Raw genomic sequence first — 128,437 nt, 5'->3', positions numbered from 1 at the left:
GGGTTGGGTGGAGGTTGGGAGGGGCTTGTGGAGATGGGAGGGACCGGATGGAGGTGGGAGGGGTTGGGTGGAGGTGGGAGGAGCTGGTGGAGGTGGGAGGGACTGGTGGAGATGGGAGGGGCTGGGTGGAGGTGGGAGGGCCTGGAGGAGATGGGAGGGGTTGGGTGGAGTTGGGAGGGGCTTGTGGAGTTGGGAGGGACCGGATGGAGGTGGGAGGGGCTGGAGGAGATTAGAGGGGCTGGGTGGAGGTGGGGCCGGGGATGGAAGTTGGGGGAGGGACCGGATGGAGGTGGGAGGGGCTGGTGGAGGTGGGAGGGGCTGGAAGGCCCAGGCACCCATGGTGTTGATGGCCACGGCACCCCCATGCCCCCGGAGTTTTCAGGGGGGCTTGGGGAAGTGCGGTACCTGGTCGGAGGCCGGGGTCTGTTGAAACCACTGTGGTCCTGGTCCTGGAGCACACCAGGGAAAGGACATGGTCGCTCCCGGCAGCCGGTGGAAGGGGCACTTCTCCAGCCTGGCTGCGGGAAGACAGGGAGCAAACACAGACCAGACGCCCGTCTGATGCCAGCAGCTGGGCAGGACGCCCATGCCTGCTTCCCTCCTGTCCCCACAAAGGACCGTGTGTCCCCCTGGCTGGGCTGCTGTCACAGCTTTCTGCGCGAAGCGAGGTCTCGGCCGCCTGGGCCCGCCGAAGGCCGGCCAGGCAGGGGTGGGGTACCCTGGGATGGGGGCGGGCACCGTCCGCAGAGCTGTCATCATCACCGTCACCGTCACCGCCACCGTGGCCGCAGACAGGAAGTAGGAGGGGCGCAGAGGTGAGGGTTCTGCGGCCTCCTGTCCCTGAGTGCCCTGTACCGCCTGCCGTCTCTGGGAGGTTGGGTCTGCCTGGCTGTAAACCCGGCTCCTCGCACCCCCAGGGGCTCATCTGACGGCAGGTGAGTGAGTCGCAGGCTGGTCACTGAGGCCATCCCGGTATCAGCCTCCTCATCTGGAGAATGGGGATGACCCCCACCTCTCGAATCAGGTGACACGTGGACGGTAAACTTCTGGGGGCCTGCGCTGTGGAGGAGGGGGGGTTGGGTTTGCGCCCAGCTCCCGGCTGTGGGCCGCTGCCCACCCTCAGGGCCCACGTCCTCGCTCTGACGCTGGCTGTGTGGCGGGCCCCAGGTGGACACTGATTCCCCAGCCAGCGTCACGCACACGTCTCCCGCCGCCTCCCCGTGAACATCCGTGCGGCCCGGTGTCCACCCGCCCCATGAATTCCCTGGACACACGTGTCCCCTTATTTCTCTCCAGGCAGCAGAACCGGAAATTGAAATCCACACACCCCGCGTGCCTGCGCCCCGCTGTCACAGGGACCCTGGGCCAGCCGCCACGCCACTCGCTGCCTCAGTTTCCTTCTCGGAAATGGGTGGAGATCCAAACTTCTCACGCTTCTGGAGGCTGGGAGTCTGAGATCCAGGCTGGTTCCCCAGAGGCCTCTCTGCCTGGCGTGTTGACGGCCATCACTCTCCCCGTGTCCTCACATGGCCGGCCCTCTGCATGTCTGTGTCCTACTCTCCTTACGAGGACACTTGTTGCACTGGATCAGGACTCACCCGCGTGACCTCATTATCACCTCCGTAAAGTCCCCATCTCCAAACACGGTCACGTTCTGAGATGCTGGGGGTGAGGGCTTCGCCTATGGGTTTGCGGGGACACGGTTCGGCCATAACACCTCGGGTGGCTGTTACTCCGGGGAAGGAGGGCGTAAAAGCCGAGATCGGAAGCACCGTGGCCACAAGACCCGGGACTTCAGAGTCCTTCTTGCGGAGCTCCCCTCCTCCACTCGCCCTGCCCGGCAGCCGGCCCCCTCCTGCACGGGTCCCCACGGAGGGCCTGCACCCTGCGCGGAGTGACGGGCTGAGCATGTGCGACCGCAGCCTCCTTGGGCAGTTCTGGAGTTCGTGCTCACAAACCGTCATCCCGCGTCCTGTCATCCACGTGATATTCTCCACGGGAATAGACCCGCCTGCCTCAAAGGCTTCAGTTACTGCGACTGGCAAGCGAGCATCTCTGGAAACAACATTTGTTCGCTCCGTGGGACCGGAGGAGAGCTGCGGCTTGCGCTTTTCTCCTTGGGATGATTTTATAGAATTTCAACTGCAATGACGTTGCAAGACGAAAAACGGGTTTTTCACCGGCTCTTGAGCTCTGTCTGGTCCTAGGGCTCCAGCATCGGTTTTGAGGCTGTCCACAGGGCATGCCTGCTGGAGATGGGACTCCATCCGTCCTTGGGGTGAAGGACGCGTCCACCCCTCTGCTCACCCCTCCCTCCACCCAGCACCTCATGGGCGGGGCCCTGTGAGGGGCTCAACAAGAACCCCCTCCCTGGTCCAGAGGGAGGCAGCCCCACCCAGGGGCGGCTAACCAGGAGCTGCAGCCAGCACTGGGGCTGGAAAGGTGGCAGGGGTGGGGAGGGGTCAGCGTGGGGGCCGAAGCAACAGCACAAACCCACGCTAGTGACAGGAAAGCCCGTGTCTCCTATGGGGAGGGGTGAGTCGCCCCACTTGGTAGAGTGATGAGACCATAGCTGTATATGCCCATCGCTAAGGAACTTGGGGCCAAAATGGTCCTCCTTCCCTGTGGAATATCTAGACCCACCCAAATCATTCATTCATTCATTCATTCATTTACTCATTCATCTTTTTCATTTAACTCATTGATTCATCTGTCCACCCGCCCATCCCTCATCCACACGCCCATCCATCCATCCATCCACCCACCCACCCAGCCACCCAACATTCACCCATCCATCCACCCTTCTATCGATCCTTCTACTCACCCACTCGCCCACCCATCCATCCACCCACCCACCCACCCATCCACTCACCCATTCACCTACCCACTCACCCATCTATCCACCCATCCATCCATCCATGCCCCCCTTCAGTGCTTGCCAAACGCTTCCCATGAGTGGTCTTGTGCTGGGCGCTGAAGGCAATGGAAGATTCAGATCCGATCCAATCCCTGACTTTAATGAGCTTCCAGGCTGGTGGGAAGACTGACCACAAACCAGTCAGTGTTTTCCAGGGAATTCTGGGCTATGACACGGAGGAGGAGGAATGTCGTGTAATCCCTTTTGGGAAAAGGGGGACGGCTGGGCAGGGAAAGTAATGGTCCACAGTAGCTGTCACATGAAGTGGGAAGCAAGATCCTTCCCAGTACGACACGTGCATCCACACAGAAGCCCCGAGGAAGGACACCAAGGGCGCCAGGCTCGGGCGCGGTGCCCAGCGGCTATCCTGGGGCTGGAAAGTCACGTGGGCAGCCAAGCGGCACCCAGGGATGGAGCAAACTGCCCACCAGACCCCTGGCCCTTGATGACCGGGTGTTGGGGGTGCCCATACGGAGACAAAGACCACGTAACCAGGGCGCTCCCAAGGGGTGGCCCTCTATGCAGGTCCAGGATCCACGGGGAAAGGGCCAGCCTGGAGCCACGTGACGTTCCTGCTGCGGCCACCCTGGTTCCTGGAAAAGACCCTCTTTTGAGGTGGGAGGGCTGGAGGCCAAGAGCAGAGCTGGCCCCTGGGCGCGTGTGGGCAGCTGGTGGGACCACACAGGGTCATTTCCCATCTTGGCATCTTTGTAAAGGCCATGGGACGGCTCTTCCCGTCCCCAGGGTCACTGACTACCGCGTTCTCCCCAGAATCCAGGCCCATAACAGAGGTGGGGGTCCTCAGACTCTGCACATCACCACTGGCCACAGTGCCCGGTCACAAGGGTCCTGGTCAGTGAGCTGTAGGCCTTCCACATGCTCGGGACTATGACTTATAAAGGAGCAAACAACCTCAGGAACGGGAAGCAGTGTGCCCAAGCCTTCACACCCAGTGACCACACAGGCCTTGAACCTGGACCCACCTCCAAAGCTGGTCCTCTCCAGAAGCTGCCACCAGCCTCTCCGGGCTGCCAGAAGGAACATCGGGCTAGGGTGTTTAAGGACGATGACCTGAGAAAACAGTCCCGAAAACTGACTTTGTTTCTGCAAGCCTGCTCAGGGGGAAGATCTCGAGAGATGTCAGAACTGTTTGCGAACTGAATTCGGGCACTTGGGACACATACCCAGGGACTGTTCTCGCGTCCTGTTTTCACGCCCCAAGCCTCCGGCCTTTGTAGGTGCCCACTCAGGTTTCCTCTTGCAAAGCAAACAGTTCGGCACAACGTGGGCCCCTCCCCAAGAGACTGGCGAGCCTAGCTCTATGCACGAGCACGTAAAGGGAGTGACTGTGCTCACATACCATTTCACGGGGCCAGGACTGCCTGCCTCTGGGGCTCTCAGAGCTGGGCCACCTCTCTGGGCCGCTGGGCAGCCTGGCGCGACAGGAACCAGCTGAGGTCCGTCCTTGCGCTTGAGGGGAAACGGGGCAGGAGAGTTTTCCTGGCAGCCGGCAGGACCCCTGGGTTCTCACAGGGCCTCCCTGACCTCCTGGACTCAGGATCAGTGCCCACAGCCGAGAAGAGTCTCCGCATAGAAGTTTCGATGACGGCCGGTGGCCGTAGGGAGAATGTGAACGCGAAGCAGGGGCTGCGTGGGCTCGCTGGGCTGCACCACGTGGCCGGGAGTCCCCGATCCAGAGACTGAGGATGTCTTCCTGCCCCCCATGGAGAGTGGACCTCACACACATAGTCAGGAGCCACCCGGCAGGGCTGTTCTGCAGGTGACCGGGAGGCCGGTCTGACGCCGGGGCTCCCTGCGCGGGGTCTGTCGGCCCGGGTGGCCTGCCTTGAGCTGCTCCTGTGCCTGGAGGCCGTTGCCTGAAGCCGTGTGGCCTCCTGTGTCTTCTGACAGGGCCCACCGTCTGGCGGGACACAGTCCGCATGGAGCGTGGGCAATGTCCAAACGGCTGCGTGCGCCAAGTCTCGTGGAAGGGAGGCTTGGGGACGGGATGCACGCCCGTTGCCCTTGCGTGGTGCCAGGTGCGGCTGGGTGCTGGGTGCATGCTGACTTTGTGAAAGGGGTGGTCCCGGCGGGATAAAAAAGACCAGGATAAAGGTGACTGGACTTAGGCCGGGCTATCAGAAGCACATCAAAAGTGACAGTCACCAAACATCAATGACACGTCCCACGATAACAGAAGGCCCAACAGCCACCATGGTGGCCACAAGGAAGACCTCAATCCCAGGACGTTAATGGGCTCTCACAAACGATGATGGGGTTTGGCGGGTTTTTCTTCATGCTGGTGTGGTTTCCATTTGTATCCACCCACCGGCCCCACGTAGCCGCAGGGGGCCGGCTCCTCGTCTGAGACAGGACCTCACTCTGCAGCCGTTGTCCTCGGGGAGTCCGACATCCGGCCACGAGCACACACCTGTGTGCAAAGAGAGAAGGTCCCTCGCATGGTCTTCTGCCTTTGCCATACACCCCCCTCGCCACCCCCCAGCATCGCACCGACGCAAACCGCTGAAGGCATTTCCTGAACGTCTGAGACCAGACAAAGGGTGCCACCATCACCTGTAAGTAAACTGTTCCGGCAGGGCCGGCAGATGCTAGCCAGGAAGGTTAAATGCCCGGTGAAAGTTTTGGAAAGGTAATGGCCAAACCATTGGTATTTGCCAATGACATACAGAGAAAACCGAAGAGAATCAGTGAAAGACTATTATAATTAAGGTTTTTTGATAGGGACCAGTTACAAAGTAAACATACCAAAACAAGACAGCCTTTTATTAAAAACCTGAAAAAATGGTCTTAGGTGGGAAGACTACTTGCCATAAAGATATAAATTCTCCTGATACTGATCTATAAGTTAAACAAAACCCCCGAATTCCAAAGAATGGTTCATTAATCTGGGGAAAGGAGAGCTCACAAGGACGAAACGATACCAAAATTAAAATGTGCATACTTAAGAAATGTTTTTCAAAAGATGAGCAACACGGCTTTACCTGCTCCAAAGGATACTGAAAAGTACAAAAGCCACAGTAACGGAAGCAGGAGGAGCTGACGTCAGAAAAGGCAATAAACTAGAAAAAGGCAGAAATAGGCCCTGGAACATCCATGATTCTGGCATTTGATGCAGCTGGCCGTTCTGGTTGGTCCATGCAAGGGGCCAGCTATCCTGGATCCCTACCTCACACCGTACCTCCAAGCGACTTCCTGGTCAGTTAAATACTGTGATGCACACTGCGAAAAATAAATGGAAATAGCACCAATCTTGGTGTGGGAGAGAACTTTCCAAGCATGACCTCAAAGGCCGGGGCAGAAAAGATTCTTAGTTTTATGTATATAAGATTTCAAATTTTATTTTAAACATCATGTTAAAGCAAAAAGAAAAAAATTAATTAAAAGGCAGATGATAAATAAAGAAGAGTCATATAGACCATACATATATGTTCAGGTTTATTGTCCTTAATATGTAAAAAGTATGTTTAAAATCAACAAAATATCGTAAAATCGAAAGGCTCCATTAGGCAAAAAAACCAAGAAGGGACAGTCATCACAGAACACATAGAAATAGTCTCTAAATGGATGAAAAGACCCGTGCAGCCTCAGTGGGGGGCAGAGAAGGGTGCACCTGCCCAGGAGCTGTCAGGGCTCTTTACCTCTCAGACTGGAACCAGGAGGACACTGCAGGGAGGGGCGAGGGAGCAGTGTGGTAACACAGAGACACCCCCCACCCCAGCTGCCGTGTGTGGGCCAGGCCTGTGTCTGCTTCTGTATCAGCCCATTTCAATGCCGACAAACCGCAGAACTGGCAGGCTTTGGTGCGTGTGGTTTCACCAGGGACACACGGGGATCCGCCCAGGCGATCTGGCCCCGCCTGGCTCTCACCCTATGCTTGGCCACCCTGGTGCCACCGTCTGTGACTCCACCGTGGCATCACAAACCCCACCCTCAAGGCGCTGGTCCCAGCGAGCCGGCCTCCAGGGGCGGACCCGTGCACGGAGCTGCTCGGAGCAGAAACCCTAACGTCCGCGTCCCTCAGGAGGCTTGTGGACTTGAACCTTCGGGCTGCCGGATAGGGGAATGCCCGAGGTGTGGCTTTAAGCAGGAAAGGGAGGGCGGCAAGAGGATGACCCCGTTTCTGTTAGGGGAATCACATGCACACAGGCGAGTGCACAAACACAGAGGGGGCCTCGGGAATGGGGCGCCCCAGGGATGAACCACCCACCAGGCCCCAAGCGGTGGGCACAAGTCCGTCAACGTTCGTGCCTCGGAGTGGCGGGGGCCAATCCGGCCAATCAGGACCACGAGGGACCGAACCCTTTGCCCTTTGGCCCCAGAGTAAATGAACACATGGCCAGGGGTTATCTCTGAGAGTGGAGTTGTTTTCTTTGACGGTTCCCAGTGCCCAAGGGCCACGTGTCGGCTGCACGGCCGGATTTCCAGTCTGTATGACATGCCAGCCCCGTGCTGGGCCAACGATGTTGGGACGGCCATGCAGGGGACCTCGTGCCCGGGCCAGCCCCCCACTTCCTGGCTGTTTGGCCCATGGCAGTGATTTAGGCGTTTGGGGGTCAGCGGGCACGGTAACACGACTCCCCTCACACCGTCGTCTGAGGGTCCAAGGAGGTGGGGACAGCAAAGTCCCTGCACGCAGTAAGCGCTCATCGGAAGTCGCCCCTGTTACCCACTGATGTGCTCCTGGCAGCCCTGGGGGCTCGGGGATTGGGGGGGGGGGTCCCGCTTTTCTAGGCATGGCGGCTGAGGCTTGAGAAGTCAGGGTCACCACCCAGGGGATTTCCGAAGCTGGAAACAGAGCTCAGGGCCACTCTGGGCTGTTTGGGAAGATAAGACTCCGTCCTCGTCTGCTTGGTGCTCCGCGGGCACCTGGGTCACATGTGCCTGCTGTGCTCAGGCCAAGGGGCAGACCCCCAAAACGGAGAAGGGCCCCCAAGCCCGTCATCTGGAGCTGGGACACACAAGTGACCGGGTGGGTGTCTGGCAACCTCTGACCTGGCCCCCGCCGGAAGGAGCTCGCACTCACGCGCGGCGTGGGGAGCTCCGAGCCGCTGGCTGACTGTGCAACAGACCCACCCGAGCAGCCGACCGCTAGACAGCAACGTGCACGCGGCCGGCGGGTCAGGACTGGAAACTGACCAGACCGATGTCACGCGTCTTTTTTCTTTGGAAACACTTCCCTGATGGAAACTTCTATGTTCGCATAAGGAAGTCATGAAATAGATTTTCTTCTCCTTAAACATCTAACACTACGTCATCCGGCTATGATTAAAATACAATTTAATTACCTGATAAAGTCACATTAGTTAACAAAAAGCATCACGCTGGCATCATTAAGCGTTCAGCGAAGCAGAGCTTTGTAGAAAAATCAGAAAGCAAAAGATCATCCGACCAGAGAACCTCTAATAACGAGCGGCTGGCGGCCTCGTCCGGCCCACGCCCCGGGGCTGAGCCCTCCCGGTGAGGTCGGGAGACGGGACGGGCACGGGACCAGCAGACGAGCGTTCAGAAGGCGGCAGCCATTTCCAGTATCTTCCGGAACCAGCATTTGAGGTCAATGTCCTCATCAGCTGGATGAGCTCGCTCAGCGCCTACAGCCTCGACTTCAGACTTTCCACGTGGGTCTTACTGGCAGGAAACTCTGCCCACCACGATGCCCGCTCCAGCACTTTGCTCTCCTGAAGGACGGCGGTCCAGAGGTTTTTATAGAGCTGCGAACAAGGAGCACACGCGTGAACAATACACAAGGTTCCTGAGAACGGCCGAGGGGGCAGACGCAAACCCCCTCGTTAGCTTTTGCTGAAAACACAGGACGTTCTGTCACCTTTTAGAAAACTTTAAGGGGATCTAATGCACGGAAATCTTTTTCTCTAACCGAAAGCAAAGGGTAGAACGCGTTTACGAGGACGGCTCCTCGCGCCTCCTGCCCGGACTCTGCAAGCGTGCGCTAGCCTTCGGCCCTGACGTGCCCTGTCCCCACGCGGCTGCCGGCGGGGCGGGCGCCCGGCACGCGCTGTCCCCCTCTGTCCGGCTTGCCGCCTCCTCCGGGACCTCCACACTCAACTGCCTCCCGCTGGGCAGCCCCGCGGGACAAGGAGAGCGGCCGCCGTCCCGGACGAAAGGCTGTGAGCGTCGCGGGAGCTGGTGGCTGGTCCTCCGCCCGCCCCAAACCCGGCCCCCAGGCTGACCTCCAGCCCGCGGAGACAAGGAAGGGGCCTACGCTGTGCCTGGCTGGGATCGACAGATTTTACTTTGGAGAAGCGCCTGCAATTTGCCTCTGACACTGTGCCCTGCTCCCTCCCAGACGCACACACTCGGGCTCGCCTGGTGCACGGGCTCCGTGGCCGCTTGGAGCTTCGAGCTTCGCTTAACGATCGTCTCTAATAACCTCTGGCGGCTGTGTTCGTTCACTCAAGACGAACGTCTCACGTGGCAGCACCTGGCTACGGTGTGTGCCACAGAAAACACCCCGACAGGTGAGCCTCGGGCCGGCTCTGGTTCCCACCGTGGGGTCCCCACACCGCGGGACGTGCCCCCGGGCACCGGTCGCTCTCCTGCCCGTCAGCCAGGCTGCCTCTGCAGGGCAGCCGCACGGGCACGGGCTCGAGTGGGCCAGCCGCACTGGCGCCTTCTGTGAGCGCCAACGCCCCCCTGTGCTCAGGGCCCCGGGGGCGGCCACGTCCCCGCGCTCCGTGACGCCACCGCCCCTGCCGTGTCTCCTCCTCACGCGCCCCCCACGGGCCCGGGCCAGCCCTCTCTCGTGGCCTTGTCGGCATGTCCTCCTCCGTGCGCCTGAGGGGTCCCTGGCCACACCGGGGACCCATTTCGGCCTCCTGCCTCCTCTCCAGAGGACGGTAGATCTGTCCCCAAACCCTGGCTCCGTTGCCCCTGGCAGGGCAGCTGTGGGCAGGCCACGTGGCTTCTCCGGAGGGTGGGTTTCTCCCCGGCACGATGGGCGTGCGACATGCACCGTGTGGGAGGGGGCCAGACGCCCAACCCTGCAGCGCGAGGACGGCAGGCCTCCGCGGGGGCCACTGTCCCCCTGCCAGCCTGAGTCAACGGGGGACTTCTGTCCTGCCCACCCCGGGGCCCAGTGCACCATCCCAACCCCACGTGTGGCCTGGGCCGTGCCCCCTTCCCGGATGTGATCTTGCAAAGTACCGACTCCAGCGTTCCCCTGAACACACGTGCAGGGGTCCTGTCCCCTTTTGTCCGATTTCCATCGAAACAGAGCCTGGGTCAGTGGCACGTGTCCCCACAGAAAACACACGGTCTTGGGGGTCGGGGGTCAGGCGGGAGTCAGTCCTGTTCCACTGCTCACAGTCGCGAGACCTCAGGTAAGTGACTTTAACACACTGAAACGCCCCCGCAGTAACACAGGGGCAAACACGGGGCCGCCTGTTGGTAGCGCGGTGCTGGGCATCAGCCAGCACACAGGGTTATGAGCTGGCTCAGTAACGAGCACAAGGATCACACGGCAGGACAAGGTGGGGGCACACGCCTGGGGGGGGTCACACGCCTGTGGGGGGGCACTTTGGTTGGAGCCAGAGAAGACCTGAGAGGGGGCATTCTGCTTGGACCCAATGAATGGAAGTGCTCCAGGAACAGCAGGTACAAAGGCCCTGGGGTGGGAAAGCTCCCACACCACAACAGAGAGGGATGGTGAGGCTGGAGTCCAGAGGGCCGGAGGAGCACAGCATAAAATGACCTCGGAGAACCAGGCAGAGGTCAGGCCGCCAGGCTGGGGGTGTGGGAAGGGCCGTGTGCCTGCAGTTTCCGGTATGAGGGCTCAACAGAAGAGCAGCCCGACGGGATCACTTTAAGAAATCATCCTGCAGCATGGTGTGACAGGACAGATCGGGGAGCCGAGGGGGGGCTGCCGGGAAGTGAAGGAACGAGGGGTGAGCGCCCGGTGGCCAGAAGGGGTCAGGAGCCAGCACGGGAACAGGCCCCCGGGGGTGTGAGCGCGAGGGCTGCACGAGGGCCTGTGCTGACCTGGCGCCCCGGGCCGACGAAGGTGCTGCCGCCACCCCCATCTCAGAGGAAGGCGGGCTGGGGGGGGGGGCAGGATGGCTAAGTCACCCCAGGCATCTCCCGGCCGCTCCCTCCACCGCCGCCCGAGCGTGACAAGTCCCCAGAAGGCGCCAGGGCGCTCCGGGCCCACATCAGCATCTCGGGCTCTGCCACAGCCACCACCAGCCCCCGGAGCAGCCCCCGCTCGTGCTCGGACACACGGCCGTTCCCGCCGGGCCGCAGGGGGACAGCTGCGCTCACCTCGCCGTCGGCTCTGCCAATCGGTGAGTCCAGGATAAAGTCGGGAGGGGCGATCACGTCCACCAGGGCAACGGCGTCGTCTTTCAGCTGTTGGGAAACAAAGTCCGTATGCCTGGCAACCCCTGCAAATCTCCATGGCGACCCCTAAGAAACAGAGCCCGGGCCGCCTGTTGCCACGACCCGCTAGCAACGCTGACCGCAGCAGGCGGGCGCGCGGCTCGGCCAGTAACGCATTATCTCTTCGTTGGCCTGGACTACAGATCCCCCGGGGGCGCGTCTGAATATTTTCACCACGTTGCTAATCACTCAGGACTTCCAGCGTGTTGACTGCCTTTCAGTAAGGTAGGGGCCCCTCGTAAAAGCGTCCTGCAGGCTCGCTAACTGGCAGCCGTCCTCCGAGATTTGTGTCTGAATCCTGACCCATCTGGGCAGCTGCCGCCGCAGCAGAGGAAAGTATGTCCGGAAAAAATGTGACGGGGAAGGCGTTTACGGGGGCCCGGGAAGGCTGTCCCACGAAGGCGGCTGGTGCACAGTGCTTTTATGGCTCTCCCCTCGTGCGAGTCGCCTTTCACTGGGACACGTGGAACTTATGTGAGGAGCCTCCCAAGGACGTTCTTGAAACGCAGAAGCGTTTTTTTCCGAAAGTAACCGTGAAGTGTCCCGGCTGCACTGACCGGAGCCCTGGAGGCGGGCAGCCTCAGCGATGGAGGCAAGCAGGCGGCCAGCGCGGGACAACGGAGTCCGCGAAGCACAGGAAAGGAGAACACCCGCGGGGCTCAGGGGCTGCTCTTTAGCGCCCCCGCCCGTCCGCCCCGCGGCTGCGTGCCCTCTGCCCCTCGGGCCTCGCATGAACAAGCCTGGAGCCGTCAGCGGAGCGAGGCCCCTCGTCCAGACAAGGAAACGGTCCGGCTCGGGGGCCGTGCGTGGGGTCTCCGTCTCACCGCGCACCTCGGCCGAGGCCGCACACCCGCCCACGACGCCCACGTGACCCACCGGACCGGGCTGGCGCCCCTCCGCCTGCCCGACCCGGGCCTCCCCGAGCGAGAATGGGGACCTGGCCCTGCCAGGCGGTGGACGGAGACGAGGCGTCGGCCGCACACCGTGCACGTGACCACCTGCCTGCGGGGGTCACGGTCACCGGGCGGGGGTCTCGGGGGGCTCAGCTGTTTGAGAGCAGAGGAACACCCGCCGCACTCTTTGTGAACGGCAGCTGGCCCCCGCGGAGCCCACACAGGAAATCCCTGTGGTCGCTGGTTTTGCTCGAGGAACAGTAAACGTGGCCACACGCCGGGGCGGTGCAGCCACAGACGCTGATCCAGAAACCAGGAGGCAGAGGGAGCACACTCACGAGGGGTCCGGGGAGAGGGGTCACCTGGGACTACATCAGCTCCGAGCACGGAGAGGGGACAAATGAGGTGGCCCGTCACCGGCCATTGAGACGTCTGATAAAATGCTGGCGGGGCCTTGACTTAACTGCCCAACGTCAGGAAGACAGAGGATGCAGCTACCTGCGGGGGCCCGACAGGGCAGCACCAGCACGTGTGGCCCTTTAACTGCAAATCGGTTCAAAGTAAGGACAGACACCCTCAGCCACGCTGGGCACACTTTCACCTGCCAGCCGCCCACGGGGCTGTGGTGGTCACAAGGGACAGCACGGCCCCAGGACACATCCACCCCCGTAGGCGTTCCCACTGGATATGGTGCCACCCGAACATAAAGCGGGGGCTGGACCCACCTGACCTTTCTGGACGACAAAGGTCAAAGAGTACAATACACAAAAAAATAATGAGGCACCTGGGCGGCTCGGTTAGGCGTCCGACTCCCGATTACGGTTCAGGTCATGATCTCATGGTTCGCGGGATCGAGCCCCAGGTCGGGCTCCGCGGTGCGCTGACAGCACGGAACCTGCTTGGGATCCTCTCTCTCCCTCTCCCTGCCCCTTCCCCACTCGCTCCTGTGCACTAAGTACCTAAATAAATAACTAAATAAGCCACGAAATGAATTTAAGCTGGCCACCGAGTACCTTGGAAGGCTCGAAAAAAGAATTACCCAGGTAGCTGTAAAACAGTGTATTACAGAGTCCGGATTCTAAGACGCTCCCTAAAAATCACGCTTTGCCTAACATTTCTGACACGAGCCTATTTTCCCGTTCTGGCCCAAAGTCGCACGCACGCTCCTGTGTGTGTGTCACCAGGCAGCGGTTACCTGGAACGCGGGTGAATCACAGGAGGGTGATCGCGACTCACCTGTGCGCACAGGTCCAGGATGGTGTTCTCGATCATTTTACCCGCCTGCTCACCAGAAAAGTAGCCACCTGCAAGCAGAGGGCGGGTCACACTGGGCACTGGTGCCCTGCGGCCACGCGGGCCCCTCCGGGCGCCCCGCCCCGCCCCCGGTGCAGAAGGGCTCCCTGCCCCCCAGGCCCGGCTGCAGCCCTTTTCCAGGAACACGCTGGCCGGGGCCAGGGCTCCCACGTCCCTGTCCCATCACTGCGCATGCGCCTGGAGGCCGCGGCCACCACCGTGGCCGGCTTGCGGCGGCGTCTAGTGGGCCCAAGCATGCAGCCTGTGCATTTGAGAGCACATTTGCCGCAGAATCTTTTCTTTGCCTTTTGTGATGGAAACTGCCCGTCACTGGGAGTTGTGTCGTAAAGCACGCGGTCTCCTGCCCTGCACCTGCCGCACCCTCTGTTTGAACCGCCCTCCCCTCTGCTAGCCTCGCATGAGCTCTCGTGGCCTCCGGGGGCAACACCAGCCCCGAGGGGGAACCTGGCTCTTGGCAAGGGGAGTAGGGCACACAGGCTGACTCCTCACCAGGCCGGATGCACGCACAGGACACTTACAGACACACAGGCAGGCTGTCTGCAGCATTAACGTGTCCGGAGGGAGATTGGGGAAAAAGGTCTAAAGTCTCTCCTTGGAAGGACAATAATGAAAACAGGTTGGGAAGCTCAGGCTTGCCCCATGTTCACCAATCTCCCGGGAATCAGCCCACACACCACCTCCTCCAGGCTGCCCTCCTGGGTCCACAGGCTGGGCGTTCCTGAGGGTGCCTCCCAGCAGCCTGGGCTTGTGTCTGTGTAGGACCTATGGGACTCGAGGGGTGGGTAACCAACTCCCTGTCTGGCTAATGTGGGCCTTCTGGAATATTCTCTGAACTGGAAGTGGACTTCAAAGGGACCCTGAGTGAAAGCGAAACTACGTCGGCAACATCGTCCTGATGCCGCTTTTCTTACCACGGGGCTGGAGCTCCTCATCTGCCCACAGGCTCACGCAGCCTGTGAGGACCGCTCAGGACGAGGAGGCCAAGCCTCCCGGACAGAACAGGCTGCACTCCGGGGCGGGCCGGGGCGGGCCGGGGCGGGGAGGCGGGCTCAGGGGCGGCCGCAGGGCCTCACCTCGGTAGAGCAGGGCCGTGTGCTGGTTCAGGGACCACAGGGCGTAGAGGGCACTGAGCCGCTGGAGCGCGGCCCGCAGCGGGGGCGGCACGCTGGGCTGGTGCACGTACTCGTGGAACCTCCGCACCACCGTGAGCTCCAGGAACGCCAGGGCCAGGGAACGGCAGCGGTACACCTGAAGACAGAGCACGGCCCGGGGCCACCGACCCCCGTGAGCGGGCGGCCGGGGCTCCCGGCACGGCGGTTTCTGGTGGAAGAAACCCTCGGGAACGCAGACGGAGGTCTGAGCTCCGGCGCACGTCCGGACGCGGGGACGACGACAGCAGGTGAGGCGGTGCACGGAGGGGTTACGGCGTGAGAAGCGCCCCCGCGGGAGCGCTGCGGACGGGCCCGCCCGCCAGAATGCCCAGCTCGAAGCTGGCGTTTACGCTCTCCGAGGCCTCGGGAAAGCCGGCGTCAGCGGCCCCGTCTGGAGCACACGGCCACGACTGCGCCCCCAGGAGGCACGGGGGCACGCCGCGGGTCCCCTTCCGCGCCCGGAGCCACGGAGAAGTCGCCGGGTGACCCGGGCCAGCCCCTCGGGGTGACGTTGTGCCCCCTCTCCTGGGCTGCTGAGGAAGCCGCTTCTCCATCCCACTCGCACATCTGTCTGGAAGTTCGGGGACGGCTGACGGGCGGCCAAGGCGTGGGGCCGCCCCCGGCCGGGTCTCATCTGCGGGCGCGGTGCTGACGCTGGCTGGGTCTGTGAAAGCAGGAGGTCAGGCTGGGTCTGTGAAAGCAGGAGGTCACTGCAGACCTCTGGGCCCGGTGTCTCCTTTTTCACCCGGCATCCGAAGTACCTGCTGGTCATTGTTAGCTTTGCTCGTCGGCTTTTCTTTCTCCACTCGATCATCCGACCGGATTTTTTTAAGTCAGAAAAACTGCACTGGCATCACCTGACCTGTTATAACGAGCAGGTGGCGCCTCCGCACGGCAGCCTCAGGGGCCGCGTCTACGCGGGGACGGCTCCGCTGGCTGGGCGTCGGCCACCCCGCACGTCACCTGAGAATCTGCGCAATGACGGCCGTGGAGCCCACGATGTGAGGGCCGCACGTGCTAGGTCCAGACGGCCGGGGAGGCAGGACGCCTGTGTGAGGGAGGCGCGGCCCAGCGGGAGAGGCCTGTGGCCTCTGAGACTCGGTGGGCCAGAGGGCAGGTCTGCTTCCGTGGGCTGCGGCCCCAGACCCCCCGAGGACCGCTGCACTCAACGTCAGGGGCTCTCTGCTCGCTTAAGTCTGCCCCCAGGGACGTCTGCCACCTCAGACACATCTCCGGTTCTCAAAACTCAGGGGTGGTGTTAACATCTTCGTGGGTAGAGGTGGGGGCGCCGTTGAGCACCACACAGAGCACAGGACAGGCCCCCGTCCCACCGAGAACTGTCTGCCCATGTGTCCACACTGTGGGGGGCCCCTTGCCCCTGGACGGGTCCGGATGGAGCCCCTGCTCCCCCAACCTCCACTAGCCGGGGACACGCGGTGGGGCCACAGCTCTGCTGTTCAGCTCCCAAGCGGTCTTCTGACCCTCCAGCGCCGTGCTGTTTAACCGTCCCCTTTGGGAGTCTGACGAGGCACACCTCGGACCCGATGTGGCCGAGGGTCACCCGTCACTACGCAGCAATGGACCTGGGACCCCGTTTGCAGAGAGCGAGCACTCAGAGGCAGGGCCGGTCACACGTGCAGAGTCAGGAGGGGTGGCCCCTGCCCCCAGCCCTGTCCCCTCCCCACAGTGTCCCCCGTGCCGGGCTCCCCTCTCCCACGAGCCCCCACCCCCACGACGTTTAAACCAATCGGGGTCCAGGTATTCATTTCTGCTGTGCTCTGATCACTGAGGACATCTGCACATTAACAAGCGACGGATACTTCCGGCAAAAAACTAACTCCTAACTGTCCCGGTGTGGACGTCGGCACAGCTGAGCCGGGGCATTTCTCTTGGCCTCGATTTCCTTACGCATCAGAGAGGCCGGCCCGAGACGAGAATATGCGAGGAGCCCGTGTGTGGCCGGGGGAGGAAAGCTCATCTGCGTTTGCGAGGCAGACGGCTCTGGACGGGGGGCTCCGGGAGGGGGTCTCTGCCGCCCACCTGTTCACATTTTCTCACTTTGAGCCCGGGAGGGGATTACTCGGCCCAAAGAGGCAATAAACGCAACTATTCGAGAGCCTACTGTGTGCGGGCAGGTGGCGGGTTAGCAGAACGGCAGCGGTCTCTGGCGGCCTCCCCTGCCAAGTCCCGGCCAGCTCATGCTGGGACGACACGAGAGCAGCCAGTGTCTGCCCCCAAGGACACAGCAGGTTCACTCCCTCCGTGACCCGCCGGTCACTGTCCTTCGACCCGTGTGGCCCTGGTTCACGTTAAGCAACTGTCGTGCCTGCCGCCTTGGGCCAGCGGCTGGTTTCCCGCCCGGGAGCCCTTTCCCTAACGGGGACGCTGTCTGTGGGTCATGCTGTACGTGCTTCCCCAGTCTGTGGTCTGTCTCCTGATTTCTGTTTATAGAAATGGTGAAAGTTTACATAGTCTGATCTGACAGTTTTTTTTCTACAGCTTCCGGGTTTCCTGTCTTAAGAAGGCTGGTCCCACGCCGAGGCTGCATCAGCGTTCTCTGACACGTTCTTCTCACGCCGTCCTGCTGGTCCAGTCATGATACGGGAAGAGACGGCATCTTCTCTGGGACACATGAACGTCCAGCCCCGGCCGTGAGAGCTCTCGGCTGTCGGAAACGACCCAGTGCTCGCTCTTAAAATGCTCCGTGATCCAGACCAGGTGCGGAAAATGCAGACTGCTCTTGGGTCATTACCTCCCTTCCAGGCCTCACAGCTGCTCCCCGTGCTACACCCCAGCTTCTGAGTGCCGGTCAGCTCAGCAGCTCTCCCCAGGCACCCCACCTCTGCTGGACCCAGAACCCAGGCTGGGCCAGCTGTGGCCTCTCCGTCCTTTTCAGCCATGCCGCTCACTGAAATGCTGCTACGAGGTCCTTCGATGAAGGTCTAAGGGTGAATTATTTCTAAAACGGCTGCGCCCCTGCTCGGGGCCCACCGTCAGGGTGTCGGGCACAGGCCAGCCGGCACAGGGGCGGAAGGACAGCACGGAGACCCACAGCCACCCCCGGGCAGCTCTCTGGCATCCGGACGGAGGTGCCTTTTGTCCCCTCCTCCCCTCCAGAAATGGAGGACCTGTTCCATGTCAACAGTGACGGCCTCACACGCAGAGAACGGAGGGACATGGGACAAGCTACCGTGCTGCCGTCGCTGTCCAAAAGGCTAAGCCTGCCGTGGCCCCAGCCATTCCATAAGGATCATTTCCCTGCCCCCCCAGTTTTGGTCATTGTGACACGAGCTACAGTTTGCTAACTGCAGCCACCTGCTGAATTCGCTTCCTTGAGGCCCTGGGGCCGACCTGGGTCTACTCTTCCAGGACTTTCCAGTCAAGATGCCATCCTGTTCCCTGAGCTCCACACCTGGGCAGGTGTGCGCGGCAGGTCCCGGGAGACACCACCCGCTTTGCTTCCGGCCGCGTCCACCCGAGCGCGGAAGCCGCCGTCCCAGTGTAACGGGAGGGGGCGGGGGCATCTGCAGATGCGCGGATGAGGACGCCGAGTTCTCGACGCAGAGCCTCACGGAGTGAGACCAAGGAGAGGGGACGCCATCAGTTCTAGAGACTTCTTGTTTCCTTCATCCATGGCCTCCCTAACAATACCCTGGGTCATGACGGGCCAGCTCCTGACGCCAGGGGGCGTTTCAGAGCAGGCTGCCTCCATACCGTGGATTCCGGAACCCAGGAGCTGGCCCTGACCGAACATGAGAACCAAAGCCACCCTGGGACCCGAGGCTCCTTGAGAAGGGCAGTAATGACCTGAGAGCAACCAAGTGCAGGGCCGGGGGGACCTCACGTGAGTCACCAAGCTGTCGCTGGTCGGCTGGGAGGGACCAGGGCCGGTGCCTGGCCCCAGAGCCCAGCGTCCCAGCTCCAATAGTGACAGCTCTGGACACTGAGCACTTTGTTTTTTTTAAAATTTTTTTTGAATGTTTATTTTTAAGAGAGAGAGAGACAGAGCATGAGTGGGGAAGGAGCAGAGAGAGAGGGGGACACAGAATCTGAAGCAGGCTTCAGGCTCTGAGCTGCAGCACAGAGCCCGACGCGGGGCTCGAACCCACAAACCACAACATCATGACCTGAGCTGAAGTGGGACGCTCAACCGACTGAGCCACCCAGGTGCCCCGAGGACACTGAGCACTTTAAACATGACACCCACAATCCAGCAAGGTCCCTGCAGCAAACTAGGGTGCAGACAGGTCGTGCACCTGAGGGCACAGGGGCAGGAGGGCCTGGCCGGCCACCAGCAGGACATTCAGCTTACGGGGACAGGGCAGCACAGAAATTCAAAGCAAATTCAAAAAGCAGTTTCAAGAACAAGCATACCTGACTGTTGTTTCTTGCTTCAAAATCACTGCTTCCTGATCTCTTCTCTTGGTTTACCTTTTGCACACTCTCTCGGAGCAGGTAACAGACCAGCCACTCGTATGCCGCCAGCGGGACTTCAAGACAAGGACACAGAAGGGAAAGTAACGATAGAGCACCCACGTGTGCAGAGCACTTACACGGGCAGGAGGGGCGGAGGCTGCACGGTGCACAGTGATCTTCGTGGCGAGAGTGCGAGGCGGGCCCGGTTCACGGACACGGAGGCACCGGGAGGGCACGGCCCCAGGCCGGGACAGGCACCGGGAGGGCACGTTCTGGCTCCGGCTGAGGCCATGGGGCCACGAAGCCACTTTGGGATGGCGGCAAGTTCTGGGTGACGAGACGGGGCGCGTCGCCTCAGTGTCACTACGGCCCTGCACGGACGAGAGGACGGCTTCGCGGCAGATGGCGGGCAAGTGGCGGGAGGAAGGGGTGTCTGTTCAGTGGCCAGCACGGCCCTTGGTCTCCCTGGGACTAGCGGGCAGCTGAGCGGGGGCTTCTCGCTGGCCCTCCCGGGGCCTCAGCCTACGCGCCTTCCTCCCAAGGAGCTCTAGGCAAGAAAGGAGGTGGCACCACAGAGTGTAGACAGACAGGCACGTGCTGGGAGGGGCCGGAAGAGGGAAGGCCGCAGGGCGCCCCCTGGCCTGGGAGCCCTTGTGCTCAGCGGTCGCCCTCGGCGCGGGGCCCCCAGAAGGGACCACGGGGACCTGGCCACACTGGGTCCGGCCCCAAAGCCTGGGCGGAGGGTCCCGGGGATTCCTCCTGCGTCACACAGCCCACTCCCGGGGAAGACAGGCGGCACTCGCCGGGGCCCTGCCGCGGACACTCGACTGTCTCAGCACAACTGAGAGGTCCGTGAAAGAACAAATAAACTCACTCACGGGGCCGAGACAAAGCTCACACGCCGAGCGCACACGGCGGCCCCGGTTCCTCTGGGGCCTCCTCGAGCCCGTGCCAGAGTCCGGCCACATGTGGTGGCTCTGCGGGGGCCCCCAAAAGACATGCTCACGTCCTGACGCGAAGCCTGCAAGTGTCTTTCTTGGGAAAAGGCAGCCGTAAGCAGCTAAGGATTCTAGAGATTCCCCTGGAGAGTATGGGCCCTAAATCCAACAAGCGTCCTATGGGGTCAGAGGAGAGATACACATATGGGGGGGCCATGGGCATGGAGGAGACGCGGAGTGATGCGACCATGAGCCCAGGAGTGCCGGGGGCCCTGGAGGCTGGGAGAGGCAGGAAGGACCTCCCACCCCCAGCCTCTGCAGCGAGCACAGCCCTGCCCCACCTCCTGGTCCCGGGGCATCTGGACATACCCGCCGGGCACTTGGCTCCACGAGTGACACCAGAACCCCCCGTGTCATCACCCCTCCCCTCCCCTCCCCCCGGGGGCTTTGTTCTCACCCAGCCCTCCGTCCAGCAAGCCCCTCTAGGCCGGCCAGCCACCTTCCAACCACCTCTCTGCCTCCCCCGACACTGCCTCTGCTAGACCCCTGTTTCCTGGCCGATCCCCCCTTCCAGGGTGGGGCCCCAACCTCGGTGGGCCCAGAAAGCAAGGCTCGGCTGACTGGCACCAGCCCCCAGGGCTGGCGTGGCAGGGTCTGGGTGTGGCCTGCTCTCCGTCCGTGCCCCCACACCCGGTGCTCCCACACGAACTCCTCTAAACCCGCAAGACCCCCCGCGGAGCCGGCCGCCGGGGAGACAGCTGAGTTCTCCCTGCTCCGTCCCTCCCGAGGGAGGGCTTGGAGCGGTGGCCCCCAGTGAGAGCGCACCGTGGGCCAGGCCCCACCCAGAGCAGCGTGGGGACGACTGTGTACTGCAGGGGAAACTGAGGCTCGGAGAGGCCAAGTGCCCAGCCGTAGGTCTCGTGGACTCCAGAGCCTGAGCCCCGTGACTGCGGCCCGGAACCCGCTGAACGGGTGGTAGGAGGCGAGCCTCTGCCTGGTGCGCACACGGCTGTGAGAAGCGCAGGTCGGACTGCAGATCAGCCAAGGAAAGGAAAGAACCGGGCCTCGTGTCAGGTGGCAGCACAGGTCCTCAAAGGCGCCGGGACATTTGCGAAACCCGTCCTCGGCACACACGCTGGCCTGCGGGTCAGAGGAAGCGGGGAGATGCGGAAGGCAGAGCCGTGACCCCCCGCCCGCCGCTGAAGGAAACCCTCTGCACCTTCCCGGCAGGCTGCTCTCTGCACTGAAGGGTCTTGTGTCCCGGTCCTACAGAGCTCGAGGGTCAGGAAGATTTCACGTACTCTTCAGCAAGGACGCAGCCGACGCGAGCCAGGGCCCACGTGTGGGATGCGATGGCCACACGCCCCAGGGACAAGGGGCCGGCCACGCGCCGCACGCTGCCTCCTCCGTGTGCGGAGAGGAGCGTCGGCATTCGGGGTCGGGCACTGTCGCCAAAGGAACTTCAGCTGCATTGTTTCCTCGCGAAAACGCAGGCCAGGGCAGTCACAGGGAAAACACGACTCTGTCCGGGCAGTGTCCTGCCGCGGGTTCGCAGGTGCTGCCTCGGCTTTCGGTGTCCGCGAAGGGGCAGCGGGGGGAGGGGGGGGGGCCATGCGGAGTCCTGGGGATGTCACGTGGCTGGCAGACCGCTGGTGTTCCGTCTGGTTTCACGACGGGTGACGGTTTCTGGGGAAAAATTCTGGTGGCGTTGACGTCGCGAGAGGCATTAGGTTATTTTCCTGCGCGTTCTGTAGCAACGCTGGGCTGGGGAGCTCTGCCACCATCTGAAACCGATCTTCAAGCGTGTCCCACCGTGTGTACAAGGGCAGACGGAGACCTGTAGGTCAGCTACTGTCTGGAAAGCCGTGACAGAACGTGGCGACCGATGAGAAATCAAGCGGTTAGGGCAGAAGCTTCCTGGGTGACGATGGAGGAGAGCCAGCTGGGAAGCCAGCCGGCCTGGGTCCTACTCTTGCCCCGGCTGCTGACGTGGGCTGGGCCGGCCGGGACCACCCGGCCCAGCCTCCTCTAGGGAGACGTGAGCAGTGCGTGCCCCGCGGGGCCAAGCGGACAGTGTGCGGCCGGTTCCAGCACCCGCGGCTGCTGCGATGTCTCGGGCTCTCGGTCCCTGGCGGGTGGGCGGGCGGGCGGCAGGTCCTGTACCCAGAGGACCCAGCGGCCCCCGGACCCCAGGGGACGCTGACTCTGGGGTCTCCTGACGCAGCTGCCCTCCTCCCACGCCGCAAGCGCTCTGCTGACAGAGGTCGGGGGAACAAAGGGCATCTCGCGGTGAGTCTGGGGAGGCCAGAGCCACGCGTGGCTGCGTTTACCGCAGTGGCCGACGGGTCCCGAACACAAGCATGATAGGAGCACGGTGCCCAGCGTCCCCACGAGAGCCTGTCCCTGCCCACCCAGGGACGCCTGTGCTTCTGGAAGAAGTTGCCTTTCCCCCTGCGGCTGCTGGGTTAAGAGTTGGCTACGTGTCCGGCTCTTGATTCTGGCTCAGGTCATGGCCTTACGGTTCCTGGGTTTGAGCCCCGAGCCAGGCTCTGTGCGCTGACAGTGCAGAGCCCGCTTCAGATTCTCTCCCTCTCTCTCTGCCCCTCCCCGCTTGCTCTCCATCTCAAAAATAAATAAACGTTTAAAAAAAGAGAAGAGCCTGGAGAGGCGGATGCTGCTATCGCCCCGGGCGTGGCCAGCGGGCCGAGGCGGGCAGGGCCGGAGCAGACCCAGGCGGCCGGGCGCCCTCTCGCTCTCCTGGCGGGCGGGCTGCACTTCCAGGTCCCGGGAGGCTCAGCGGAAGAGCGGCTCCTTTCCAGCCGCAAGGACGCGTGCTCCGAGGTCCGCCTCGCCACCAGCCCACAGAGGCAGTCCGCGAGGGCGCGGAAACAGGCGTTTCGGGGAGGAATGAAGCAGGTGCGTTCGGTGCTCACGGGTCGGACGACGGTGAGACCAGTGACGTTTCTGCTGTGGCTTCGAGCGCCGCGTGTCTGACACGGGACTTGACAAAAAGCTGAGCGGGGCCCCGCGGGAGGCGCAGGCCCGGGCACGAGTTCCAGCCCTGTTCCTGTGGGAGTCTCCTCCGGGGGCTTCTGGGGGCTGGTGCCGGGCCTCGGAGCGCAACAGGCCGGGCCTGACCCGGGCTCGGCGCGGATACCACGGACGTGCCGCTGGACCTTCCTGGGCCTGGGCGCCGGGGGAGCGTGGGGACGTGGAGGGGACCGGACGGAGCGGGGGACGCGACCAGAGCCGCTCCACCTCACACTGCCCCCCGATCAGCACCGCCACCGCCCCGTCCGGGACACCCATCTTCTCTCGTGTTGCTCTGTTCCCAAGGCAGACAGAGCGGCCTTCGCTCCAGAGGGACGTTTCAGAGTGAATCGTCACAGCGCACACACAGACCTGTCAGTCAGCCGCTCTCTTCTCCAGAGTCCCGTGTTTCCCCCAGCCCTGGATCAACGCGCACGCTCCGCTGGGCACATCCCCGCCCCCGCCCCGTGGCCACCCCGTCCGTGTCACTGAGATCTCAGACGGGCTGTCCTGGGCAGCCAAGCCCAGTGTGTGGGCCCCTGCCATGCAGAGCCCCTGCTCCTTTGCACAGGCCTGTCCCTATTGGACCATAATGCCGCGTGAGAGCAGGAACCCGGTCGCGGCTGGCTCTGCTCCCCCGCCAGGCTGTCACGGCCACACAAGACGAGCACGGGGACCAATGGTCACGGCCGCTGAGCCTGTGCAGAGGCCGAGGGGGGTGAGCACACTGCAGAGCGGGGGCCGCGGAGGTGATGCCAGTGTGGCCGGCACGTGCAAAGGCCCTGAGCAAAAGGGCCCCAGCTTCCTGTGAAAACGGCTCAGTCACAGGGGCGGCCGGTGGGCAGGAGCCCAGCTGCCCAGCGAGGCAGGAACCCAGAGCCTCTCCGTCTTCGCCCTCAGAGGGGGAGGCAGCACCCGACTCAGGAGTCAGGCTGGGGAGGTGCTGGGTGAACGTAGGAACCGACCAGCCGCCTGCAGGCCCTACCAAAGCCCCCCACTGCGGTACAGTGTGCCCCCCAGGATCACGAGGCGAGGGACATAGGGAGAGAGAGTGCTCACCTGACGATTCCAAGCAGCCGGCGACGCTGGGGCACGAGAACCTCTGGTTGAGGATGTCGGGATAGGCTTCCAGAAAGTCCACGGTCCCCAGAGGGCTCTCAAGGCGAGCGCTACCTACAAGCACACCCAGGACCCGGAGTGACGGACGCCGCCCCGCCTCGCTGACCGCCCCCCCCCCCCCCACCGGAAGGTGGTGAGTCACTGCCTGAGGACACACGTCCTTCCTGCAGACACGGGTGGACGAGCTGGCCCGGCGGGGCCCGGACGGCCCAGCTGCACCAGCAGGGGCGGGGCCTTACCCTGGAGGCGGAGCTCCAGCAGGCCGAGCAAGTAGCCGCTGGTCTGCTGCAGCAGGACGTTGTTGTCCCCTTCGTACGTGCAGTTGGGGTCGTTCTCGTTCCTGAGGTCGCCCAGGCGGTTCACTGCAACGGAGCCACGCGCTTCATCACTCCCTGCACTCACGGGACGGTACTGCCACCATCCCCCGGCCCGACCAAGACACCGCACTCCGAGGCCGCAGAGGCCCCGCTCCTCCCCAGCCGGGTCTCCACCTCCCAGCCTGGCCGCTCTGCCTTTAAGGGGACACACGGAGCCACGCGGCCAGGCCCCCGACGCCCACGGCGCGGTGCTCGAGAAATGCCCTGCGTCGCCCGCGTCTCCCTCTCCCCTGCTGACCGCGGGCCTCGCTAGGGTCGCTGACAGACACGGGCCCCTCAGGGGAGCTGCCCACCCCGTGGCATTTTTTTACACAAGAAACGTCAGGTATCAGAAGACGACGCTCAGCTTTTTTTTGTTGTCTCTCCCGCTGATTTCCAGACCCTCCCGTCTGGGTCTCCATCCCCCGATGGAGAATGTTCTCCATAGGCCAGGCTGGGCCGGGAGGAGCAAGAGGGAAAAGCGGAAGCCTCCCAGGCTCACACGCTGCTGGGAACGGGGCCAGAGAGGGCGCACGAGGTTCTGTAGCCGCCGCCGGGCTTGTGGTCACCTGTGCCACCCTGATCGTTTTCCCCCGACTCGGTGCCCCAGGCCGTAGAGAGACCTCCCTACAGAAACAGTCGGGCGAGGCCACGGAGAAATAACTTGCAATTGCTATTAAACCTGGACAGGGCCCGTGACATCCGCCCCGCTGAGTCGGGTCTCGCCCACTGCGGCCTGGCGTTTATACACAGGACACAGACACAGGAGTTTCTTGTCGTCTGCACTGCTGCACGTTCAAGTTCATTATCCCACTTACGGCCCAAAACGGCCAACTGTTTACAGGGACTCCAGGAGTCGTAACGACAGAAACTACAGAACGCTGCACAGAGGACAGCATGGGTGAGTGACACAGCACAGCCACGGTCGCCTGTTCGTCAGCAGGGAAGGGGGAGGCGGAGGCAGCCGAGGGACGGCCGAGGACCGCCCACGTGACAAGGAACGGGACAGATCCTCACTGGGAGCACGTGATCATCCACAGCCCGTCACTGACATGCTCGAGCTCGGCAAGAGCCTGCAACGCTTCTGAAGGTATCCGCTGATACAAGGCTGTCGCGTTCTGCTGTTTGGGAGGCGCATGGCCTTCTGGGAGTAACTGGATGTTACCCATCAATTATTGCAGAACAGGGGATGCCTGAGTGGCTCAGTCGGTTAAGCGTCCGACTTCAGCTCAGGTCACGATCTCACGGTGAGTTCGAGCCCCGCGTGGGGCTCTGTGCTGACAGCTCGGAGCCTGGAGCCCGCTTCGGATTCTGTGTCTCCCTCTCTCTGCCCCTCCCCTGCACATGCTCTGTCTCTCTCTCTCTCAAAAAAATGAATGAACATTTTTTTTTTTTTAATTATTTCAGAGTGGCACACGGGAAGCTCACGAATGATTACGGCATCTGCGAGAGTACCGAAAGTTCCAACGGTGACGCGGCCCCTGGCCACGTGCCACAGGCCCGACGCGGTGCCAACCACTTTACGTGTATTAACTCACATAAGCACCGCACGTGCCCGTGTCGCGGTACGCTCCTGTCGACCCTGGTTCGTAGGTAGGGAAACTGAGGCGCAGCGAGGCTTGCTGGCGGGCCAGTGGCCGCGCGGCTCGTGACTGGCAGGGCAGGAGCTGGTCAGAGGCTGTCGCCTGCCTGCTCTCTTTACCACACACCAGCTGCCCAAACGACAGCCAATGCCAAGAAAAACTCTCTTTTCCTACGTTTGAGAATTTTTCACCAGAACAAAGTCCGCTGTTGGTTTACTGCCAGGTCAGTCGCCGAAAAGTCACGACTCAACAAACAGATCACGTGCTTTCTGCTCTGGTTGTCGGCGGGCCCTTCGCACCGTCTCTCCTCAGACGTGGGAACATGAGGCCTCGGAGAGCGCAGGGTTGTGTCTAGGCCAGGGGGTCGGCAAACTTGCTTTGGAAAAGGCCAGACGCTGAGCCTGATCTCAGGCTCGACGCAGACAACGCGACCCTGTTCGTCGTGCGAATGCGGCAACAGGAAACCCATGGACGGACGGGTGTGGCCACGTGCCGATGAAACTTGATTTGCAAAAACCGGCGGTGGCTGACTTTGGGCGCCTGGCTGCAGTCTGCGGACCCCTTGAGTCAAAAGGAGGGCTACGGACAGGAAACCGTCACGCCTCTCAAGACCTACCCGCCAGATAGCCGTGTCCTCCGCACGCCTCCCGGCATTCCTGAATTCCCCGCTGCGCGGTCCACGAAGCCAGGGGCTTGCTGCCCGACACCAAGGCGTGGATCTCACGTCCGAGCTCTGCCTTGGGAGAGGAAATCGACAAGAAGAGATGAAAAGAGGCTGACCTCTTTTCATCAAGAGATGACCGGAGGTCAGAGGTCAGTTCGCCCCTAGCGTCGAAGGCTCACGTCCCCTCTAGTCTAATCTAAGACACGCGACAGCTGCGGGACAAAGGAAAAAACAAAAAAAAACACCTTAACCTGAAAAGGGGGGTTCACCTCCGAGTGGCTACACTGTGGTACAGACAGTTCCATGGCAACGAGCAGATGGACCGGGGCTCTGTGCAGCAAATAGACGCCGGGGGCATAAGGGTGATCACAGACGCAAAGCACAGAAGCAAGGAGTCCATCACGGCTCACTTCCCGTGAAGCTCGTGAACCTGAAGCGGAGCACTTGTGGAGGAAGGAAGAACCGAAGGCGGGGTGGGGAGGGTGCGCCCCTCTGAGGAGAGGGGCGGGCGGGCCCGGGGCCCAGGAGACAGCGTGGGTGACAGGGAGCCACAGTCGTCTCCGTAAGGGTGTCCCGGCCAGCGTCTCAGGGCGGATCTCACCCTTTGCTTCTACCTGACGTTTCACAGAAACAAGAGAGATGAACACACCCCCCCGCTAAATGAGATGGTCCGTTTTGCCAATGTTTTCAACTTGAAAACGTCAGGGCCACTCCCAGGCCCTGCCGTGCGCCGGTTAAACCGCTGGGTTTCGGAAACAATAGAGCGTGATCACCCGAACGTTACGAACGGGATGAGTCCGATGTCAGCTGCGGAAGCTTCAGTGACTCATCCCCGTGCTCCCAGGGCCTGTGCTTTTGCCGCGCAGTGCACCCTGCTGGCCGCCTCCCGACTCCCGGACGTTTACGCTGAATATTCCAAAACGTGCTAATTTGGTACAGGCTTTTTAGGGTGTTGGACTTCACACCGATCGGCAGGATTTCTGACCTGTTTTCAAACCTGTTTTCTCGTGATTCACATTTCACTCGTGCCCGGGAGGCAACGTGAGGGACTATGGAAAGTCCGTCGTAAACTGTTTACGCAGGAATCAGCCAAGGATGACTTTACACAGTGCCTGAGCTCAGCGGACGCTCAAATCTGGCATAAATCCTTGACTGTCCGTTCAAATCCAGTCAGCTGGATTCAGCCTTTGCAGGATTGTTTACGAAAGGATCGGAGCCGTGAAATCTACTGAGGGACCGGTAATGTGGATTGTGCAAACTCATCATGTTTTCAAAAGCAGAAGGCCAGCTGAGCTCACGGACTGGAATTAGGAGTCACGTCAGCCCGTCCTTGAGGAGCAGGAATACGGACACACACCAGAATGGTCCACACCACAGCGAGGATTCTGGGGGTCCTGAGTCGGGGGGGAGGGGGGGGCGGGGCACGGCTAAGGACACGCCTCACGTTCGCCCCACGAGGCCGCCACGGACGGACAGATGTCGTTCGGGAAGACGGGTTGATGTGTGCCGTTCAACCTCGGCGACAGCTAACGAGGTTCAACACCGCGGAGAAGAGAATCGCCTCTCACCTGCCTGGTGCTGCGGTCCGTTCCCATGAGGCCTTGCTGAAACTCCGCCAAGTTCAGGAAGAGCCATTTGGAAAAGTGGTCTAAGGCATACACAGCCGCCAGGTAGGGAAGTAAGCGCCATCGCTAAAATCGACGAGACGCTCACATTAACACAGCACGGTCCTCCCACAGAGCCCGCCCCCGCTCGCAGAAAACACCCTCCTCCTCCTGAACCCCCCCCCTTGGCAGAGAGCCCCCCCCCCCCGCCCCCGGGCAGAGACACACCCCTCCCTTCGTAAGGAACCAACTCCTCCTCAGAAAACGCACCCCTGCCTCGTAGGGAACCCAGCACCCCCCTCAGGGACCCCCCCCCCCCCCCCCCCCCGGCCGCTCGCAGGGAACCCAACTCAGCCTCACTCAAAGGTGCTCTTTGTGTTCAGGGGTCTCACCAACGGGACCGCTGGGAGGGTGACTATCGGCCCCCCCGCCACGCCGGGCTGCACAGGTGATCGCTTGGGCTTTGAATGCCCACCAGGGACCAAGTGATGACCCCTCAGCCACCTGGGAAAGTGAGGCCCACAGGGGGCCAGGAGTCCGCCCGGGCAGGGAGGGGGTCTCTGCACGCCCAGCGCCACACGGCTGGAAGGGCGTGGAGGAAAAAGCGGGAAAGGACCCGGCAAACGGGCACCACCCCCGCCTACCGCTTACGGAACAGAGGGCCACACATCCTGCCAACCGCTCTCCGTGGACTCGGGCGTTTAATCCTCATAGCCACCCCACGAGGAGGCGTCATCATCGGTTCTGGTCCGTGAGGAACCCAGACCCCGGGGAGGCGGCACAAGGTGGCCCTGCCCAAGGGCGTGCGGCCAGCAGGGTGGAGCCCGAGCGTAGTGGCCCGAGTGGGCTCCCGGACCGTGATTCACCCTCGATGACCAGCAGTCGGGCGCGCTGACCTCGCAAAGGCCACGGGGCTCGCGGGGGAAGGAACGGCGTGCACCACAGACATTCTGCTTCTCCTCGTTTGCTTATTACTAAAACAGGCACGCGGCCACGGTGAGAAGCGGGAGAAGAAACAGAGATTCTCTTACGGTTCCCTCAGGCTCTCCCTCAAACACCCCTGCGTTTCCACAGTGCTCGGCCCGAGACGGGGCCGGGCTTCGCTGCCGGACTCGGACAGGAGCCCCCTGTCTGACCCTCGATGCCCCCACCTGTGAACTGGGACTGCGCCCCACCCGGTGAAGGCCAAGTGCGCCAGGAAGGCGTGTGAGAAGCGTGGAGGCCGGGCGGGAGAAGGGCGGATACTGCACAAGCACCGCGTGCTCCCGGGATAAAACCGCGCCCCCTTTGGCATCCAGGCCGCCTCGTCCCCAAGGACGGGCCGGACGAGCATCCCTCCCGCTACTCTAAATGCTGTCACCACAAACGGCCCGAGCGCCCGGCTGCCACGGCGGATTGTTCCCGCGGGGTCACTTCTTCGGGACGTGGTGAGGGAGCCAGAGAGTGGTGCCTGGGACGAGCCGCCACCGCCGGACCCCGCGGAGGCTTTGCGCGCAACCGCGCGGGAGCCCCACCAGCACACGCTTCTTCCAAGGGCCTCATTCGGGCTACCGCACACACGCCTTTTCCCAAAAACCCAGGTTCGAGAAGCCTCCCGCCCAGCGGCCAGGCTCCTTCCCGTCAGTTGCCCTGACCGTTGCCTGACGGGGTCTGACGGCCCCCCAGCAGCCAGAGCGCAGCGGCTCAGAGACCCGCAGGTGCCCCCGCGACAGGAGGGACAGGCCGGGACGCCCGCCACAGCCGTACCTGCGTCTGATACTCGAGCACCGGTACCTCCTCCTCGTCTGTCGGCCCGAACTGACGCCGCGTGGCTGAGAAACGAAGGGCTATGGAAACGGCCAGCTTTAAGTTCACCACGGACATGGCCACGATGATGGCCCGACCCATGGAGAGGTTGTTCAGGGACGCCCCGAAGCGCTGCTTGGCGTCCTACAGAGAAAGCACACGTGGTGAGCGCGAGTGGGACTCCCGGCGGCCTCGGGGACAGCAGCACGCAGACGGCCGCGCCCGATGGTTCCCTGGGCGCCCCCCGCCGTGCACCCCCAGGCCAGGACCGCCGGGCGGGCCGGGCTGCGGAGGCGCAGGTGTCATAAGGCCCCCAGCAGGGACCCTCCGGCTGCAGGAGGAGGGATGAGTGCCCACAGGGCACCACCCCCAGCCGCCCGGAGCCCCCCAAGGCTTAGCCACGCCCGGCACGAAGCAGGGACCCAGCGCCGAGGCGTCGCCACTTGGTGCCAGCGTCCCGTTCCCGTGACCCCCGGTGCCCCAGAATCCTCCCTCCCCATGGAAGACAACCTTCCTGATGGCGTCCTTTCACGTGTTCTTTCACGACAGGTAACGGCCTCACGGGCACCGTGTCAATCTGCCGCAGACCTCAGGGCCCCGGGCACCGTGTCCCACAGTGGCGGTGCCGTGGGCACATCCCGCTGCCAGTCTTAACTCCTCCGGGCACCCCGACCTCCCTCACCTCTTGCCGCCTCTCCCGGCTTTGCTTCTTTCATTCTTTAGACTTTTCTTCTGCAGTCACACCCACGGTGGAACCGGCGTGGCCACCTCGCGAGCCCGCGCCTGCCGGAGGGCGTTCCCCACACCCCACACGCGCACGACACTTTGGGGGTCACCCCGCTGCCTCCTCGCACGCAGAAACCCGGAGGCTCAGGGAGCTTCGCTCCGTGGGAGCCAGAGCTGCGCCCTCTCCCGAGATCCCGGGTGCGTCTCTGGGAAACGTTCTCACGTCTCTGCGGCGTGTCTGACGCGTGAGCTCCCGTGACTCGTCCCTGGTGCCGCACGGGCCCTCGGTCGGGTCTTCTCCCCGTCCTCGGACGCTCCTCGCCCCTGCTGCTCCCACACTTGCCTCCTCTCGCGCTGCTTTGGCCTCTGCTGCGCCTTCCGTGGACCCCTCCCTCGGGCCTCCCGGCCTCTGACCCGCACCTGCTCCGTTCGTCCCCTCCTCGTGTGCCTTCCGTTCCTTCGCCGTCTGGTTAGCGTCTAGTGAACGGTTGATGTTACTCTTTGCGTTTCGAAGAGACTCTGGTGTCGTGCTGACTTCTCGTCCCTAGCGCCCCTGCCACGCTTCCTTCCAATCCTGCCGTCCTGACTCCAGTCAGGCGGTGCGTGTCCTTGGACAGAGTCCTCCTCCGACGGGCCCACCGACCTCAGACACCGGGAGGCGACCAACTGCTCCAGTGTGTCCGTGACCATCGTGTGTCTATCACTCAAAGGACTCCGGGATGTGGTGAGCCCCGGACACCAGAGAACACTGTCACCCCCATTTGGGATGGCCGCCACACGCGCTTAAACCCTTTGGGGGAACAGCACCAGCAGGGGGCAGCCTTCCTGAGCAGCCCTGGAGGGCTGGGGGGGTGAGCAGCGTCTGGCATCATGCCCTGGGGGCGCAGGGGACCCAAGTGCCGCCTTCCTTGTTGGTGACACTGGAACCTGAACCGAGCGGGGTTTGCCACTGGCCAACCCAGCTGGGGCGGGTCTCCGGGCAAGCCCCGGGAGCGTCCTGTGCAGCAGAGGGCCTTCCACCCGCGAGCTTCCCCACCTGGAGACACCTGTACCTTAAAGGGGGTGACGTAGGTACCCTCGGGGGTGACGTCTCCAGTCTGGTTCAGGAGGGCTCGGCGAGGAATTCTCACCTTGTGGAACATGGCAAATCTGTGGGGAGATACGGCAGGACTTCTGGTGACACGGGGCTCTGGCCCTGGCATCAGTCTCCTCTCCTTCCAGAAACCCAGTCAAGGAAGGGCAAAGGAAAGCCAAAAGGGTGCCAATCCCCCAAAGAAAAAGAAAATGGGAGAAGATAACAGAGACAGGAAATTTCAACGAGTTTTTCTAGCTAAAAAGCTTCAATAGAGGCTACATGGGTGGCTCAGTCGCTTAAGTGTCTGACTTCGGCTCGGGTCACAATCTCACAGTTTGAGCCCCGAGTCGGGCTCTGTGCTGACGGCTCAGAGCCTGGAGCCTGCTTTGGATCCCGTCTCCGTCTCTCTCTGCCCCTCCCCTGCTCTCACTGTCTCTGTCTCAAAAGTAAATAAACATTAAAAGAAAATGGTTTTTTTTTTCTTTTTAAAATTTTTTAATGTTTATTTATTTTTGAGACAGAGAGAGACAGAGCATGAATGGGGGAGGGTCAGAGAGAGGGAGACACAGAATCTGAAACAGGCTCCAGGCTCTGAGCTATCAGCACAGAGCCTGACGTGGGGCTCGAACTCACGGACCGTGAGATCGTGACCTGAGCCGAAGTCGGCCGCTTAACCGACTGAGCCACCCAGGCGCCCCAAGAAAATGTTTTTTTAAAAAGGTTAAATGAAAAAATGTGGTGTGCGTGAGGCGGGGCTCTGGGCCAAAACAATGGCCACATACTGGGAATCACAAGCCAGGTTCCTGACACCGCTGGGACAAAGCTGGTCGGTCAAGAAAAAAGGAGACAACTGACTTTTTTCAGGTTCTCACCCTTCAATTTCATACCAGAATCCACGATACGATGTGAAAAATGAACAAACTAAGGTTTTGAACTCTCGTGTGACACAAACGAACACCGTTACCGTATCAGTGATCCAAAAGCAAACAAATCCGTTTCTTCCGAAACGCTGAGAAGAGCCAACTCACTCCCACGTCACTTAGGGAAGCTATTTTTTATGGCTGTCAGGTTGGGAAAGCCTATTCCCTTGTCTAAGGGACAAGGTCAGGCAGAGGACTGGATGTTCCATAACCCGAACAAAAACCCCAAACCACCTTGTGAATACCGAGAGCTCCCACGGCGACCGATCTCATGACCAAGAGCACTTTGAGTGCCATCCAGAACGCTCTCTGGCTCACCCACGGGAGACGGCAGTTTAAAGCATGGCGTCATCGAGCCGGAGGGGAGCAGGGCGCCAGTTCCGCCCAAGCAGGGTCCTGGCCACCTCCTCCCTCCGTCCGTCTTCGTCTAGCGCCCACCCCCTCCGGCCTGGCTCACTGACACAACCACCGCTGGGCTCTCTGCCGGGCCACGTTCTCAGTCTGTCCTGCACACGGGAGCACGGCCCTTTCCAAACTGCTGACCGGAACGGGGACGCCCCGCACAAGTCCCTTCAAGCCCCCAGCCCCTCAGAGAGATGTGGGGAGCCCTCAGACAGGGGCCCTGCCGAGAGCCGGGGGGCGCCCGCCGTGACCCTCAAACAGGCCAGGCTCTCCCGTGGTCCCCACGCAGGCGGCCCTCAGAGCCCGCCACCCCCTCCAGAGGCCCATCAGGACTCTCCTCTCACCCCCCTGCAGGGGGTACCAGCCCTCTCCCCGCACCACTGCAGGGCGGCCCCACTCTGCAGTGACTGCCTGCTGTCCACGTCCTTGCTCAGCCACCTACTTCTCGGTGCCAGTTTCTGTGGGTCCGATTCACCCTCTTATGACGGGGCCATCGGGCCTGTCACCTGGCGGATGCTGAGAGAGCCACGAGGCGGGCCGACAGCAGGTGACACGCTGTCCCCTGGGTGCCGCTGATCTCTACGCCACTCCCCGCGTCCAGGCCGACCTTCCAGGACCCCTGGGGCTGTGCGCAGGGCGGGCAGGAGGGGCCCCCTCCCAAATTCCTTAGGAGGCGCCCAGGGGATCTACAGGTGAGGGATGCTCGGCCCCTGGGGACCTCCAACCTCCGCGGGCCGCCCTCCCGAGCACGAGACGAAGGGGAGTGGCAGACGGGCCCCGCTGGGACTCTGAGGCCCTGCCGGGATCAGCCGCCTTGTCCGGGCCTCGTGGGGTGGCTCCGACCGGGCGTGGTGGAGGCCGCGGGGGGCCCAGATGAGGCCCAGACGGGCCCCCCCCGGGCAGTGAGGGCAGCCATCTACCTTTTAAGAGCAGACTGGGTGCCAGCACCCCCGGGGAGCTCCAGCTTCTTGCTTGAAAGCTGAGGAATGCTTCTTCGAGCACGACTGAAAACTCCAAGCGCCCTTTTTAAGGAGTGGAAAATCTTCCCCTGTCGTGCCACAGGAGCTGGAACAAGGCTGAGCCACATTTCTACTTGTGCAAGTATTTGCTGGAGTTCGACCGAAAGCACAATCTCACACACTCTCGTCTGGGCATGTGCGGACCACAAAATCTGTTCCAGAAACAGATGGTGGCCAGCCCGCGGGTGTGGGCGTGACAGGGGCTGTGTGACCCCAGAGTGTGTGCAGCACGATGTGTATATGACACGGGGTACGTGGGACACAGGGTGCATTGGACACGATCTGTGTGCATGTGAGAGAGGGTGTGACACAGGGTGTGTATGTGACACAGCTCTCAAGTGACAGGTGACGTGTGCGTCCCAGCACGCTTTCCTGGCCCCACAGGCGGCCGGGAGGGTGAGGACAGCACTGAGGGTCCTGGTGGCTCCCAAGCTGGAATCAGCAGGCACCAGAGAGCCGAGCAAGCACCCTCGGGTTAATGACCCTGCAGAGGAGACCGCGGCCATCGGGGCCGGGCACACGCTCACCCGTTGTCGATGCCGTTCAGCCCAAGCTTCTTCCCTATGTCGCCAACCATCACCCCCGGCATGGGAAGAAGGGTCTTGGGGTTCCGGATCTGTACGAGACACAGAAAGCCGCAAACGGCAGCTGTTAGGACCACACAAAAATCTCAAGAAGACGTTACAAAACCCCGGTGACTAAGCCGTGGGCTCTCTTCGTGTATATGCAGGGGATAAGTGGTGCCCTTCAGAAACGTGACCTCGTCTGGGATCTTTGCGACTCTAATTAAGTGAAGGATCTGGAGACGAGGGGGTTCCGGATGACCCAGCTGGGCCCCAAATCCAATGACAAGTGTCCTGTAAGAGACAGAGGAGGGGAGGACGTGGGGAGAAGAGGGTGCGGCCACCAGGGGCTGGGACGAGGCAGGAACAAGATGTCCCCTAGAACCTGGCGGGGGGTGGGGGGTTCGACACGGATCTCAGACTCCCGGCCTCCAGGACCGTAACCGCCTGCTGTTTTAAGGCCCCGGTTCGTGCCATTTGGCTACAACGGTGCCGGGCCAGCAGCTGAGGAGTCCTCGCAGCCTGGAGGCCGTCCGGAACGCCCATGTCACGTTCAAGTCGGCCACAGGGCTGGCGCCGGGCTGTGGCGAATGACAAGATGGCCGTGCACCTACGTGCGGGGGGAGAACCACCCCCAGATTGGCTTTGGGCGACCGGTAAACACGCTTCCCTAAGTACAGGTGCGGCGAGCCGACAGTTCTCACTGTGCGAGCTCCGTGCAGGGACACGGAGCGTCCCCCCCGAACACCTTCACGGGGGCGATTCCGCACCCGCTGTGAGCCGGCATCCTCCCCCCGACCGCCGGGGACGAGGGCGCCTGAGGCCGGCCGGCTGTCCCTCCCAGAGGGCGCCCCAGGCATCCAGCGCACGGGTAGGCCCCACCCCAAGAGGATCACCCAGCCGGAAGGTCAACAGCATCTGGGAGCGGGAATACTGAGCCTGCACTATTGGGAACTTTTATTTTAGAGGAACACTCTTCTGCCTACACTGATCATCACGATAACGGTATTTTGGGGACAACAAAGGCTGAACCCCCAATGCAAACGCTCTTCCCCCTTCCGACTCTTCGGTAAGACCCAGTGACAGTTCAGACGCTACCCTTTTATAACATTTTAAAATAGAAAATCGCTGGTAAGAAAGTGCACATGGAGAGAAGAGGCGCTAAAAGAAAACAAGCCGGTGCGTTTCGGGTCATCGCACAGAAAAATACCGCCAGGGTGGATTCCGGTTCACGGGGAAATCTACGATGGTGCGGTGGCCCCAAATACCGCACTGACCTCCCAGTGAAGGAAAGGAGGCGGACTTCAGTCCACGGCAGAACGCGTTAATGTCAAACTCCTCGAATAAACCTGATCGCGTGGATTTCCGTATCACATTGCCACAATCTGCGAAGGCTCCCCGCCTGGTATAGAACCAACCTGCGACAAATCGCGCCGCATCGGCCGCGACCTGTGAGGTGCGTCACAACCCTAGAAGAGTCTTGTGATCACTCCTTTCAGGCTCTCTCCCTCCACGGGGACAGGGAAGCGCCCCCCCCCCCACCCCACCCCACCCCCCGCGAGCCCCGGCCTGACGCACACTCGGCCTCAGAAATGCTCCCCTGGATGGAGGCACGACACAGCCCTGCTGAGTCCCCAGAGCACGGTGCGTAAAGAGTCTAAAACACCACGGCGCTCTCGACCACGGCACAGAAAGACTGAACGGGGCGGAAAGCTAGCCAGTTTCCCCCTAGCAGTTCACGTCGGGTACAAACGCACACACCCAGAAACAGCAGGGGGCGGCCTGAGGTGAACCTGGTCTGCAGTGGCTCCGATGTGAATTGGAAAATAAGGACACGAGCAACAAGGGAAAAAGGGGCTGGAATTAAAACCCTTTGCGCCTCCAAGGACACGAACAAGAAAATGGGACGACGACCTACGGAACGGGAGACAACCACCTACCGGATAAGGGGCCGGCCTCCGGGACGTGCGGAGAGCTCTCAGACCCCAACAACAGAGACAAACCGCCCGCTTCAGAAATGCACCGAGGGCACCTGGGGGGCTCAGCCAGTGGAGCATCCGACTCCCGATTTCGGCTCGGGTCACGATCCCCGGGCTCGGTGCTGACGGTGCAGAGCCTGCCTGGGATCCTCTCTCCCCGCTCCTCTCCTGCCTGCACGCACTCACATTCTCTCTCTCTCTCTCTCTCTCTCTCTCTCAAAATAAACAAACTCAAAAAAAGAAAAGAAAAGAGACTGAAAGAGACTGAATGTACGGCACCGACGGACGGCTTCCCGGCCAGTGACACTGGAGCTCTGACCCACAACCCACAGCAAACAGTGCAGGCGGCCAAGCAAGACGCCTGTGACGGTCGGTCAGAGATGGGGTCACTTAGCTCGGCGGGGAGCTAACAGCTTCTCCTCTTGTCCCGCTGCCAGCCCGGGACCAGCCTGAGAAAACCAAGCCCACTCCCCCGGCCAGACGCAGTCACTGCCCCAACCTCCCAAGGGACAGTGGCCAAACCTCCCCCTCCAGGCAGCACACAACCTTTGCCTTTCCCATAAGGGAGGTCTTGGCTTATTTCCACAGGGCAAGGGACTTGAACAGACATTTCTGCAAAGAAAATATACACGTGGCCAACTGGCACACGAAAAGATGTTCAGCATTACTGGTCATGAAGAAAATGGGAATCCAGAGGCGCCTGGGGTGGCTCAGTCGGTGGACCGTCTGACTCCTGACCGCAGTTCAGGTCATGACCCCAGGGTCGTGGGATCGAGCCTCCCCTTCCCCCCGCCCCCCGCCCCCGTCGGGCTCCGTGCTGAGTGTGGAGCCCGCTTGGGATTCTCTCTCTCCCTCTGCCCCTCTCCCCTGTGCGCACTCTCCAAAAAGAAAAAAAAGAAAAGGAAATGCACATCAAAAGCACAACAGGGGCCCCTGGGTGGCTCAGTCGGTTGAGCGTCCGACTTCAGCTCAGGTCATGATCTCACCGCTCGTGAGCTCAAGCCCCGCGTCGGGCTCCGTGCTGACAGCTCGGAGCCTGCTTCAGATTCTGCGTCTCCCTCTCTCTCTGCCCCTAACGCACTCGCATCCTGTCTCTGTCTCTCTCCAAAATAAATAAATGTTAAAAAACAAAAACAAAAACAAAAACAAATACTACCATGCCCACTCGTGTGCGTATTTAAGAAAAAAAGGAAGATACGTATTGGCGAGGATATGAGAAAATCCGAACCCTCACGCGCTACCAATGGGAGTATAAATTGGCAGAACCGTGGAAAGCAGTACAGCAGTTCCTCCAACAGTTAAACACGGAATCACCCCAGGACCCGGCACTTGCGCTCCTGGGTGTGGACCCCCGAGAACGGAGAACACGTGGTCAGACAGACAGGTGCTCATGAACGTTCACGACAGAAACAAGGTGGAAACAGCCAGAATGCCCATCAGCAACCAGGTGCACGAACGGCGGTCCATCCACACGAAGGCTTATCGCCCCCCTTAAAAAGCACGGAAGTTCTAACACATACTGAGCACGTTCTGACAACGTGGATGGCCTTCAGAAAACAGGCTGAGGCACAGAGGTTCACGTTGGAGGGTTCCTTGCGTGTGGAACGTCCAGTGCAGGCGAATCCGTGGAGGCAGAGAGCAGGCGAGCGGTTGCCGGGGGCGGGGGGGGGGGGGGGGGGGGGGACCGGTGCGGGGGGCCCCCCCGGAGACGGAAACGCTTTAGGACTAGACACGGGTGCGGATGCCCGACACTGGGAAGGCACCAAAGGCCCCTGAATTTCGGTTCACTTCGTATTACTTGAATTTCACCTCAATGAGGACAAAGGGACGCGGCTTACTTTCTTCTCTTCCGAGGGGCCCCTCACCCAGAAGGTCTTAACAAGAATGCCAGAGTGGGGTTGGGGTGCAGGGCAGCGGGGCTTCGGTCAGGATCCAGGTGGCCGGGACAGGAGGGCCCGGAGGAGCTTCCGGAAGCTCCGGGTTCAGGGACACCGCAGCCGCCCCGGGCGGTCGGGAGACAGGCCCCACCAGGGAGGCAGGAAGCCCAGGCCTGGCCATCAGTCCCAGGAGCCCCCGTGGCAGTAGCTGCTGCGTGTGGCCCGGGAACAGGAGACGTCAAGGCCCCGGAGTCAGACTTTAGGTCGGCACGGGAGCCCACATCGGACGTGCTGGGTCAGAACCGCAGGAAGGCGGGGCCGGGAAGCCCAGGTTTGCGAAGAGTGTCTGGAAAGATGGCGACGTGGCCACCGGAGGAACAGGACGACTCTGCCTCAGATGACCTCAGGTCTAGACCAGGGTTGACCAAGCCCGGCCCACCGCCATCGGGGGCCGGATAATTGCCTCTTGGGGGTGGGCGGGCCGTCCTGTGCGTTACAGGGCGTCCACCGCGTCCTTGCGGTGTGCTCACTGGAAGCCAGGGGCGCCCCCGCCCCAGCTGCGATGAAGGCGCCTGCCGGTGAAGCCAAGCGCCCGTGGGTGAGACCTCCCCTCCGAGAGCCCCCTCACCTGCACCAAGAAGGAGTGCAGGCCGTGGCAGCGGCCCCCGGGCGTGTACAGCTGGGCAAACACCACGGCGTGGGTGGCCGTCTTGCCCATGTTGCCGACCCAGAATTTGGCGGCCTCGAAGTCCGGGGAATGTAGGATGAACTCCTGCGCGAGGGGAAAAAGAAGGTTAGAGCCGTAGTCCAAGTTCCAACGGACACGCCAAACACGTGCAGAATCCCACGTTCTCTGCTCAAAGTCCCCGAAGAAGAGCAGAACCGAGCGAACGCCTTAGCTCCCGTGTGGCACGAGGGGGGGCCCGTACACGGAGCGGATCCCTGGGTGTTGTGACTTAACGAAGACACCGGTACGGAAAACCACTCCGGGGTCGGACGATGAAACATACGCCAACTTCTCCGGAAGCCGGCCGGTGCCCAGGGAGCGGTCACCGCGACGCTCGTCTTCCGCGGCCCCTCCTCTGTGCGCTCCTCCCTGACCCCTCCCTGGGCTCTGACCAGCGACAGACCTTCTTTTCCCACGGTCTCCCCCCGCCTACGAGCTCCATGAGGGCCACGTGCCCAGGAGCACAAGGCACCTCAAGACATCAGGGTGAGTGAAGCCGGGGGTCACGGGAGGGGCCGGGAGCCTCGCCGGGTATTCAGCAAGGCAGGAGACGAGCAGGGGAGACACGGGGCGGGGGCCCTGGCTGGGGGCCGGGAGGGTCCATGAGTCGGGTGGGGTAGGGGAGCCTGTGAGCGATTCCAGGGTTGGGCGGGGGGCTTGACGAAGCTTGACAGCTGGACGAAGCCAGAGTCTGACGGCGAGCTGCCTCCCCTGTAACCTGCAGGCCACTGCGGGCAGACCCCGCGGGTGTCCTTCTCCCCGCAGGTGGGAAGCTGTGAAGGGCACACGGGGAACCCCCTCGTGCCGCCCAGCGGTGTGCACGGGGTCACGGCCTCCAAGCGCACCGTGTGACTACCTCGCAGATGTTGACGCCCCGCTGAAGAAAAGCAGGGGGATGGGGGACTGGAGTCCCCCCTCTGCTCCCCCCTCTGCAGGCGTCCTCCCTGCATGTGGCGTACTGCCACCGTCCCCTCCAGGTCTCCATGGCCCCCTGGCACACCTAACTTCTTCCGGCTGTCCGTCCGTGTCTCTGCTCCGGCACGAGGGATCCCCCAGAGCAAAGATTCACGTGTCACGTTCACCGCTAGCTGCCCGGTCCCTGAAAGCAGTGCCCGGCACGTAGCAGGTGCCCGACCAGCGGCCCACAGAGGACTTCGGGCTCCCGATCTCCCCCGCTCCGACGTCACGCTCACTGAAGTACGGGTGCCGAGAGGAAGCAGGTCAGAAGCAGGCTGCCCCATGGACGGCCAGGCTTCGCCCAGGCCCCCAGGCCACGTGGGATCTGCCCTCTCCGCCTCCCCACTCAGCACCGAGAGCCCTCGGCACCAGAGGGCAGAGAAAAGAGACGGGGCCGGGCCAGCAAAACCTGGGTTCGGATAGAGGTACCTTGTGGCTGAAAGGCCAATAGAAAACCCAAGAGGGCTGTTGCTGACGGCTCTCTGCCCGCCGTTCTCCGGTGCACGGGACCACGGGCACTGCACCACGACCGCCTTCCCCTTGGCCCTGCCCTGCCCCGCCTCAGCCCCCCTCGGCTTCATGGCTCTGCTCTGCCGGCACACAGCCCCTCAGCACACAGTGTGCACGGAGCCCACATCACTGAACGCACGAAGGAAGGAATGAGAAGCAAATACACAAGCACAGGGCTTTACTTTCCGTTACACGGACTCTTGCAAACCACACTACCGACAAGGGGCAGGCGAAGGGCTCCTGGAACACGAGGGCAGGTGCAGCGGGGACCGCGGTCCTCGGAGGAGCGGACGAGACTGACCCGGCGGTGGGAGAGGGGCCGGGGGGTGGGAGCGGCACAGCACGGAGGCCACGGGCGGAAGCTTCCCAACCCGTGCGCCCCATCCTCTCCCTGCCCTCCCTTCCCTCCGCGCCACCAGCCACCCGATAAATCATGACCCCATTTGCGGACACGTGTCTCCCCGAGAGCGAGGACAAAGCCCGCGACCGCACCATACTGCGACCGACACCTGCACAGGGACGTGGTAGACGGAGATGCGGACACGGGAGGCAGCGGCCAACGGCGCAAACGCCACGCACGTCTGCACGCGGGCCACGGGATGCAGGAGGGCGGTGGGGCCGGAGGGGCCAGACACGGGGGCAGGAGTGGACGAGGCAGGCCCCGGCCGGCGGAGCCTGGCACACGCAGGGGGCAGGGGCAGCCAGCAAAGACCAGCGCCGGGGAGAGTCTTCTTCACGCTGTTGGTTTTGTAAACGATCCGGGTCGCGTCCAAACCCCAGCAGGCAGGTGAACAAAGAAAGGAACCTCTCCCCCCAGGAGCCGCCACCCTCCCGGGTGAGGGGTCTCCGTGTGCACAGTAGAAGCACACGTGTCTAAAGACGGGTTTCTGGGCGTAAGGACACCGCATCACACGCGACGCGCACGTAACACCTACCTCCGTGGCGGGGTCGTAGTGAGCGGTCGTTCTGATGGCCTTGGCGTTACTCCCGTGACTTACTTCAGTCACAGCAAAACATCCAAAAATCTAACGCGGGAGCACAAAACAATGTAAGGCAAGAAAGGTTCCAGGAGGGACCCGCTGCTGTCCTTCCTTGAAGGACAAAACCCCAGGTCAAAGCGCTAAATCCCCACTCCCCCGCCTGACCCACCAGGGTGTTAGGGACACCACGTCCCTCAGCCTGTGAGGACGGCGGGGTAGGTGAGGTGACAGCCGCCTTGCCAGGGCCGTGGAAGGAAAGGGAAGGCCTCGCTTCGACGGCAACAAGCTAAATGCACCGGGTGCTGGGGTTTCGGCACACACGGCCCCCCGGAACCTCCTCTGGCACGCGGCCCTTTGCAGAGACATCTGGGGACCACGGGCTCACGGTCCGCCGGGACTCTGAGCTCACCTCCATGCTGAGGATCTTGGGAAGGTATTCTAAATGTCTTTCGGAACCAGACTTGTAAATCGCGAATCCAAAAACCTGAAAATATAGAATCATCAGAGAAACCGGTGGCAGTCAAGGAGTCCTGAGGTCCCGGGGCCTCAGGAGCCACACGCGCTTTGACACTCGTGGCAGGGAAGCGGGGGGGGGGATGGAATCCGTGTCTGGTATGCTCAGCAGAAGCACTTCACACTTCAGATGCCTTCAGGAGGTCCCCAGGGGCCACGGACAGGTGGAGACGGCAGGGGACAGGGGAGAGGAGGGAAAAGGGTGCACACGGGCCACACATCCCACCCAGCCACACACACCTCCCCACCTCCACCCGTGTGCCGGCGGGGGGCGCTGGCGTCTCCCCAGACCTGCTTTCCCTTCCCTTCTTGTTTTTGGCTTTTGGGGGGGGGGGGTTCTTTTAAGTTTTTTTGGCATAAAAGCAAAAGAGTCCCCCAAAGCTCCTTCTCTTCTGGGGTTTTCACTGCATGGCACTCCCGTCGAGGACTCACGTATGCAAATTTGCACACACAGCTGGAAGAAGCTGGACTTCTCCCTCAAACATCACAAGATCTGCCCACACATTCTAATCTCTGGTTTTGTTTCCTATATTATTTTTTTATTTTTGAGAGAGAGAGAGACAGAGACAGAGACAGAGTGTCAGCAGGGGGAGGGGCAGAGAGAGAGGGAGACACAGAATCCGAAGCAGGCTCCAGGCTCCGAGCTGTCAGCACAGAGCCCGACGCGGGGCTCCAACTCACAGACTATGAGATCATGACCTGAGCCCAAGTCAGACACTCAACTGACTGAGCCCCCCAGGCGCCCCTCCTATATTATTTTCTAGAAATCTCTTAAGAGAGCAACGGCTGGCTGGCTCCGTGGGTACAAACAGCACGTGACTCTCGGTCTCAGCGTCGCGAGTTCAAGCCCCAAGAAAGTGATCTCTTAAAGAAACCTCCCCCAGACACACACACCCCACGAAACCCTACGAGCGAGCAAACACGAGCCGCCGCCACACCCCGCGGGCAGCGTCTGCCTCTCGTGCGCTGAGGACCCTCTCTTGCACCTCCTCCTCCCGCCCGGCCCCGGACAGCGCCCTCCCCCGCCTCACGTGGGGCGTGAAGGGCTCGATCCCCTTGGCCTCCTCGCCGCCCACTCACCAGCAAGTGCAGCAGGAACTTCTGAGCCAGGGACCAGTCGTACGTGCCCAGGCAGGTGATCAGCGTCAGCACGGACAGCGGGTTCCGCACCATGTCCTCCACGCGGAGGAGGGCGCGCCCCAAGACCCGCTTGCAGCGGAGGAAGGTCAGCTCTCGGTGCTTCTCCAGGGAGAGCTCGTGGCCGCGGGAGCGGGCGAACAGGGGGTCGTCCTCCAGGGCCGAGAAGATGCTCTTCTGGAAATGCGGGAGACGGGAACGGCCGGCTCGAAGGCGAAGGATGGCAACGCGCCGCGCTCTCGCTCCGGCTCTTCCCGAGGCCACTGGTGCCGCGGGACACGGGCGACCCCTGCAACCCCGGGGCGGACGAAGGCCCCTCCGGCCGCGGGCACGGGGACCTGAGGCCTCAGAAGCTTAACCAACCTGTGTTCGCCCGGGGTGGGGGGGGGGCCCTCCGAGGACACAGGCCAGGCCGGGGGCCAGCTAGGGTGTTTAGGGTCCTTAGGGGCCGCAGGGCCCCCTGTGCCCGCGAGCCAGATGCCCGGCATGCTGCCCAGAGCCTCACCTTCAGGCGCAGCATGTCCTTGCCTTCCAGGAACAGCGCCAGCTCCTTCCAGCAGAAGGAGGCGCGGGCGCGGTAGGCCTGCAGGGGTCCCCCGGGCAGGTCCGGCAGCAGGGAGGCAGCATCGCCTTCCGACGGGGCCGCCATCGCACCGCGTCAGCCTGTGGGAGACGCGGACACCGGAGTCGGCCGCGGTGCCCGCTCGGCCGCCCGCAGCCGCGCGACAGGCGGGACAGACACAGACGGACTCGGAAGGGCCGGCAAGAGACGGTCACCGCCCGAGACCTCGTGCCCCCCTTCCCCAGAGAGAAGGTCAGGAGGCAGCCCCGGGCAGCTGAGGCCAGAGGACGCCTCGCCCTCTCGGGGCCACCGGACCCACCCCCGAAGGCCATCGACCCCGCGGTCCGGGAGGCCGCCCTCTGGAGTCCGGCCAACACCGGCCAGTCCACTCTGGCCGCACAGGACGGCCCGCCAGGGCACGGGACGCCTGCCAGAGAGCCTTTGAACACAGCCTTTTGCCCTGAACTCTCCCGACAGACACACATGTGGCTTCCCACCCACGAAGCGGGCACCTTGCAGCCCAGCCCTCCTGACCAAACAATCCTCCCGGGTCTTCTCAGAGGACTGCTCCTTTCCCACCGTGGATTCCCACTGGATTCGAGGAGCGGCGGGAGAGTGGAGTCCCAGGCGTGGACACCCCCGCCCCCTCCCCCGCCCCGGTGGACGCCATCTAGGACGCTGGGTTCCGAGTTGCTCAATTTTGCCCAGAAGCAAATGGGAACTTGATGAAACAAATCTCTTGATGAAACAACCTCGTGTGTTTGTTTCCACGTGAGAGGGGCAAAGTGGGACGGGGCCTTCTGAGCGCCCGCGTGGCTGTCGGGGACCGTGCCCTCTGTGGACCGTCTCTTCTGGAACCCTCCCCCAAAGCGCGAGCCCACGTTCACGTCCCTGCTGAGGGATGGAGAACCTGAAGCTCAGCCGGCACTTTCTGGGGCTCCCGGGGCTGCAGAAGGGCAGCTCCCAAGCCCGAGTCCCCCTCCACAGGCGCCACCTTGTGATGGAGAAGCATCAGCACAAACTAAACCAAACGCAAGCAGACGTTAGACGGTGAAGACGGTGAATCACCGGAACAGAAAAGAGGAGAGCAACAGAGAAAACCGACAAAAGGCTGGTTCTCCGGAAAGACTGACAGAATTGACAAACTTTTAGCTAGGTTGAGCCAATCCAAAAGGGGACATTACTACCGAGCCTAAGGAAACAACAATGATTGTGGGGCACCCGGTGGCTCAGTCGGTTGAGCGTCCGACTTGGGCTCAGGTCATGATCTCCCGGTTCGTGGGTTCGAGCTCCACGTCGGGCTCTGTGCTGACAGCTCAGGACCTGGAGCCCGCTTCGGGTTCCGTGTCTCCCTCTCTCCCTCTCTCTCTCTGCCCTTCCCCAGCTCGTGCTGTCAAAAATAAATAAACGTTAAAAAAAAATTTTCAAAAGGGAGGGGTGCCTGGGTGACTCAGTTGGTTGAATGTTCGACTTCGGTTCGGGTCATGATCTCGTGGCTCGTAAGTTCAAGCCCCGCGTCGGGCTCTGTGCTGATGGCTCAGCTTCTGCGTCTCCCTCTCTCTCTGCCCCTCCCCCACTTGTTCTCTGTCTCTCAAAAATAAATAAATGTGAAAAAAAAAATCAATAGACTGCCCACAAAGAAAAGCCACAGGGCTTCAATTGTGAATTGTAGCAAACATTTAAAGAAAAATACCGTGTCCACAGTGTTTTCCAAAAGACAGGAACAGGGTGACCCACGAAGCCAGCAGGAGACAAGGGAGTCGTGCCCCAGGAAATTAAGGCCAGGTCAACATCTGAAAGCCAATCAGGGTAAGACACCACGCCAGCAGAATAAAGGACAGACATTCACGATTGTGCCAACGTGTGCCGGAAAAGCATCTGACAAAATCCCGCACCCTTTCGTGAGAAATTCTCAACAAAGTGGAAACAGGAGGAAACTCCCCCCACCTGGTAAAAGGTGGCTACAAATACCCACAGCTACCCTCACACTTCAGTAAGGATTCATCGCCTTTCCCTGAACATCGGGACCAAGACGAGGATGTCCGCTCCGCCTCTCCTAACCAACATAGTGCTGGGCATTCTAGCCACCGCAGTTACGCAAGAAAATGAAATCAAAAGCATGCTAATCAGAAACCTCTCTCTTATCTGCAGATGACACGATTTTGTATATAGAAAATCCTAAGGAGCCCACTAAAAAACCATTAGAACAAATTAGTTCGCTCAGTTTACAGGCTACAAAATCAACTGTATTTCCATATACCAGCGATAACTCCAAAATGCAATTAAGAAAAAAAGTCAACTTACAACAGCGTCAAAAACAATAAATTCAATAAAAAAAAAGTGTAAAGCATTTTTGAAAGAAACCTGAGACCTGAATAAACGGAAAGGCACCCCCCTCATTTATGAGTCAGAGGGCTTGATGTCGTTGCAAAGCCGACACTCCCCAAGTGATCTGCAGAGCCCCTGTGGCCCCAGTCAAAATCCCAACTGGCTTTGTTCTCCGGGAATTGAAAAGCTGATCCTAAGATCCATGTGGAAATTTAAGGAACCCGGAATAGACAAAACCGTCTGGAAAAAGAGCAAAGTTGGAGAATCCATTCTGCCTGATTCCAAGACTTGCTGAGAAGTGACAGTGATGAAAACATCACGGCGTCGGCAGAAAGTCACATGTGTGTAGACGGACAGAACAGAACTGAGAGTCTGGAAGTAAACCCTGAAATGTAGGGTCAACTGCTTTGGGACAAGGACGCCAAGACAACGTCATGGGGAAGGAACAGTCTTTTCTCAAACGGTGCCAGCACCCCAATGTCCACATGCAAAGGAATGAGGGCCAACTCTCTCTCACACACACACACACACACACACACACACACCACTGAACTCAGAAGGGACACAGACTTAGATGTACAAGTTAACACGAAAGCCTCTATGAAGAAAATGTAGGAGTAAATCTTTACAATCTGAGGTGAGCCAAAGCCTTCTTGCACAAGCTATAGAAGTAGCTAACTTAAACTTCATCAAAAAACAAAAATAAAATCTTCTGCTGCAAAGGCTGCCGACGAGTAAGTGAAAAGACAAACCAGAGAATGGAAGTTATTTGCAAATCACGTATTGGTGAGGGACTTGTACCCAGACTGTACGAAGACTCTTAGCGATGAAGGCAAATAACCCAATTGAAAGGCCTCAAATAGAGTTTCTCCAAAGACACCACAATGGCCGATGAGCACATGGAAAGGTGCTCAATATCATGAGCCATCAGGGAAGGGCAAACTGAACCATAGTAAGACAGCACATCATAGCCACCACGATGGCCACGATCAACGGGATAAATGACAAGGACGGATGAGGACGTGCAGAAATTAGAGCCCGTCCACCTTCTTCAAAAGTTTAAATATACGGTCACCACGTGACCTGGCAATTCCGCTCCCAGGTATACGCCCAAGAGAAATGAAACATCCGCACAAATCTGTGTGCCGGAAGGCTCATAGCATTTTTATAATACCCCCAAAAGAGGAAACAACTCCTACATCCATCAACTGACGGATGGATAAACACAATGTCTTCTTCCCAGAGGATGAAATGCTCTTTGCTACAATACGATGAACTAATGAACGTGGGCGATGTTATGTTAAGGGAAAGAGGGCACACACAGGAGGTCATCCATGCCGTGACTACTGATGCAAACTGTTCACGTTCAGCACAGGTGCGTACGTAGAGACAGAAAGTGGATCGGCAGCTGCCAGGAGCCTGGAAGGGACTCCTAACGGGGCCAAGGTTCTTTTGGAGTGAAGAAACATCCTGGAATTACGTAGGGGTGATGGTTGCACAACTCTGCAAATACAGCGCTGAACTGTACAGTTGAGATGGACGGATTGCATGCTGAGTTAGATCTCCACAAAGCAAGACTGTTTTGGAAAGTAAGGCACCGAGGGCGCCTGGGTGGCTCAGTCGGCTAAGCGTCCCGACTTCGGCTCAGGTCATGATCTCGCCCTTCCTGGGTTTGAGCCCCGCATCGGGGTCTGTGCTGACGGCTCGGAGCCTGGAGCCTGCTTCCGATTCTGCGTTGCCCTCTCTCTCCGCCCCTGCTCCGCTCATGCTGTTTCTCTCTCTCTCTCTCTCTCAAAAATGAATGTTTAAAAAAAAAAAAATTGAAAAACAAAAAGAAAGTAAGGCACAGCTGTGGCAGAATCCAAGTGCTCAAAAATACAAGCTATAAAGTCCAAGGGGAACTTGGGTCTTTCCCGACCCCCCTGTCCAGGCTGCATCCCTGTCTCCTCGTGCTCCCTCCCTGCGGTCCAGGACACCACACCGCTGTCCCTTCCTGCTCCCCTCTGGCTCCTTGCAGACTCCCAGCCTCGGCTATACTCTCACTCTGCAATACCTGCTGAAATTGTCCCTGATGCACGGAGGAGGCTTCACAGACCTGAAACGAGACCCCCACACTCATTTGGCAGTTTCCTGGACACCCCTCCCCTCTCACGTTCTAGAGTTCCGCAAGCTCTGAATGTTCAAACCCAGGGCTCCCTGACCCAGCCTTTCCTTCCACAGACCCAGGTCCACACTGCCAGTTCCCCCGGAGTTACCGGAGCTATCAAACCTGAGAGCCACGCTGGACTCCCCTTCTCTGCTTGTCCCCAAACCTAGTTGGTTACCAAGCCCTCCACTGCACCTCTATAATGGCTATGGAATCATTTCCCTCTGCAACTATTAAGTCGATCACAATACTGTCCAATCATTGAGCAATCACTGGGTGCAGGTGGGTATTAAGAAGTTACATGATCTCGGGGCGCCTGGGTGGCTCAGTCGGTTAAGCTGCCGACTGCGGCTCACGTCATGATCTCGCGTGATCTCGCGTGAGTTCGAGCCCCGCATCGGGCTCTGTGCCGACAGCTCGGAGCCCGGAGCCTGTTTCTGATTCTGTGTCTCCCTCTCTCTCTGACCCTCTCCCCATTCATGCTCTGTCTTTCTCTGTCTCAAAAAGAAATAAACGTTAATTAAAAAAAAAAAAAAAAGAAGTTACATGATCTCAACGGTGCTGGTGACGCCATGTATTATCAGTACTCTTAACTCTCCAACTCTTAATTTTCCAGATGAGCAGACTGGAGCTTGTTGGCGTGAAGTCGCCCAAGATCCACAGCTGGTATCGCACCCGGTCTCAAATCCCATGACCCAAAGCAGCCAGTAAGATCCCTAGGTCCCCATGCCACCAGTGGTCACCAACACCACTGCAAGATTGTGCAGCTGTCAGCAACCAAGGATTCCGGAGCCACAATGCCTGACGTGAGATGCCAAAGTCAGCGCCGGCTTCCGAGTTGGGTGAACTCAGCCTGTCGCCTCACCTCTCTGTGTGTCAGGGTGACCACACGGAAATGCTGGTCTGCTGTCTAGTATCCAGGCTGCTGCAATTCACAGGGGCACTGGAGCAGTCCCCGGCAGGGAATCACTGCAAGAGCAACAGCCGCCTTCGCTCAGTTTTCCTCTCGGGGGCACAAGAGGTGACTCGAAAATGCGGATCTGATGTGATCATCCTCCCTTTAGGGGACAGCTGTGTGGTGACCTCGGGGGGGCAACGTCCGCACGCCTCAAACTGTCTCGCACGCTTAGCGGCCGGGTCCCCAGCGCTTGCCGTCTCGCCCCCAGCAACCCACCGCGGGAATGGACTGTGTCCCAGGATCTTTGCACCTGCCGACCCCACCCAGGAACTTCAGGTGGTTTCATTTTTTTTTTTTTTTTTTTAAGAGTACGGATTCTTTTTTTTTTTTTTTTTTTAATTTTTTTTTCAACGTTTTTTATTTATTGTTAGGACAGAGAGAGACAGAGCATGAACGGGGGAGGGGCAGAGAGAGAGGGAGACACAGAATCGGAAACAGGCTCCAGGCTCCGAGCCGTCAGCCCAGAGCCTGACGCGGGGCTCGAACTCACGGACCGCGAGATCGTGACCTGGCTGAAGTCGGACGCTTAACCGACTGCGCCACCCAGGCGCCCCAAGGTGGTTTCAAAGTTAAGGCCTTTGTTAGCAGAGAAACCGCTTTAGCTTTGCCAGGCCTCCAGGATCTGTGCGTCACCTTCAACACATGAAGGTCTTTTGGGAAACTCCCTTTATCCCTGACACCCGTACCCCCCCCCACCCCCGCCTTAAAAGTATATACTCAATTGCTCTGACAATCCCAGGGCAGCAGCCCTTTCTGCTTGTGGGCCCTGTCCCCAAGCTTTAATAAACCTCCTTTCTTTTTTTTTTTTTTTTTAATGCATAACAAACATCTCAAGAATTCTCTCTTGACCCTTCATTCCTGGATCCCGTATCACATCAAATCACATCAGAGTCAACTGGATTTGGCAATTCACCGCATAGAGAACAAGGAAGAAGTCAGAAGGTTTCCGTTGAAAGGGAACTGAAAGATGGGCAGAGTGGTCGTGGGAAGAGAAGGATGACCCCCCCCCCGCCCGCCCGCCCAGCTCGGGCCAGGCACTCCGTCCCCTGCCACGCGCGCCCCGCGGCCCCACGGAGTCCGACCTTCGGTCTCGCTCGCCCTCCCGGCAGCTGGTCCAGCGCACACAGCGGGCCCCCAATAAATGCCCTCTGGAGCGCGCGCACGTCCGCGGGCGAGCGCTTGCAAGGCCTGGCCCGCGCGCGCGCACCGCCTCCGGCCCACCGTCCGGCCCTGACGTCATCACCCCGCGCCGCCCCCACGCCCTCCGGGCTCAGCGAAAAGGCGGCGCGCGGCAGAGGCTGGCGGGGCGGTCTCTGGGCGCGGGCGGGCGCTCCTCCCGGCCCCTCTCTAACTGCATCGGGGTGTTTGCCTAACGTGCAGGGGCCCCGGGCCGACTCCAGAGCGCCGGCCTGACACCCCCGGGCGGAGCCTGCGCCTTTTCCGGTGACCGAGCTGGAGCAGGTGCCCGAGACCGCTCCAGACCCGGCCTGCTGCCCAGTCCCCGCGAGCGTCCCCCGGCAGCGGCGCCCCGGCCGCGCGCGCTGGTCCGCAGCCCCGCGCTCTGCCCCCACCCCCGCCTCGCTGCCCCGGGCTTCTCTCCTGCCGGCGGGTCACCTGCACCCAAATCCTGGTCTCGGGCTGTTTGGGGGGGGGGGGGCTGGGGGGAAGGGAGGTCCAAGCTAAGACACGCAGGGCATGGGAGCCTGCCTCATAGAGCTCGAACCTGATGTGGAGATCAAAGGCCAGAGGAAACGTAGGTAGAATCAAATGTCCTTCTGGCCGGGAACCCATGGACAAATCCCTGACGCAGGCAGAGCGTGACATTCCCCCAGGAACTCCACGTGGTTTCAAAGTTAAGGCCTTTGTTAGCAGAGAAACCGCTTTAGCTTTGCCAGGCCTCCAGGATCTGTGAGTCACCTTCAACACATGAAGGTCTTTTGGGAAACTCCCTTTACCCCTGACACCCGTACCCCCCCCCCACCCCCGCCTTAAAAGTATATACTCAATTGCTCTGACAATCCCAGGGCAGCAGCCCTTTCTGCTTGTGGGCCCTGTCCCCAAGCTTTGATAAACCTCCTTTCTTTTTCTTTTTTTTTTTTTTAAATGCATAATAAACATCTCAAGAATTCTCTCTTGACCCTTCATTCCTGGATCCCGAATCACACCAAATCACATCAGAGTCAACTGGATTTGGCAATTCACCGCAGAGAGAACAGGGAAGAAGTCCGAAGGTTTCCGTTGAAAGGGAACTGAAAGATGGGCAGAGTGGTCGTGGGAAGAGAAGGATGACAAGTTCAGTGTTGAGATGTGTGACATTTAAGATGCCGGTGGGCGATTTTCGTGGAGACGCTCAGCTGACGCTTGGAAAGTCTCTGTTCCCACCGCACGTTGCAATACCTTCTCATTTGTTCCGTGACAACGTGTCTTCACAGTTGTGAAGCTGTTACTCCCATCCAAACCAGACTTCTAGTTGGGATATGTGGAAAATGCTGCGGTTCGGAGCTGACGGCCAAGAAAGAATTCTTGAGATGGCTTCAGTGCAAAAAAAGTGGTTGTATTTTTTCTTAACGTTTATTTATTATTGAGAGACAGAACATGAGCATGGGAGGGGCCGAGAGAGGGGGAGACACAGAATCGGAAGCAGGCTCCAGGCTCCGAGCTGTCAGCACAGAGCCCGACACGGGGCTCGAACTCACAAACCGTGAGATCATGACCTTAGCCAAAGTCAGACGCTTAACCTACTGAGCCCCCCGAGGCGCCCCAAGAAAGTGGTTGTATTAAAAGCACATGGACAGGAACTGTGGGCAGAAAAGAGCTGCCCTGGGATTGCGACAGACGACGGATTATATACTTTAAAGTTGGGTGGGGGTTAGGGACTTTTGGAAGGAAGGCAGAGGCAGCTGAATCCAAGGGAGATCGCATGTACGGATCTTCCTGAGTGGAAGGGGTCATCTGTAGGCTTGAAGTTATGGCAGCCAAGGGGTCTCAGCACCAGGTGGAGAGACAAGGGAGAAAACAGCAAAACAGGATTTGAATAACAAAAGGAAAAAGAAGTTCATCAGGTGCCTGGGTGGCCAGTTGAACATCTGCCTCTTGATTTCCACTCAGGTCATGATCCCAGGGTCATGGGACGGAGCCCCATGTTGGGCTCCACACTGAGCATCGAGCCTCCTTGGAATTCTCTCTCTCCATCTGCCCCTCTCCCCTCATTGTCTCTCCCTCTAAAATAAATAATAATAATAATAATAGAACTAAAAATAAGCCCAAATAAGAGTCCTTTGGTAGTTGATAAAAATCCTCTCCAGTCCAAGAGTTTAACCAATCATTGAAAGAAAGACAGGGATCGTCTAAAGAGCCAATCTGAGTGTTCATGTCAGTCAGAAACCCAAAAATATTCCTGTGGCCATCTGGAATGTACACGCAGCATTCTGTGTTTATCAGAGTACGAGTTCCACCTCGTGCAACTGTTCAAACATCTAACGCCATTCTGTTTTGCAACACTGCCTTATGCATTTGTGTTATCTGAGTATTTCTTAGGGAAATGCTACTCTGTGTCATTTAGGACTCTGGCTGCCTACTTATTAGGAGCTTCCACGTGCCAAACAACATCCTCCAGTCCCAGAGAGGGAACAAAGCTGGATGCTCCGTGGTCATGCCTTACAAACAGAGCGTGTCCACTGTCGTTTTAAATTTGGAGGGTTAGCTATGTTGGTGATGGTTTTGATAATGGGTCCGGGCAGGCAAAACCCAGAGTACAGTGGCCTGTACCATCCAGCCTGGGGGAAGCCATGGCCACAGGTTAGAGCTGCACAGCCATTGGGCCCTGTTGGGAGCCAGCCATCTGGTTCTGGGCCTCCTTGAGCTGCAGTGAGGATAGCAAGGGTCATTCGGGTCTGGAAGCCAACTTTTCAGGGGACTGTGAATGCCAGGCCAAACATAAAATAGTAATTAATTTTTAAGGCTTGAGCCATTTGCTGAGCTATTTGTGCAATAAAAGACAGTCCGTTATGGGACGCCTGGGTGGCTCAGTAAAGTGTCTGACTTCAGCTCAGGTCATGATCTCGCGCTTTGCGAGTTTGAGCCTCGCATCAGGCTCTGTGCTGACAGCTCAGAGCCTGCAGCCTGCTTCAGACTCTGTGTCTCCCTCTCTCTCTGCCCCTCCCCTGCTCCCGCCCTGTCTCTCTCTCAAAAATGAATAAACATTTTGGGGCGCCTGGGTGGCTCAGTCGGTTGAGCGTCCGACATCAGCTCGGGTCATGATCTCACAGCTTGTGAGTTCGAGCCCCGCGTCGGGCTCTGTGCTGACAGCTCGGAGCCTGGAGCCTGCTTCAGACTCTGTGCCTCCCTCTCTCTCTGCCCCAATCCACTTGCATTCTGTCTCTGTCTGTCTCAAAAATAAATAAACATTAAAAAAAAAGAAAAAGATGAATAAACATTTTTTAAAAATTTAAAAGGACAGTCCAAAGGACGGAGGGAGTCCAAATCGAGGGATGATTTCTCTTAGCAAGGTTTTTGTCACTTCAGTGGTCTTTTCTGTTCCACAAGGAAAGGCCTCTATCCATCTAGTGAAGGGGTCTTCATAAAGCAATAGGTACTTACATCGTTTACAACATGGCATGTGTGTAAAATCCAATTGCCGGCAGTCTCCAGGATATGTCTGCCGCCTGGGAACTGGCCTTCAAGGGGGCGGGGGGAGTGAATTGCACCCTCTGGGTTTGCTTGCCTGCGAGTAGCACATGATTGACAGGCCCGCTTCGTGCGAGTGGTTAATTCCCTCAAAGGTGTTGTTACCCATCTGTTCCAAGGCCTTTTCACCCAAATGAGTAGCCCGGTGTAACCCCCGTATTATCTTCCTTTGGTTATTTTTTGGGGTGTAAAGGTTTTTTTCCCTGATTATTAAGCCAGTCCTGTGCATTTTTTGAGTATCCTCGTTTCTGGGCTACGTGAATAGCTGGGCTATTCCTGGGCTGTCCGAATAGCTTGGAGTTATGGACTTCATTGGACTTAAGACCGGTGTAAGACTTAATATTTATTCTGTGCCATCTCTTGGCCACATAGCCTGACAAATAATTTCTTTCAGATCCTACGTTCTCATCCTTCTGATGTCTTTTGAGGAGAAATGCAGCTACCTCCTTAGGTAGGCATACAACCCCAAGAAGAGTAATCATTTCAGGCCTCTATTTGGGGAGTCAGGGCTTGATCATAATCCCTTTTCTTCCACGGTGCTCCGTGGGCATATAGGACTAGGAAGGCATATTTGGAGTCGGTACAGATAATAATTTTTTTAAATTTTTTTTTAACGCTTTTTATTTATTTTTGAGACAGAGAGAGACAGAGCATGAATGGGGGAGGAGCAGAGAGAGAGGGAGACACAGAATCGGAAGCAGGCTCCAGGCTCCGAGCCGTCAGCACAGAGCCCGACGCGGGGCTCGAACTCACGGATCGCGAGATCATGACCTGAGCTGAAGTCGGCCGCTTAACCGACTGAGCCACCCAGGCGCCCATGTACAGATAATAATTTTGAGGCCCTTTGCCACCTGTAAAGCACGAATGAGTGTTACCAACTCTGCGTTTTGGACAGACATGTTTGCTGGGAGGGCTTTGACCACAACAGTCTGCGTCAGACTGGCCACGGTGGGCCCAGCTTTTCTTACACCCTTTTCCGTGAAACTGCTGCCATCACGTAAGCCAACTGTTGTCTTCATTTTCAATACCGGAGTCTTTTAAGTCTGATCGGCTAGGATAAACAATAATCTGTGAGCAGTCATGTTCTGACACGGAAGTACGACCATCAGGCCCAGGCACAAGGGCAGCTGAGTTGAAAGTCTGACAGGTTTTAAGTATCATTTCAGGGGTGTTTATAACCATAGCCTGGTATTTAATAACACAGCCTCTGGTCATCCGTTGGTGGCCTTTGGTCTCCGAGACACCCTGGACCTGATGTGGGGTCCTCACTGGCAAGGACGGTCCTGTAGTGAGTTCTGAGGCTTCTGCTCCCAGGAGGGCTGTTGTATGCTCGGCTAACGCTTCTATTTTCAACTTTACATCAATAGAGGTGGCTCCTAGGACAAACATGGCTAAGGGATAAAACCATCAAGAAGCCCTCTTTGAGGGCTAGCCTTCATAATATCCTCATTATGAGGAATCACTGGCAAGTGGGAGACTTGTCTCAGGACATAAGGGCAGTCCCAAGTGCACCGTCCAAACCAATCACAGGGAAAGGGGAACCATCCATTGTCTCCACAAGTCCACAGTTATTCCCATGGAAGGGGGGGTCCGCTTTGGTTTTTAAGGAGCAATTTTGTCATCCCGGCTACACGGAGTTGGTCAAGGTGACAGGCGAGTCATACAATTGCTGGGGAACCCACCTCATTTTCCAGCTGTTCAAATCATCATATGCCCGTGGGGGCCTGTGACCCCCACAGAATACAAGCATGAAGACTGTCTACACCCGAGCTACTGTGGCAGATTCTCTTAAGTGTACCTCAAGTTGTCTAGCTGAGGCAAACAACAAACATTCAAAGACAAACCAGGACAAGAACTCAACGTCTGCATAGTTTTCCTCTCTCAAATCGCCCTTATTTCCAGAGAGAGTCAAATTAAGACTAATTTGTTTGCAAAAACAAGGCCGATTTTAACAAACGTGGCCTAGTTATTTACCTAAGCTCAGCAAAAATAGCGACTGGCCACATAGATCTCTTAAAAAAATTTTTTTTTATGTTTATTTATTTTTTTGAGACAGAGAGAGAGATACAGAGTACGAGCAGGGGAGGGACAGAGAGAGAGGGAGACACAGAATCCGAAGCAGGCTCCAGGCTCTGAGCTGTCAGCACAGAGCCCGACGCGGGGCTCGAACCCATGAGGTGCGAGATCATGACCTGAGCTGAAGTCGGACACACAACCTACTGAGCCACCCAGGCGCCCCCAGGTAGATCTCTTAAAGTTGCCTTTGCTGAAACTTTTATAAGGAATCTCAACTGAACTTTTAATAGCCTCTCTGGCCCAGAAGCCAAGCCAAGTACTTACATCAGACAGGCCTGCAATACCTGTAAATTTGGGTGAATTCCTCTTCACCAGGTCCCCAAGATATCCTGAGGTTCCTGCACCTGCCAGGAAGTGACATGCTGTACTCACCTGGTGTGGCTGCTGGGAACTCTGTAAGCAGGGTATCAGGCCAACATTTCCAAGGGACCCTACTGGTGCCACGCTTCAGAGAGTCAACCTTAGTTCCCTAACGCTGTTCGGTCATATCTGACACCATGTATGTCCCTCTGAAATATGGCACTGCAGTCAAAGCCTTGTATTTCCAACGGTGTCCTGTTAAATAAGGTTACGGATCATCAGAGACCTGGTAAAGTAAAACACAAAAATTGGGCAAAGAAATGAGGAAACAGTTCTGCGCACGTTTTCTTACCAAGAGCAGACCAACAATCTAAGAAAATTTTGTATCCGAGAGAAGGCAGAATTTCAATCTTATTCCAGTAAACTTTAAAAATCCATTCATTTCAACCTTAGTCCATCCTGAGCACACATAAAACTCCTTTCCAAAGATTTACCTTCACAAAACTTCCACGACTTGCCTTTGCGTTCAGATTTTGCCCGAAGCCCTTTCTCTCCCAACAACCAGTCTCGTTTAGGATAAGATTACTTTCTTTTACCTTCAACACAAATGTGTTTCCACACCTTACATCTTTCTTACAGTTGCTTCCCGTATTTCCATCAGTCTCAATTACACTTGGCAGAATTTTAATGCTTAGGAACCATAGTCTCCGGGGAAAACTAAGTAGTAACCAATCGTGAACTGTTACACCAGAATTCTTTAGATGGCAAATTTGTGGATACACTTCAGCACAAAGCATGTTTTCCAACAGACCCAAATATCCTTAGTTTCTCTGCAATAAGGAGTCAAAAGCAGATAAACCTTACGCTCAGTAATCAATGCTCTAGCATTTTATCCTAGTTACGAAAGACTTAGATGTCCAATGGATTCAAGCCCAGTTTATCATCCAAACGAAACTTTGAAGCTTCAGGTTACCAAAGACTTTGAAAGCTACCCTAACAATTACCCATGAAAACTTAGAGACAAAAGCCACCATTGTATCAAGTCATCCTTTTGCTAATTTCAACAGAGATCACATGAGCTTATTTGACCTTTAGCAAACCTAGGTAGAACACGAGTTTCATATTTAATGCTGATAACTCTAACGACGTGTCCATTTCAAACTTAAATTAGATGGAATTCAAATTATGTTCAACCTGGGTCCACTTAAAAGTCAATCAATCCAGGGGCGCCTGGGTGGCTCAGTTGGTTAAGGGTCTGAGCGGCTCAGGTCACGATCTCACGGTCCGTGAGTTCGAGCCCCGTGTCGGGCTCTGTGCTGACTGCTCAGAGCCTGGAGCCTGTTTCAGGTTCTGTGTCTCCCTCTCTCTCTGACCCTCCCCCATTCATGCTCTGTCTCTCTCTGTCTCAAAAATAAATAAACGTTAAAAAAAAAAAAAAGTCAATCAATCTGTTCCCCATTGTCTTTTTTTTTTTTTTTTTTTAACCTGGGAACTCCGGTGGGGAAATCCGAAGTGGGCAGTCCAAGGGGGTGCTCTTTGCTTCTGGTCCTCCAGGGTGGGAGAAGGAGCCAATGTTACCGGAGGCACGGAGTCCAAGGGTGGCATAGAACCAGTTATGCAGGCTGCACCCGAGGTGGTGCAGAAACAGGAGGAGACAGAAGAGGGGAGGTGCTGTCAGGAAGCAGAAAGAGCATTCCTGGTTTTCAATCAGCTCAGACGGATGAGCAGAAGCCGTGTTTCCCCCCCCCCCCCCCCCCCCACCAAAGTGGAACCATGCTATCCAAGTTGGGCTGGAGAAGACGGGGCATTTCCCCAAAACAAAGGGAGATTCGGCAGCTGCTTAAAGTCCCCGTCCTGAGGCAGACTCACCAAAGACCGTGGTTCCAATTACAGCCATCAACCCAGGAAATGAACGAGGGAGAAGCCCCCACATGTATTAGGAGGAGGAACAGTGAGAAAGAGTAGCGTCCCCTTTGTCAGGGATGGCCTGTGTTTCCTCCAGCACCCTGGGTTTATTCGGAGGAGGGCTGTTTAGATAATAAGAGGCCCTTGGGCCCTGATTTAGAGGCATGAAGGCCTGGACCTGGGGTACCTCGGTCCATTTGCCCTGTTCCCTGCAGAAGAGATCTAACTGCTGGGTCCCTACTAAGGCCACGCAGAGTTAGAGGACATTAGTCCTTTCCCGAAGTGTTTCCAGGGGGTTAAAAGGCATCCCAAGAGAGAGTCCTTGGGGACCGAGGAGGAAGCTCCCATGCTCCTAGAAAAGTAGTGAAGGTCTGTTACCGAGAAAATCCCCCCACCCCCAACACCTGGGTGGAGTCCCACATGCAGGACACGTCAGAGGTGCCTGGTGTCAAAGTGACCTGAAGCGTCACTGGAACAAAATCGCTACGATCACCGCCTGTAGGAGGGAGGCCAGCCCTCCTCCCCCCCCACCCCCCTGCGCTTCCCCATTGCCTTCTAGACTACAGTGGGTGCCGGTGTATGGACTGAGTGTGCCTTGCTGAGAAGGCCGTGCTGAGCCTTGCTTGAATCCTCCCCTCAAGACAGGAAGAGCCTTAGATCATAGAAAACTTCCCTCTTTCTGTAACCTCTGAACCCCGTGCCTGTGTTGAATGTTGCACTTCTCATGTTCCATAGCCGTCGTCTTGGATGTCTGCCTCTATGGTCGCCCTGAAGGTTTGTCAAATGCAGGGTCTTAATTAGCTCTGCATTCTCAATGCTTAGCGCACCCAGGTCTGCTCCCCCCTCCCCCAGACCTCCCACCACATATCAGCAACGGGTAAGATCGGTAATGATTCATCGCGGGTGCTCTAACCAGACTACACCTGTTGGGAAAGAGTTAGGGGTTGTATTATGTCCTGCCTGAAAAACCATGTCAAAGTCCTCATCCCTTGTACCTGTGGTCTTATTTGGAAATAGGGTCTTTGCAGAGGAGACACAGAGAAACTCAAAGAGCAGGCTGTGTGACCACGGAAGAAGACACCGGAGTTGCATGCCCGCAGCCCAGGAATTGCTGGTAGCTGCCAGAAACTGGGGCGAGGCAAGAAGTGCTCTCTCCTAGAGCCTCCAGAAACTGCGAGAGGATAAATTTCTGTTGTTCGAAGCCACCCAGTTTGTGGTTCTTGGTTCCAGCAGCCCCGGGAAAGGAAGAAAGCCTCATTAAAATGGAGTGAGGTGGCCCTGAAGGGGGAGCACTCACCCAGGTATCTCTGGCTGCAGCCAGGATCACCGGCAGAGAAGAATCATTTGAACGAGAGAGGACATTTTGCACATAGGAATTCCATCTCCTACTTTTAAGAGAAAGAAGGAAGATCCCCAGCCCACCCCAGCAACCACGCGGAAGCATGGCTTGCAGCCCGGGAGAAACTGTCCAACCTCAAACCTCGTGTTCTTCTCCCCTGAACTTTTGTTTAAAACTCCCTCCTGAAAACCTAACATACACTGAATTTTCCTTCGTGTCTCCAGACTTGGCCCTGGCTCCCCGTAGCTTGCACGGCCGGGCCTGCAACTTCTCTGCTCTTCCCGAACAAACTCGTTTTGCTAGTAAAATGGGGGGCTATTCGTTTTTTAAGATTGACCGGAGAGACAGCATGAAAATCAAGCACACGGTCCAAGACTAAAAGGGAAGGCGTGAAGGGCTGTGTCCACGAGGTTCCATGCCTCCTTTTAGGTCTCACTGAATTCCACAGGAACGGGTACGTGCTCGTGTCTCCGACAAATCACCCGCTTTGGGTCAGAGTTCCCTTCTTCTGGATTCCCACAGAGACTCTTCAGCGAAGGGCAAAAGTCCCAACAAGAGGGACGAAAGCACACAGAGGACGAGGGCTATCGGGGGCTTCTGGTAACGGCACAGACTCTGCAGGCTCTGCTGGAGATGTGGGCGGGCCCGGGTCCTCCCGGGGACACGCGGGCGACACTGGAGGACCGGCCGTCCCCAGCAGGCCCAGGACATGAGCCCTGCAAGAAGCGCGTGGCCGCGCGCTAGCCCCTGCGCGCTCCCGGCGCCCCGCCCCGTGACGTCACAGGCCGCGCCGCCGGGTGCGTCATCGCGGCGCGCCGCCGCCGGGAGCTCGGCGCGGTTGGACTATGGCTGAGGTGGGCCGGGCGGCGGTGCGCGACCCTGGGGAGCTGCTCCCGGGGGGCTTCTGGGAGGCGGTGGCCGTGTGGCTGGAGAAGCCGCAGGTGGCCAACAAGCGGCTGTGTGGCGTCCGCCTGGAGGCCCGGCGGAGGGCCGCCCTGCCCCGGGTGTCGCCCCGCGGCCGCAGGCCCAACGCGGGCCCCGAGCTGGAGGAGCCGGGAGCGGCCGGACGGGGTCCGCGCCCCCCCGAGGGGGGCCCGGGTCGCGGGCCCGAGGAGTCCCGACACCGGCGCCAGCAAGGCGAGGGCCCCGGGGAAGCAGCCGCGGCGCCCCTGCTCGTAGAGGGCCCCGGGCAGCCCGACAAGGCAGGAGCCGGGGAGGGCGATTTCTCCGCCTGGGATCTGGATTCTCTGTGGGACGATTTCTCCCGAAGCCTCGCCGGCGGCAGCCACGAGTTGCTGGCCTTCCTCACCGGGGCCCGTGCGGGATCGCAGCCAGAGGCGCCGAGCGAGCTCGACGTGGTTCTCAGAACCGTCATCCCGAAAACAAGCCCGCTTTGCCCGCTTGCTGCTCCGAGGAGAGAAGTTGTCGTGCAAGGTAGGAGTGTTTCCGGTAGCGAGAGGTGCCCGAGGTCAAGGCGGACGCCAGTTAAAGCGGCAAGGAGAGCTACAGATTTTAATTACACATATATTATTGCAGTAGGGAGAGGTGTCGGGCCTGAACTGAGCTCCACCTGCATTTGTGCAGAGTTGACCTGCGTTTGAAAGGGAGAGGGAGGGAGTAGGGGGTGGTGGTGGGCTCCGCAGAGTGAGAGAAGTGACAGTTAAGGAAAGACAGAGGATTGGGGTGAGTCCGTGCCCCTGAGGCCTTCAGATGTGGACTTCAGCGTTACCAGATCGGCTTCGCTGCAGAGGAGAGGCAGGGCTCCTCTACAAGGAGGGCCGGGTTTTTTGTTTTTTTAAGTTTACTTTTGAGAGAGAGAGCACAACAGGGGGATGGGGAGAGAGAGAGAGAGAGAGAGAGAGGGAGACACAGAATCCGAAGCAGGCTCCAGGCTCCGAACTGTCAGCACAGAGCCCGACGCGGGGCTCGAACTCACGGATTGTGAGATCATGACCTGAGCTGAAGTCGGACGCTCAACCGACTGAGCCCCCCCCAGGCGCCCCAGGACTGCCGGCTTTAGGACTGCTTTCTCCCTTGTGCACCCGGCACCGTGCAGGCTCGGGATGCAGCAGTGGATGGGACATATGAGCATGTCTGACCTCCTGGGCGCTATGGTAAATAGAGCGAGGAAGAGCCATGGGAGAGCAGAAGCCTGCTGATTTATTACTGTTTTTCTTGACGCTTCTGCTAAAATGCTGACAAACTGTTTCATTGATTATCCCTGTGTCCCGCTCCCCCAGATGTCCTCAACGGAACTGTAACATTTTTACCTTTGGAGGAAGATGACAAAGGGAACGTAAAGGTTGACACAAACAACGTGTATCAAATCCGGCTCAGTGGGAGCAAAGAAGAATGGTAAGAACTGAGCAGTGGCTTCCTCCTCTGGCACTTTGTTTCCAGGCGGGTGTTTGAGCAGCTGCAAGATTCAGGCCCCGCAAGAACTGAAGGGGCAGCCCCGGTGTGAGAACCTTCCTGGGAGACTTTGTTCCTCGTTGGCCCCTGTGTGGGGGTGGGGCGGTCACCGCCCGGCCTGAGTCTGTGTTCTTCGCGTTCCGTGAAGCCTTGAGAACTAGTAGCAACCGGTTTTAGCGTCCAAGTCAAAGAATTGCAAATCCTTTCGTTTTATTTCTTGCAACTTGGTAACTTGAGTGAGTGTAAGCTTCCTTTTTTCCTTCCTGCTGAGGCTCCCCCATGGTTTGGATGGAGTGGGTACCCAGTGGTGGTTCTCACACAAGTGGTACTTGAGTAGGACCCCCTAGTTCCGTGTGGCATTTGGGCCTGTCCAGCAAGTGTGAAATCTGGTTGACTTCTATTTGGTGTTTTTTTAAATGACCGAGTCAGAGGGAGGGTAAATTCACTTACCGCTCTGCCACTGATGTTTTCCTGAGAGCCACATCTGGAGGGTACAGATACTTTCCAGAACAGCCTTGAGGATTGTGTCTGTTTCATCAGACGGGGCTTTGCACATGGCTTTGTAGAAAGGAGAGGAGTACAGTGGGAAGCCTGGTTTTGCAGTCAGAAAGGTCAGAAAGGGCTGGGTTTCCCCATTAGCAGTGTGGCCTTGGGTATGTCGCCTCTGTGGCTCCCAGTTTTCCCGTCTGTGAAATGGATTTAATAATTCTTGAACCTCTGAGGAGGGGCCTAGGCTTCCTGGGGACCTGTTGCAGGCAGAGAAGCTTGCTGGGAATTCTTAGGACCTGGGTGAAGCCTCTTTGTTTTTGTTTTTTGTTTTTATATTAAATATAATTTATTAAATTGGTTTCCATACAACACCCAGTGCTCATCCCAACAGGTGGCCTCCTCAATGCCCATCACCCACTTTCCCCTCTCCCCCACCCCCCATCATCCCTCAGTTTGTTCTCAGTATTTAGGAGTCTCTTACGGTTTGCCTCCCTCCCTCTCTAACTTTTTGTTCCCCCCTTCCCCTCCTCCATGGTCTTCTCTTAAGTTTTTCAAGATCCACATATGAGTGAAAACATATGGTATCTTTCTCTGCCTGACTTATTTCACTCAGCATAATACTCTCCAGTTCCATCCACGTTGCTGCAAATGGCACGATTTCATTCTTTCTCGTTGCCAAGTAGTATTCCATTGTATACATAAACCACATCTTCTTTATCCATTCGTCAGCTGATGGACATTTAGGCTCTTTCCATAATTTGGCTATTGTTGAAAGTGCTGCTATAAACATTGGGGTACAGGTTCCCCTGTGCATCAGCACTCCTGTATCCCTTGGGTAAATTCCTAGCAGTGCTATTGCTGGGTCATAGGGTAGGTCTATTTTTAATTTTTCATTTTCATTTGTTTCCATATATTTTTTAACTTCTTCTCTAATTGCCTGGTTGACCCATTCATTCTTTTGTAGGGTGTTCTTTAACCTCCATGCTTTTGGAGTTTTCCAGACTTTTTCCTGTGGTTGATTTCAAGCTTCATAGCATTGTGGTCCGAAAGTATGCATGGTATGATCTCAATTCTTGTATACTTACGAAGGGCTGTTTTGTGACTCAGTATGTGATCTATCTTGGAGAAGGTTCCATGTGCACTCGAGAAGAAAGTATATTCTGTTGCTTTGGGATGCAGAGTTCTAAATACATCTGATCCAATATATTATTCAGGGCCCTTGTTTCTTTATCGACCGTGTGTCTAGATGATCTATCCATTGTTGTAAGTGGGGTATTAAAGTCCCCTACAATTGGGGCGCCTGGGTGGCTCAGTCGGTTAAGCGGCCGACTTCGGCTCAGGTCATGATCTCGCGGTCCGTGAGTCCGAGCTCCGTGTCGGGCTCTGTGCTGACAGCTCGGAGCCTGGAGCCTGTTTCAGATTCTGTGTCTCCTTCTCTCTCTGACCCTCCCCCATTCATGCTCTGTCTCTCTCTGTCTCAAAAATAAAAAATAAACGTTAAAAAAAAAAAATTAAAGTCCCCTACAGTTACCACATTCTTATCAATAAGGTTGCTTATGTTTGTGATTAATTGTTTTATGTATTTGGGGGCTCCAGTATCTGGCGCATAGACATTTATAATTGTTAGCTCTTCCTGATGGATAGACCCTGTAGTAATTATAGAATGCCCTTCTTCATCTCTTGTTACAGTCTTTAATTTTTTTTTTTTTAATGTCTATTTATTTTTGAGACAGAGAGAGACACAGCATGAGCAGGGAAGGGGCAGAGAGAGAGAGGGAGACACAGAATGTGAAGCAGGCTCCAGGCTCTGAGCTGTCAGCACTAGAGCCCGACGCGGGGCTCGAACTCACGAACGGTGAGACCGTGACCTGAGCCGAAGTCGGACGCTTAACCGACTGAGCCACCCAGGCGCCCCTCTTGTTACAGTCTTTAAAGTCTAGTTTGTCTGATATAAGTATGGCTTCTCCACCTTTCTTTTCACTTCTAGTAGCATGATAGATAGTTCTCCACCCCCTCACTTTCAATCTGAAGGTGTCCTCAGGTCTAAAATGAGTCTCTTGTAGACGGCAGATAGATGGGTCTTTTTTAAAAAATCCATTTTGATACCCTATGTCTTTTGATTGGAGCATTTAGTGCATTTACATTGTGTCATTGTGTTATTATAGAAAGATACGGGTTTAGAGTCATTGTGATGTCTGTAGGTTTCATGCTTGTAGTGATGTCTCTGGTCCTTTGTGGTCCTTGCAACATTTCACTCACAGAATCCCCCTTAGGATCTCTTGTAGGGCTGGTTTAGTGGCGATGAATTCCTTCAGCTTTTGTTTGTTTGGGAAGACCTTTCTCTCTCCTTCTATTCTGAATGACAGACTTGCTGGATAAAGGATTCTCGGCTGCATATTTTTTTTCTGTTCATCACATTGAAGATTTCCTGCCATTCCTTTCTGGCCTGCCAAGTTTCAGTAGACAGGTCTGCCACTAGTCTCATCGGTCTCCCTTTATATGTTACAGCGCGTTTATCCCTAGCTGCTTTCAGAATTTTCTCCTTATCCTTGTATTTTGCCAGTTTCACTATGATATGCTGTGTGGAAGATCGATTCAAGTTACCTCTGAAGGGAGTTCTCTGTGCCTCTTGGATTTCAATGCCTGTTTCCTTCCCCAGATCAGGGAAGTTCTCAGCTATGATTTGTTCAAGTGCACCTTCAGCCCCTTTTTCTCTCTCTTCTTCTGGAATTCCTATGATAATGGATGTTGTTCCATTTGATTGAATCACTTAGTTCTCTAATTCTCCCCCTCGTAATCCTGGATTTTTTAATCTTTTTCTCGGCTTCCTCTTTTTCCATAGTTTTATCTTCTAATTCCCCTATTCTACCCTCTGTCTCTTCAGTCCACGCTGTGGCTGCCTCCATTCTACTTTGCACCTCATTTATGGCATTTGTTAATCCATCGGGAGTATTTTTTAGTCCCTTGATCTCTGTAGCAATAGATTCTCTGCTGTCCTCTATGCTTTTTTCAAGCCCGGCAATTAATTTTATGATTATTATTCTAAATTCTTGTTCAGTTATATTGCTTAAGTCTGTTTTGATCAATTCGTTAGCTATCACTTCTTCCTGGAGTTTCCCTTGAGGAGAATTCTTCCGTTTCATCGTTTCGGCTACTTTTCTGTTCCTTTTGCCTTTTAAAAGCTTGTTGTGTGCTCTGCCCGTGCCGGCACTGCTGTATGAAAGGAGGGTCCCACGCCGTCCGGGGCCTGGCCCTTCAGGAGGTGTCTCTTCGGAGATTGTTACTTGCTCTCTGTTGTTGTGACCTTGGTTATTTTATTTCCTACTCGTAGTGATGGTTTGGACCCTCCACCAGGTGTGCTTTGATTCGTTCCTTGGAGTAGCCCTGGAAAGGAGAACAGACAGACAGGAGACGAAAACATGCACACACAACAAACAAGTAAACAAAAACAAAAAACAAACTAAAAACGATCCAAAAGCAGAAAACCGGAAACACCGACCACAAGTAAAGAACAGGGTGGAGGTGCTGACAGAAGAGAACAGACAGAGAGAAGTGACAGGAGTGGGGGGTGGGATAAACATTGACCAGGCAGAGAGACTAAAAGGCTTAGTCCAGAGACAGAGAGAGAGAGGAAAATAAGGAAGGAGGCGGGGAAAAAGAAAGGAAGATACGGTTACCCAGACAGAGAAACTATACGGCTTGATTATTCCAGAGAGAGAAAGGAGCGTAAAGAAGGAGGCGTGGAACATGTGTCAAGAGAATGCGTTAAATTTGTCTGTTTAGACAGACCAATAACCAGAGTAACCAGCCTGGGGGAGGGAAGAGACGAGGAGGAGAAATGGGGGGGTGGGCAAGAATATATCTCCAAATCCAGAAGTGACCTAGAGTTAATCCAGGCAACGCTGCATCGCTGGGCTGGGGGAACCGTCCGCAGGGTCTGTCCAGCTCCGGGAGATACGCGGTCACCCAGTGCGGAGGGGCGTGGTTTGGTGTAGGCTGGTCCCGCCTTCACCGTGGGCCCCAGGACTGATCCCTGAGGCCCCGCCGTGGTGGTGGTTGTGGGGTGAGGGGGGGACGGCGATCCCCCAGTCTCTTCTCCGCGGACCCGGTAGACCCCGTTTGAGTCGTCCTCACTGTGCCACGGGCGCAGATGGGGCGGTCCTTCTCGCTCCGCCAACTCCCCTGACCCTGCGCTTGGCTAGGATTCAGAGTCCCGCTCCGTGTGCTCTGGTGCTGGGGAAGCGCCTCTCCATGCCGCCTGATACGTGGTCCCGGCTGGCCGTGTCTGTGCCCCCGCGCTTCAGGGAGGACCGCCTTCTACTGCAGACCTCGCTACCAGCCTCCCCACCGAACCCCGGGGGCGGCGGACGCGGGCGGGCTTTGTCTTTTCCCACAGCGCTCCAGGGAGGGGGCCGCTTTCTCCTACTGCGGACCGCGCCCCTGACCGACCCCGAACCCGGCCGGCTCCCCTCCTCCCCAGGTGCGTGAACAGGGAGCCGGCCCCAGTCCGATGAAAGCCCCGCGGTTAGAGATGGGACCCCTCTGAGTCCCGGCCCGAGGTTTCTCTCTTGTCCAGATACAGCCCTATGCTTCCCCCGCCGTTCTGTCTCTTCCCTTTGTCCCTCGGAAGAAGGGGATCCCTCCCCTCCGTGCCTACACGGCCCGTTTTATCTCCCCAGTTCACAGTCACCCACTTAGGGTTTCTCAAGTTTCCCCATTTTCTTCCCGGTAGTTTCAGTCTCTTTTCCTGCCAGACTCTTGGGGTTCAAAGTCCTTTGGCTTCAGCACTTCTTTGAGAGACACAAGAAGTGTGGATCCCCTTACTTCTCCGCCACGTCGGCCCCCCTCCTCAAGGACCACGGGTGAAGCCTCTTTGAATTTTCTAGAGACTGCCTGAGGGACCTGGCCCCAGGCCCTTGCCTCAGCGAGCGCAGGCGCCTTGGGGAAAGTCATGTCTCCCGTGGCGGTCGCCTGGGGTGCTGATGGCAGAGCTGTTAGGTGAGCACTGAAGGCTCCTGCTCGGGTCTGTTGTGAGGGTGCCCAGCGGGGCCCGGCCCTGGCAGTGCCCCGTGCAGGTGATGCGTCGTGGTCACGTTCTGGGCTGACGTCCTGAGGACTCGGACTCGGACTCGGCTGCCCGCTCCCCATCTTTCCGGGTTGGCATTTCCTGTCCTTGCCCCACCGGGCAGCCGTCCCTCACATCCCCTTGGGCACTGGGACCAGATACCGAGCATCAGTTAAACGGGAGTTGGTGGGGCCGCCACACGTGCTCCCCACCGGCACCTTCCGTCGCGGCAGTGTTGGCGCGTGCCCGCCGCGTGCTCAGCACTGGGTAGAGCGGTGAGCGGGTCTCGCGGGGCGACACATCTACACGCTCTGCCACCAGGTAGTGCTGAGTGCCGTGAAGTACCATAAAACAGGTGAAGTGGGTCTCTGCCTTCCCTAACGAGGGGACATGGGAACGGTGTTGTATCCGGTCCAGGCAGGGTGCGTGGGGAATGCCTCCGAGGAGGGGACGTCGCACGTGAGGCCTGAGCGGATGAGGGAGTGGCCGTGGGGACTCTGGGGACACCCAGGGAAAGAGCACGAGGCCCAGGGAAGAGCAGGGAAGGGCCTGACAAGGTGTGCGGGCCCCAGCGGGAGAGCTTCCAAGGTGAAGGGAGTGGAAAAGGGGTGCAGCCCGAGTCCTGCCCAGGCTCTCGCCGCATCGTGACCTCGCGGGGGTGCATCTGTCGTGGAGAATCGGGGCCTGTTACTTAGGAATGACTTGTGTCCCTCCGACACACACGCTGGCAAAAAGCCCGCAGGTCCCTGCTCCCTCTGGGGCAGCTGGCCGCTTGCCCTTGTCCCCTCGCGCCCTCCCCAGCCCTGCCCCTCTCATCCGGCTGCCTGTGCTTCTGCTTACCCTCAGGGGCCCCTTCTCTCTCTGCCTGATCAGCTCCGTGCTGCCCTCCCCTTTATTGTGCCGCCAGCGTTGGGCCCTCAGAGGGGTATTGTGAGCTTCTGCTCGTGTGTTCCCGCAGACGGTGAGGGCCTGCTGTGCGGCCTGTGTGCCGTGGGTCCCCGCACCCGGAGCTGCGGGCTGGCCTGGGCCCCGAGACACGCGGAGACGGTGAACCTGTGAGCTGCCCGGGGCTGTGCCTGTGCTTAGCTTTGCGAATGAGCACTCAGCTCTTCGGCCAGTGAGTTTTAGCGACCGGTGTGCTCGCATTTGAGTTGCCCTTGTGAAAATGTGGAAGATGAGAATGGGAGGAGAATCCTTGGACGTTGGGAAGCTGGCTAGTCAGTGTGTGAGGCAGACGGTAAGAGGGGCTTTGTTATTGGTCGTCGATCCTTGTGATGGGATTCGTGGGATGGGCAAAGGCATCTTTAACCTCCGTGGCAGGAGAAGTCTTCCTGCTTTTAAAACGTGCGTTTTTCTCCATTGGGTGAAAGTTCTGCAACTCGTTCCAGATTTTTGGGTTTCAGGTCCAATCGTTGTGTTAACATGCCCTCTACTCTTGGGGTAAACGGTTAACGTACAAATAGGACTTGAAACCAGCCCTGCTTATTCGTGTTTCTCTTATTTTTAAAGGTTCATATCTATTTTAATTTTCTGTCCAGAAAGATGGCATTCAGACGGAACTGTTTACCCCAAACCCGCCTGGCTGGGGGAAGAGCTGCTGGCCAGGCTGGCCAGGTGGTCTGTGGGGAGCAAGAAAAGTGGGTTTAAAAGCACCCTGTCCCTCATTTCCATCATCGAATACAGCAAGACTTACCAGGCGCTTAAGGAGAAGCATAAAGACATGGTCAAGGTAACTCTGGGGAAAACGTTTGTGACTCCCTTGTTCCGATGGGTGGCAGTGACCAGACAACAGGTCAGGCGGGTCAACTCGTTTCTCCCGTAGACCTTCCAGTTTATCCCGACGCAGACATCACGGCGGAACATCCCCACTTACGGGCCCCCACTGCGGGTGGGCTGTACTTCGACATTTGCATGGATGCGAACCGCAAAAATATTGACAGATGTGTTACGGAGAGGGATCTTTTCTTTTGCGCTTTGCGAATTTTTTTCCAAGCGAATAAAAGGGAATATTTAATTGAAACTACTTCAAGATTAGTTACTAAATTGCCACATTTCCTTAGGACGTACTTAAGGATGTTTAAGGAGAATACATAAAAACTTAAAGCACGAAAGCGTATATTTTCCGAAAGGAGATACATTTCAGATCACGTCTATCACTGCATATTGAAGACATAAAAAGAAGGTAGCAGCAGACGTCCGTGTTCACACCCAGAGGAAGAAATAAAGCGTCACTAAGGGGGCTGAACTTCTCTTGTGCCCTTGCCAGGGTCCGGCCCTGTTCCTGGAAGGAACCACGACCTGTCCTTTCCACGTGTGGTTTTTTCTCAGTTACCTGTGGTCGTGTAACAGGGTGCCCCAAAGGTCACAGGCTGGAGGCAGTGACCCTTCATTAGGGCACCTGGCCGACCTAAGCTGGTGACCCTCCTCTTCCAGATGCTGGTCTGTGAGGCCTTCATTATCTTACTAACTGTTCGGTTCTTTCAAGAAAGGACCTTCTGTTATTCCAGCCTTTGAAATTGTCCTGAGTCACACAGACTGCCCTGCCTAATCCCCCATGCCTAGAAACAGAATCCAGAACAGGACAGAATGTGTAACCTTGTCGTTGGTGTTTCCTCTTCTGCCAGATGTCCTCTGCACGTTGCTAGTTTCGACGATGGGGTGTCACGCTTGTGCAGCTGGTGTTGCACAGCTGTGAGAGCACCTGACCGTTGTCGTGTGTGGCGGCTGAGGTTTTCCCCTCAGGCTTTGTCCCTGCTTTACAGATAGGGAGATGGGGACCAGCTGACAGCCAGTCACCAACAGACTAGAGGGCTAGAGCTCTGACCTCCTGACCCTTTCGCTCTCCTCGCCCGGCGCCTTGCTCATTTTCCTCATCTACATAAACGTCAGGGAAGGCATGGCCGAGAGCTTTCCCCTGATGTCCTGTGGTCTCATCTGAATGTCTTACGTGTGTTGTCCTTGTTGGAAAATCCTGCCTTGGACGGCATGGCCCTTGACGGGTCCTGTGATGCATCCAGGGTACAAGTTTTATGTGTCTTGATGCGGATCTCTTACTGCAGCAGAGTGATCCTAAGTGTCTGCTTTGCAATGAGCTTATTTTTTTAAGTTTTACAGCCTGATGAGTTTGACTTGTGCCTTATGGGGATACTTAAGTATAGCAAGATGGCTAGGTGCTGGGAGAACAATTTACGTATGCTCTTACCGATTTCTCAGGTGTGGCCTGAAGTTACTGATCCTGAAAAGTTTGTGTATGAAGATGTGGCTATTGCTGCCTACCTGCTGGTAAGGACCGCTGTCGTCATCTAAGCTCCTGTGGGGCGGGGCAAGGTTGCCACTGGCAGAAGCTGTCAGCGGGGAACAGCACGTACCGAAGGGAACAGCATGTGTCGAATTCCCTACCTTGGGGTGTGTCTGGTTCTGCTTGCCAGGTTGGTAATAGGTGCAGCGGTCGGATTTTGCGTGAGCGTGGAACGAGTCTGAGTCGTGGGAAGCCGAGCTGTGGGGACTCCAGCTTAGCAGGTGCCTGCTTGATTCACCGTCGCCGTGGACACGCTGGGTGGCCCTGCTGGCGGGGCCCATGTGATAGGCACTTGCCTTCCAGTCCTGAATCTTCCCTTAGCTAGCTCACCGGCTCCAAAATGTGCCCTCTGACTTGATGGTCTTGATTTTAGACTAGATAATTTCCAGGTTCCTTTCCTCTGTGATTCTCATCGCCCGTTTAGAAACGGCATATCTTGCTTTGATTATCAAAGTAGATAGTCTTGAAGAACATAGAGAAAGCATGAGGACACCAACAAACAATAATCTGTAAAGCTCTTGCCCAGAGATGACCACTTTCCTGTGGACTCTTGATGGAAGAAGAAAGCTTCGATGCCCCCACAGCATCAGGCAAGAGCAGGGGCCGACACCCCTTCCGCTCCCTCCGCTCACCTGTCCGACACGCGCACAGAAGCCCAGGGCCACAGACGAGGCCTCTCTCCCTGTTTTGGAAGCGTGATTTGTAATCCCATGTAGGGTTTGTGTCTGAATTATTCTTGGAAGAAGTGAATCAGGAACTGATTCTTTTTTTTTTTTTTTTTTTTAGATTCTGTGGGAAGAAGAAAGAGCTGAGCTGGGCCTGACAGCCAAGCAGTCCTTTGTTGACCTAGGCTGCGGAAATGGTCTCCTGGTTCACATCCTGAGCGCTGAGGGGGTAAAGTGGACTTCTCTGGCCATTTTGGCTCCTTTTCTAAAGTGTCTTCCGGTCCAGCACAAGGGCCCTTGAGCTCTTTCTCTGCCGGTACGAGCCGCATCCAGAGTCCGCCTGGCTGTCAGACTCGTGACTGAGGAGAGCCGGCGGCCCTCGCGCCACGTAGAACAGGGCTCGCGGGCGCGCCTGTAGAACGACAGAGCCCACAGCACGGCGGTTTCTGCTGTCAGGTGCCTCTTCGGGACACTGGAAGGGAGTGGAAGGGAGTCAAGGCAGTGGAAGGGAGTGGAAGGCAAGGTGGACTCTGCCCTCCAGAAGCTTGAGTCCAGCTCGGAGGACAGTTTTTACGCTGTGATGGAACACTGCCATACCGAGTCTTGCACCATTTTCTGGGCCCGTGAAGTAAAGGCAGGAAGTGCTTAGAGCAGCCCCCGCCTCCGGGAGCCGTTCCGCGTAAGTGCGAGCCACGACCCGCCCAGGCTGGTGCTTCCAGCTGGCGTCAGCCTTCCTGTGGAGTCGCCTTAGCTTGGCAGCTTCACACTTCGTCACGGGGACCACGGCTGATTTGTTTTTTTTTTTTAATGTTTATTTTTGAGAGAGAGACAGAAAGTGTGAGTGGGGCAGGGGCAGAGAGAGGGTGACGCAGAATCCGAAGCAGGCTCCAGGCTCTGAGCCGTCCGCACAGAGCCCGACGCGGGGCTCGAACCTAAACTGTGAGATCATGACCTGAGCCCAAGTCGGACGCTCAACCGACTGAGCCCCCCAGGCGCCCCGCCCCGTGAGCTGATTGAGCTGATTTCTTCTGAGGGTAGCACTGTTTCCTGTCTCAGAGACGTTCTGTCCACAACTGTAGGAGCTTAAAACGGGGCTGTTACAATGTACTTTTAATTGCCCTATAAAAAAAACAAGGTTGTGGCACCTGGGTGGCTATGTCGGTTAAGCGTCCGACTCTTAATTTGACTCTTTTTTTTTTTAATTTTTTTTTTCAACGTTTTTTATTTATTTTTGGGACAGAGAGAGACAGAGCATGAACGGGGGAGGGGCAGAGAGAGAGGGAGACACAGAATCGGAAACAGGCTCCAGGCTCCGAGCCATCAGCCCAGAGCCCGACGCGGGGCTCGAACTCACGGACCGCGAGATCGTGACCTGGCTGAAGTCGGACGCTTAACCGACTGCGCCACCCAGGCGCCCCTTAATTTGACTCTTAATATTGTCTCGGGTCGTGATCTCACGGTTCGTGGGTTCGAGCCCCATGTTGGGCTCTGTGCTGACATCTCGGAGCCTGCTTGGGATTCTCCCTCCCCTCCCCTCCCTCTTTCTCTCCCTCTGTCTCTGCCTCTCCCCCTTTTGTACGTGCTCTCTCTCTCAAAATAAACAAAAATTAATAACAAAAATAGAAAACTGAGTTCGTAATTCTAACAGCTGTGCCCAAGTTGTCTGTGGGATGTCGGCACATCAGGTGGTGACTGCAGGCTGGTGGGTGAGGAGGACGGGGTTCCTTGTGCATCCCCTTCTCCGCCTGACTTGGAAATAAGCACGGTGGCCCTGGAGAGCTGGCGGGCGCGGGCACGGCGTGCCTGGTAAGGAGCAGCTGAGGAGGACGAGCCTTGCCTGCCGGCAAGCTGGAGGGGCAGACGTGCTGGGGTCTGCACTTGACTCTGGGGCCCTGGCCCTGGACGTGTGCCTGCTCCTTGACTGCATTTCCCCTTCGTGAAGACTCCCGGTGACCCTTAGCGGGGCACGGGTTCTTAACCTGTGCCTTGGAGGGGCACGGGTGTCTGTTGAATTGCCGAGAAACCGCGGGCGCCTTAACCGTGGAGGTTAAGGGTCTCTTGTGCTTCACGCCGGTGGCAGGACCTGCAGAGTCTGATTTGTTCTCGCCAATTGGTAATAATGCGCTGCCGTTAACCTTGGATTTCTGAACTTATTTCAGCACCCAGGCAGAGGGATCGATGTCCGAAGAAGAAAGATCTGGGATGTGTATGGACCGCAGACTTGCTTAGAGGTACTGGCTTTGTTCACTTGTGAGCCCAGCAGGTTGTCCCCCGGTGACCCTTGTTTTGCCGAGTGTCCAGGGGCCTGGTGCGTGTTACCCAGTCCTCACACGGGACCGGGTGTCCATCCCCTGTTGTCCCCGCCGCCCGCAGGGCAGGGCACACGCATATCTGTTTGTCCCACCTCCTGTTCTCGACCGTGTTTTTGGATGACAAGTTATGTTATGTAAATCTTTGTGCAGAAATCTTAGGTAATAAACCTTAATCCACTTAAGACAAATCTGTCATAGGCTGAACTTTAAAACTTTTTTTTTTTTCTAAACACTTATTTATTTTTGAGACAGAGACAGAGCATGAACAGGGGAAGGTCAGAGAGGGAGGGAGACACAGAATCCGAAACAGGCTCCAGGCTCTGAGCTGTCGGCACAGAGCCCGATGTGGGGCTTGAACTCACAGACCGTGAGATCATGGCCTGAGCCGAAGTCGGATGCCCAACCGACTGAGCCACCCAGGCGCCCCTAAAACGTTTTTAATGATACTGTCATGATGGTTTTCAGAAAGGTTTTCTTTCAAACACTTTCATTTCAGGAAGAATTTCACATGCCGTAAGATACGCATTCAGGAAGACAGAAAAAACTAGAGATTTGCATATTTACCAAATATTTGGGTGCCGTCTTCCTGCCAGGCACTCTCAGGTGTTGATGCACATGCTGCCTTCACGGGGGTGGGAGGCGCCCCCATGTACAGCGTGGGTACGGGGCGCCAGCTGTGACGTGTGGAGCAGGGTTGAAGACCTGAGCAGGGCGGGGAGGGCGAGGGCGCCACTGCGGGGCAGGTCCTGCTGTGTGCGTGGTGGCCCCAGGAGGGCCGCCCTGCAGGAGGGCTGGTGGTGAGAAGTCCGGGGAGAGAAGGTCAAATGCAGCCGGCTGGGGGGCCGCGGACAGGGGCGGCACATCTGCTCTGAGCCCATGCCTGTGGGGCCAGGGTGAACCCAGGTCACTCCCGCCTTGCTCTGGAGTAGCTCCCTCGCCCTGCTACCAATCAGAATGTGTCCCAAGGGGGAAAGTGACCGGCCCCCTCAGCACTCCCACGTCAGGTGCGGGGTCAGGTGCAGATGGTGTCGGCGTCTGGTTGAGGCCTCCGAGCTGGCCGGCCGGCGGGGTGCTCGGCGGTGGGGTCCACGCCCTTCGCTCCTCCCCGCTGCCCAGCTCTGCTCAGCTGCCCCGGTTGCCTCAAGGCCTTCGTCCTGGACTTAAATGCAGGGCGGGACGGGACACGGGTTCTCCTCCCCAGAGGGCAGAGCACCGACAGGACTCTTCATGTGTTGATTTCCGGGAGAAGAGCCTGGCGCCCCAGAGCTCACGGCCTCGGCAGGTACTCTCTCAGCCCTCCCGCGGCCCCGCTGCCCTTGTGAGGCAGGGCTCAGCTCTGTCGTTCCATCTGCAAATAGGAAATAAAACTGACAGCATTTCTGTATTTTTCTCTCCGCCTCACTTTTAAAGTTGAGAATAATACTGAAAAAAATACTGCAAAAAATAAAAAGGATTCGCCTCTGGAGGGAGGTTCATTGCAGGCTTCGCTCATGTTTTCCTTGTATGTTTGTGTTTTGCTTTGTAATGTAAGAATTTGCACTTGCTTAGACGTTCATACATCAAAATAGGTTAAAACGTTGAGAGAAACCTCAGGTTTGAAGAAAGTTGAGGAGCCGGGCGACGGACTTGGGGGGACTCTGCAGACGTGCAGACAGGTGCACACAGACCATGTGTCACCTGGTCAGTCAGGCTCTGGGTTTAGTGCGAGGCTGATGAGCAGAGCCACACGAGTTACGTGGTTGCTTTCAGAATTCCCTGTGTCCCTGTGTTCTGTGAAAACACAGAGTAATTTCTTTGGGTAAGAAGCTCAAACAGCAGTTGAACAGGCCCTCTGTTTAGTCGTGACCCTGGGACAGAGCTGGCTGGCATGAGGTGCCCCTTGGAGAACGGGGAGAAGGTTCTAGTTCTTTATTTGAGGTTCCCCAGCACCCCGACTTTTCTGTGGAGGGGGAAACTGCCCCAGCCCACTCATTCCAGGCCTGCTCAGAAGGTTCTGGGTTCTAATCTCATGTGGATCTTATTACACCTGGACCTTCAGTCGTGGTGTTGAGTCCTGCCTGTTCTCATGTGCAGCGTGAGGGTGGATGCTGACCACGTTTCTGTTACACCTGCTGCAGGGGAACAGCCAGAAATGAGCATGCTTTTGTTGGCGAGTACGAGTGTTTGTATATACGTCCTGGTGTGTGAGTCATTGCCACGAACAGGGACAGTCCGTACAATGGCTGAGCATGAGTTTACAGCTTCTTCCAAAAACCCTATTTGATTGTAAGCAAGAGGCTGTTAAGAAAAAAACATTAGTTTAAAAAAGTTTTTTTAATGTTCATTTATTTTTGAGAGAGAGAGAGAGACAGGGCATGAGCGGAGGAGGGGCAGAAAGAGAGAGGGAGACACGGAATCGGAAGCAGGCTCCAGGCTCCGAGCTGTCAGCACAGAGCCCGACGCGGGGCTCAAACCCATGGACTGTGAGATCATGACCTGGGCCGAAGTTGGACGCTCAACCGACTGAGCCACCCAGGCGCCCCCAAAACACCTGTTTTAAATAACATGTTGCACGGATCACAAAACGTCTTAATTGTGTTACGATGCTGTGTAGGAAGGGGAACTGCTACAATTTGCTGTGTTCAAGATGTTGATGAAACAGGCCTCGTCGTCTGACGTGCCGCTGGCCGGTGGCTGTAACCGTGATGATGGCAGTCGTGAACTGTAAACCACGTGTTTGTTAACGCAGGCCGTTTAAACAGAAATACACGAATTTTAATATGTGTGTAAATAGAAGCACGGATGCTTAATTTAAGAACCAGAAAGATTGTAGAGTTCAAATTCTACTTTTGTATACGTCACGTCTGCAAAAGGCGCGTGGTTCTGTTGTCGTAAGGAACGGCCTTGGCCGGGAGTGTTGTCCTGACGTCTTCCCGCTTTGTTCTGGCCGGGGGGTAGCGGGTGTGCCTCCTTCCCTCGGGGGGTCGTTCTTCAGTTTTAAAACAACGAGGATTTTGAGTGGTCGAGTGTATCTTTTTTGTCTTCAGCTCTTACCGACAGGACAGACCTGCCGTTGGGCCCTGACTTGAATCATGGATGATGGTCTGCTGCTTAGCAGAAAGAACAGGGTGTTTATGTCAAGTTCCTAAGTCACAAAATGAAGCTGTTTTCAGCCTAATTAGAGAGGTTATCAGAACGGTTAACACGCCTCCTCAGTGGGATTTTACTTGGCCTCTGGGTGTTTATAAAAGATAATCACATGATAGCAGCCTATTTGTTGTTTCTACGTAAACTCTAGCAGTTCTTCTGGCCTCACCCTCACTTTTCACGGGTCTGGAGGTTGTGGGACGCGTTGTGGTTCTCAGCAAATCAACTTCAGGCCAGCTTGCTTCCACTCTCTTGCCCCCGTATTCTGCCCACGTGGAGACAGTTCCTGTGTCCCCTCTCCTGTAGCTCCAGTGTATGTTCGCGTAGAGAAGCAGTTTTTTTTTTAAGTTTGCTTATTTATTTTGAAAGAGAACAGAGGAGGGGCAGAAGGACAGAGAGAATCCCCAGCAGGCCCTGCGCTGTCAGCACAGAGCCCGGCTCGAGGCTGTGTATCATGAACCTTGAGATCATGACCTGGGCTGAGATCAAGAGTCGGACGCCTAACCGACTGAGCCACCCAGGTGCCCTGAGAAGCACGTTGTTAAGGATCCAAAAGATTAGCAATCAGCATTTTTAGTTTCTCTAGTGATGATACTGTAAGTTGCTGTATTGCATGCCCCCTGGGCAGACGCGGGCCCGGTGCTCAGGGGAACGCCTGTACCCACGGGGCCCCGAGGGGCTGAGGTCACCCCAAGCAAGCTGCGGTTCCTCGGGGCCTTTGCCTCAGTAGCTCCGTGCTGCTCTACTAAACGGTGGTCTTATCTTGCGTTTTTCTTTTAGGAAGGTGCAATCACACCCAGTGATGAGACCCTTTTCCCTGACGTTGACTGGGTAATTGGTAACCATTCCGATGAACTGACACCGTGGATACCTGTGATCGCGGCCAGGTGAGTAAGTGTCCCGCACAGCAGGGCGGGCGGCGGGAGGGATTTTGTTGCCTAAACCTCGCTGTCCGGAAGTAGCCACTTGGGGCTGTGGAGCACTGGAGACGGAGCTCGTTCGGACTGTGGGGATGAGAACGTGCCGAACATGCTGGTTTAGGGTTAGATTCTGACTGCTTCTTAAAAAAATTTTGTAAACCTTTATTTTTGAGAGAGAGACAGAGAGCGCGTGAGCCAGGGAGGGTCAGAGGGAGAGGGGGAGACACAGAATCCAAGGCCGGCTCCAGGCTCTGAGCTGGCAGCACAGAGCCCCACGTGGGGCTCGAACCCAGGAACTGTGAGATCATGACCCGAGCCGAAATTGGACAACCGACTGAGCCACCCGGGCGCCCCATCTAACTGCTTTATTTCACTGTTTGAGATGTGGCTAGAAAACATCAAAGTACATCTGAATAGTGCTGACGAAAGCTGACCATTTCTGCAGTATTTCTGTCCAGGGAGACAGGTCATGTTTTGGAAGTTATTTTCTGATAACGGGAGTGAGTGTCTCCAGAGGGAAAATCTGCCAACACAGAGACGCCTCACAACAGTACTGATGTTCACAGAGGGGGGCTGCGCCCGTGGCCGTGCCCCTGGGTCAGCGGGGACCTTGGGAACACGCAGCTTACGGTGGCGGCCCGGGTATTTTGTTGCCGTGGCTCCTGATCCAGGCGTCTCGTGAACTGTTTCAGCTCTCGAGGAGCCACGCAGCTCACGGAGCAAGTCTTAACATAATCTTTCTCGTGCCCACCTCTGAGATCTCGCTCCCAGCCGACATCCCAAAACCCTTTGGGGAGTTTTACTTTTCAAGTCAGTGAGAACAACCGCAGTGGAACGTGCTTTGTACAGGCAGTAAGGCTCCTGGTTCGTAGGAGGGATAGACCACGCCACGTCGTCTCTGGGAGCAGAGCGAGGGACAGCTCGGGTTCGGGCTCTGCTCCGGAACAGCCAGGGGGCAGCGGATGCTTCTGTTTCACCCTGGTGCACGACGGCCACGTGGCTCTGCGCTGAGTGTTTTTGTTTTGGGGATTGTTTTTGAAGGTCTCATTACAGCTGCCGTTTCTTTGTCCTTCCCTGCTGCTTCTTTGACTTCGTGGGGAAATACGCCCGGAGGCAGAGCAGAAAGACTCAGTACCGACAGTACCTCGATTTCGTGACCGAGGTGGGGCTGGCCTGCGGGTTCCACGTCCAGGAGGACTGCCTGCGCATTCCCTCCACCAAAAGGGTGCGTCCTGACCGCCTGGGGCGTCCTCGGTGGCCTCGGTGCGGCGTTGGCCTCTGGGGGGAGGGTCCGGGGCCGTGTCGCAGAGCCACAGGGGACCCCGTGATGTTTGAAAGCCTGTGCCGATTCCGGCATCTCGGACGCTGGTGGGGGTCAGAGGGCTCGCTCCGTCCCCGCGACCCCCGCTTTGAAGGCCTTCTGGCACTGCCTTCCCCAGGCCCGTAGCAGCGCTGCAGGGAGCCCTCACCGAACCCTCATTTCCTTCCCAGAAACCTGAGTGGCCCTAGGGGACCTTCCCAGAGTGGGCGTCAGCTGGACTCGTGTGGAACGTCCTAAGCTAGTTTGTCCGAGGCTGCTCACCACCTCCGGGGTCCTCGGGTTTCCCAGTCACGGGCCGAACCTGAAGTTTGGTTCCAGGTTCAGAGCGGTTCAGTGTCTCGTTCCGCGCTTCAGTAATTCCGACGTACCTGCGATGCGATTTGCCCAGGCAGGCGCCGCCCCTGCCACAGTCTGTGACCGAAGCACACGTGCCCCCTGTGACCCTGCCAGCGGGCCAGCCCCCTGGAGAAGTCGAGGGAGGTGCCACCGTCAGCGCGTGTTTGTGTCGGTAGCTTCCTCTTACCAGACTCTGTGGCGGTCAGGCTTCTTACCGTCAGCAAAGCACAAACCCGTCATAGCCAAATCGTGAGTTTGATCGCTCGATGTGGCACAAGGGATCCAGGACAGGTTTAGGTGAACCCTCGGCCCTGGCACCGCCTGGGCGTGAACTCCGGGGCACATTGCACACTGCATCCGTGCCCTCGTCTGTCCGGGGGGGAGGGGGGCCCCTCCTGGGCTCATCTCACAGACTAGATAGAATGGTGCCTTTGTCGAAGGGCTCCGTGGTGGCCGAGAGGGGCCCACGATGGCCACAGGTACGTCATTGCTGCCGATGCTGCCACTGCTCACGTCACCGTGAGAGCGTTCTTGGGGACCCTGCTTCAGAGCCGCGATGTCCTTCTCCTAAATGCCCTCTGCCTTGGCAAACCGCCCTGCCGAGGCTGGGATCGATTCTGCCAACTGCTCGAATTCGGGTCACGCGGGTAGGTGTTTGCACTGGTCTTTCCAGTACTCGTTGCTGGAGACCACGCACCAGTCCTTAATCTCTCTGAGCCTCAGCTTTCTCGTCACCCTGTGGCTCTGGGGGCAAACACAAGGGCAGATGTCCACAGGTGGCAGCTCTTTGGTGAGGACTGGTCCTGCCCGGCACGTCAGGGAACGAGCCCCGGATCACACCTCTGGCAGGTGGCAGAGCCGGAGAGCGGTCAGGGGCGGCTCTCGTGTAATTAGATTCGCTGTCTTTCGTTGCCCCTAAGCTGGCCGTGTAGTTCGTGGCCAGGAGGAAGTCCAGAGATGCCGTGCTCAGGGCAGCGTCCTTGCCCGGGGGCTCCAGTGCGCGGCAGCCGTCATCATCCTGTGTGGACACGCAGGAAGGACAGTGCACGGCACGGACGTCCGTGCCGTGCCAAGTGCTGCCTCCCCTCTGGCAAGGTCGATAGAGGGACGTCCCGTTTTGAGAGCTCTGGGTGCCGTCCGTGTCTGCACCCGAGGGAGGGGGCGCCGGATGAAGGCTCCCACGAGCGATGTGTTCAGAACAGGCACGGCTGTGAGCTCGGTGCGCGTGCACTCGTACGCGCCTCGTAGGTCTCTGAGTGTCCGAGCCGCGAGACTCTTTGTGGGCTTTGGCTCTTGGTTTATTTGGGACGCTGGTATTGGTTTTGGCTTTTAAAGTAGGCATTTCTTTCACGATAAGCGTCTAAAATTTGAACGTAATCTGTACCGCAGAACGAGAGACGCGAATGGAAAACGTGACTTGCCGCGGGATCCTGGTAAAACACTCTGCTTTTTTCACATGCAGGTTTGTCTCATTGGGAAACGCAGAACATACCCCCCCACCGGAGAAGCCCCCATGGAGGAGCAGAGAACCCGGTACATTAATAGCAGGCGGGGCTGCCCCGTGAGCCCGCCTGGCCGGGAGCCTCCCCGTCCTCCTCCCCGGGCCGCTGTGGCACGTGCGGGTCGCCCCCACGGGCGCCAGGCCCTGGACGCCGGGGCCGCCGAGGAGGGGGCGGAGGCCCGGGCCGCCGGACTCTGGCTGTCTGGATTTCGCCCTAGAGAAAAAGCCGAGCGCGTGAGGAACTGCGCTGCCCTCCCTCGAGACTTTGTTGACCAGGTGGTTTTGCAAGTGGGACACCTGCTGTTGGACGCAGAGCGGCCGTGCGCAGCAAGTGCTCCGGGCGGGAGCTTGAAGGCCTGGAACCGAGGAGGTAGGCCCCCGGGACCCTGCCGCGTGCCTGCCGGGTTTCGGGCAGTGGCGCGGCCCTCCTTTGGGACCAACTTGGAATCCTGTGGTTGTTTGTGATTACGTATATTTTGAAGAGATATCGATAATAGGCCACCTACACACTTGTTTAGAATTTTTTTTATAGTTCCTTTTAACATAAGGGACTCCGCTCCCTCAGAGGAAGGAGCTGAGAGCAGAGTGGTAGTGTTTGGACCCATGATTAACCTTTACGGAAGTGTCCAGGCTTCTGGGTGTAGAGCCACTCATTTTCCCTCTATGGAACTTATTTAAACCAGAAGCAGGTTTCCGAATGCCAGAAAAGCGTGCTGTCCTCTTGAATATAAGGTACCGTTTTGGAGATGTTGTGGTTTGTTACCGTAGTTCTCTTTGAAATCCCCCAAATGGAAAAAATCAGACACGATAAAAGGGAGAAAATGACATCTGATTGTTCTCGAGTGGCGTTCAAGAGAAGGAGCAAAGCGTGGGTTTTGAGGATTTTTGTGAAGTTGTGACCGGGACGCTGGCGGTCGGCACCAGAGGGCGCTGTGGAGCTGGCTGGGTCCGGCGGCGCCTGAGACTTGCCTGTGAGGTTTTGGGGTCATTGGAGGAACTGGAGGAGCCCTCCCTCAGCCCGCCAGGGGGGCTGCTGCCTGGCTGGCCCCGTGGGTGGGGGGCCAGGGAGGAGGCGGCGAGCCCGGGCTCCCTCGCCCGTGACGTCCTGCCTGGTGTCTTCACCGTCCCGGCCTCCCTGGCCGTTGTGACCTTGCCACGCGGCAGCGCCCCGGAGCGCCTCCTCTGCTCTGTGGGTCGCCCCACCCTGGTGGCGTCTGATCAGAAGAGCCTCTCGAGGGATGAGGTGGCCGTCCTGGCCAGAACCCCCCACCCCACCCCACCCCACCCCACCCCACTCCCCACTCCAGCTGCTGACCGTCCGTGAACCTGCACAAGCCCTGAGGGGCCGTGGGCCGTTGTGTGGGTTGGCACCTCACTTCCCGGTGCGCCCTGCTGAGGCGGGGGCAAGCTGGGCGGGGGGGCGGGTGCTTCTGGCCAGGCCTCGAAGGGCAGGGAGCCACAGCAGGGGGGCAGGGGCCACAGAGACCCTCGGGCAAATTTCCCCTAACCCTAACCCTAACCCTAACCCTGGCCTTCGCACCCCAGGATAGTCCTGTCCTCTGCTGGGTCCTCTGGGCTTGATTGAGCTCAGGCGGCGCTGGCCTGTGCCGGGGACGGACCCTTGCCGTGAGCACCCCGGCTCTGTCCCGGGCTCCGGGCTGGACGGCAGGCGGCTCTGGTCGTCGGGCCTCGGCTCACGGGCCTGCCCGCCTGTCGGAAACACCGGCAGGGCTGGTGTGCAACCCCCCCCCCCCCCCCCCCCCCCCCCCCCCCCCGCCGCCCCTTGGGTCTCCGTGGTCTGGGGCTGGCCTGAGGTGGTCCCTCCGCCCCTGTGCCTGTCCCGTCTGCCCTGTGGGAGAACCACGCTCCGCTGAGGTTGGACGTGTGCCCTTGGCCTCTCAGCCCGAGGTGGCCCCCTCGCCTTTCGGTGCTGGAATTTAGCGACCTCTCCAGCCTGCGCCTGTGTGATGTACGGGTGGGTCAGACCCCTGGACCTGAGTGATCTCAGTCTGGGGTCTGCCCTCTGCAGGGCATGGCTGAGGGGCCACAGGGCAGGAGGGGGCGGTCCCTGCCCTCACGGTTGGGTCAAGGCGCGTGCACGTCTGAGGATGAGCAACCGGGAGGCAGCGCGGAGCAGCGCGCGTGAGCATCAGGGTCCGGGAGCGTGTGCAGGGCCGGGGCACAGGAGGGGCAGGAGGGCTGTCCCGGCCGATCCCTGCTGGCTCTTGAGTGGGTTTGAGGCGGCTGAGAGGGGCATCTTGAAGGTCGGCTGGGCTTTGGTAGGTGGAATCACAGGGCGGCCGCCTCCCCTGGGCGCCCGGGGCTGGGCCGGGCCGAGCCGGAGCGCTGCTTTTCTGTGGGGGAGGCTCCTGCAGAGTCGTTGGTGGGAGTAGGTAAGCCCCGGGGTGTCGGGCCTGGCGGGTGGGCGGCCCCCGCATCTCCGGTGGCGATGGCTGTGCCCGGGTTAAACGAAAGCCCGCGGTCCCTCCCGCCGACGTGCGCCAGGGGCTGGAGCGGACGGAACCAGAGCCGCGCGCAGGGCCAGCGGCGAGCCGGTTTCACGGCTCCTGACGGCCTTTCTGTTGGTGTCGGGGAAACCCGCTTTTCCACAGGAAGCCTCTCCTTGGCGGACGTAGCCAGCGAGCTGGACGGGGAGACCCTGCGGAGGCTGAAGCGGGAATGTGGAGGCCTGCAGACGCTGCTCAAAAACAACCATCAGGTGTTTGAAGGTAAAGGGATTGAGCCTTGAGGTTCGGGTCTTCCTTTTTTTTTTTTTTTTGCGAGTGCGGCACACGAGCGAGAGGGGCAGAGGGAGAGGGAGAGAACCTTAAGCAGGCTCCACACTCAGCGAGGAGAGCCTGACACAGGGCCCGATCGCACGACCTGAGCCAAAATCAAGTCTGACGCTTAACCGACCGAATCACCCAGGCGCCTCCCTCCCCCCGCTGCTTTTTCTATAAGTAAAGCTCACTTTAGAGGAGTCTGAGATTCCTCGGAAGGTGGGAGAAAGAGAACAGAGTTCTCTCTGCCCATGACCTGCGCCTGCCTCAGCGTCTTCCGCCCCGTGGAACATTAGCCATGCCTCTTCTCTGATTCCCTCTGGTCCCGTCGGGCACAGCCGCCCCGCCCCCAGTCCTGGCCTTACCTGGCCTGTGTGAGTGCTCACGCCTCACACAGAAGGAAGACCAAGTCCGGAAGCCTGCTGGCTCCGTGCCGCTGGAGGACTTTCTGGGTGGGGAGTTGCTAATTGCGTTGGCCTTGGGCCGCCTGCAGACTGGAAGCGTCCCGGGGTCCCAGCTGGGCCCTGGGCAGATAGAGGAGGGAGCCCCCGATTCCTGTCCACTCCCCTACTGTCACGTGTGCACTGTGCCCTTGGAGCAAGGCTGGCACTGCCCTCCTGCCCTGGGGCTCCGGGCATCCGGGACCGGCGGGAGGACGAGGGCCCAGGGCCTGCGCTCTTTCACTCGGGCAGCTGACGTCCCTGCCTCCTGGGGTCTGCAGTCTGACAGGGGGCAGGGTGGGTGGGTGGGGACACAGAACAAGCATTCACATGGGTGCTCGGGGTTAAAAGAAGTTCCCTTATTTGGAGTTTTCTTTATGTTTTAACTTATTTTTGAGAGAGAGAGAGAGAGAGTGCGAGGGGAGGGACAGAGGGAGAGGGAGACAGAGTCCGAATCAGGCTCCAGGCTCTGAGCTGTCAGCACAGAGCCCGACATGGGGCTCGAACCCGCGAGCAGTGAGATCATGACCTGAGCTAAAGCCCAACTGACTAAGCCACCCAGGTGCCCCTATTTCGAGTTTGCAAACGTACATCCATCGTCTGGATGGTCGATACCTTGTTACATTTTGTTTTGAGATCTCCTTCCTCTCTTGATCTTTATGGAAGCGTTTTAGAGCACGTCCCGGCCTGCCTGCTGTCTTACCTGCGAGCGCCTCAGCCAGTGCCTTTGAAGGTGGCGGCGTTTCGCACCACCGTAGTGCCATGGGCACGCTTGCGCAGGAGGAGTCAGGAAGGCTGTGCTCGGGAAAGGACATCTCGGCTGGGACTCGGTCAGGAGGCCCAGGAGCAGCCTTCGCGAAGGCTCTGAGTTGGGGAGGAGGAGGCTTGCGGTGTGATGACGGAGGGGTGGGGGAGGCGGCGCCGTGGGGAGGGTCTGGCCTCCGTGGCGGCAGGGGAGCGGTGACCCCGCGTGGCCGGCCCCCCGTCCAGCTGCGGCGTCGCCGGCTGTGTGCCTCTTCTGTGGCGTGTCCGGAGCCTCAAGGCCAAGTGCGGGGCCCTGTTCAGGCCCCCCCGCGGCGCAGCGTCCGGCTCCTCAGGACTTCCTACGTGGAAGCAGCTTTTGTTCTGTTTCCACCGTGAGGTGTCCCACGAAGGGCTGGTGTGGGCTCGCGCTCCTTTCTGGGAGGGGGTGTAGGGGTGCAGGGGGCTGCAGACGGCAGGTTGATGTGCAGAGTGGTGGCTCCGGGCGGAGGTGCGGGAACACGTGCTGAGGACGTGAGGGCCAGAGAAGACCAGGCCGGCAGGGGCTGCCGACGTGCCCCCGGGCCCACCTTCCCCTGCCGGGTGGGGCTCCTGGAGGGCTGCACGCGGCGTCCGCTCCCTGCCTGCCTCCTGCCTCCTGCCCGCCCCGGCCCCACCCGCTTCTGCCAGACTAACCACCCCCCCCCTCGGGCCCCCCCCCACGTGGCTCCCCGGCTTGTGTGTCTGTCACGATGCTGTTTCTTCCCCCACAAGGCTGCCTGCTTGCTCCCCGCCCCCACGTCAGGCCCTGGCCTCTCTGGTGGCATCGCCATAGTTCCGGACCATAGCCGGGCATCTTCCCTAAACTGCTGCCCGTCCGCCCCACCCAGTCCTGCCTCTCTGGGCTCCCAGAGTCTGCGTGAGCTTCTGTCACACGGCCTCCCGTATTCGGTCACCTCACTGCCTCAACTGGATAGACCGTGAGCTCCCTGTGGATGGGCCCGGCTGCTCCGTAGCCCGAGAGGCAGCTGGGAGCCCGTGTCTCAGGATGAAGAAGGGAAAGTAGCCCCGTGAGGACGGCACGCCTACCCGATCCTTCCTCGCAGGGGGTGGTGACTGGGGGCAGACTGTTGCGTCCCGGAGTCCCAGTCCGTGCGGTGCCATTGTGAGCAGAGCTCAAGGTAGGACGAGAGGAGGCCCTAGGGCCTTGTCGAGGGGGATGCGGGCAGCTGTCTGAGCCCCGGGATCTGGGCCAGTCCCCACAGCCCCACCTTTGTGCTGCTGCTGAGGAGGGTGGTCGGGTGGCGACTCGGGGCAGGTGGCCACAGCTGACGGAGGCACTTCTGTCCACTCCCAGCCTAAGGGAGTTGAGTACAGCCACCTTCTCTTCCCTGCCTGGGTGTGTGCATGCGAGAGCTCGGGTGTGTGAGGTCCCCATAGGAGAGCTGGGGTGTTCGCGCCCCCTACGTGTGCATGGGAGAGCTCGGGTGTGCGCCCCTGCAGTGCCTTTGGGTGGCCTGGTTGCCCTTGTGGAGCTAGACTGTTTTCGTTTGGGCCTGACTTTGCTTTGCTGGGGAAATGCTCACGATGGCATCGGGCCTCGTAAGCAGTGCTGGAGGCCCCATATTTGGAGTGGTTGCGAAAGCCGAGGCCCCGGGACGGGCAGCCCCACTGGGGGGTGGAGAAGCGGGGAGCGGGGCGGCCCTTCCCGAACTGGCGGTTCCTGCTCCAGCTGGGCTCTGGCCAGCGGCCTGGAATCTGCTGTTTCACGAGGCTTTTGTCAATTAAAATACTTATCGTAACCGGGAAGGGCTGCTCTCCTGTTTTTCCCAGTGCGTTGTTTTGTTTGCCTTCGTGAAATTGTACCTTTTTTTCCCCATTATAAATATGCGTGCATACCATCGCTTTCTGTGCGGTCGACGTCGGGGGGGCACGTTTATTTTTGGAAATACTTCCAAGTAGGCGGCTTCGGGGCTGAGCTCTGAGTAAACATTCTGCTTGCAGTCATGCCGAAAATATGCACTGAGGCCGGTCTTATCTCTGAGGATGTTTTATTTTATCTTACTTTCTTGAGGGTGTTTTAAGCCAGGGTGGCTAGTCTCTGGTGGTGTTTACGGGACCGAGGGGTAGGATCAACTTTGGATGCCCCCAGTTCCCCCGGCGCCGTGCGCCATGGGAGGAAGGCCTGCCGGGGGTGTCGCGGGCGTGGTACCGACTGAGTGGTCTGTGCTCACGGTGCCGACCGTGTTGAACATGTGGCCGCAGCTGAGCTCTGGGACTTGCCCCGAGTCTTGAATGTTGAGGCTGGACTGGCCACCCGAGGCGCGTGTGATCAGGGCCTGAGCACAGGGCACTGCTCCGGTAGATCGTCCACGGGGGTTTCGGGAACGGTCTGCAGCCTGTTCCCCGGAGCGTCCTGATGATGGCAGCGTCCGCTTGTCAGGAGCGGGAGGGGATGGACCAGTAAGTGGGTTCCGAGGAAGCGAAGCTTCAGGAGGAAACAAACGTCGGATAAGTGAGCTTGGGTGGAGAGCACCGTGTTCCTGGGGTTCTGTGGTGGCGTCGGGGGCGTGTTTCCACGTGGGGAATCCCGCTGGTGGTCTGACCCGTGGGCTGGCTGGAGCGTGTGTGCAGCCAGGGCCGCGAGCGCCCTCAGGGGCCCCGCACGGGCCGACCTGGGATGGGAGGGGGGTGTCAGGAGCCGCCCTGTGTCCTGGGGGTGTGCGGGAGCGTGTCGCCCTCCTGTGCCAGGGCCGATCCTCTGTCAGCAGTGCCCGCTCCTCGGGCCTTAGAAATCCTGGCTGAGAAGGGGCGGCTGGGGGGCTCAGTCGGTTGAGCGTCCGACTTCGGCTCAGGTCACGATCTCGCGGTCCGCGGGTTCGAGCCCCGCGTCGGGCTCTGGGCTGACGGCTCGGAGCCTGGAGCCTGCTTCCGGTTCTGTGTCTCCCTCTCTCTCTGCCTCTCCCCCGTTCATGCTCTGTCTCTCTCTCTGTCTCAAAAATAAATAAACGTAAAAAAAAAAAAAAAAAAAAGAAATCCTGGCTGGGCCCCCGCTTCCCCTGACCCTGCTCCAGAAATGCGGCTGGGTGCCCTCTTAACTCACCAAACCACTGTGGAGCGCCTGTCGGGAGCCAGCCTGTCCTCAGGGGAGGGACCCCTGTGGAGGCGGGGCCCACGCCCCTCCCTCTCCCCCAGGTTTCTGTTGAACACATCTGAGCCTTTGGGCCGGGCCAAGGGCTCCTTGCTTTTTGGGGTCCACACCCCGAGCATCTGGTGGGAGTCTTGCCTCCAAGGCTCCTTCGGGGCGTTTTTGGGGCCGTGGCGTTCGGCTGTGGGAGCATTCAGTGGATCCCAGTGACGTTCCCCTGACCTGAGCTCCCGGACTGATCCCAGGCATCAGCCTTGTGGGGAGCAGGCAGGAGGCCGGCTCCGAGGAGGGGGACGGTCGTGCCAGGCCCGGAGTAGGTGCCCTCGGCTGCCCGCAACGAGGAGTCCCTCCAGTGAGCCCCTCCGTGCACAGGCGCCTCTCCACAGCCCTTTCTCTGCTTTAAGGGCAGATGGTTCATGCACGGCAGTCTGTGAGGACGTGTTGCAATCACACGAGGTGATTTGAAAGCAAATCCGAGCTTTAATTTGTGCTCTCACGGTCTCATTAGCGGTTGGAGAGCCAGGTTTATTCAGTAGGCTTCTTTTATTTCTCCCCGAGCCTTTCTGTCTCCAGTGGTCTCACAGCTTCCAAGAAAACCAGGATGCAGTGAGCGGCTTTGGCCGTGTTTCTGTGGAGTTGCTGGCGTCTGGGGGAGAAAGGCCCCTTGAAAGCCCGAGTGGTGCTGACCGGCTCGGGAGGCAGCTCGGTGCGGGGCCCGGTCAGCTGCTGGGGCCTTGTCCCCCCGCGTTCCAGGCCGGCCTCTGAATCCCTGCTGACGCGGCCGCTGTCCCCCACCCGCTGTTCCCCGGCCCGCTGTTTGCGTTTGGGGGCTCTGGTTATGGGGGCACCGGCAAACCCTCCTCTTCGCCTGCCCAGAAAGGACCTTGCTTGTTTCCTCTCTCGCGCAGCGGTGAGGTTCTCCGGGACAGATGGCAGCGCAGCTCCCCAACTTCCGCTCTCACGCTCCGCCTCCTTTCCCACAGGCCCATCCTGCTGCCGTCCCCGCCGCTCGTCCCCGTGGTCACGTCCTGGGTCTTGTCAGCAGCAGACCCTCAGCTTCCCTATGCCCCTTCACCCCTGCCCCCGCTGACCCCTGCCCCCGGCGAGGAGCTCATGCCTCCTGACGGCTCCTGACCCCTGACCCTGGCCCCTGCAGGCGCCCTCGCCCTGGCATACGTCCACCTCGCGCCTTGCCTGTTCCCTCGGCCCCCTCCTCACACCTCCCTGCCGGGCTCTGCCTCCAGCGCTCCCCTGTAGGCCGCGTTGCTGGTGTCGGGCGGGGCTGCGGCCCGGCTCGCCATCTCCACGCCTGGTCTCCTCCCTGCTGGGGCGCCGCCGCCGCAGAGTCGGGCTCTGTGAGCACCGGTCCCGGTGAGCTGGTGGACTTGGAGGGTAACGCCCGGGCCGTGTCTCTCTCTCTGTCCTGAACCACAGTTCGGAGCGGGCGAGTTCACCTTCGCGACTGGAGAGAGGAGAGGCTCCGGAAGCAGCGGCAGCCGGAAGCGAGACGCAGACTGTTCTCGGAAGCTTTCAAAACCCGCCTGTGCTGGTTTTTCAGCCACCACCCCGACGGCTGCGCTCTGCCCTCGGACTGCTGCCCGTTTGCCCACGGGCCTGAGGAGCTGCGGCCGGCCCAGACCCCTAGGAGGAAGCAGGTTCTGTGAGCCTCTTCCGCCCTGCGAGTGCAGGCCTGGCGCGGGGGGCCAGGGCGCGGGGAGCGCGCCGGCTCCTCCGGGGACAGCAGGCCGAGCGGGCCGGGTTAGCGGCCCCCGGATTTCCGCCGGAGCGTGGCCTTCCGTGTCACAGACACTCACGCCGCCACCCCGTCTCGGGTCTGTGGTGCGAACGAGGTCGCCCCTAACCGTCCAGCACCTTTACCTGGGGAAGAGCGTACGGGAGTTGTTGTCGCATCTAGCTGTGGAGGTGGGGCAAGTGCCTGGCCGCCCGGCCCTCTCGGGCCCCGTCCCGGCTCGCCTGACTCCTCCTGTGTGACGGCCGGCCTGCCCCACGGAGCGCGGCCCTCCTGCCGCCCCCGGCTGCGCTGGAAATTCAGCTGCCCCGGGGGTCGGTCACCACGCTGGTATTTTGGAAAAGCTGTAGCACATTGTTGAGCAGGTTATTTTTAGTTACCGAGAACAAGAAACGGCCCTCATTTCTTTGGCTAGGTCGCTCTAGGTGACGTGAAAAAAGAACCCTAAGGAATACAAAGCGAGGCCAGAAAACAGAATTATCACAGAAAGGCAAAAACTGCCCCTGCCCTTCCTTCCCTGCTAGGTTTTCTCCCAAGTGCTGTTAGTAATTGTTTGTATTCTGGGAAAAAAAATCCAACGTGTTTGTGTTTAAAATTATTTTTGGTTTTACGTGAAAGGCCACATCGACACACACGGTCCTGCCGCTCACTTTTCGCACAGTGTACGTGTGTACCTTGGTGGCCTTTCGTCGTGTGGGTGTTCGCGGTTCGCCTGTGGCAACGACAGTAAATTTTTCCCTTTCCCTGAGCGGTGCCTCAGCTTGGTGCAGCCCGGGAAGTGCCTGGCCGGCCTGGCCAGGGGTGGGAGGAGCGTCCAATGGGCCCCGGGGGCTGCGTTGTTTCCCGCCCCCAGCCTCTCCCTGCGTGAGGTTCTTGGGTGGCCTGAGCGGCCACGGTGACGCCGCCCCCCCCCCCCCCCCCCCCCCGCCCCGGGGTCTGATGGGCTTGGCCAGTGCAGGCGGAGCCCCCTCCTGCCGCGTTGGCAGGACATGCCTGCCTGGTGTGGGAAGTCACGCCTGGCAGAGTGGAAGGAGAAAGGCCCGGGGTCCCAGCGCTGGGGCCGCAGCCTCCCCGTCTCTGGCCTCTGTCACGGAGATGAGGTGCCTTCGTCAGTGAGGCCGGTGGGTTGAGATTTCCCTTAACTCGCTGCCTGGCACGTGTGGGACGATTCCCGTCAAGACGAGCTTCCCGGCCTCCCTGCCGTGGGATCAGACCCGAAGCAGCCTCCTTTCCCTCCCCTCGACAGGACAACACCTCCTGACAGGGGGACGTGAGCCCGGGACTCCCCGCACAGGCGGGTGGCCCCAGCCGGGCCAGGGGGGCAGCTCCCGCTTTAATTACCACGTGAGGGAGCGATACCACGACAGCCACGGTTTCTGTGGTCTGTGCCTCTGTCCCCGGCCCCGGAGCTGCCAGTCCCAGAGTGGGTGAGGTGCCCTCGGGAAAATGGGCTGCCCCCCAAAGTTTTGGGACGGACGGTTCGCCCTGAAGAATCCCAAGGTTGCATTCTCCGCCACGTGTGTTCGTTGGGGTCGGGGGGTGCCCTCTCGCGGGTGCCCTGGGAGACCCCTGTCCTGAGGTGGGCGTCCAAGGGTCCTGCCAGGCCGCGTGCTGTGCTGACTCACCACACCTCGCAGACTCCCTACATGCCGCCCAGGACGGCACAGATGCCTGGGTAGGCCCGTCCCCTGGATCCAGCCTCTTGGTTCCAGCTGCCACTTCTTACTGGCTACGAGAACCACGGTGCCCCCACCCAGGCCACTAGCGGCAGGCATTACGCTCACCGTGGGGTCGCCAGGCGCACCACACGCGCGTCTGCGGGGGTATGTGGCCAGATGATTGCTGTCGGCGGCGGCCTGGGCCTGCTCCGAGGTCGCGCCAGGGGGACAGCTCAGCAGGTGCGGAACATGGGGTTTCGCGAGTGCCTCACAAGCGGTGGAGGTGAACCGGGCCGGGCGCCCAGCCCTCTACCCCGTGCGTGGCAGGCAGTCACGCCCTTAAGAGAGCAGCCTCTGCCTGGGCAGGCTCCGCCCTCGCCCCTCTCCAGAGCCCGGCTCACCCCACCTGCCACAGAGGAGGGGCGCTGGGGAACTCGGAGCCGTTAACCTAGCAATGGGGCGGTCGGGGATGGCACGGCAGCTGACCCGAGCGTCCTGAGGGCTGGGTGATGACAGCCTGGTGCTCTGGTGGGAAGGAGTCTGTCTGGTGCACTTGAGGCTGTGGGCTGTGGTCAGTGCAGGGTTGGGGGTGGGGTGGGCAGGGGAGGGGCCTCTGGTCGGGTCAGGTGGTCCATCTTCCACGTACCCCCAGCCTCTCCATCCTCCTCCACCTACCACGTGTTCCGGGTGGCAGGGGTCCACTCCCACCTTGGAGGTGACCCCCGTCCACCCTTCCCGTTGAAGACCCTTCACCCCCTCAAAGGGCACTGGAAGGCGACACTGCGTCTCTGTCCCTCTCTCCTCCTGGGGTGACCGTCCGCTGAGGGTCACCGCGCAGGGGGACCACAGCCCAGCACGGAGAGGTCGAGAGCGCCCTTTAACCTCCTCCCACTCAGCTCTGGCCGGCACCTCCCTGGGGTGCTTTTCCCGTGGGCTCCGTCCTTAGGGAAGAGGCAGCTCACGAGAAAGTACATTGGAAACGGATGAATCTTGGGGTGTCCCAGCTCCTGGCTGAGTTCTTGCAAGCATGGCCGTAGCTCAAGAAGCGGTTACCATGGCTGTTTGGAACGACCTGGGTCACCCCCCCCCCCCCCCCCACGAAGCCCTGGGTCCAGTGAGCGAGGCCAGAATTCTGGAAGGCCCCGGGTCGGGAGTGTCTGCCCCGTGAGTCTCTCGCGTCCTGTCGTGCTTGGTGCTTGATGGAGCCTGCGTGTTGTCGCGTGTAAGCCCCGCCTCCCCGTGGCACGTGGGTCACCTGGTGCCCTAGAGAGCAAACTCTGTCTCCAGAGGCTGGGCGACTTACCAGAAGTCATGGTTGGCGGCTGCCAGGGTCAGGGTTCAAACCCGGCAAGCCCTTGACTGGAGGAGACACCTGGGGTTCAGTCGGCCGGGCGTTGATTTCCGTCCCACCCCTTGGGGCCCCGGCGCTGCCCACCATCGTTGGTGCTGAAGCAGCTTTCGAGATGAGCCCGTCCCCGTAAACAGCAAGTCACCGTAATGCAACATGCTCAGTAGTTGGCATTCAGCTGGTGTGTGGATGGGCGTCCTCAGATCGTCCCCATCCGGAGATCCCTGCCCTGTGACTTCTCCAGAGTTGCAGCCAGGCAGCATCCTCGTCTCAACCTCTGGCAGAGGTCAGAGACCACTGACCTCCTCACCACCCCGCCCTGGGCCGCGGTGGCGGTGCCTCGGCACCCTTGTCTGCGGACCCCGGGATGTAGCAGCAGCACGGAGGGCAGGCGTCAGGGCCAGCCGGCTGGGCCCCAGCAGGAGCCGGACTGTGCGGCCGACACCATCCGTCAGCAGGGCGTCAAGGCCTGGGCCTGGGGGTGGTCCACCCCGTGGCTTCTCTAGTGAGGAGCGCAAGTGCGTGGCTCGGGGCCACAGAGCTGGGAGGTCAGTTAAAACCACACGGTAATCTATCCGGCCTTTGTCGCCCTGGGGGGACCTGGCTCCCAGGGCTCCTTGGGTAATTAGGAGTCTAGGGACTTTTGATCCGAAGAGGCCACAGCGGCCTTGGCGGCAGGGCTCCAGCCCCCTCTCGTTCAGGTGATTTATCCAGGTGAGGGGCAGCGGGGCTGCTCTCCGCCCCCGGAGCCATCCGCCCAGTGCGGGGAATGGGACGTTCGCTGGCTGGGACAGAGGGTGGGGGTGGGGCGCCGCAGGATGGCCGGGGCACACTCCTGGTCGGAGCTAAGAGCATTGCCCTCGCGCTCAGCAAATATCACAGAGCACGTGTGGTGGGCCGGGCGTGCTGGCACTGGGCACGCGGTGGCGCTATCCAGAACGCACAGGGAGCCCTGGCGCGTCAGCTCAGACGGGCGGTGGTGCTGGAGCAGGGCCCCATCCAGGCGGGGCCAGGCTGGATTCCAGGGAGACGGGCTGTCCTGGGCGGCTGCGCTGTGGGGGGAGAAAGGGCCGCTCGCGGAACAGGTGCGAGCCGTGGGTCGCGTTTGTAGCGCTCGCTCAGGATTTGCGGTCCGTGCCCTTCGTGTGTCAGTGTCCACCTCAGATCAGTATTGAAACCGCTTCTGGAGAAGGCAGAAGCCTCACAACCGTGTAAGTCTATTCACGTGCCTCCTGCTCTTGGGCTGTTGTCATACTGCCTTTTACTTTTCGTGAACCGAACGGCTCACTGCTCTTGCTGTCCTCGAAACAGTCTATCAACTTTTTTTTAAAAGTTCATTTATTTATTTTGAGGGAGAGAGAGCGCGAGCAAGGGTGAGGGGGGCAGAGAGAGAGGGAGAGAGAAAATCCCAAGCAGGCTCCGTGCTGTCAGCCTAGAGCCGGACGCGGGGCTCAAACTCACGACCCAGGAGATCATGACCTGAGCCGAAATCCAGCTGGACGCTTCACCGACTGAGCTACCCAGGCGCCCCTAGAGTCCGTTAACCTTTAAACGTTAAGACGAAAACATTTCGCGTTGACCCGCATACTTCCCATTTCCCGTACTCCCCTCTTGCTTCCTGTCCGTGTGAATTTCTGCCGGGTGTCACTTCCTTGCAGCCTGAAGATCTTCCTGTAGCATTTCTCGCAGTAGGCGTCTGCTGGGGATCTGACCGTCTGTCTTTTGTTTGCCTGGAAAACATCTTTATTTGGTCCTTGTGTTTGAAAGGTATTTTAGTTGCCCGTAATGTTCTGGCTCCACAATATTTCTTTTTCAGCTCTTTAAAGGTGTTGTTCCCTGTTCTGGCCTGTGTTTCTGATAAGAGGTTCATCATGGTTTTCACTGTTGTTTCCTGTATGTGATGGGCCCTCTGTCCCTGGCTGATTTTAAGAATTTTTTTTTCCATCTGTGGTTTTCAACAGTTTTGTATAATGTGTGTGAGGTGTGGTTTTCTTTATTTATCTTTCTTGGGTTTGCTGAACTGTTTAAGTCCCTGGGTTGCTGTTTTTGATCAAGTTTGGGAAAGAACAGCCAACTTTCTATACATTTTCTTTCTGTCCTTGTTCCTCTCTCTCTCTCTCTCTCTCTCTCTCGATCTCAATCTCAAAATAAATAAACATTAAAAACATTAAAATTAAAGTCCTTTTTTGCCAGCCCAACATTTGGGTCATCTATGGGTCTGTTTTTATTGACTGGTTTTTCTCTTGACCATGAATCACATTTTCCCGTTTCTCCTACGACTGGATTGTTCTGTTCTTACTGTATAACAGACGGTGTGGATGATACGTTGTAGAGATTATAAATCCTGTTATCGTCCTGTGAAGAGTGCTGAGTCAACACCCGTTTATCAGTGATCACTTTGACTTGGTGGAGGCCTGAGGCTTGGCATTAGTTTGTTAAGGCAGATCTATTTCTGGTTTGCCCTCATTCCACCCCCTGGTGTCCTGGGATGGGTCTTACTCCTAAGATGGGACTTTCGGGGGGGGGGGGTGCCTTGCAGGACTTGAATCCCACACGCTCTCCCCTCAGGCGCTCAGTGGCTGTGGGCCATGCTCAGCCGCCTTCTAGCTCCTGTCCAGAGCCTTCCTTCCCTCAGCCTGCTTCGGTGCAATTCAGGGGGCATCCAGGGTTTCAGGGGGGCTCATAGGCAGATTGTGGGGCACCTCCCTCTGTGGTCCCTTCTCTCCAGGACTGCCCCTCAGTTTCCAGTTGGTATGGCAGCCCTGAAGTCCGTCCGTGGGCTCCTCAGGGCGGCGAGACGGCGTCTTTCTGCCTGATCTCTACCCGCGCGCACTGTGCGGCCCGGGCAGTGTCCTCCCCTTCTGTTAGGGATAGACCTTCCAGTTACACCTGGTTCTGACCCGTCTCCGGTACCCGGGAGCACTTGTTCTTTGTATCGCAGTTTATAGTTGTCAGCAGAAGAGTCTGCCCCGCGTAGACTAACTCCACGATCGCTGCCGTCCAGGGCCCTGGGCTGTGAGCTGAGAAGGAAACGATTACGCAGGTGACCTCCCGTTCTGATGGCCAGCTTCCAGAGCGTGATGCCTGGCAGTCATCCTTGGACCCCTGGGTGAAGTCCACCCTCCTTCCTCTGTGGGGCCCTCCACACCAGGCCAGCCCTCGAGCTCAGCGCCCCCCTCGGTCCTGCCCTTCAGGACTCTAGCCTGGACAGCTCCTTCCTCCCCCGACGAACTCTCTAGACCTGCTCCGCCCAACGGGACTTTCTGCAACAATGGGGTTTGCCCCAGACCTGCACTGTCTGGCGTGGTGGCCCCTGGCCACTAGCCATTTGAAATGTGGCCCTTGTGACTGAGGAACCAAACTTCTGGCTTCATGCAGTTGTAGTCCAAGTTGAAATAGCTGCACATGGCTGGTGGCTAGTGCCCTGGACAGGGAGCTCCAGACCTTTGTTCCTCCGAATGTGGTCTGACACGCAGGGTCGGCCTTGCCTGGGAGTGTGCGGGAAGTGCGGAATTGCGGGGTCACCGCAGACCCGCGGGCAGAAACCTGGGGCGGGGCCAGCAGGCTCAGCGGCTGCGATTTACTTGCTGTCCAGCTGGTGTGTGTGGCCGAGATGCTGCGCCTCTGGGCCTGTGCACCTGCTCTTCCCTCTTCTCTGCTTGGCAAGTTCCTGCCCTTCAAAACCCAGAGGAATCCAGCCCCCAGGGAAGCTCCCCCGCTCGGCCCCCTTGCCGAACTCCTCACGCCGGCCGTGGTCCTCTCCTCGTCTCCAGTCCCCGGCCGGGGGCGGCCCCTTTCTGGCGCTCAGGACTATCCGGTAGAACTCAGGCACCGGCAGTGCCTACGCCACCCGCCCACGATTTCTGCCCCAGGACTTTGCTTTGTAGCCGGTGTTTTAAGCTTTGGAAATTCTTGGGGTAGTCAGTAGGGCTTAATTCTTGGGCAAATTTCCTTTCAAGAGCCCTCCCCCCCCCCTTTTTTTTTTTTGTTCATCCTTTGAATGAAAATACCGGTTTCTTGTTTAATAGAAAGAGTAAAGAAATGCAGACGTTGGTCTGCACGACGAGGAGATACCTCAGGGAGAACTGGTCGGATTCCTCCATAACAGCTGGGGGTTCTGAGCCGGGGGTGATGGAGGCCCCGTGGCTGTGTGTGCGGGTGGGGGTGGGGCGAGGCCTTTCGGGGGGCCAGGGGTCCCACACACCCCGACGCCCATGCTCTGAAGCACGTCCTCCGGCCTCCGTGGACACCCACGCGTCCTTTCCACCGTCCGGTGGGGTCCGCCCCCTGGGCCCTGCTCCACCCCAGCCAGCGCCCGGCCCAGCCTTCCCCTGAGCTCTGTGCTGGCAGCTTCTGCCTGCGGAGAAGTCCCGGCCATTCTGTCCCTGTGTGACACCCTAGCCAGGATGCAGGTGACAAACTGCTTTTCACGGAGCGCGTGGGAGCCCGGACTGCCTGTCGGGTCCTCAGGATGTGAGCGGCAGGTAGCTTTTCGCGGTTCCCTCTTTTGCAAGGGCTGCTAGGAAGCTCAGAAGCAAGTTGCATTCAGGTCTCTGGGACATGGTGCTTTGCATCTCTGGCAAACTTCTCTGTCCTCTTCACCTCTGGGAGTGCAGGAAGGGAGACAGGAAGAGTCTGTTTTTCTGCTCCTTTGCCACGGGAAGCAGGACTGTGCAGACGGCACCAGGTAACGTATCGATCTTCCCTGGCTGATGAGGTCGAGTCCTCCGCACACACCCACACGTACTGGGCACCCTCAGTGTGCTGGGGCCCCTGCCCCTTTCTGAGCCCCTCCTCTCCAGGTCCCTCTGGCTGTGGGGTGCAGAGAGCACCCACCACCCTCCCCCCGCCCCCCCACCAGGCAGTAGGCGTCTCAGGGAGGATGCTGGGCCTGCCAGCTCCCCGCAGCTCTGGGGGCCCCTGAGGGCCGGGGAGCGGCCGGGGAGGCAGCCGTGCCCAGAAGGAGCGGCCGGGGCTGAATGTCGGGGCTCAAGTAGGGGAGGAGAGGCAGTCCCAGGGGCCTCAAGTGGAGGACACAACAGCTCGTTCTGTGCCACCCTCCGTAGTGAGACTTTGCGACGTGCGGGAACCAGACTGGGCGCGGATTTCTGCTCAGTCCGTAAAAGAAAACACTTTCGGGGCAGCACAGCTGAAAAGAAGTAGAACACGCTGCCTTTGGGTAGCGAGCACCCTGTCACCAGGGTAATGTAAGTGGAAGCTGCAGGATTATCCGGCAGGGATGCCGGACGATGGCTGTCCCTGCTATTTGAGGGGGGTGTGAGCTCCGTCATTTCCAGAGCGCCACCTGCGTTGGTCTGTGTCTGGGGCTGGAGGGGTCTTGGAGCCTGGCTGCCGAGATCCGGAATCTCCCTGTCGTGCTTCCGGTCAGCTGTGTGATCGCAGGCGAACCCCTCGCCCGTCCTGGGCTCCAGGCCCTCCACCTGTGAAACCGGAAGCCTGCACGGGCGGCCCCTGCAGCGGCCGTCGGCAGTGCTCCCCGCCCAGGTCTGGGCACCGGGGGGACGGCTCCCACCCCAGACAGCCGGGTTTCCTGCCTCTTGCAGAGTCCTCGGGGAGGCAGCTCCCCGCTCCCGGAAGGAAACCCCACCGGGTGTTCCCACGGCAGCTGGATGTGCCGGCAGAGGGGCCGTGGACGTTTTCCTCCCAGAGACCATCGGTTTGTTGTGATGAGTCTTGACGTGGCCGTCTCCAGAATGGCTCGACCTGTGAAACGAGATCCCGTGCACGGGTGACAAAGGCTGGGGGCGTTTTAGAACACTCCCCGCGTCCCGAGCGTCCCCGTGGCGCAGTCCCCGTGACGGGCAGTCTTGACTTCTTTCCGCAGCGCTGGCGGACGGCCTGTGCGTGTTTCCCACAGACGGGTTGTCAGGTGCGTGCACTCTGTTGCCTGCGGCTGCGTGACGGACGCTTCGAACTGCAGTGAACTTAACGGCCTGAGGCGGCGCCTGCGAGTTGTCTCCTGGCAGCCCTGGGTCAGGAGTCTGAGCGCAGCCCCGCGGCCGGCCGGCCGGGGCCGTGGTCTCCGCTCAGGCTCGCCCGGGGAGGAAGCTGCTTCTCCAGGCACACGGCCGTTGCCGGCATTCAGCTCCTTGCTGGCGGTCGGCCGGCCGGAGGCTGCCCTCGGCTCGCTGCCCCGTGGCCCTTTGCGGGGGCCGCTCCAGACGGGGCCGCTTGCTTCTTCAGAGCCAGCGAGGGGGACGGCCGCGAGCTGCTCCACTCGCGGTCCCACGCGGCGTTCCCCTGGACGCGGCCGCCCGTCACCCCCGTGGACCCTGCCGGTGAAAAGTCAGGTGTGGGTCCCGCCCACACCCGGGGGAGGCAGGTCAGAGCGTGAACACAGGGGTTGGGCCTTGGGGCCGCTAGCCTGTGCGCCCCTGTCCTCACCCTCGCAGACACACGCGCCCGCAGTCACATGCAGGCGCGAGGGCCCAGGCCCGAGCAGATCGGGATGAGGATCGACGGACGGGGTCAGACGCGCCCCCCACACCCGTCCCCTGCACGCGACGCGAGGGGCGGGAGAGCGGGCTTTGCGTTACCTGCCGTGTGACCCCGGGCAGGCCGCCTCCTGCTGGGTCTCTGCTCCTCATCCACGAGCGGCAGTGGGACTCGGCCCGGCTCCCAGATGCCGTACACGTGTCCCCCCAGCGTCCACGCCACCCACCTTCCAGGGGGATCAGTGGAGGTTTTGTTTTCCGAACGACCAAGCAAGTAACTCAGTTCTCCGGGGACCCTGGCTGAGCGTCCCCCAGATCTGACTCGGTCCCGACTCTGGCTCCCTGGAGATGGCGTCAGACCCCGCGGGCGGGGGCTCAGTCCCCAGGGCCTCCCCCTCCCCTTCGGGCTGCAGGACGACTGGCTGTGGAGCAGAGGGTCCCACGACCCCCTCCTCGGCTTGGATCGTTGGCCGGAGCGGCTCGCAGAGCTCGGGCGAACGTGTCTCGCACTGGATCGCTGGTTTATGATGAGAGGATGTCTGTCACTGGAAGAGCGGACGGGAGAGATGCGTGGGGCAGGTGCACAGGAAGGTGCGGAGCTCCCCGCCCTCCCCCGGCCCGTGGCCTCCGCGGCTCCGTGTTCACCGCCCTGGAAGCCCTCCCACGCGGCCCCGGGTCGGCTGGGGGGTGGGTCCCGGAGGCTTCACGACCCTGGCCCGACTGACGGATCACTGGCCCTGGCCGAGGGGTCTGTCTCCAGCCCCTGTTCCCTCCGGGGTGCGGGGGTGGGAGGGGGAGACCCTCCAGTCACATGGTCGGTTCCTCCCCCAGCCCCCATCCTCGGGGGCTTTCCAGAGGCCACCTCACTCGCATAAGACACCTTGTCACTGTCATCACTTAAGAAGCCCCAGAGTTTTAGGAGCTCTGCGCCAGGATGGATGAGGACCAAACGTATTTCACACTATAAAACAGCATCACGCCTGCCCACACAGAGCCCTGAGCCCGGCAGATGGGACCCGGGAGCCAGCCCAAAGCACCAGACGCTCAGGTGGGAATCCGCAGAGTTGGTGGTCAGGTGGAGGGTCCCTGAGCAGAGGGGACGTGCAGGGGCACTGGCAAAGAGCAGAGAAGGCTGCCTCGGGAGTGGCCCCTGCTGCCCGCTGTCTTCCACCCTGAACTTGCAGATGGCGGCGCTGATCTCAGGTGGACGGGGATCCTCCGAGGTTTCCTCTGTGGCCCTGGAGGCAGTGGGGGGAGGGGAGGTGGAGGAGGGGGTGGGCGGAGGTCACGGGGTCCCCCGCTCCGTCTGGTTGCCGTTCATCCTTGAGCAACCCCAGAGGAGGGGGTCTTCACTGGCACTCTGTACTGATGAGGAATCAGACACAGAGAGGTCGGGACACTTGCCCAAGGCCACACAGTGAATGGCAGCCCCAGAGCTGGAACCCCGGGCTGTCTGGCTCGTGTGCACACGGGACAAGGAAGGATGAAGGGCTCTCACTGCTCCTGTGGGTATTTTACGAGGAGATGGGGCCCCAGCAATGTCCTAAGCGCCCCCCCCCCCCGCCGAGATCTGGAGCCACGGCGGGGGGTGTCCCACAGCACCCCCGATGGCAGACCCAGCCCAGAGCTCCCACAGCAGGGGTGAAGCGAAAGGAGCTTCTAACACCTCAGCCGCCCCGGAGAACGTGGCCTGGAATGCCCCGTTTCTTAAGCAGCCTGTGTAATCACCAGGCCGGACGCCTGGAGCGGGGCCCTCAGCCCCGCTGCCCAGGCTGGACGGGAGTGAGGACTGTTCTCTGCAGCCAGGGCCCAGCGCCATACTCGGCACCGATTCACCCCATTTAACCTCGAGCTCGGGCTCTGCTCCATCCCGGGGTCCCCGCGGGAGCCGGCAGGTCCCTCCCTCGGCCGGGGGGGGGGGGGGCGGTCCCCCCGGGAAGCCAGCGCTGTGCTTGGACCACTGGCCAAGTGCTGCGTGCAGAGGCTCAGCGTGGAGGGTTGGGAGCCGTTTCTGGGCAGAAAGAAACACTGTAACTCAAGCTCCCTCTCGCTCTGAGTGAAAAACTCTGCTGTCGGCCAGGCAGCCTGCCCTCTGGGCTCTCCGAGGGCCTTGCTGCAGCTGGGGACCCAGGGGCCCTGTCGATGGAGCCCCTGAGACAGGGTGGCTGGGCTTCCTGTTGGGCCGGCCCCAGGGAGCTTCCCCATTGGAGCCCACCTGGCCCGGGCCTGCAGGCGGGGTCCCTCACTGGGCCCCCCAGTGGCAGTCTCTCCACCCCACGCCTCTCCCAGGCTCATCTGTGTGCCCTGACCCAGGCTCTGCTGTGTTCCCGGCTGGGGGCAGACCGGCCCGTCAGAAACCCGGGGTCGTGTGCCAGTGACTTATTCTGCCCTAGGATTCAATCTAGAGAGAATGAGGCCAAACCCTGGGAGGAACCTAAGCAAACAGAGTCCCATAGGTTCCTAGAGTGCCTAGTTCTAGAAGGTTCCTGAGCTCCCGAGGAACACATCCCTGGCCGTGGGTTCTGTGACAAGAGCTTCTCTCTCTCTCTCTCTCTCTCTCTCTCTCTCTCTCTGTCTCTGTCTCTGTTTTGGCTGCAGGTAGAGTTGGTCTCTCTTGCATCAAAAAAGAGTTAACTTGGGTGTGGGAGGTGCCCCCTGCCTGGGGGTCCTGGGTCCTGCCCCAGGCTACTCTACCCAGAACAGGGCTGCCCTTCAGTGTACAGAAGAATTCAGGCTCTGAGGGCTCGAGAGCCAGCCCGAGTGACCATGGTCCGCACGGGCTCCCCCACCCCGCAGCACTGTCCCCCAGTTGGGGACCCGCCGGGATGCAGATTCCTGTCTGCAGAAATGCCCGGCCCTGGCATGCGCTCGGAAGTTGGGGGCATCTGCTCTGTCTTCAAGGGGCCCCGAGGCGGCCCCAGGGTGACTGGGGTTAGGAGAGGCAGGAAGGGCACATTCCCAATGTCTGTGCCGTTATTAGCCGGCTGGGGGCCACTGGCCCTGCCTGTGGTTGTAGGTCATTGTCGGAACAGACTGGAATCCCTGGATGCCTGGACGGGAGGCCTCTGACCAACCTGAAGCCGCCCCGTGTCCCCTTTGTGTCACACAGCCGCTCAGGAAGCCCCAGTGAGAGTGGATGGGAGGGAAGCCCGTCCCTCAAGCATTCACGGCCATGAGGGTCTGGCCGACCCTGACTGTGGCCACGTGGCTGCAGGGACACGGACAGCAGCTCTAATGTGAAGTAGGTGCCACGCACCTCGGGTGGCATGCCCACGTGGTCCCCTTTGCGGTGGGTCCTGAGACTGGTCTCCTGGGTTTGGGGCAAGTCTCTTCCCCTCTCTGAGCCTCAGTTTGTTCACCTGTACAGTGGGGATGTCCCTCTCTGAGTGAGTGACTCCTGTGTCCTTGGGCTGACCGGCTGCTTCGGGGCCCCTTCCCTCCCCAGCCTCTGCTGCCCCACAGGGCCCTGAGGGCGGGCAGGGGCAGGGCCTGGGGGCGCCCAGCCAGCCACTCCTCCCTGGAGCTGATGACAGACATGTGGAGTTTCCATGGAGTCTGGAAAACAGAACACAGAGAACTCGGAGATTTTGTAATCGCAACTCTCGAGTAACCGAAAACAATGAAATCGTAAATCTAACTCCAGCCACTGGAGCTGGGTTTTCTCTGCGGTGTGGAGGTGCCCCCCGTGAAGGGGTGGCTGGAGGAGGCAGGGAAGAAGCCGGGTGCCTGCAGTCAGCCTGCGCCCCTTATCAGACGCCCCGAGACATTTCCAGGGACGTGGGATAACGGGCTGTAGCTCCTGGGCCGCCCGTGGCAAATGACACTCGGGAAACACAGGACAGGTGTCGGCTGTTCTTGGACCCAGGTCCCCTAGAAGCAGAGCCCGAGACAGGGGTTGTGGCTGTGTGATTTGTTGGGAACGTTCCCAGGACAGGGCAGGGTCTCTGCCGGAGTCACGCTTCGGCCTGGACCGCAGAAGCTCTGAGTGTGAACCAAGACACCCAGGCAGGCCCAGCTTGTACCTGCGGGTGCTCTGGATTTGGGGGGAGAGGGCAGCCCCAGGGCAGGCGCTGGCCCAGGGCCGTTTTCCTCTGAAGGGGCAGCTGTGGGGGTGAGTCAGCCCGATCCTCCGGCCGCTGGGGGAGGCGTGCGGGGCCTGGTCAGGGAGCTCCAGTCCCTGCAGCGGCCGTGTGTCCGTTCCCATTTCACAGGTGAAGACACTGAGGCCCAGAGAGATCATGGGGCTCGTCCAGGTCACACCCCACACGCAGTGGAGGCAGGGCGGCCCCGGGCGTGCCTGCCCCACACATCGTTCTTGCAAGGAGGAAGCTGTTGTGTGCCGACCCCCCCCCCCCCCCCAACGCCTCTGAGGCTGGTTGCAGCCCCTCCACATTAGTGTGGAAGCCACGCCCAGGACCGCCGGGGCCACCGGGAAGGTCTCACTGCTGAGCCGGAGCGGTGCTCTGTCCCCACTGTCGCCGCCCCGGGCCGTGGGGTGGGTGGAGAAGTAGGTTGTGGGCGTGCAGAGTGGGAGGTGGCCGTGCGGAGGGGCGGTGGGAACCCGCGTCTGGAACTCAGGCACGGCATTTCGGTGCCACCCGGGCAGAAACGGTGCAGCGGGGTCTTGTGCTATGATAAATCACCACTCTTAGCAGTTTAAATAACCCAAATGTGCTATGGGGGTCTCACTGGCCACGGCTGGGCCCGGGGCAGGACTCCCTGACTCTCCCTCTTGCCTGCCCCCCAGGTGAGTGTGGAAACAAAATTAAAAAATTTAAAAAAAAATTTTGATGTTTATTCATTTTTGAGAGAGAGAGTTGGGGAGGGGCAGACAGAGGGAGAGAGGGAGACACAGAATCCGAAGCAGGATCCAGGCTCCCAGCTGCCGGCACAGAGCCCGACGCGGGGCTCGAACCCACGGACCGCGAGATCACGACCTGAGCCGAAGTCGGACGCCTAACTGACTGAGCCTCCAGGTGCCCCTGGTGCTTCCTCACACATCTTAAAGCGGGGCTCCCAGCTGTCACCCCAAGTTTAAACGGTGTTGCATGGTAATATGACAATTTTTTTCTTAAATGTTGACATTTAAAATAATGCAGGAAATTGTATCTGTCCTCATCTGGTACAAAGCAGATCACACGGGATCCAGATTCCAACTGCTGAATTGGAAATTGTGCGCTGTTTATGACTTCTGAGCCTTCGGACCCACTGTGATGCACAAAATGAGGTAAATTGAAACAGATTCAAAAAGAAAAGTTCTGTGATCCTTATTTATATTCTAATACCTTTTTTTTTCTGGCTTTAGTTATCCCTACATTTGTTACTAGAACCCAATTGACCACAACCACGTAAGTACAAGGAAAATTAATTTTGATGACAATTATTAAACATAAGCTCATGTTTTATTGGAAACGGCGAGATGGGCAGGGCCGCTATTCACTGTCTTGTGTTACCCACTGCGGGAATTTGAGGGGGGTCTGGCATCCACCTACGTTCACTTTTAACTTCATAGATGAAGAATCGAAGAAGCCCTATTGACACAGTGGCCCCTTGTCGGGGTCGGTCAGGGAGGCAGGACCACTGTGTCTCTGACGTGTATCTGTTTCCGGTGGTTCTTGAACGTGTGTGTGTATAGACGTGCATATATGCAAATCTGTAAATAAGCCTGTAGTTAGGCAAAGGATTGCATACGTAAATAACGAATATGTTTTTAAGTACAATTTATTACAGAATTAAAAGTAATTTTATTAGATCAATCCATACATTTACATAAACATGTGCAGACATGTGTGTACATGAACTTACACATTTCTACGGAGGCTTACCTCTAGCAGCACACGTGTCTGTATCTGTAGATTCCTCCATAGGTAAAAGCATGTACACACGCATACATCCACATGCTTGAAAGGGCGGTCTGCATCGTCACACGCGTGTATCTGCATCTGTTTCTAACGGGACAGGCAGCTGGGGTTGGCCCTGCGCGGTGCTGGTGGGCTAAGCGGTGTGACGGGCTGTAGCGGCCGGGTGGGGGGGAGCAGGAGCCCGCCCGTGGGGCCCCCTCCCCGCTCCTGGGTGTGAGCGGCAGGTGAAGGTGTCCTCTGTGACCTCGGCCGTCCTACCCATGAGGGGGGAGCAGAACACCTCGTCCGCGGTAGGGACACCGGGAGTGCTGGGAACGGAACTGCCTCTGCAAAGCGCAGGGAGGAAGGGAGGAGGGCACTGCCAGGAACACCCCAGCGGGGTCTTCCTCGGGGGGACCTGGCAGGTGCTTGCAAACCCCGTGGAAACCTGGAGAACGAAGACCAGCCGACCTGAGGGGGCAGAGCTCGCTGGAGGGCCTCCGCCCGGCACCGACACCTGTCCCTAAGCGGCAGGACGGACACGGGGAGGGGGGACCCCAGGCAGGCAACACAGCCGTGGGAGCGTCCACACCCGTGTGGGTGGATGAGAGGCCGCTGGCTGGGGTCAGCGGTGGGGAGAGTGAGCCTTGTCTACCGCAGATACCCAGGCTCCATTCTAGAAGGATCGCAGTTTCGGACTTGAAGGAGAGACGCCAAGTCTCGGGAGGAGACAGGACGGGGTGCTCATGACCCCGGCTAACGGTTCCCCGCCAGCACACAGGCGATCGCGTCACGAAGGACCACGCCGTCGACTGGACCGTAGACGGCTGGAGGTGTCAGTCCATCAAAGCCGCCGTCGAGAGAACCAACCAGCCAGCCGGCTCCAGCATGCGGGAGCTATTGGCCGTGCCCGCGACTGACCGAGCGTTTGAGTCTAAAAAACAGGAAAGTGGGTTAAAAAACTTTGAAACGGCACTTCCCAAGAGAACATTCAGATGATCAATACGCATGAAAAGCTGCTCAACTTTATCAGCCCTCAGGCAGACGCAAGTTGGCCTGCAATGCACTCTCGCGAAACACCCGCCAGACGGAAGGTGCCAGGGCGCTCTCGGGCGCCCGCGGGGCCGGGGCGGCGGTCTGTACTTGTGACCTGGGCGGTGGCCACGTGCACGTGTCCCTTTCGTGACAGTTCGTGTTGATATTTGTCATCCTTAACAGATTGACCAAAAACATGCGCCCAAACCAACTCAGGCTGCACAGTAAGAAAACAGAATCCCAGCGCGACGTCCTGTCCACGTGCACTGGGGGCTCTCACTTCGTGTGTGACACGCAGACTCGCAGAGCACCTGCTGGGGGCACAGTCCTGCCTCAGCCCCGGAGGAGCTGCTGGTGGACCGTCCACGTGAGCCCTGCCAAGCTGACCGCTGGGAGCTCGCCATCCAGGGAAGGGCGGCCGTGAACCCGCATCCTGGGTTCTCACTTGGCCCCAGGCCTCTGAAATGATGGATGCGATGGGTGCACACGGCATTTCCACTGCCTGTTCTGGGTGCGGCTGCTTCTGACACAGCCCCTGCCCCCAGGCTGCCCCCAGGCTGCTAGGGACTCGGGGCCAGGGCTGTGGGAGCCCAGGGGAGTGCCACACCCAGCCTGGGGAGGGATGAATCAGGGAGGCTTCCAGGGGGCGGTGGCTTTGGGAATGAGCCATGTAGGAGGCGGGGGCTCCTGGGTTGCTCGTGGCTCGGGGAGCAGCGTATCTGTCTTTCTGCAATATTGTTTCCCCAAGTTGTTCCCTGCTCCCTTCAGCCTCACCTCAAATACCTCTCCCCAGTGTGGGATGATGCGGGCTGTGCCCACTTTTGCTTCTGGGAGCAGATGCTTGGGTTCTGTCCGGCTGTACCCCTGGAGTCCAGCCCAGAGCCTGGTTCACCCCGGCAGCTCAAGAAATACCTGTCCAGCCGGCCTTTGATCGGCCAGCGGACACGGCGCCCGGGACCCCCACACTCCGGGTCAGCTTTACGGCCCGTGTCACGTCAGCCTCTCGGCCAGAATCACCGGAGATCTTGCTTGGCATTCCTAGGTCCTGGTGTTGGCACGAACACCTGTGATCTTGCCCCGAACAGGTCTCTCTCTGGGCCTCAGTTTCCTCCGTGTGTCGGGGGACACGCACCTGCTTTAATCAGAAACCGGCACCCCAATAGGTGCTCGGGAGGTGCAGCGAAGCATGTTGCCGTGTGCAAGGCCGCGTGATTGAAATGTCGCACTGTACCGCGTCTCAGAGCCAAGAGGCCGGGGCCGCGGCCACCGCCGCAGGTGGGGAAGCACATTGGGAGGTGGACACGCGGGCCGCACGGCCGGCATGGCCGTTTGGACTGGGGTCTCGTGACCAGTGACCAGGGATCCATCGCAGGCTGTCCGCGACGCCACAGAGAGGCCACCAGCCTCACCGACACTTTCCTCTGTCTGTAAACAAACTGCCCTCCTTCCGCCGGCAGGTGCTTCTTGGCGGGGAGACCCGGAGAGATGTGATTGCTGGGGCTCAGCGCACTGTCCTCCCATGGGTGGGACAGATGACGGGCCGGGTCTTCCACACCCCTCTGGCCCCCCGGGGCCTTTCGCGCAGCCTGCACGGAGGGTCTCTGGGGGCCGAGGCCCAGGGGAGCTGCGCTGAGACAGCGTCCTGAATGAGCTCGGTTTTCCTCCCGGTAGGTCCCTGAGCTGCGCAGTCCAGCGTGGGGAGGGCTGGGCTGAGGGAAAGGAACCTTGTGCTGTTTGAGAACGAGAGACCCCGAGTCCCCACATGGGGACAGACCTGAGATAGCGGGACCCCCAGGACGAATGGCCCACTTCCCTTTGTGTTCCCAGCAGCCCGCTCAAATGATCTATGGGGAAGGGCCGTTTTCAAGAGGTTCCAGTCGGTCCGGACCAGCACTTTGGTAAAATATAATACAAATAAGCTGCTAGAAGATCAAAGAAAAAGGCCCATTTAAAAATTATGATTATTATGAGGTTTACAAACACAAATCTCTGCATCTGTTTTTCCCTGACGGTGACAATGGTTTGCAAATGGCTCTGGGCCGCGTCACGCTTGGGGTCACGCTGGCCAGGTGGGGTTGGCCTCAGGAAGGTGGTTTGTCCTTAGCTGGGGAAGGCGGGTTGCCTGGAGTGGAGAGAGCCCCAGTGCCCCAGGGACCAGGGGTCCAGCTCCGGGCACTCAGTGTGTGGGGGGCGGTCAGCAGCAATGCCGGCGTGCGCCCCGAGAGGCGGCGGAGGTCATGGACGGGGCTTGCAGTTGGACACCCTGCTTCTGAAGACAAAAAAAATCATGGCAGTTGGGGGTTCCTGAGCTAGGAAGGCCCATGTAGGAAGTCAGACCGAGCTGATCGTTTTAAATTCCTTCCGTAGCGTTAATTTTCTTTTTTCCACTTTGGCGAGAAGATCAAAGAGAGAAATGGGGGTGAGGAGGAAGGGGAGTGAGGTTTGCTGCTTCCTTTTCTCAAGGCCCAGGACAGCGTTGCCCCAACAGCAGATGGAGAGGGGCTTGGGTGTCCACCAGGGGTGCCTTGAACAGGATGTCCATGGGCTGCGTGGAGAGATTCACGGGGTGTGGGGGTACCGGAGAGAGGCCCTCCAGGAAGAGAGCAGAGGTTCAAGGGGCAGGATGGAGCTGATGCCCGCCCCCCATGTTTGCAGTACTCCCAGGGGGAGGATAAAGCTGTCATCTGAGGCACATTCAGTGCCTCCTCCTTTTCTCTCTCTCTCTCAACACCCAGGATGGCATCACAAACAGGACAATCACTTCCATCAGACAAACAAAGAAACAGCAGGAGAAGCAAATGACCTGCTGTGTTACACAGGAAGTAATCACAGCCATGGTGCTTCAGCCTGGCCCCTCAGACCCCGGAACGCAGGCTCCTTCTACCGTCCCCCCTACTTTGATCACGGCTGAGTCCATGGCACAAACACTCCCATGTTCGGCATGGTGGGCTTGTGTGGCTCATGCAAACGAGCAAAGTGCCTCCTGCACTCCTGCTGTGCAGTGGGGCCTGGCTTTTGTTTCCTTCCCCGCCCAGGCTGTGAACTCCAGAAAGATCCATCCACCTGTCCATCATCGACTCGCCTATGTATCCTTCTTCCCTCATTCCTCTCTCCCTCCCTCCCTCCCTCCTTCCACCCATCCATCCGTCCTTTCCCCCTACAAGAGGCCGTTGAACCTCGGACAGCCAGGTGCTAGGTACTGTGTGATCCCGCCTGGGCATCTCTACCGGCTTCGCAACAATGTAACCTTATAACAACTGGCGCTTCCGCTCACAATATCTTGAAACTCCTGCTTCTCTTGTAGCTGATTTTAAACACAAAGGGAAGGATCGGTGTGCAGACAGGAGGAGCTGCCCCCCTCCGCTACTGTGTGGGACGAGAACCGACGTCAAAGCAGAAACAGCCTCGGAAAGTGCGGGGTCCTCAGCGACGGGCCCTGCTTGCCAGGCGGCCTTCAGCAGGGGGCCGGGGTGGCAGCGGGCAGGGCATTTGTGCCGTCTTCAGCCACTGAATCGTTTACAAGTTTTCGAGGTGGAGATGGCAGGAAGCCGTTTGACAGGTGAGATGGGACAGAAGCCTCCAGCAGGCACAGGCCGTTTCGGAGGTTTCCTGGTGCCGTGGTTCACCCAGAAATTTATTTCAAAAGTCATTGCTCACCAGTGGTGATCGTGGCATGTTGAAACCAGACCCCGGTGAGGTTGTCTCCCTTCCTCCAGCACCCAGGCTGTTTGGAAGGGAAGTGCGGGGCCTGCCAGGGTTAGGAGGCCATGGCAGGCGTGTCGCAGCCCTGTCACCAACCTGCTGTGTGAGGCTGGGACACCCCCCCGCCCCCGACCTTGGGCCTCTGGATACTCATCCGCGCGCTGCACATGGGCCAGGTGGCTTCTGGGTCCTTCCTGCTCAGGTGCCCTCAAGTCCCCGACACTGACACCGAGTCTATTTTCAGTTGCTGGAGGCGGTGGCCAGGAGGGGGGGCATGCACGGGAGCACAGGCTCTGGGGTGAGCCATGCACTCCTGAGTAACCCGGGTCACCCTCTTCTGCCCTGACCCACACAAGGTGGGTGCCCAAGGCAGCAACCCCGGGCTTTTCGGGGAAGAAGGGCGGGGGAGGCAGGGCTGTTGGGGAGCCCTGGAGTGGAGGCCCTGCAGGGTCCAAGTACCCAAGGGCCAAATGAGAGTGGGGGTGGGGCAGCCCCCTGCCCGGAAAGCCCCCAGAGACAGCCTGTTGGAGGCCGGGAGGGGCCCAGGCAGTTCGGCACAAACAGTCCCTTCCCAGCTGGGCTCCTTGGAAGATCCCCACGCTCTCCCGTGGTGGCCCAGGCTGGAGGCCACGTCAGCAGCACGCCCCGCCTGGGAGGCAGCCCGGGCTCTCTGGGTTTCCAGGAGGCACAGGCTGCCGGCAGGAGGCGGGGGAGGGCCGGCGCCTGGGGACCTGCTTTCCTCTCAGCTCCAGAGAAGGAAAAAGTGACTTCCAAGAACTGAGTTGCATTCGGGAGCCTTCTTGCCTTGAAAGGACCCTTTCTCTGCACTGGCTGGTTGCAAAAGGCTCTAATTCAGCCTCCTGGCTTCAGTGGCCTGTGAGGGCATCAGGGGGCAGAGGGCCCGTGGCGGGGGGAGCTGGTCCAGGAGGGGGGACAGCGAGGGGGCGTGAGGGTTCCGGGCGGGACAATGAGGCCTGGAAGGGACTCTCGCGGGGCAGGGTGGCTGGGAGGCAGCAGAGGCACGGATGGCAGGCACAGCTCTGCTCACTGCTGGCTTCGTGGCCACCTGACTCCTGTGGCCACACCAGCCTGGACAAGGCAGTTCTGGGAGCCTCAGCCTGCCCACCTGTCAAGTGGGCGGGAGGTTGCTCTACATTCCTCAGATACTTTTTCCAGTTGTTTGCAGCCCTGATGATGGGTGTGGGGTGGGTCCTGCCCATGCTCTCATGGCATTTGCCCTTAAGTCCCATGATCTGTCCCTGTGTCCCCCAACAGAGGAGATGGGGGGACCCAACTGCCCTCCCAGGGGCCAGCGGTGCCCTCGCCCCGGGAGATGGGAAGGCGGGTGGGTAGCATTGGGGGGGGCAGTGCCTCCTGGGAAGACAGAAGGCGCCTTCACAGAAGCCCCGTGCTCAGCGCCCCATCTGGTCTGTGTCGGGGCAGAGGAACGTGTGGGGAGGGAACGAGAGGGTGTTCACAACAAGTGGGACAACAGCCATGTCTCCAGAGGGCTCAGGGGCGCCTGGCACTGTAGCTGCGAGCCGGCTCGCTGGGTGGTCCTGGATCCATCCGTCATCCCCCCTGATGCCATGTTCAGAGAGCCAGACGGGGTGTGCCCGCAAGGGCTCTGGCCGGCCTGCTCGCCCTCCTGGGTCACTAACTCTGGGTCGGCCCCTTTCCTTGGGGCCTCAGTTTCCCCATCTGCAGAGTGATGGAGAATGAGCCTTGGTTAGGGAAGGAGCCAGGCTTCCTCTGGCGGGAAGGGGAGGAGGCTCAGAAATCCGGTGTGGAGCTGAGCTGGGGAAGGGGTGGGCTTGGTGAGACCCCAGCAGACAGGCTGAAAGAAAGGGCAGGCACCGTGGGGGCTGCAGGCGCAGCCTGCAGGGGGGTGAGTGAAGCGCCCCAGGGCTTCCCCCGGAATGCTCCTTGAGGGGCACGGAGAGCAGGTGCGCACCCCTTGCAACCCCTGCTCTTCCCTCCCTCTTGGCTGGAATGCAGATGTGCTCGTTGGAGCCACAGCAGCCAGATCGTGACTCTGAAGACAGATACCACAGTATATTGAAGCAGGAAGAGAGGAGGATCTAGGGTCTCTGCCAACCTCACATCTCCTGATTGCCCACCTCCTGACCTCTTTTACCAGAGACAGTAAACTGCCGATCTGTTTCAGCCACCTTCTTCTGTTTTCTGTGGTCTGCAGCCCCGGCTGATCTTCCCTCGCACTGTCATCCCGTGTGACTGGCTGGAAGCTGGCCTGATGGGTCAAGGGAGGGGAAGAAAGGCGGGAGATCAGGGGATTCCGGGACGGTTGTGAAATAACTTCTGGAAGAGCCAAGTCCGCATGTCCACTTATTAGTATAGTGACGGAGATTCCGTTTGGGCAAAGCCTGTCAATACCACCAGTATCAGGAATGAGAGACGATGCCCACAGTCTACAGATACTGGATGGAAACATACAGAATGGTATGAACCTCACGGCCAAAATTTCAACAAGTTAGCTGTGGGCAAACGGACAGATTTCCTTGAAAGACACAAAGTACCAAAGCTCATTCAAGAAGGAAAAGATAACCCAAGTAGCCCTTTTTCCATTAACAACAACAACAACAAAAAAATTGAATTAATAGTTAAAAACTTCTGCGCAAAGAAAATTCAGGCCCCGGTGGTTTCATTGGAAAATTCTACCAAAATTCTAAGGAAGAAATCACAAAATTCTACCCAAATTCTTCCGGGAAATGGAAGAGAAAGCATTTCTCAATTCCTTCTGTGAGGAGTTCCCCTCATCCATCACCTGGACGCCCAAACTAAATGTTGTAAGAAAAGACAACTACAAGCTAATCTCTGTTATGAATATAAGAGTAAAACTTTTAAACAAAAATTGAATCCAATAATATATACGTAGGATAACATATCGCAACCGAGGCAGGTTTATGCCGGGAACACGAGGTTGGCTTACCACTTAAAAAGCAGTCAGCGTAATTCACCACATTAACAAGCGAGGAATGAAAAACCACACAATCATCTCAATAGAAGCTAAGACACCTTTCATAGAATCCAACATCTGGTTTTGGCAAAAACTCTCAGCAGACTAGGAGTCGAAGGGAACTTCCTCGGGATCGAGGACACCTGCAGACACCCAGCGTTCATGTCCTCCCAGGTGGAGCGGGACTGATGCCTCCGAGAACAGGGACAGCACCCTCCCCACCTCTGTTAGCATCACGCCAGAAGGCTGGCCAGCGCAGTGAGGCAATGAAGAGAAACCAAAGCCATGCATATTGGAAATGAAGATCTGAAATGGTCTCTATTCACAAACAACACAGTAATCAGTAGAAACCGTGGTGGAGTCTGGAGTCTGGAACAGTCTGGAAGCTGCTAGAATAGTGAGTTTAGCAAGGTTGTGGAATGAATACGAGGTCTGTATGTGAAATCAAGTTTTTAATATGGTGGCAACGAACAATTGGAAACAGATTTTATTTTATTTTTTTTAACGTTTATTTTTGAAAGAGAGTGCGAGTGGGGGAGGGGCAGAGAGAGGGCGAGCCTGAATCCGAAGCAGGCTCCAGGCTCCGAGCTGTCGGCACAGAGCCCGACGCGGGGCTCGAACTCACGAACCGCGAGATCGTGACCTGAGCCGAAGCTGGAATTGTTTAACTGACTGAGCCCCCCAGGCGCCCCAGAAACTCAACTTTTAAATGACCATTTACAATAGCAGCAAAAAGTGTGAAATACTTAGGAATAAATCTGATGGAGGAGAAGGAAGGCTGGTTCACCGAACGTAGCAGAGCATCTCTAGAAGAAGTTGAAGGTCTGAGGACGGGCGAGGGGTCGAGTTGCCCCTTTCCCAGGTCGTCCGTAGACCCGGTGGATCCCAGGCGCGGTCTCAGCCCGCTGGTTTGTGGAAACTGACCAACCGGGTCTCAAATTCGTGTGGGAGCGCTGAGGACCACAGTGTCCCACAGGAGCTGAGAAAGAACAGAGCTGAGGCGTTGCACCACCCGAGGGAGGAAGGCGCTCGCGTCGCGCATTATCTCCTGGCATCCTTTCAACCACCGCACAGGGAGACCGAGGCACAGGAAGTCTCCACGTGACCCCACGTCCCGCAGCCCCCCACTCCCCAGCGCGGAGGTGGGAGGCTCAGGGGACAGGGCTGTGCCCGCTCCACTGACTGCTGCGTCTTTGGCTTCCAGCAGCAGGCCGGGCACGTCGCGGGGCTCGGTAAGTACTGGAGGTAAGAATCGTCACGGCCGGTAGTTACCGTGCACTTCTGATGCACGCCTGGCTCCGTGCGAACACTGTGGGTGTGTCAGCCCTGTTCGATGGGTGGGACGGGGGTGGGGGAATGCGCCGTCCCGCCGCTGGTGTCCCGAAGAGGGACTTGGCCTCAACCCTCCTGGGGCCGGACTCAAGCCTCCCTTTGCCCCTTGCTGGAGGAGAGTTCCTCCCTGCTGGAGCGTGCCGCACGAACACACACGCCCTCCGTGCCCTCCGTGCCCGCCACGTGGACACCTTCCCGTCAGCAGAGTCAGGCACCCCCACAGGTTTGGGGCAGCCGGTTGGAGCGGCCAGGCCGTGGCCTCACCCCAGAGGCTGCCGTCAGGAGGCTGTTATTGTGCCACGTCCGCACTGTGCCCTCTGAATCCGGCCTTTGGTTCTGTTTTGAGTAATAAAGCTACTGTCCTGTGTCCACTCCCATCCGCCTGACTACTTTGTCTCCCAGTGGCTCCAACCAATCTTGCTCAGGGCAAAAGATGATGATTGAGGCTTCTTCGCTCCCAGAGATAATTCACACCGCATCCCTGCGGGGGCGGGGGCTACTGATATTATCCTCATTTGGCAGACGAGGACACCGAGGGACAGGGAGATGAGCGGACGAATGAATGAACCAACATACGAATGAATGATGGAAAGGTCAATGTGTCGCCAAAGCTTGGGCTCTTTGCCATGGGCTACCCAGGCTTTGCCACGAAGAGGCAGGTTGGGCGGAGGGCAGGTGGGCGGGGCCGTGCCCGGCTTGCTGGGTGATGGGGCCGGACCCTCTCGGGGCTGGATCGGGGCCGCTCTGTGCCCGGTCGCCGTGGCTGGCTGGACGTGGCCCCCAAGACCATCGGATCGTCTCTTAGCGATGGGTTTGTAGCCGGGACATGGATGGCAACCCAGCATGGAGCCAGGGCCGGGTCTCCAGCCTCTCCCACCCCCCACCCTCCCCAGCAAGGGCTGGACACAGAAAGGGCCAAGGAAGTCTTGTGGACAGAACTGTAGGGTTTCCAGCATTTCAACCTTCTCGTTCTGACTTTTAGGAGAGAAAGCGAAAGGCCCGTGTCTCCCCGTGCAAGCTGCCGGGCTGTGTCCCCGGCGGGAGACCCGCTTCTCGCGCTGAGCCTCGGTGCCGCGGGGTCAGGGCGGCCACCGCGGGCCGCAGAGCGCGCTCAGCCGGAATGCGGCCGAGATGTTCCCGGGGCCGTCTGGAGCAGTCTTCCCCGGAGCTCGCCTCCAGCAGGGGGAGGCTGCCAGGACTGATTTTCCACTGTGCGAAGGAACGCTCTGGAAGGAAGGAGGTGGCCACGTGGACTGGAGCCCCGGTTCCCGGCCAAGCCTTCCAACAATCCTTCGCGTTATGGTGAGCGAAGCCGTGTCCTCGTGTTGTCCCAGGGCTGCGGGGCCACCGCCCCGTCAGCAAAGTCAGGCAGCCCCACGGCTTGGACTTGCTTCCCGCCGCAGGGCGCACTGTGTCCGGTGGGGAAGGCCACGCAGAGAGAGACAGTTACACGCCCACGGTCACGCTGCAGCGTTGGTCGTGATCGTTCACGGAGCCCTTCTGCTGTGCCCGGAAGCTTGTAAAGATGACCTTATTTAACACTTGAAACGGACTTTGCAGCCTTGTTTTATAGACAAGGAAACCGAACTGAGAGAAGCTAAGGAACCTGTGTCAGGCCGCCCAGCTAAGAGAGAAGCAGGGTTTCCACCTGTGTTGACGGATCGTGTTTCCACGTGGTTTCCGCTGTGGGGGCCCAGAGGAGGCACCAAAGACAGGCCTGGCATCAGAGAAGGCTGCCAGGGAGCGGTGAGCACACAGCTGGGTGCTGAGGGATGAATAGGAGTGGGCCCAGGGCAGGAGGTGAGGGAGGGCAATTCAGGTCTCTAGCCAGGTCCCTGACCCCGGGTCGCGTGGTAATCGGGAGGGCTTCCGGGGGGAAGGTGTTTCCTGCGGTGACCGCAGCTTCCGAATCCGTCTCCGTAGAGGACCTGGGACAGACAGAGGTTGAAAGCTCAACGGCTTTTCATCGAGGGCCCTCCAGGAACCCAGCTTGAAAGCACGTAGGCCTCCCCGTGAACCAGAGAGGTTTCTGGGCCACAGAATTGGCAAAGGGCAGCAGAAAAGCAGGGCAGAAGGAAGACGCATTTCAAAGGAGGGTCAAGAATTTGCTGCTCAGGAAATATTTCTGGAAAAGTTCAATGGGGCGTCCTGTGGAATCTCAAATATTCCACATTTAAGAGGAAGGAAGGTTTGTGTTCCCGGGATGTCGGCCTGTCTAGGCTCTTATTTCATGGGCGGGCGAGGCTGAGGGCTCCAGGGAGGGGCAAGGTCAGCAGTGGGAAGGCGTGCCTGGGGGAGTGGGCGCCTGAGCGGGGGCTGCACCAGAATCAGCTCCGCCCCCCCCCCCCCACCTTGTGGGCCAGCCCTCAGTCGGCCTGTCACTCTCCCTGCTCTGGCACCGTCTGCATGGCTGCCCTGGGGATGGGCATCGTTCTTCGGTGAGCCCCAGGCGGTGCACTGGGCGACACCCAGCAGGCCCCACACCCCAGTGGCTCGGGGACATGGTCCGGCGCACGATGCTTCCTCGTCTGCGCGCCGCGAGGGGAGAAGCCGCTGCCGTGAAACTAGGACACTGCTCTCACCTCCGTGCCAGGCCAGCCTCGTCGTGCAGACACGCACGCTAAGGGGCAGTGACCCTGCCGCGTTCCCCTGCCCCTGGGGGGTACGAGGGTGCGGGCTGGGGGCGAGCGCGGTGCCATGGGGACAGTCACTGAGGGGTGATGCTTGTTCCCCGGGGGCTGGAGTCTGGACACCTCCCATTTCTACCTTGGCATTCTCGTCTCAGTTTTGGGGCTGAGGAAACTGAGGCACGGAGAGAGCCTGTGGCCGTGGGGGCCGGGGCTGGAATGCCCCATCTCAGCACCCCACCCCCCTCCCTGGGCCGGGCCCTTCTGCAGCCACGGCCCCAGAAGTGACGTTGTCCTGGCAGACGAGCCTGTGCAGGCAGACGTGAGCTTGGGAGGCGGGAAACGAGCCCTGCCGGGATGGCCTCGTGTGCGTGTGTGTGTGAGCATGTGTATGAGTGCACGAGTGTGCGTGCACGTGTGAGAGTGCATGCGAGTCTGTGCGTGTGAGTGCACGTGTGCATGCATGAGTGTGCGTGTAAACGTGTGTGAGTGAGTGTGCGTGCACGTGTGTGTGTTTGAGTGTGCGTGCATGTGTGAGCGTGTGACTGCATGTATGAGCATGCTAGTGTGTGCAAGGGCAGGCCCATGAGTGTGTGTGCGAGTGAGTGTGCTAGTGTCTGGGTGGTGAGTGTGTGTGGGGGTGAGTTGTGACTGGGTATGTGAGTGCACATGCGTGTGTGTGTGTGGCTGCGTGTCAGGGACCCTGCTCTCCGCGAGCTGATGTGCACTCACCTGGCCCAGGGGGCGTGAACGCCGGGTTCCGCGAACCATGCAGTCCCGTGCGTGTGTAAATGACTTACGAGAACAAAATACGAACAAGGATGATTCTCCACCTTTTCTTGATCCGAGGCCCCCGGACGCCTTTCCTCTGAGTCCAGGTTTTTACAAAACTCCTGTTTTTAAGTTTATTTGCTTTGTTTTTACAATTCTCTACAAGCCGTTGGCTCTTTGGCGTGTGGTGTTGTGGGTTGTAACACGTATGTAGATTTGTCCAAGCTCAGCAGCCGGCCGCCCGGAGAAGCCCCTCAGGCCGCGCTTGGGCGCCTGTCCCCGGCCCTGACGCGCCCCCCACGGCTGCTTCTCCAGGACGTCGTGTGGGCAGAACAAGACAGGACACAGGCCCAAAGCAGCCGCAGTAAAGGTCGCCCGAGAAGAGTGAGCCGTGGAGGGCGGCTTCCTTCCGCAGCGTGAGGCCCTTGGGGACCGTCCCTGTTCGTCACATCATGGGACGTGGCCTTGTTTGTCTCTCTGTTCGCCCACCGAGGTCATGCGCCTTGTTTCACGTTTATGTCCTGTGCCAAATGGGGTGAGTCGTCAGCCACCGTTTCTCTGGATGCCCGTCACTCCCTCTCCCCGGACTCCGGCGACACAATCCTTAGACCCTCTGCTGTTTCCCCACAGATCTGCGACTCTCTGTTCACTTCCTTCCTTTTTTATTTTCTTATTTCTTGTTTTACTTTTCCCTTTTTAATTGTATTTTCTTATTGAGACAAAATTCATATAACATCAAAGTCACCATCTTAAGCTTTTTAAAGTTTATTTATTTTTTGAGAGAAAGAGACAGAGCACGAGCAGGGGAGGGGCAGAGGGGAGACACAGAATCCGAAGCAGGCTCCAGGCTCCAAGCCGTCAGCACAGAGCCCGACGTGGGGCTCGAACCCACAAACTGTGAGGTCGTGACCTGAGCCGAAGTCGGACGCTCAACCGACTGAGCCACCCAGGCGCCCCGATCTTAAACATTTTAAAGTGACAGTCTTTAGTACATTCCCAGTGTTGTGTAGCCATCACCCGTGTCTGCTTCCAGAACATTCCCATCACCCCAGAAGGAAACGCCGTACCTATGAGCCGTCACCCCCACCCTCCTCTCCCAGATTGGGCAGCCCCCCGTCAGCCTTCTGTCTCTGTAGATCTGTCTGGCGTGGACATTTCACGTGGACGGGAACCGTGTAACCCGTGGCCTGCGGTGTCCGCCTTCTGCACAAGACGTCCCCACGGCTGTGTCCTTTCAGTGGCTGAGTAACATTCCATTGTGCAGACACATCACACGTTCATGAGCTGGGGGGCGTTGGCCTCGTGTCCCCTTCTGGCTGCCGTGAAGGACGCGGTGGTGAACATCTGGGTGCCAGTGTCTCTGTGAACCCGTGTTTGCAAGTCTCCTTGAACTAAATTACGTGTAGGGGTGTCATTTCCGGGTCACACGGTAACTCCATTTTTGACTTTTTGAGGGACCGTCTCCCACAGTGGCTGCACCGTTTCACACCCCCCACCGGGTTCCGATTTCTCTGCATCCTCGCCAACACTTACTACGTTCTGTTTTCTCGTTATTTAGAGAATACTTTATTAGTCTCTGCCACGTTCTGTTTTCGATGATAGCTGTGCTAGTGGGTGTGGGGACGTGTCTCCCTGTGGTTTGGATCCGCGTGTCCCTGGTGACGAGGGATGTGGACCCCCTTCTTGTGTGCTTCCTGGCCATCCGTGCGTCTCCTCTGGAGAAGTCTCTATTCAGATCCCTCACGTGTTAAAATTGGATTATTGGTCTTTTCATTGTTAGGATCCAGACACCGGACTCGTATCAGATACATCATTTGCAAATAGTTTGTCCCATTCTGTGTGTGTTTTTTCCCCACTTTCTTGAGAATGTCCTTTACAGCAGAAGTTTTTAACTTTGATGAAGTCCAAATGATCTGTTCTTTCTTTTATGGCTCGTGCTTTTGGTTCCGTATCTAGGAAACTGATGTCAAGTCCACGGTCACAAAGTCTTCTACGTGTGGTTTCCTCCCAAGGGTTTTACGGTTTTAGCTCTTACGTTAAAGTCTTTCAATTAATTTTGGGTTCATTTTTATGTATGGTGTGAGGTAGGGGTACAGATTTGTGGTATTTTGCATACAGATGTCTAGTTGCCCACCACCGCGTATTAAAAAGACTGTTCTTTCCGCATCGGGTGGCCTCGCCACCCCTGTAGAAAATCGGTCGGCCGCAGCTGTCTGGCTGTATCTCTGGGCTCTGAATTGTAGTGCATCGGCCCGACACACTACAGTGTTCACCCTGACACCCGCAGCTCCCTGTCCTGGTGAAGCCAGCTCAGTAGCAGGATTCGAAGTCAGGAATGTGCCTCCTCCAGCTTCCCCTCCTTTTCCTGGGGCGGGTTTGGCCTTTTGAGCTCCCTTTGCATTCCAGATGCGTTTGAGAATCAGGGCCTCCATTTCTGCAAGGCCAGGCAATTGGAATTTTGACAGGGACTGCACGGAAGCTATAGCTCCTTCCGGGGGATATTGCTGCCCTAACAAAATAGGAACCCCTCCAGGGGCGCCTGGGTGGCTCAGTCGGTTAAGCGTCTGACTTCGGCTCAGGTCACGATCTCACAGCTTGTGAGTTCGAGCCCCGCGTCGGGCTCTGTGCTGACGGCTCGGAGCCTGGAGCCTGTTTCAGATTCTGTGTCTCCCTCTCTCTCACCCTCCCCCGTTCATGCTCTGTCTCTCTCTGTCTCAAAAATAAATGTTAGGGGCGCCTGGGTGGCTCAGTCGGTTAAGCGTCCGACTTCGGCTCAGGTCACGATCTCACGGTCCGTGAGTTCAAGCCCCGCGTCGGGCTCTGTGCTGACGGCTCGGAGCCTGGAGCCTGCTTCGGATTCTGTGTCTCCCTCTCTCTCTGCCCCTCCCCTCCTCATGCTCTGTCTCTCTCTGTCTCAGAAATAAATAAACATTAAACAAAATTTAAAAAAAAATAGGAACCCCTCCAGTCCACGGACACACAAGGTCTTTCCATTTATGTAGCTCTGCCCTTACTTGCATCTTGGGGTTTTACCTATAGAAGTTCATGTCACATGCAAATTGAGATGTTACCTCTTCCTTTACGATCTGGGAGCCTGTAATTTCCTTTTCTTGTCTGACTCCCCTGGTTAGAGCCCCTGTACAATGCTGAACAGAAGTGGCCTCGCTCCTGAATTCAGGGAGGCGCCCAGCCTTGTACCACGGAGCGTGACGGCAGCCGTGGGTGTTCTCTGGTCCTCCTTGATCGGGTGCAGGAAGTTTTCCCTCCTGTTCCCAGTTTGCTGAGTGTGTGTGTGAGTGTTTTTAATCATGAGACACAATCATTTTTCAGCTCTTTTGTTCTCTTTTGTTCGTACGGGATAATTTCTGCTGCTCCCTCTTCAAATTCAATCGCTTTTTCTTCTGTCATTTCCATCCGGCCATTGAGCTCCTGCAATGAGTTTTTAATTTCCGCGCCTGCCTTTTTCAGCTCTAAATTTCTCATTTGGTTCTTCTTTACATTTTGTGTTTCTTGGCTGGAATTTTTAAAAAATCCTTTCTTTCATTTCAGTAGCGTTGACGCATTCTTCTTGGATTATTTTTATGATGCTGCATTAAGGTTTTCATCAGACGTTCTGACGTCTGAGTCATGTTGGCGTTCGTGTCTGATGGTGGTCTTTTCCCAGGCAAGGTGAAGTTTTCCTGGTTCTTTGTATGCCAAGTACTTCTGGATTGTATCCTGGACATTTAGGATATTATGTTATACGACTCTGGGTCCTGTTTAAACACTGTGAGGAATGTCCATATTTTTGTGGTAACGGGAAACGGATCCAGCTGGGTCCAGCCCAGAGTTTCCACCAGCCGTCCTGGGTCCAGGTTTAACGTCCATTTCCAGCCTTTGCGGTGGTTTGTCCCGTGTGCACCACCCAGTGGCCAGTCTGGGCCCCGAGAGGTGGTCCGCACTCAGCTGAGTTCCCAGAGTCCTGGCACGCTGTCGACATCAGATCCATGTGTGTGCAGCTCAGGGGCAGGCCTGGGGGGTCAGAAACAGCCCTGCGGTGTCAGGCTCCAAGCTCCTTCCTCTTTATGACGTCTCGGGGGCTTTCTGGCTCTCAGGGGTCCCCTCCTCAGTCTTCTGGGCCGAAGGCCAGGGGCTCGGTTAGCCGGATTGCTGCACATTCCGTGGAGCTATGCTGAGTGCAGGCCGAGGCGGTGCCAGGATGGGACACAGAGCAACCAGCTTTGTCCCGTGCTCTGGGGACTTCAGTTCCCCTGATCGGAGAGGAAGCTTTGGGTGCCCGTGGGTCCCGCAGCCCGCCGTTAGTGTGGTGGCCGCTGTCGTCCCGGAGACGGCGGGAAACAGGCCACCCGGCCCGCACAGATGGAGGCCCAGCGCCTGATGCGCCCGTCCCTGTGCCCCCCGGCTTCTCCCTTAGCGCCCTCCGCCGGGTGCCCAACCCCAGGGACTGAAAACTCCCCACCTGCCCGCTCCCCTCTTTCACCTGGCAGCCTGCAGGTGCCTCTGCGACAGGCTTCTGACTCTTCGGAGGGAGATAGTCTCTCTGCTACCCCACCCCTCCTCTGGAGCCCCTCCTCTCCTCCCCCCTCCCTCCTGCCTCCACGCCCACATGGCACTCACAGCCATTTCTGTCTGTGCCCATCGCCCCCCAGGTGCTGCATCTTTAGGGAGGAGCTCTCGGAAAACCAGGCTCAGAGAAGCCAAGGAAGTGACTCGCGGTGGCAGAGCTCGGTCTACAAGCCGCATCACCATACTCTGCCTTCCCCGCTCTTTGCACCAGAGATCTCCGAGAAGTTGGGGTCTCGCCTGTCGACCGCCTACTGCCCTCCTCCCCTCAGGTCAGCCTGAAGCTCCCCGGATGGGTGGGGGCAGTGGGGGGGTAGACGGGGGGGGGTGGGAGAACAGTGCAGCACAGCCACGTTGTTCCTGCTCACGTGCAGGTGTGCAAGGAACAAGGACAACTCCCTCCGCCCTTCCCTCCCTCCTTTTCTCCCCTCCCTCTCCCCTTCCCCTTTCCCCTCCCCCTTCACCCCTCCTTCCTTCCTCCCTCCCTCCCTTCCTTCCTTCCCTCCCTCCTCCTCCCCCTTCCCCCTTCCCTCCCTCCTTTTCTCCCCTCCCTCTCCCTCTCCCCTTCCCCTTTCCCCTCCCCCTTCCCCCTCCTTCCTTCCTTCCTCCCTTCCTTCCTTCCCTCCCTCCCTCCTCCTCCTCCTTCCCCCTTCCCTCCCTCCTTTTCTCCCCTCCCTCTCCCCTTCCCCTCCCCCTTTCCCCTCTTCCTTCCTTCCTCCCTCCCTCCCTCCCTCCCTCCCTCCCTCCCTCCCTTCCTTCCTTCTTCCCTTCCTTGTTTAAGAATCATGCAGTTCCCAATGGCTCACACTGTCCTTGACCTACCAGGGAAACCAGGAGAGATATCCATTCATTCATTCATTCACTCCTTCCTTCAGGAGACAGGATTCTGTGGGTTACAGTCGAACAGAGCTGGGTTCTACTTCTATTCTGTCCTACAGGACCTGGGGCGGTGGCTCAGGGTTCCTGCCTGTCCCCCCTCCTCTGATTTTGCCCTCAAAGCCAGCCCTCAGCTTCCTTATCCTCTACTCAGCCCTTGCTTCTCCCCGTGGATGGACTTGTGGTGGCCTCACGGGCACCCTTGTCACCGTCACGGTTTTCCGCGTGCGTGAGTCTTTGCAAGACCCGCTCCGAGCAGAGCTGTAAGCCCCCAAGGACAGGCATGATGACCCAGCCCCTGGCACACAGTAGGCGTTCAATAGGTAATTGATGAGTTAAAATTTTCCTTTGAGGGAGGTGGGAGGTAGATCTTTGTGGAATATTCCAGAAAGGAAGGAGGAGCAGGAGTGCTCGTGGCACCCCCTGGGCAGATGGCCCTGCCCATTCCCCGAGCCCCACCCCCACCCGGGATCGGCCCTCTCCTCCAGGCATCCCACGTGCAGCAGGACAGACCCCCCAGGCCCCCCTCAGCCTCCCCACTCCCCACTTCCCAGGCTCAGCGTCTGGGCCGGTGTCCTGGGTTGGACACCTCGAAGCTGCACACAGACATTTACTCTCACTGCCTGGAACGTGCAAGCGTTCAGTGGAGGTGTGGGCGGCGCGGGCTCCCTCCTGGGGCCCCCAGGGAGGGTCCCTGCCGCCTCTCCCAGCTCCTGGGGCTCCAGGCGTCCCTGGGCTTGTGGCCACGGTTCTCCGTCTCCTTCTGTCTTCACCCGGCTTCTCCTCTGCGGTCTGGAAAGGAAAGGGTCTGTGCGCCTTTTCCTTTTCTTATAAGGACACCAGCTGCGTTGAATTAATGACCTCATCCTAGCCTGATGACAACTGCAAAGACGCTATTTCTTTCTTTCTTTTTTTTTTTTTGAGAGAGAGAGTGGATAAGTGGGGTAGGGGCAGAGAGAGGGAGACACGATCCCAAGCAGGCTCTGTGCTGAGCCTGATGTGGGGCTCGATCCCATGAACCGTGAGATCATGACCTGAGCCGAGATCCAGATCCAGACCTTAGCCAGCTGAACCCCCCAGGTGCCCCCAAGGACCCTGTTTCTAAATAGGTCCAGTCACAGATGGGGGTAAAGACGTGGACGTATCTTTTTTGGGGGGACAGTTCCACCACCACAGCATCGATCACAAAAGGAACCTTCCCTGAGAGGATGTCCCGTGGACTTTTCTCCGTCTTCTGGACACACGAGTGCCCCTCGTCCAGGTCGGCGTGGGCAGGGCCGGGCGGCACAGGGGGCCCCAGAGAAGGTGAGTCTCCCAGATTCCGCTCGGATGAGCCGAAGGACGAGCCGGGGACGGCTCAGGTCCCTCCCTGGCGAGTGCACAGAAGAACCACACAGGAGGCTTCACCCGCTTTCTTTCCCCTGGTGGACGGGGCTTAGCGACTATCCTGCTTCTCCGAGAATGCGCCTCAAGTGCGTCCTCAGAGGGGAGAGAGACTGGAGAAGAGCAGTTTGCCGGTGGCCGAGGCCGCTTCGCTTGGCAGTGGGGCCCTCCCCTCCCCGCCAGGCCCCGCCCCTTTGTCACGCAGCCCCCATCTGCCCCTGCACCGGGCACGGGGGACACAGCAATCCCGAGGCTGTGCCCTGCTTCGTGCCGTGAGCATCTCTGATAACCGAACGGAAGCAACTCAGCGACCCGACTCGTGACCTGCTCAGCCGGCCACCCAGGCCTTGTCGGTGCCGGGCAGTGCCCCGCAGGTGGTGTCACAGGTAGGAGGCCGGGGCTCCGGAGGGAAGCCACGTGCCCCAGGCCCATCCGTCCCCAAGGCTGAACTGAATGGGGGCGAGTCCTCCCTGCGATGAGCCAGAGGGAGGAGGGGCTCTTTCCGTCATCGAGGTAACGTCCTGCCTGCCCCGGGTGCCCCCGGTGGGGACCCTGCGAGGACGCGCCCCTGGAGGGGGGGTATCAGGAGCAGTGGGCATCAGTGCCCATTTGCCCTGCTTCAGTGACAACGGTGGACAGACCGTCCTCCTGTGCGGGATGGGCTGGGAAACAGACGCTGCTGACAAAGCCTCCCGCCTTCTAGAAGGAGACAGGAATGAGGGCTGAGAGAGGGTCTCAGGAACGGGTGGCCTGTGCCATCCGGGAGGGAAGCCTTAACCTGTGAGGGCATTTTGGATCCCTGCTGAAGGGGTGGGGGACCCGTGGGAAGAGAGGCCTGCAGGGAGAGACCGGTCCTGGGCGGATTGTGCCACGGGTCTCCGTGCCCCTTCCCCGAAACCCAGTGACCTGGCGAGATGGCCCAGCAGGATCCAGTTCCGTGGCCCCTGGGACTGGGGGTGGGGGTGGGGTGCAGGGGCCGCTTCTTCCTCTCCACCAGCTGGGTGCTGACACACAGGGTCCCCAAGCCCGGGGCCCCGAGTGACTGTGCAGGGCCAGTCCCCCCCCACCCCTCCCCCCATTGGCCGGACTCCCAGGAGCATGAGAGCCAAGGTCTGTCCCGCCACCCACGGATTACTCTAACCCAGTCACTGGCCAAACACAGTGAAAGCAGCTTATGCAGGAAAAGCAAAATACGAAAAGGAAAGAAGAAAACGGGAGAATAAGCCTTAATCTCTCAAGGAGTCTCTCCACAGCCAAGGTATGAGGGCAGAAGGAGACAAGACTTTCTGTGCTGCTGATACATGAGGGCCACGAGACACGAGCTTGAAAAGAGTGTGGACAGGGCGCCTGGGGGGCTCAGTCAGTGAAGCGTCCGACTCTTGATTTCGGCTCAGGTCATGATCTGACGGTTCGTGGGTTCGAGCCGACAGCACAGAGCCTGCTTGGGATTCTCTCTCTCTCTCTCTCTCTCTCTCTCTCTCTCTCAAAATAAATAAATAAACTTAAGAAAAAAAAGAAAAATGTGGACAAAATTTGACACTGGCAGATTGTAGGAGGGTAAAGCAAACAAGAGAAAGAACAGGGCAAGTGTGAAATTCCACGGTGAGTTCCATGCGGTCCACGCGCTTGTGGGCCTGAAGGAGAAGGGACCTCGCAGCCAGCCCTGAAAACTCCTGTGTTTTCTGGAGAGGTGAGTGAAAGACGTGGTCATGGAGACACAGAAGAGAAGCAGGGAGCTGGGTGATCGATCAAGCAGAGGGAGGCTGTGGGCACCAGCACCACCCAAAGACCCCTCTGCGGCTGGTGACACAGAGTCCCGGGCCACGCAGCTGAAGCTCCCTCTGTGGCCACAGGCGACCAGGAGACGGGGGTGGGAGTGGGGAGTCAGTAGAGGTTAGTGGCTAACGCACAGGCTTCGCATTCACTGTCTGGGGCCAAGTCCCAGCTCTTGCTTTGCTCAGTCTCACCAGCCACTCGCCCCTGGTCCCACCCTCCCTGGGTGCTGGTTGAGACGGCACCATCTCTGAAGGTGGACTGCATTTGGAAGGTCCTGACGGAAGTTCTCGCGGTGGGAACAGGAAAGAGGCGAGTCTGTGCAGTCAGGTGTGTGAAGACGCGTCCTGGGCAACGGGGCTTGAGCAATCAAGGGGGGCCTGGGATCCCAGACTGAGGAATTGAAGGGTGGGGTCTGAGCTGTGGGCACTGGGGAGGCATTGGACGTTGTTGAGCGGGGAGATTACCTGGAATTGAGATCCAGAGAGGATCAAAGTACTGAAGCCTGCTCTGGACAACTGAAGCCAAAGAAGAATGTGCTGGGAGCATATGAAGCCATTAACGGAAGCCAAGGAGAGGCCCGGGATCCAGACTTTGAAGAGGGTGGGAGGGTGGGGCTGGAGCAGGGCCCAGGGAGGTGGAACGAGGCAGCGTGACTTCTGGGGCCATGGCACCGTGAATGCGCCGTGCCCAGTAGACCCAGGAGTACGGTCCAGGGAGAGGGCGGTGGTAGCCTGGCTTGGGTCTTGTGTGCCCCCTCTGCGAGGCGGGGAAGGGGGGGGGCCCCTGACCCATATCTCAGCCAGGTGGTGGCCAGTCGGGAGGAGGAGTCCTCAGGGTGAAGTCTGTGGCATGGACTGTGGACTGGATGCCGGGCAGGCAGGACAGGGGCATCCGGCCCAGCTCGCATCCCCGCTCAGAGGTGAATGGCTCACTCAGGGACACAGGTTGCTTGTGGCTGGGCAGCACCGAGAGCCAGCTTGTGAGACGGCCCAGAGCGTTCCTCTCCCAGTGGGCTGCTGGAGGAATCGAGGGCAGTGCTTGATGCAAACCAGATGTTTGGGAACCGCGTCAGGCGGATACGAGGAGCGGGTGGGCCAGACGGGAGGGGGACTGGCTCCACAGAGTGGCCCTGTGCTCTCACTGTGGGGACGGGTTCCAACCCCAGGTGGCATTGCTTGTGGTGTGGGACCCCTGGCGAGGTATGTGACCTCTGTCTCTGTTCACACTGCTGGGACTACATCAAAATAAAAAGCTTCTGCCCAACGAAGGAAACCACAAAACAAAAAGGCAACCTACAGAATGGGAGAAGATATTTGCAGATGACATTTCTGATAAAGGGTTAGTATCCAAAGTACATAAAGAACGGATACAACTCTCAACACCCAAAAAACAAATAACCATTTTTTAACAAATTAAATGGGCAGAAGAAGACACGAAGAGGCATTTCCCCAAAGAAGACATCCAGATGGCCAAGAGACCCAGGAAGGGTGCTCGACATCACTCGTCATCAGGGAAATACAAATCAAAAACAATGAGATACCACCTTACACCTGTCGGAATGGCTAAAATTGACAACACACGAGACAACAAGTGTTGGTGAGGATGCGGAGAAAGGGGAACCCTCGTGCACAGTTGGCGGGAACGTAAACTGGTGCAGCCACTCTGGAGGACAGTGTGGAGGGCCCTCAACAGGTTATAAATAGAACTGACCCATGATCCAGTAATTCCACTATGGGTATTTATGCGTACCCATAGTTCATAGCAGCTTTATCTACAGTAGCCAAGCCGTGGAAGCAGCCCGTGTGTCCACAGAGAGATGAATGGATAAAGAAGATGTGGCATACGGGTACAAGGGAATATTATTTAGCCATGAAAAAGGATGACATCCTGCCATCTGCAACAACATGGATGGACCTGGAGAGCAGC

The 128,437-nt window shown here is 58.7% G+C and overlaps 2 protein-coding genes across 3 annotated transcripts; one reads left to right on the top strand and one right to left on the bottom strand.

Moving 5' to 3' along the window:
• Positions 1-8,198: 8,198 nt before the first annotated feature.
• ACOX3 (acyl-CoA oxidase 3, pristanoyl) lies at positions 8,199-51,332 on the bottom strand. Its single transcript, XM_049630229.1, has 18 exons — positions 50,641-51,332; positions 44,070-44,227; positions 43,508-43,741; positions 42,324-42,398; positions 41,870-41,959; positions 39,369-39,512; positions 34,849-34,937; positions 31,958-32,054; positions 30,141-30,323; positions 28,359-28,481; positions 26,743-26,863; positions 24,427-24,549; positions 24,128-24,241; positions 19,059-19,174; positions 14,607-14,781; positions 13,456-13,523; positions 11,210-11,296; positions 8,199-8,646 (listed from the first exon to the last, which is right to left on the bottom strand). Exons 2-18 carry the CDS (start codon positions 44,211-44,213, stop codon positions 8,527-8,529), a joined length of 2,103 nt encoding a protein of 700 aa, XP_049486186.1. The 5' UTR covers positions 44,214-44,227; positions 50,641-51,332; the 3' UTR covers positions 8,199-8,526.
• Positions 51,333-60,673: 9,341 nt separating this feature from the next.
• TRMT44 (tRNA methyltransferase 44 homolog) lies at positions 60,674-91,063 on the top strand. Of its 2 annotated transcripts, XM_049630226.1 has the most exons (11): positions 60,674-61,298; positions 62,105-62,219; positions 69,340-69,559; positions 71,044-71,112; positions 71,915-72,022; positions 73,953-74,024; positions 78,012-78,118; positions 79,193-79,376; positions 81,271-81,679; positions 83,922-84,038; positions 89,853-91,063. In XM_049630226.1, exons 1-11 carry the CDS (start codon positions 60,710-60,712, stop codon positions 90,080-90,082), a joined length of 2,220 nt encoding a protein of 739 aa, XP_049486183.1. In that variant the 5' UTR covers positions 60,674-60,709; the 3' UTR covers positions 90,083-91,063. The 2 variants fall into 2 exon arrangements, with proteins under 2 accessions (XP_049486183.1, XP_049486185.1); XM_049630228.1 differs by lacking the exon at positions 71,044-71,112 and having other exon boundaries at positions 89,853-91,062.
• The last annotated feature ends 37,374 nt before the right edge of the window (positions 91,064-128,437 follow it).

The sequence above is a fragment of the Panthera uncia genome, chromosome B1 (assembly GCF_023721935.1).
Source record: "Panthera uncia isolate 11264 chromosome B1, Puncia_PCG_1.0, whole genome shotgun sequence".
NCBI classification, from domain to species: Eukaryota; Metazoa; Chordata; class Mammalia; order Carnivora; family Felidae; genus Panthera; species Panthera uncia.
The sequence above is the reverse complement of the archived record's forward strand: the minus strand, read 5'-3'. Positions and strand labels throughout refer to the sequence as shown.

What these genes read in the sequence shown, in the direction of transcription:
- ACOX3 (XM_049630229.1), bottom strand. Translation starts at nt 44,213, where the DNA reads ATGGCGGCCCCGTCGGAAGGCGATGCTGCCTCCCTGCTGCCGGACCTG. An exon ending in CTGAACGGCATCGACAACGG is followed by an intron (nt 32,055 to 34,848) that starts GTGAGCGTGTGC and finishes ATCTCCCCACAG; the next exon opens with ATTTGCCATGTTCCACAAGG. An exon ending in AGGACACGGCTATCTGGCGG is followed by an intron (nt 24,550 to 26,742) that starts GTAGGTCTTGAG and finishes GCTCCGTTGCAG; the next exon opens with TGAACCGCCTGGGCGACCTC.
- TRMT44 (XM_049630226.1), top strand. Translation starts at nt 60,710, where the DNA reads ATGGCTGAGGTGGGCCGGGCGGCGGTGCGCGACCCTGGGGAGCTGCTC. An exon ending in AGCATAAAGACATGGTCAAG is followed by an intron (nt 69,560 to 71,043) that starts GTAACTCTGGGG and finishes CCGATTTCTCAG; the next exon opens with GTGTGGCCTGAAGTTACTGA. An exon ending in ACATCCTGAGCGCTGAGGGG is followed by an intron (nt 72,023 to 73,952) that starts GTAAAGTGGACT and finishes AACTTATTTCAG; the next exon opens with CACCCAGGCAGAGGGATCGA.